This window comes from Oreochromis niloticus, linkage group LG3 (genome assembly GCF_001858045.2).
Source record: "Oreochromis niloticus isolate F11D_XX linkage group LG3, O_niloticus_UMD_NMBU, whole genome shotgun sequence".
NCBI lineage: Eukaryota > Metazoa > Chordata > Actinopteri > Cichliformes > Cichlidae > Oreochromis > Oreochromis niloticus.
The window spans coordinates 9222656-9366834 of NC_031967.2; the positions used below are offsets into that span (position 1 = coordinate 9222656).

Below are 144179 nucleotides of genomic sequence, written 5' to 3' on the forward strand. Positions count from 1 at the left end.
GTTCCAGTAGCCCACTTGTCGTCAGGGTGCCCTGGTTCCTCAACACCTGACACGGACCTTGTTGATCCGGGCGACGTCCGAGCCGGCATGCCTTCATATTTATCTGTCTCACTCATGTCTGCGGTAGGCTGAGTTAGCATAAGGGGTCTAGCCTTAGGACCCTTACTGGATACAGACACCCCAGGCAGGAATCGAACTTGGACAGGATCTTCTGCTCCAAAGGCGTGTAGTTTAACCACTACGCTATCCAGCTGCATCGATGTAGCGTTTCCGAATGACAGTAATATCAGGAAGAAGGAACACGAGAAGCTGGAGAAATACAAAGGGTTCAGAGAAGAGCTCGAGAGGATGTGGAGGGTGAAGGTAACGGTGGTCCCCGTGGTAATCGGAGCACTAGGTGCGGTGACTCCCAAGCTAGGCGAGTGGCTCCAGCAGATCCCGGGAACAACATCGGCCATCTCTGTCCAGAAGAGCGCAGTCCTGGGAACAGCTAAGATACTGCGCAGGACCCTCAAGCTCCCAGGCCTCTGGTAGAGGACCCGAGCTTGAAGGATAAACTGCCCGCAGGGGCGTGCTGGGTGTTTTTATATATATATATATATATATATATATATATATATATATATATACATATATATATATAAATTAAAGTCAGTGTTAGTGTGAACTACATTACCCAGCAGCCTCTGGGCAGCCATGCAGTCATGGGATTCATGGGACTCCTGAGCTAGATCTCCTATAGTTTGCCTTTTGTCCCGTTTCTCACTGCTCTCTTTTTATTTTTACCAGTTGTGGCAGATGACTGTCCCTGCTTAAGCCTGGTTATGGCAAAGGTTTCTTCCTGTTAAAAGGCAGTTTTTCCTTCTCAATATCACCAATTCCATTCTCATAGGAGGTTATGTGATTTTTGTTTTTGTTTTTTTCTAATATTGTAGGGTCTGTTATGGACCTACACCCTCCCTTTATGTTTGTTTTTGTATGTCCAGCTGCTCACTGTAAGTCAGTCTAGCCTTCTGAAGAAGAAGAAGAAAATCCTTACATTATATGGGGAATGTTAAGTCTGTATCACTTGGTTGATATATATCATGCAGAATTTTATCTTATGCCCTTTAACTGCTTTTACCAATCAACATAGACTTACACACTGATGGATGAATGACAGGCATTTTGGGGTTCAGTATCTTGTCCAAGGACACTTTGACATGTGGTCTGCAGGAGTTAGGGCAGAGGTTCCCAAAGTGTGGGGCCCGCCCCCTGGGGGGGGGGCGCAGAGCCATTGCAGGGGGGCGCGGTATGAAAAGAAAAAAAAAAAAGAGCGCTTGGACACTGGACAGGTTTTTGACGGGGCTCCCACACAAACGCAAAGCAGGAGATGAAGCATCGCCAAATATGTTTCCAAACCAACTTCCTTCCAAGCCAAAGACTAGAAAATATGGTGAAGTATATCTTCCCTTTGGCTTCACCTGCACAAGTGCCAAGGTAGGTCTCCCCTGCATAATTGGTTTCCCTGCGTCGGGAGCAGCGCTGGGCTCTCCAAATCACGGACAAACAGTATCCCACATTCTTGATTTTTAGTTCACAAACACTTCTTGTAATGACTAACTACTCCTGACATTTTCAATTCAATTCAATTCAATTTTATTTATATAGCGCCAAATCACAACAAAAGTCGCCTCAAGGCGCTTTATATTGTACAGTAGATAGTAAGTAAGTAAAAGTAATAGCACAATAGCACAATAATAAATACAGAGAAAAATGGAGATGTTAGCTCTTTATACAGTAAAGTTACAGTGGGATACAAATAATATCAGGCTGATCCTGCCGTAATTTGTTCCCCCTGTTCAAATCACGGACAAACAGTATCCCACAGCTGTTTTTGTTTTTGAACCCATTTTGCACAGAGAGACATTTTTTGAAAAATGTATTGATAACAATGTTGAATATATTACACAGGGAAAAAAACAACTACATGTAAAATAATCACACCGTGACGCCTCTGCCTTTCTAAATGGAGGGACAGTAACTGCGTGTGTATATGTAAGCGTGTAAAACCTGAAGATAGTCAGATTAACAGTATTTTGTCTCTATCTGCCATTCTGCAATTCATCTCATGTAAACAATAACGTGGCGCACAGCGTGACGTGAAAAGAGACACATACCTTTGTAGTTGCGTGACGAACTCTGTAATCCTCGTCCACACATAAACGCAAAAAAGGAGTTTTAAATAATCTCTGTTTTCGGTGAATCGCAACGCCGTTTACGTGTTGACGAAAAGCCCAAACGCATAGAAACAGCTGAGTTTTCAAAAATACCCATATAGGTATGGACGTAGCGTAAAAGAGTTAGTAGTATATTTTATTACTACCTGTAATTTATTGCTGTTTACTTGTATTTGCTTAATTGTTTACTAAATGTTTGAGGTGTGAAATAAACCGCAATGGAGTTTGTAAACAAAATATGGGTGTGTGTGTTTGGAGGATGTGTTTGTGCGGGGGGCTTAGGTTGTGGGGGGGGGGGGGGGGGGGGGGGCGCGAACATTTTTCTTGTAAAAAGGGGGGCCTGGCAAAAAAAGTTTGGGAACCACTGGTTTAGAAACACAATGATATACCATAAATGCCTACAGTATTTAATTTACTTGCTTCATCACATTTGTAACACTGATAAACAAAACTTTACACACCTATAACAAACTTCTGAGCAACAAAGATTACCAAAAGGTCAAGGTAACATTTAACTTGTTAATGACCTCTGCTGCTGCTCAGTACACAGAATACACAAAAATATGTATATGGAGATCTTTAAAAATGGTTAATCAAATTTATTTTTCTTCTAGCGTGAGGAAATTAATTGGAAATATGTAAAGTATAAAGCACTTTTCTCATCTGGTGTCATGGTTTAACCTTCAGGATCTTCAGGGATAAAACCTGTGGCTGTAATCCATGTTGTCTGAAGAACTAGAGGCGGAGAAAAAAAACAAGCCATAAAAAACAGAAAAAAGTGAGTACAAGTATGAAAAAAAGAAAATCAAACAGAGGCTAGTCTGACCTCTTCCAATCTCTTCTGAATGTCCGACTCTGACAGCTTAAGAAATGACCGCAGCCTCGCATTGAGTCCAATAATAGAATCTGTATACACAAAAAACACAAATGTTACATGAAATAATAATGAATAATGATCATGAAATCTTTATTTATGAAAGAAATTAAAGGATTATTTTTTCTGTTATACTGTATTTAAATGTATAGTTTTTTGGTTACATTTTTCAAAGAATCCTACGTTTTTTAAATTAGGATTATAGCACTAAGCACATAATGCATTACAAGTTAATTACAGAGCAATTGTAAATTATCAAATGATACAAACACAGGTATACAATTTGTATACATGAAGAAATGATTCAGGAGGATACAGTAAATGAAAGAAATGCAAATACTTACTAGGCCCTTTGGATGTAGAAAGTAGAATCAGTTATGCATTTATATGGAGAGAAAATAAAATAAAATTAACTATAAACAAAATATTTATATGTAAATGTATTCTTCAAAACTAATAAACAAGGAAAAGGACAAAATCACATGCACAGATGAGCAGCAAAAGGGAACAACAACAACAACAACAACATCCTATTCTTCCTCCTTGTACATATCATTAATTTATTTACCAGTGACTGCAGTAATGCTGACTCCACTGCTTCTGACGTTCTCAAACACAGAGTAGAGAGTGAATGTGTATCGAGTTCCAGCAGTGAGAGATGAGACTGTGTGAGTTACTGGTCCATTTCCAGCTGGTGCACTGATGTTTGTCTCTGTACCATTAAACTGGAGAACAAAGCTGACATTGTTGCTGATCTTATTCCACTCGAGCGTGATGCTAGTTTCATTTTGTCCTGATGATTGGAAGCTGTCCGCATTAGGAGGAGCTGAGGGAGAGTAGTAAGGGGACTTTAAAGAGTTTGTGAGTGTTCTATTGGGAGGTAAGCAATACAATTGTGAAAGTGCAACATTTCATTAGCAGATCTTACGAGGTCTGAGGAGAGCCAGACTGTAACTAATGTAGCTTAAATCAATCCTCAACATTACAACATTAAACCACTGATGTATCATTACTGTAACAGCTTTTCATTGTAAAGTTATTATTTCCAACTTGCATCCGAAAGTTATTTATTTAAGCCTCTTTTAATATATTGCTGAGTTTAAGCCTCCAATGGATTTTTCCTTCCCACACAGGTTTCCTCATCAAGATCATCAAATTGTTGGGGTTTTCTCTCTAATATTGTAGTGCTACCTTACGATAAAAAGTGCCTTGAGGCGACTGTTGAATGAAATTAATGTTTCCAACTGCTCTTTACTGATTTTTTAATAAAAAACAATGCATCTTCATATACACACTAACAATGCTGGGTTATTTTTGTAACTCAACTTCTGGGTAAAAGCTGTACGTTGATAAGTTGGGTTAGTTTGACCTTTTTGTTTATCCATTTTTATTAAATGCAACTGTTTCTGCTTGCAACCCAACTTCAAGAATAAAGGCAATTTTGGCCTCATCAATAGTAGATCATTTTCCATGTTTAAAGGACTGCCATGGCACCGGATATGTAAGTATCTACACTTCAATGGATACACACAACAACAATTAAAATACCTGAATGCCGGCCAGTTTTTCAATCAGTATACTGATTATTGTTGTGATTATAAAAATAAAGATTTAGTTTGTATTTACTCAATTTTCACATCTTTATAAAATGTATGCATATTATATGTCTTCATGTATGCTCAATCATCCAGGTAGTTAAATCCCAAAAGGTTGATTCTGTTCATCTGGACGTAGCGTTTTCAGTGGCAGAAATGTTTCATCACTCATCCAAGTGACTTCTTCAGTCATATGCACATTATAGATGCATAAATAATAACATTTGTTGTAAATCTATTGAGAAGTTGGCAAAAAGGTTGGTACAGCCTTGTGACAGTGTAAAGTGTGTGAAACACATTGATACAATGAAGAAGTGATACTGCTTCATTGTTCTTTTGTCCTATCTGAGCAAATGTCAAGCATAATGTTGGAGCTCACCACTCCAGGATTACAGATAGCTTGACATTACTCAAACAACTGCAAACAATCTGTTAAATCTTAATTTATTGACCTTTGCCTTTTCTTTTCTTTTGTTTAAAAATTTCAGGATGCATGGTTCAGCCCCGGCAGAACGCATAGGCCAGCAACTGAATTTCTGGGGGGAGTGTCTATGCAATGTCAGGAAAAGGCTTCGTTCTATCAGGAAGAAGAATTCAGCACCAAAGAAACCCCAAGAAAATGGTAATTTTGCCTGGCACTAGAAGTTAGATTTGTTTCTGCTTTTTGCAGCAGTCTAAGGTCTGTTGATGGCTGCTTCAAAGCATTTTTTGTTTTTGATGCAAGTTACCCAAAGTCATACGCCCAGGTTTGGGAATTCCTTCACAATGTCATCTATCCTGGGAGTAGATGAATCCGAGGACATGAATCAAATATGATCAAATTAATGAGGGCTCATTTAGCTATGATGGAAGCGTAAAATGTTGCTCATTAAGGTGCATGAAATGATCTGAGAGGGAGATTCCCTCTTGCCACTTTTCCAAAGTGTTGATGTACGTAAAGTACTTAAAAAATCATAAAATCATCTGTTGTTTAATGTTAAGAGTTTTTACATGAAATTTCTTCTAAAGAGCTGGCTTTACATAGCATGTCTTTATGTGTATTAAGATTCCTACTTACTGTGTGTACATGTGCTTTAACCAAAGACTGATTTGAAGTAATGGATATAATACAATGAATTCTATACTTTTTAGATACACTTTTTACTTGCATTTTACTTTCATTGATATATTTTGTATGAATTTTACTGTCCATATTCTATGTATCATATGGCAATAAAAGTAGTTTTGAGACAATCTGTTTTGAATCTAGTTTCTATACGCTGAATTTTATAGTAAGCAGCAATCCATTTTTTGGCCTTATTAGACAGAGTAAAGACTGACAGGAAAGTGACAGGGGCAGACATGCGGCAAAGGGCCACAGGTGAGACTTGAACCTGGGCCGACAGGTCTCAACCATGTGGAATATAGTCGCCTGTCTCCCAAGTGAGGTAAAAATAGTTAGTGTTAAAAGCACACAGTAAGTAGGAATCTTAAGCAAAATATTAATGGTAATATAACGCTTGTGATGGGTTATGACTTTTAATATAATTTTTGGTAACTTCAACTTTAAACATTGGTCAATTTAACCCAATTTTTGGATATTAATCCTAACCCAGTGTGCTGGGTCAAACCAAAAACCCAACTATGTTAAGTTGAGACAAACAGGCGTTGGCTCGGTCCAAATTGGACTCAACACTGGGTAACAAATTGGGTTATTTTTAACCCAGCAGTTTTTAGTGTGTAAATCACTAGGTACTGTAGAGTACTTCATTTCGACAAGGAACATCTAACCGTAAACAAACAGTTTACAAATTGTGTATATCAACGTAATGAATTCTTTCTGTGAAATACGACAGTAGGAAATGTTGGATCTTACCAGTGACTGCAGTAATGCTGACTCCACTGCTTCTGACGTTCTCAAACACAGAGTAGAGAGTGAATGTGTATTGAGTTCCAGCAGTGAGAGATGAGACTGTTTGATTCACTGGTCCATTTCCAGCTGGTGCACTGATGTTTGTCTCTGTACCATTAAACTGGAGAACAAAGCTGACATTGTTGTTGACTTTATTCCACTGCAGAGTAATGCTGGTTTCATTTTGTCCTGATGATATGAGGTTTTCTGCATTTGAAGGAGCTAAACAAAAGAATGAGAAAAATGAAGTAAGTTCAAAATTTCTTTAGAATTGATTTCTCGCTACTTAATAACACTTAATAATTTTATTGTTGATTTTAATCATTTATATGTGATAACATTGTGATGCACTTTAAATAAATTCATGAACTGACCAGTGACTGCAGTAATGCTGACTCCACTGCTTCTGACGTTCTCGAACACAGAGTAGAGAGTGAATGTGTATTGAGTTCCAGCAGTGAGAGATGAGACTGTGTGATTTATTGGTCCATTTCCAGCTGGTGCACTGATGTTTGTCTCTGTACCATTAAACTGGAGAACAAAGCTGACATTGTTGTTGACTTTATTCCACTGCAGAGTGATGCTGGTTTGATTTTGTCCTGATGATATGAGGTTTTCTGCATTTGAAGGAGCTAAACAAAAGAATGAGAAAAATGAAGTAAGTTCAAAATTTCTTTAGAATTGATTTCTCGCTACTTAATAACACTTAATAATTTTATTGTTGATTTTAATCATTTATATGTGATAACATTGTGATGCACTTTAAATAAATTCATGAACTGACCAGTGACTGCAGTAATGCTGACTCCACTGCTTCTGACGTTCTCAAATACAGAGTAGAGAGTGAATGTGTATTTAGTTCCAGCAGTGAGAGATGAGACTGTTTGATTCACTGGTCCATTTCCAGCTGGTGCACTGATGTTTGTCTCTGTACCATTAAACTGGAGAACAAAGCTGACATTGTTGTTGACTTTATTCCACTGCAAAGTGATGCTGGTTTCATTTTGTCCTGATGATATGAGGTTTTCTGCATTTGAAGGAGCTAAACGAAAGAATGAGAAAAATAAAGTAAGTTCAAAAATTCTTTAGAATTAATTTCTCGCTATTTAATAAAACTTAATAATGTTATTGTTGATTTGAATCAATAATATGTGATAACATTGTAATGCAGTTTAAATAAATTCATTAACTGACCAGTGACTGCAGTAATGCTGACTCCACTGCTTCTGATGTTCTCGAACACAGAGTAGAGAGTGAATGTGTATTGAGTTCCAGCAGTGAGAGATGAGACTGTGTGATTTACTGGTCCATTTCCAGCTGGTGCACTGATGTTTGTCTCTGTACCATTAAACTGGAGAACAAAGCTGACATTGTTGTTGACTTTATTCCACTGCAGATTGATGCTGGTTTCATTTTGTCCTGATGATATGAGGTTTTCTGCATTTGAAGGAGCTAAACGAAAGAATGGGAAAAATAAAGTAAGTTCAAAATTTCTTTAGAATTGATTTCTCGCTACTTAGTAACACTTAATAATTTTATTGTTGATTTTAATAAATAATATGTGATAACATTGCAAAGCAGTTTAAATAAATCTTCATGAACTCACCAGTGACTGCAGTAATGCTGACTCCACTGCTTCTGACGTTCTCAAACACAGAGTAGAGAGTGAATGTGTATTGAGTTCCAGCAGTGAGAGATGAGACTGTGTGATTTACTGGTCCATTTCCAGCTGGTGCACTGATGTTTGTCTCTGTACCATTAAAGTGGAGAACAAAGCTGACATTGTTGTTGACTTTATTCCACTGCAGAGTGATGCTGGTTTGATTTTGTCCTGATGATATGAGGTTTTCTGCATTTGAAGGAGCTAAACAAAAGAATGAGAAAAATAAAGTAAGTTCAAAATTTCTTTAGAATTGATTTCTTGCTACTTAATAACACTTAATACTTTTATTGTTGATTTGAATCAATAATATGTGATAACATTATAAAGCAGTTTAAATAAATTCATTAACTTACCAGTGACTGCAGTAATGCTGACTCCACTGCTTCTGACGTTCTCAAACACAGAGTAGAGAGTGAATGTGTATTTAGTTCCAGCAGTGAGAGATGAGACTGTGTGATTTACTGGTCCATTTCCAGCTGGTGCACTGATGTTTGTCTCCGTACCATTAAAGTGGAGAACAAAGATTACATTGTTGTTGACTTTATTCCACTGCAGAGTGATGCTGGTTTCATTTTGTCCTGATGATATGAGGTTTTCTGCATTTGAAGGAGCTAAACAAAAGAATGAGAAAAATAAAGTAAGTTCAAAATTTCTTTAGAATTGATTTCTCGCTACTTAATAACACTTAATAATTTCATTGTTGATTTTAATCAATAATATGTGATAACATTGTGATGCAGTTTAAATAAATTCATCAACTTACCAGTGACTGCAGTAATGCTGACTCCACTGCTTCTGACGTTCTCAAACACAGAGTAGAGAGTGAATGTGTATTGAGTTCCAGCAGTGAGAGATGAGACTGTGTGATTTACTGGTCCATTTCCAGCTGGTGCACTGATGTTTGTCTCTGTACCATTAAACTGGAGAACAAAGCTGACATTGTTGTTGACTTTATTCCACTGCAGAGTGATGCTGGTTTCATTTTGTCCTGATGATATGAGGTTTTCTGCATTTGAAGGAGCTAAACGAAAGAATGGGAAAAATAAAGTAAGTTCAAAATTTCTTTAGAATTGATTTCTCGCTACTTAGTAACACTTAATAATTTTATTGTTGATTTTAATAAATAATATGTGATAACATTGCAAAGCAGTTTAAATAAATCTTCATGAACTCACCAGTGACTGCAGTAATGCTGACTCCACTGCTTCTGACGTTCTCAAACACAGAGTAGAGAGTGAATGTGTATTGAGTTCCAGCAGTGAGAGATGAGACTGTGTGATTTACTGGTCCATTTCCAGCTGGTGCACTGATGTTTGTCTCTGTACCATTAAAGTGGAGAACAAAGCTGACATTGTTGTTGACTTTATTCCACTGCAGAGTGATGCTGGTTTGATTTTGTCCTGATGATATGAGGTTTTCTGCATTTGAAGGAGCTAAACAAAAGAATGAGAAAAATGAAGTAAGTTCAAAATTTCTTTAGAATTGATTTCTCGCTACTTAGTAACACTTAATAATTTTATTGTTGATTTTAATAAATAATATGTGATAACATTGCAAAGCAGTTTAAATAAATCTTCATGAACTCACCAGTGACTGCAGTAATGCTGACTCCACTGCTTCTGACGTTCTCAAACACAGAGTAGAGAGTGAATGTGTATTGAGTTCCAGCAGTGAGAGATGAGACTGTGTGATTTACTGGTCCATTTCCAGCTGGTGCACTGATGTTTGTCTCTGTACCATTAAAGTGGAGAACAAAGCTGACATTGTTGTTGACTTTATTCCACTGCAGAGTGATGCTGGTTTGATTTTGTCCTGATGATATGAGGTTTTCTGCATTTGAAGGAGCTAAACAAAAGAATGAGAAAAATGAAGTAAGTTCAAAATTTCTTTAGAATTGATTTCTCGCTACTTAATAACACTTAATAATTTTATTGTTGATTTTAATCATTTATATGTGATAACATTGTGATGCACTTTAAATAAATTCATGAACTGACCAGTGACTGCAGTAATGCTGACTCCACTGCTTCTGACGTTCTCGAACACAGAGTAGAGAGTGAATGTGTATTGAGTTCCAGCAGTGAGAGATGAGACTGTGTGATTTATTGGTCCATTTCCAGCTGGTGCACTGATGTTTGTCTCTGTACCATTAAACTGGAGAACAAAGCTGACATTGTTGTTGACTTTATTCCACTGCAGAGTGATGCTGGTTTGATTTTGTCCTGATGATATGAGGTTTTCTGCATTTGAAGGAGCTAAACAAAAGAATGAGAAAAATGAAGTAAGTTCAAAATTTCTTTAGAATTGATTTCTCGCTACTTAATAACACTTAATAATTTTATTGTTGATTTTGATCATTTATATGTGATAACATTGTGATGCACTTTAAATAAATTCATGAACTGACCAGTGACTGCAGTAATGCTGACTCCACTGCTTCTGACGTTCTCAAATACAGAGTAGAGAGTGAATGTGTATTTAGTTCCAGCAGTGAGAGATGAGACTGTGTGATTTACTGGTCCATTTCCAGCTGGTGCACTGATGTTTGTCTCCGTACCATTAAACTGGAGAACAAAGCTGACATTGTTGTTGACTTTATTCCACTGCAGAGTGATGCTGGTTTCATTTTGTCCTGATGATATGAGGTTTTCTGCATTTGAAGGAGCTAAACAAAAGAATGAGAAAAATAAAGTAAGTTCAAAAATTCTTTAGAATTAATTTCTCGCTACTTAATAACACTTAATAATGTTATTGTTGATTTTAATCAATAATATGTGATAACATTGTAATGCAGTTTAAATAAATTCATGAACTGACCAGTGACTGCAGTAATGCTGACTCCACTGCTTCTGACGTTCTCAAACACAGAGTAGAGAGTGAATGTGTATTTAGTTCCAGCAGTGAGAGATGAGACTGTGTGATTTACTGGTCCATTTCCAGCTGGTGCACTGATGTTTGTCTCTGTACCATTAAACTGGAGAACAAAGCTGACATTGTTGTTGACTTTATTCCACTGCAGAGTGATGCTGGTTTCATTTTGTCCTGATGATATGAGGTTTTCTGCATTTGAAGGAGCTAAACAAAAGAATGAGAAAAATAAAGTAAGTTCAAAATTTCTTTAGAATTGATTTCTCGCTACTTAATAACACTTAATAATTTTATTGTTGATTTTAATCATTTATGTGTGATAACATTGTGATGCACTTTAAATAAATTCATGAACTGACCAGTGACTGCAGTAATGCTGACTCCACTGCTTCTGACGTTCTCAAATACAGAGTAGAGAGTGAATGTGTATTGAGTTCCAGCAGTGAGAGATGAGACTGTGTGATTTATTGGTCCATTTCCAGCTGGTGCACTGATGTTTGTCTCCGTACCATTAAACTGGAGAACAAAGCTGACATTGTTGTTGACTTTATTCCACTGCAGAGTGATGCTGGTTTCATTTTGTCCTGATGATATGAGGTTTTCTGCATTTGAAGGAGCTAAACAAAAGAATGAGAAAAATAAAGTAAGTTCAAAATTTCTTTAGAATTGATTTCTCGCTACTTAATAACACTTAATAATTTTATTGTTGATTTTGATCATTAATATGTGATAACATTGTAATGCAGTTTAAATAAATCCATGAACTGACCAGTGACTGCAGTAATGCTGACTCCACTGCTTCTGACGTTCTCGAACACAGAGTAGAGAGTGAATGTGTATCGAGTTCCAGGAGTGAGAGATGAGACTGTGTGATTTACTGGTCCATTTCCAGCTGGTGCACTGATGTTTGTCTCTGTACCATTAAAGTGGAGAACAAAGCTGACATTGTTGTTGACTTTATTCCACTGCAGAGTGATGCTGGTTTCATTTTGTCCTGATGATATGAGGTTTTGTGCATTTGAAGGAGCTAAACAAAAGAATGAGAAAAATAAAGTAAGTTCAAAATTTCTTTAGAATTGATTTCTCGCTACTTAATCACACTTAATACTTTTATTGTTGATTTTAATCAATAATATGTGATAACATTGTAAAGCAATTTAAATAAATTCATTAACTTACCAGTGACTGCAGTAATGCTGACTCCACTGCTTCTGACGTTCTCGAACACAGAGTAGAGAGTGAATGTGTATTGAGTTCCAGCAGTGAGAGATGAGACTGTGTGATTTATTGGTCCATTTCCAGCTGGTGCACTGATGTTTGTCTCTGTACCATTAAACTGGAGAACAAAGCTGACATTGTTGTTGACTTTATTCCACTGCAGAGTGATGCTGGTTTCATTTTGTCTTGATGATATGAGGTTTTGTGTATTTGAAGGAGCTAAACAAAAGAATGAGAAAAATAAAGTAAGTTCAAAATTTCTTTAGAATTGATTTCTCGCTACTTAATCACACTTAATACTTTTATTGTTGATTTTAATCAATAATATGTGATAACATTGTAAAGCAATTTAAATAAATTCATTAACTTTGACTGCAGTAATGCTGACTCCACTGCTTCTGACGTTCTCAAACACAGAGTAGAGAGTCAATGTGTATTGTGTTCCAGCAGTGAGAGATGAGACTGTGTGATTTACTGGTCCATTTCCAGCTGGTGCACTGATGTTTGTCTCTGTACCATTAAACTGGAGAACAAAGCTGACATTGTTGTTGACTTTATTCCACTGCAGAGTGATGCTGGTTTCATTTTGTCCTGATGATATGAGGTTTTCTGCATTTGAAGGAGCTAAACAAAAGAATGAGAAAAATAAAGTAAGTTCAAAATTTCTTTAGAATTGATTTCTCGCTACTTAATAACACTTAAAAATTTTATTGTTGATTTTAATCATTAATATGTGATAACATTGTAATGCAGTTTAAATAAATTCATGAACTCACCAGTGACTGCAGTAATGCTGACTCCACTGCTTCTGACGTTCTCGAACACAGAGTAGAGAGTGAATGTGTATTGAGTTCCAGCAGTGAGAGATGAGACTGTGTGATTTATTGGTCCATTTCCAGCTGGTGCACTGATGTTTGTCTCCGTACCATTAAACTGGAGAACAAAGCTGACATTGTTGTTGACTTTATTCCACTGCAGAGTGATGCTGGTTTCATTTTGTCCTGATGATATGAGGTTTCCTGCATTTGAAGGAGCTAAACAAAAGAATGAGAAAAATAAAGTAAGTTCAAAATTTCTTTAGAATTGATTTCTCGCTACTTAATCACACTTAATAATTTCATTGTTGATTTTAATCATTTATGTGTGATAACATTGTGATGCACTTTAAATAAATTCATGAACTGACCAGTGACTGCAGTAATGCTGACTCCACTGCTTCTGACGTTCTCAAATACAGAGTAGAGAGTGAATGTGTATTGAGTTCCAGCAGTGAGAGATGAGACTGTGTGATTTATTGGTCCATTTCCAGCTGGTGCACTGATGTTTGTCTCCGTACCATTAAACTGGAGAACAAAGCTGACATTGTTGTTGACTTTATTCCACTGCAGAGTGATGCTGGTTTCATTTTGTCCTGATGATATGAGGTTTTCTGCATTTGAAGGAGCTAAACAAAAGAATGAGAAAAATAAAGTAAGTTCAAAATTTCTTTAGAATTGATTTCTCGCTACTTAATAACACTTAATAATTTTATTGTTGATTTTGATCATTAATATGTGATAACATTGTAATGCAGTTTAAATAAATCCATGAACTGACCAGTGACTGCAGTAATGCTGACTCCACTGCTTCTGACGTTCTCGAACACAGAGTAGAGAGTGAATGTGTATCGAGTTCCAGGAGTGAGAGATGAGACTGTGTGATTTACTGGTCCATTTCCAGCTGGTGCACTGATGTTTGTCTCTGTACCATTAAAGTGGAGAACAAAGCTGACATTGTTGTTGACTTTATTCCACTGCAGAGTGATGCTGGTTTCATTTTGTCCTGATGATATGAGGTTTTGTGCATTTGAAGGAGCTAAACAAAAGAATGAGAAAAATAAAGTAAGTTCAAAATTTCTTTAGAATTGATTTCTCGCTACTTAATCACACTTAATACTTTTATTGTTGATTTTAATCAATAATATGTGATAACATTGTAAAGCAATTTAAATAAATTCATTAACTTACCAGTGACTGCAGTAATGCTGACTCCACTGCTTCTGACGTTCTCGAACACAGAGTAGAGAGTGAATGTGTATTGAGTTCCAGCAGTGAGAGATGAGACTGTGTGATTTATTGGTCCATTTCCAGCTGGTGCACTGATGTTTGTCTCTGTACCATTAAACTGGAGAACAAAGCTGACATTGTTGTTGACTTTATTCCACTGCAGAGTGATGCTGGTTTCATTTTGTCTTGATGATATGAGGTTTTGTGTATTTGAAGGAGCTAAACAAAAGAATGAGAAAAATAAAGTAAGTTCAAAATTTCTTTAGAATTGATTTCTCGCTACTTAATCACACTTAATACTTTTATTGTTGATTTTAATCAATAATATGTGATAACATTGTAAAGCAATTTAAATAAATTCATTAACTGACCAGTGACTGCAGTAATGCTGACTCCACTGCTTCTGACGTTCTCAAACACAGAGTAGAGAGTCAATGTGTATTGTGTTCCAGCAGTGAGAGATGAGACTGTGTGATTTACTGGTCCATTTCCAGCTGGTGCACTGATGTTTGTCTCTGTACCATTAAACTGGAGAACAAAGCTGACATTGTTGTTGACTTTATTCCACTGCAGAGTGATGCTGGTTTCATTTTGTCCTGATGATATGAGGTTTTCTGCATTTGAAGGAGCTAAACAAAAGAATGAGAAAAATAAAGTAAGTTCAAAATTTCTTTAGAATTGATTTCTCGCTACTTAATAACACTTAAAAATTTTATTGTTGATTTTAATCATTAATATGTGATAACATTGTAATGCAGTTTAAATAAATTCATGAACTCACCAGTGACTGCAGTAATGCTGACTCCACTGCTTCTGACGTTCTCGAACACAGAGTAGAGAGTGAATGTGTATTGAGTTCCAGCAGTGAGAGATGAGACTGTGTGATTTATTGTTCCATTTCCAGCTGGTGCACTGATGTTTGTCTCCGTACCATTAAACTGGAGAACAAAGCTGACATTGTTGTTGACTTTATTCCACTGCAGAGTGATGCTGGTTTCATTTTGTCCTGATGATATGAGGTTTCCTGCATTTGAAGGAGCTAAACAAAAGAATGAGAAAAATAAAGTAAGTTCAAAATTTCTTTAGAATTGATTTCTCGCTACTTAATCACACTTAATAATTTTATTGTTGATTTTAATCATTAATATGTGATAACATTGTAATGCAGTTTAAATAAATCCATGAACTGACCAGTGACTGCAGTAATGCTGACTCCACTGCTTCTGACGTTCTCGAACACAGAGTAGAGAGTGAATGTGTATCGAGTTCCAGCAGTGAGAGATGAGACTGTGTGATTTACTGGTCCATTTCCAGCTGGTGCACTGATGTTTGTCTCTGTACCATTAAAGTGGAGAACAAAGCTGACATTGTTGTTGACTTTATTCCACTGCAGAGTGATGCTGGTTTCATTTTGTCCTGATGATATGAGGTTTTCTGCATTTGAAGGAGCTAAACAAAAGAATGAGAAAAATAAAGTAAGTTCAAAATTTCTTTAGAATTGATTTCTCGCTACTTAATCACACTTAATACTTTTATTGTTGATTTTAATCAATAATATGTGATAACATTGTAAAGCAGTTTAAATAAATTCATTAACTTACCAGTGACTGCAGTAATGCTGACTCCACTGCTTCTGACGTTCTCAAACACAGAGTAGAGAGTGAATGTGTATTGTGTTCCAGCAGTGAGAGATGAGACTGTGTGATTTACTGGTCCATTTCCAGCTGGTGCACTGATGTTTGTCTCTGTACCATTAAACTGGAGAACAAAGCTGACATTGTTGTTGACTTTATTCCACTGCAGAGTGATGCTGGTTTCATTTTGTCCTGATGATATGAGGTTTTGTGCATTTGAAGGAGCTAAACAAAAGAATGAGAAAAATAAAGTAAGTTCAAAATTTCTTTAGAATTGATTTCTCGCTACTTAGTAACACTTAATAATTTTATTGTTGATTTTAATAAATAATATGTGATAACATTGCAAAACAGTTTAAATAAATCTTCATGAACTCACCAGTGACTGCAGTAATGCTGACTCCACTGCTTCTGACGTTCTCAAACACAGAGTAGAGAGTGAATGTGTATTGAGTTCCAGCAGTGACAGATGAGACTGTGTGATTTACTGGTCCATTTCCAGCTGGTGCACTGATGTTTGTCTCTGTACCATTAAACTGGAGAACAAAGCTGACATTGTTGTTGACTTTATTCCACTGCAGAGTGATGCTGGTTTCATTTTGTCCTGATGATATGAGGTTTTCTGCATTTGAAGGAGCTAAACGAAAGAATGGGAAAATATAGTAAGTTCAAATTTCTTGAGAATTGATTTCTCGCTACTTAGTAACACTTAATAATTTTATTGTTGATTTTAATAAATAATATGTGATAACATTGCAAAGCAGTTTAAATAAATCTTCATGAACTCACCAGTGACTGCAGTAATGCTGATTCCACTGCTTCTGACGTTCTCGAACACAGAGTAGAGAGTGAATGTGTATCGAGTTCCAGCAGTGAGAGATGAGACTGTGTGATTTACTGGTCCATTTCCAGCTGGTGCACCGATGTTTGTCTCTGTACCATTAAAGTGGAGAACAAAGCTGACATTGTTGTTGACTTTATTCCACTGCAGAGTGATGCTGGTTTCATTTTGTCCTGATGATATGAGGTTTTCTGCATTTGAAGGAGCTAAACAAAAGAATGAGAAAAATAAAGTAAGTTCAAATTTCTTTAGAATTGATTTCTCGCTACTTAATAACACTTAATACTTTTATTGTTGATTTTAATCAATAATATGTGATAACATTGTAAAGCAGTTTAAATAAATTCATTAACTTACCAGTGACTGCAGTAATGCTGACTCCACTGCTTCTGACGTTCTCAAACACAGAGTAGAGAGTGAATGTGTATTTAGTTCTAGCAGTGAGAGATGAGACTGTGTGATTTACTGGTCCATTTCCAGCTGGTGCACTGATGTTTGTCTCTGTACCATTAAACTGGAGAACAAAGCTGACATTGTTGTTGACTTTATTCCACTGCAGAGTGATGCTGGTTTCATTTTGTCCTGATGATATGAGGTTTTCTGCATTTGAAGGAGCTAAACAAAAGAATGAGAAAAATAAAGTAAGTTCAAAATTTCTTTAGAATTGATTTCTCGCTACTTAATAACACTTAATACTTTTATTGTTGATTTTAATCAATAATATGTGATAACATTGTGATGCAGTTTAAATAAATTCATCAACTTACCAGTGACTGCAGCAATGCTGATTCCACTGCTTCTGACGTTCTCGAACACAGAGTAGAGAGTGAATGTGTATTTAGTTCCAGCAGTGAGAGATGAGACTGTGTGATTTACTGGTCCATTTCCAGCTGGTGCACTGATGTTTGTCTCTGTACCATTAAACTGGAGAACAAAGCTGACATTGTTGTTGACTTTATTCCACTGCAGAGTGATGCTGGTTTCATTTTGTCCTGATGATATGAGGTTTTCTGCATTTGAAGGAGCTAAACAAAAGAATGAGAAAAATAAAGTAAGTTCAAAATTTCTTTAGAATTGATTTCTCGCTACTTAATAACACTTAATACTTTTATTGTTGATTTGAATCAATAATATGTGATAACATTATAAAGCAGTTTAAATAAATTCATTAACTTACCAGTGACTGCAGTAATGCTGACTCCACTGCTTCTGACGTTCTCAAACACAGAGTAGAGAGTGAATGTGTATTTAGTTCCAGCAGTGAGAGATGAGACTGTGTGATTTACTGGTCCATTTCCAGCTGGTGCACTGATGTTTGTCTCTGTACCATTAAACTGGAGAACAAAGCTGACATTGTTGTTGACTTTATTCCACTGCAGAGTGATGCTGGTTTCATTTTGTCCTGATGATATGAGGTTTTCTGCATTTGAAGGAGCTAAACGAAAGAATGGGAAAAATATAGTAAGTTCAAAATTTCTTGAGAATTGATTTCTCGCTACTTAGTAACACTTAATAATTTTATTGTTGATTTTAATAAATAATATGTGATAACATTGCAAAGCAGTTTAAATAAATCTTCATGATCTCACCAGTGACTGCAGTAATGCTGACTCCACTGCTTCTGACGTTCTCGAACACAGAGTAGAGAGTGAATGTGTATCGAGTTCCAGCAGTGAGAGATGAGACTGTGTGATTTACTGGTCCATTTCCAGCTGGTGCACCGATGTTTGTCTCTGTACCATTAAAGTGGAGAACAAAGCTGACATTGTTGTTGACTTTATTCCACTGCAGAGTGATGCTGGTTTCATTTTGTCCTGATGATATGAGGTTTTCTGCATTTGAAGGAGCTAAACAAAAGAATGAGAAAAATAAAGTAAGTTCAAAATTTCTTTAGAATTGATTTCTCGCTACTTAATAACACTTAATACTTTTATTGTTGATTTTAATCAATAATATGTGATAACATTGTAAAGCAGTTTAAATAAATTCATTAACTTACCAGTGACTGCAGTAATGCTGACTCCACTGCTTCTGACGTTCTCAAACACAGAGTAGAGAGTGAATGTGTATTTAGTTCTAGCAGTGAGAGATGAGACTGTGTGATTTACTGGTCCATTTCCAGCTGGTGCACTGATGTTTGTCTCTGTACCATTAAACTGGAGAACAAAGCTGACATTGTTGTTGACTTTATTCCACTGCAGAGTGATGCTGGTTTCATTTTGTCCTGATGATATGAGGTTTTCTGCATTTGAAGGAGCTAAACAAAAGAATGAGAAAAATAAAGTAAGTTCAAAATTTCTTTAGAATTGATTTCTCGCTACTTAATAACACTTAATACTTTTATTGTTGATTTTAATCAATAATATGTGATAACATTGTGATGCAGTTTAAATAAATTCATCAACTTACCAGTGACTGCAGCAATGCTGATTCCACTGCTTCTGACGTTCTCGAACACAGAGTAGAGAGTGAATGTGTATTTAGTTCCAGCAGTGAGAGATGAGACTGTGTGATTTACTGGTCCATTTCCAGCTGGTGCACTGATGTTTGTCTCTGTACCATTAAACTGGAGAACAAAGCTGACATTGTTGTTGACTTTATTCCACTGCAGAGTGATGCTGGTTTCATTTTGTCCTGATGATATGAGGTTTTCTGCATTTGAAGGAGCTAAACAAAAGAATGAGAAAAATAAAGTAAGTTCAAAATTTCTTTAGAATTGATTTCTCGCTACTTAATAACACTTAATACTTTTATTGTTGATTTGAATCAATAATATGTGATAACATTATAAAGCAGTTTAAATAAATTCATTAACTTACCAGTGACTGCAGTAATGCTGACTCCACTGCTTCTGACGTTCTCAAACACAGAGTAGAGAGTGAATGTGTATTTAGTTCCAGCAGTGAGAGATGAGACTGTGTGATTTACTGGTCCATTTCCAGCTGGTGCACTGATGTTTGTCTCTGTACCATTAAACTGGAGAACAAAGCTGACATTGTTGTTGACTTTATTCCACTGCAGAGTGATGCTGGTTTCATTTTGTCCTGATGATATGAGGTTTTCTGCATTTGAAGGAGCTAAACAAAGAATGAGAAAAATAAAGTAAGTTCAAAATTTCTTTAGAATTGATTTCTCGCTACTTAATAACACTTAATAATTTTATTGTTGATTTTAATCAATAATATGTGATAACATTGTGATGCAGGTTAAATAAATTCATCAACTTACCAGTGACTGCAGCAATGCTGATTCCACTGCTTCTGACGTTCTCAAACACAGAGTAGAGAGTGAATGTGTATCGAGTTCCAGCAGTGAGAGATGAGACTGTGTGATTTACTGGTCCATTTCCAGCTGGTGCACTGATGTTTGTCTCTGTACCATTAAAGTGGAGAACAAAGCTGACATTGTTGTTGACTTTATTCCACTGCAGAGTGATGCTGGTTTCATTTTGTCCTGATGATATGAGGTTTTGTGCATTTGAAGGAGCTAAACAAAAGAATGAGAAAAATAAAGTAAGTTCAAAATTTCTTTAGAATTGATTTCTCGCTACTTAATAACACTTAATACTTTTATTGTTGATTTGAATCAATAATATGTGATAACATTATAAAGCAGTTTAAATAAATTCATTAACTGACCAGTGACTGCAGTAATGCTGACTCCACTGCTTCTGACGTTCTCAAACACAGAGTAGAGAGTGAATGTGTATTTAGTTCCAGCAGTGAGAGATGAGACTGTGTGATTTACTGGTCCATTTCCAGCTGGTGCACTGATGTTTGTCTCTGTACCATTAAAGTGGAGAACAAAGCTGACATTGTTGTTGACTTTATTCCACTGCAGAGTGATGCTGGTTTCATTTTGTCCTGATGATATGAGGTTTTCTGCATTTGAAGGAGCTAAACAAAAGAATGAGAAAAATAAAGTAAGTTCAAATTTCTTTAGAATTGATTTCTCGCTACTTAATAACACTTAATACTTTTATTGTTGATTTTAATCAATAATATGTGATAACATTGTGATGCAGTTTAAATAAATTCATCAACTTACCAGTGACTGCAGCAATGCTGATTCCACTGCTTCTGACGTTCTCAAACACAGAGTAGAGAGTGAATGTGTATTGTGTTCCAGCAGTGAGAGATGAGACTGTGTGATTTACTGGTCCATTTCCAGCTGGTGCACTGATGTTTGTCTCTGTACCATTAAACTGGAGAACAAAGCTGACATTGTTGTTGACTTTATTCCACTGCAGAGTGATGCTGGTTTCATTTTGTCCTGATGATATGAGGTTTTCTGCATTTGAAGGAGCTAAACAAAAGAATGAGAAAAATAAAGTAAGTTCAAAATTTCTTTAGAATTGATTTCTCGCTACTTAGTAACACTTAATACTTTTATTGTTGATTTTAATCAATAATATGTGATAACATTGTAAAGCAGTTTAAATAAATTCATTAACTTACCAGTGACTGCAGTAATGCTGACTCCACTGCTTCTGACGTTCTCAAACACAGAGTAGAGAGTGAATGTGTATTTAGTTCCAGCAGTGAGAGATGAGACTGTGTGATTTACTGGTCCATTTCCAGCTGGTGCACTGATGTTTGTCTCCGTACCATTAAACTGGAGAACAAAGCTGACATTGTTGTTGACTTTATTCCACTGCAGAGTGATGCTGGTTTCATTTTGTCCTGATGATATGAGGTTTTCTGCATTTGAAGGAGCTAAACAAAGAATGAGAAAATAAAGTAAGTTCAAAATTTCTTTAGAATTGATTTCTCGCTACTTAATAACACTTAATAATTTTATTGTTGATTTTAATCAATAATATGTGATAACATTGTAATGCAGTTTAAATAAATTCATTAACTGACCAGTGACTGCAGTAATGCTGACTCCACTGCTTCTGACGTTCTCGAACACAGAGTAGAGAGTGAATGTGTATTGAGTTCCAGCAGTGAGAGATGAGACTGTTTGATTCACTGGTCCATTTCCAGCTGGTGCACTGATGTTTGTCTCTGTACCATTAAACTGGAGAACAAAGCTGACATTGTTGTTGACTTTATTCCACTGCAGAGTGATGCTGGTTTCATTTTGTCTTGATGATATGAGGTTTTCTGCATTTGAAGGAGCTAAACGAAAAAATAAGTCAAATAAATAAGTTCAAAATTTGATTTCTTGGGCAGGCAAGTGAGTTGATCAGCACATTGCATCTGTTTTTTCAGTGGGTGTCTTGATAAGAACTTTTGCAGATTTTTATCTTTTCACTTGCATCACATGCATCCTGTCATAATTTTAAGTTAGAATGTGATGTTTTTTAAGTCTTACTATTTTTATTAAGAGTCAATCAGGTGAATACCTCTAGTATTTCTGCTATCTGACATATCTTACTGTGTTGACGCGAATGAGTAAGTCGGCGTGGCACTCAGTGGGCACACCATTGAGTGCTTTATAAGCTGAGTGAAAGAATTTAAGGTAATTATCTGTTCATCTGGCAGCCAGTGAAGTAATGGAGCCAGTACTGGGTTCATAAGTACAAACATCTGTATAGGTGTGATGTCTCTGGCTGCTACATACTGAACAAGTTGATAATGATAATTTTTGGTCCTACAAATAGAGTATTATCGTAGTCTAATCTGCTTGATATGAATGCATATCTCTAGCAATCTCTAAGAGTCAGTGTGAGAAAACTAACTTCCTAGCAAAGTGAACTGCAGAGACAAGCTTTCTCTTTTAACGTAGAGTTTATCTTTATAAGTAATGACAGAAATAATTGATTTAGTTATAAAACTGAGCTTTTCATAACACATGCAAAATTTTATTGAACAGTTAATGTAAAAATGAAATGGTCGGAAATTGGTCCAAAAACACTTTTTAAATACAAATAAGATACTAACTTGAGGGTGGACCCACCCAGAGTCTCTTTCTTCCTGGGTAATAACTGGCAGAGGGCCATAATGAAACTGTCCCCTATCTGTTTCTCAAAATTTGCATCTGTCAGGTTACAGCTGAATAATTAATTTTAAATTTGGTTTTTAAATCTATAATTTCACCTTAATCTATTCTAATTAATGTTCACATTTGATAAATGATGACCACAGACAGTATAAAAAATCAAATCCAATCAAATTGATACTGTCTGTGATCATGACAGAGTGGCCCAAGGTAATTAAAATGACTCTTTTCTTCCACATTGTTTTGACACCAGCATCATCATGGTTGCAGAAGTTGTGAGATCCATACCCTGAGTGGTAGCATTCAGAGAGTGTTGACTCACTGCCTGTGCATGCAACATCGGCTAACCAGATGGGTCCTATGCCCTGTCCAAATAGTGCATTTTGCGGTGCTGAGTGGACCCAGCCACAGCCAAGCTGTCTACACATTCCACCTGAGCATCCCAGTAATCATCACACACTGTCCCCCATTGTCCACTGTGGAAGAGCTCCACCATACCAGAGAAGGAGCTGTTTTCTCCATTAACCAGACGGACCTCCCCCTTACCTGCTGTGCTGCTGCTCACTGCTGTTGTAGCATTGATATTAACCTGAGTGGCTGGAGACGTTGTGGTTGAAGGAACTTCAGGGTCTGTTCCATTCACCTCTATTTAAAGTTAAAAATAAATACAAGTACTGCAGTCATGCTGGTGTTGTGAACAGGTGAATTTAAGGAAAACTTGATAAATATGAATTTGATATAGTGTAGTAATACTTAAAGTATAACAATACCTGCACAGTATGCAAGATAGCACGTGACTGGCTTTTCAAGTTTGTAGACATAGTAGTTTCCATAGCAGAGTTTGACTTGGATCGTGTGTGAGTTAAAATAGCAGCAACTGCCAAGCCAAGTATTGCACACAGTGCGATTCACAATTTCACCAACCTGTGTGGGATGACTTTCGTTTATCCACAAAGGTGCATGGGTCCCACACCTGAGTGAGTCTATGCACCTCTCTGGAATACGAGCACTGGATTGCCCCAGATACAGGCGATACCAGCCTTGCCAGTCAATATCACGATCACAGTGTAGGTCCTGAATGTTTGTATTATTTGTTGACCGCCAATCATTATTCAGAGCAGTATAGTTCTGACAGGGGTCAAAGCACTGGGAATTCATGCAGTCAACACCTGCAGGACAAACAAGCACTTTGTATTACAAGCCAAATCATCTTTATTGATACAGCACTGTATTCTATGCTTGAGGTACTTTGCCAACTATCACATAAACAATCACACCCTGGTGGATGCATTGGACACATGGTAAAGGGTTCTTGCCCAAGAACCCTTTAGCTTGCGTCCCTTTAGCAGGACTTGAACAATGAACCTTCGGATTGGTTTGGGTGGACGACCAATTTTCATACATGTGGATGAAACGTACCACTTGGGTTGCTTCATTTAAATACTGCAGTTGGGACTATAGAGGCATTTTGCCACATGCATGAACAAAAACTATTAAGTATTTTAATTAGTAAAGATCAATTTGAAGAACTGAACTTCATTTATTGAGATAGAGAAATCAATGTATTTGCCTATTATGCTCCGATGACCAATCATGGCAGAACGGAATCCCGGTGATGACAGGATTTAGGACAAGACACCCCTCCAGACACTGGTGGTGAAGATGAAGACTGAGATTTGAATAGAGCTCTGGCTGTGGTGTCTGAGGTGAAGATGGGGAGGAGGTGGGTTGCATGAAAGAAAGTCTAAAGGGGTGCATGGTGGTGAGCACAGATTTAAACCACACAAAGCAGAGGCTGATTGGATCAGAGAAGGTGGGCTAGAAGATGATTGGACTTGATGTCAGCATTGAGACTGACAGCATGGGAAAATGGTTATCATGTAAAGAACAGAAAACCAATCGAACACCCAGGAAAGCAGGAAGATGAGTGATTACAAATTGTCTTGATAAATTTCCACATGGGCTTCATAAGTTTTCATCATGACTGAGGTGAGTCTAATTTTCAAGATTTTTTAAGCTTTCCAAGCCCCTCAGCAATTTCCTGATCATGGAAAATGTCCTCACTATCCTGACTCACTGTGAAATGAAGCCTCACAGTTTTCACACGAAAGAATCATTATGGTCTAAAGTTTATTCAGACCACTTTTCACGTGGATTTGGTGAGCCTGTGAGGAAGAGTATGTCAAAGTACAAAACATGACATTTCGTGTTCCCACTATTTGGTGCTCTAAGTATCCCTTACTATTGGCTTAAAGATGTGGTCAAGTTGGGACTGTTTTCAGACAGTTTGTAGCATACAATACCCATACTTTACAGGAATTTCCTTCTTTATGGGGACACATATAACTTCGCCATGTTGACAGAGTCATGACTTTTCATAAAAACTCACAATACAGTTACACCAACTCCTTAAGGCTTTCCTGATCAAATTTTAGATGGCTCTGGTCAACCTGATTGGATCTGTGTAGGAAAGTGTTAAATGTTTAATTTTGTGTTCCCACTAGATGGCACTATGATCCATGTTAAGTTCAGCACCAGCACCCTCTCAGTAATGAGATGTTTGATTCAGATAACAAACTACATTAAAAAAAAAATGCATATTCAGTTCAGGTTCCTGGCATCTTAAATTGAAACACTGCTTAAATTGAAGTAAAAAAAAAAACCCAAAACAAAATTTATTTGCCATTATAGATCAAATTATTAGTCCACGTTATTGCTGCTAAAGCTGCTTCTAAAAGCCTTTTTTGTATTTTATCTTAGTTTTTTGTGAAATAAATAATTAAATTATGTGAATATAATAACTGACCAGTGACTGCAGTAATGCTGACTCCACTGCTTCTGACGTTCTCAAACACAGAGTAGAGAGTGAATGTGTATTGAGTTCCAGCGGTGAGAGATGAGACTGTTTGATTCACTGGTCCATTTCCAGCTGGTGCACTGATGTTTGTCTCTGTACCATTAAACTGGAGAATAAAGCTGACATTGCTGTTGACTTTATTCCACTGCAGAGTGATGCTGCTCTCAGTTTGTGCAAATGACATGAAGCTGTCTGTGTTTAGAGGAGCTGAGAAAGAAAAATATTCATAGCAAGTTCAGTCAGTGAAAGTTCAGTATATTTAAGACCAAAATTGTTGCTGGTCTCATGACTAAGAAAAATGTCCTATTACCAGTCTTTTAAATTAAATCAACTATTTAAAGACAAAGTTCTTACATTACTTTATCTTTTTCAAAAATTTCCCAGCTGCAGCTTAAGACACCAGATGGTACATTTTAAGTTTTGACTTCTTAAAGGTTTTAAAAGATTCAAAAATTGTATTTTCCACACTCTTATCATCATGTCCTTTGAAAAATGAGATGTGAAAACAAACTATTTGTGTAAATATCCCCACCTCAGAAGACAACATACTAAGATAACACAATTCACTAATTCAATTCAATAATTTAAGCTCCCACAAACACCTGTAGAAATTTTTTTATCATCTGTATATAACCTGCTCAGCAGAGAATGCACATTATAAAATAAATACATATAACAATGAGTTGGAAAATAAAATTACAGACGAGGATTAGAAAGCAGTCTGAGCTGTACGTCTTACTCTGAAGAAACACTTCATATCAACACTCTATAACTGGTTGATCTGAACATATATAACTCCTGGCAAGTTATAAAGCTATACCAGATACAATTTCATTGGGTATGGCAATGTATAAAGACAGAACACCTCTAGAAAAACATAGTATATTGTTAGATTTGTTCTTGACAGGAAAAAATGAAAAAAATTCAGAAGTTGTTTGGATATGGACATAAACATTATAATGTAAAATAACTTTTTTCGTCTTAATTTCTATTTTCTGTCTGTTGTTTTTATTGTTTTATTGATAAGACGTTTGGTAGATGCATTTCATCTGCACTGTCAATTAAACCCGAGCCACCAGTATTATAACAAAAACTCTTTTGCCATAAAGTGTGATCATCACTGCTGGTTAAAAAGAGTACACTTCTTGACATTGATCTATGTAATCTCAGGTAAATATTTGCACATACTGTCTACTGTTTCATATATATATATATACACACACATATATATGCAGAAAATAGAATGGGGGGATACAGTGAGCAAGAAATGTAGTATCATACCAGTGACTGCAGTAATGCTGACTCCACTGCTTCTGACGTTCTCAAACACAGAGTAGAGAGTGAATGTGTACTGAGTTCCAGCAGTGAGAGATGAGACTGTGTGAGTTACTGGTCCATTTCCAGCTGGTGCACTGATGTTTGTCTCTGTACCATTAAACTGGAGAACAAAGCTGACATTGTTGCTGATCTTATTCCACTGCAGAGTGATGCTGGTCTCAGTTTGTCCTGTTAGTCTGAACGTCACTGTAAAAGACAGAAACAACAAAAACTGTTTTGCCAGTGTTTGTGAAATCCTTAGCTATTTGTTTGGTGCCATTTTAACAAAGCCCAATAATCACTTTGCAGATACTGTTTTTAAAATTACATCAGTAGATTAGCACTGTATTTAGCTGGCATGCAAACTGTGAAGAACTGTATATTCTAATATAGTATATAATATTAAAATGATTGTGTCTGCTTTTGTTTCATGTACAAAATATAAATATAAACATCTTTTTCACTGGCACTTTTATCTTACAGGACTACTTGTTCCCAAACCAAAAGTACTGGTTTGACTATGAGTATTCAGTAGCAAACAGGTGCATGGTAAACTGCCTTAACTCAAAAATGAATATCTATTCAGTATATGAGCGTAGAAATTGGATCTATTACTTGTAGTAAAACAGATGGATGGAAAGTTGTTAGAGCACAATTCATCCGACCATCGTCCTGAGTCACTGAAATCTGCAGCAACACACTGCTCATTTCCAGAGTCTGGTTGCCCACTGGCCCAGTATTGAAATAGATAGTCACTCCCATCAGACCACACCTTTTCTCGATACAGACCAATCCACACAAAGCTTCCATTTGCTGTGACCGTGATCTTTTGATTTTCTGTCTGATTTCGTATACTGCAAGAAGAAGAGTTGGATTTTTAAAGCAGAAGTAAAACAACTGACACTTCAACATGCAACACATTTTCCAATGTATTATTAGAACTTATTTAAATTATTTTGAAATAAAGTGCATTTAATGGCTCTTTCAAGATTTGGTGTCAACCAGCAACAAAGAGGGGAACAGCAGTCTTACATATGACAAACACCTTTTTGTGTAGTATATTTTCATCATTTTCTATTACCTTAAACAATAAAAAAGACTAAAACAAAAGTAGGTAACCAACTAATCAGCTAATGGCCCTGACATAATAAACAGAAAAGTCTTCTTTAGTGAATACTATACCTGGCTAGATCAACGTAATTATTCCTGCAGAAACTCTGAGCATCAGTCCAATTTACAGCAATGTCAACCTTAACAAAGGATGCTTCACCATTTATTGTACCTGCAAATATACAGAAATAATGAACCAGTAGACTGATAGGTTGGACTTGCCGATGACATAGTTTCAATAAAATGTGTGTGGAGTTCAGCAAATGAAAAGGAAGACCTAATAGTAGATTTATGATCTAGACTGAATAGGTCAAAATGTTTAAGGAGAAATATTTGACACATTGTTAATTTTTACTCCATGTAAACTCACCATTATAGCACACAAAGGAGTAGTTATTGCCACAATAGCGATCATCCCATTCACCATTGTATGAATTCCCACTTAAAAGTGCCACACAGTACTGTTGCTGTCCATTAAGATTGTTGGGCGAACCTGGGTACCAGTTTCTAAATGCTGCCTCTCCTACACCATAGAAGCTGCTGTCATTTAGGGACCATCTCCAACTGTTCTGCAGGTCATCATGGAGACCTATCCATGCCTTCCCTGTTTAAAAAGATGCAGTTTGTTGTTTTGTGTATTCCTTTAAGGTTTCTCAAGAATTTGGTTGTTGTCAGCTTATTGTGAATGTATATATTTTTTACAGTTTGTTATGTAATATTTTTATTTCCAATATTAAACACTCACCTGTGTTTGGTGCAATGCTTGTGACAGCATAAAGATCAGCTGTGTTTTCTATGGTCGCCAGGTCAGTGAAGACATTTCTGCAGTGACTCTGTGCATCTGTCCATGTCTTTGAGGTGCTCACAAAGTAGTACTGACGAGTCTGACTAAAGGCAACACTAACCAGTGCTCCTGAAATAAGGCATTATTAAATTATGTAGCATTATGAATTATGTAGAATGTATATGTTATTTAACAAAATAATATAAAAGGGAATATGAATCAGATATATTATTAGAAATATTACTTCATGGTTTCACAAAGTGTCTTAATTGGTGATATGATTTTTGTATTTCACCATAAATCTACATCAAGAAAATACCTCCTTCAATACCATGTCATTGACTTTAATATACTTTTACATACCTGTGTTATATAACATTAATGAATGCTGCACTAAACCTAGACTAAACAGCACTGAATTTAAAATCTAAAGCTGAGACAATTTGTCCTCTGCAGGCATAGCTAGAGCTACCTTCAGTTTCACGCTCATAAAAACCATTGAACAGGTTTACATAACTGTGGGGAAGTACGCCTCAGACAGTATTCATAACTGATTGAAATCTGTATTATATTTTAATTAATTTAGTTCTTTTTGTCATAGTTTTAAGTAAAATCTAAAATTAATACTACAGCATCAAATCCAGATGTCCTCTAGAGCAGCGGTCTCCAACCTTTTTTGCACCATGGACCGATTTATGTCCGACAATACTTTCACGGACCGACCTTTAAGGTGTCGCGTCTAAATACAACAAAATAAAACCAGTACCAGTGCCAAAAAAGAACATTTATTCATAACATATAGGAAAAGACCCAGGGAAACCAAGTTAACAATAGAAGCAATAAAAAAAAACGATAAAAACCCCTGAAAACCATAAATTTCACACCCGAGCCTCAACCCAAGCCATGGCAGGTGTTCTGGGAATCCATCCTACCTGAAAAAACATCCTACCCAATGTTTCTGCACAGACGCGGCTCACGCGCACAAAACCAACGCCGAATTAACTTCTTTTTCTCTCACCCATCCGGAATACTTCTTAAGGTTATGGTTAGGGTTATGGTTAGGGGTAGGGTTAGGTTTAGTTGCAAGTCACCGTCAAATTTTAGTAGGAGGGTTTCTCAGAATACCGGTACCAAACGACCGGTCCGTGGCCAACTGGTTGGGGACTGCTGCTCAAGAATACATTTACGACTGATACAGCTTTTTATTTTTTTCAAGCTGACCACTCTGTTGCAGTTACATGTTATCTAGAAACACATGTATGTAGGTAGGATTAAAGGAAGACTTTTGACCTGTAACGATTTTTTTAAATAGAAAAAGAGGCACCAACCTGTGAACACCAGGATGATCAGTCTATAATCCATAAGTCCAAACTATGAAAAAAGCCAGAATGTTAAACTGTTTAATGTAAAATGAATATATCTTTGCTACTATAAATATAACATATGTGTGGATGTGCAGATGTGGAAACAGATCCTTAGAAAACATTCCAGTTAAATATGTTAGATATATAGATATATAGTTCTTACCGATTCTTAGAAAAAAATACTCCAAGTGCCCCTTAGGATTCATTGAGCATGACAATGTCAGGGTTTATTAGTGCTCAGCTTCTGCTGTGACTATTTAAAGATCATCCTTGTGGGTGTAGCTAAAACTAAAGGAAGTAAAACGGATTCTTCTGTCACAAATCATTTGACAAAACTATCAGGAAGTAAAATATAAACTTAACTTGAATCTGATAACAGCAACATGTCTCAACAAAGTTGGCATGTGTGCAACAAAACGCAAAAACTTAGGTAATACAAAAAAATGCAGGAGGAACATTTTGCAACTAAGCAGGATAATTGGCAACAGGTCAGAAACATGACTGGGCATAAAAAAGAGCATATTAGAAATGTAGAGAAGCAAAGATGGACAGTCACTAATAGTTCACCATGCCATCCACAAATGCAGGTTAAAGCTTTATCATTCTGAGAAAAAGCCATATGTGAATATGATGCACAAACACTGCTATCTTCTTTGAGCCTTATTTAAACTTGAGGCAAGGTGGAAAACTGTTCTGTGGACAGACAAATAAAAATGTAAAAACATAGACTCCATATCCTCTGGACTAAAGAGGAGAGAGACCATCCAGCTGTTTCAGCTTTTTATCTGTGCTCGGTTCAAAAGCCTGCACGTCTGACTATATGGCAGATTAAGGGCAGATTAGCTGCTTGTTGACATTGCCAGTAAACCTTGTTAACTGAGCTACTGTGGCTGTATATTAAACACTATAATATAAGACAGCTCTATAAGAAAAAATATTCAGGACAAGTACAACAACCTGGTTGCACAGCAGGAACTACAGAATATAGAAGAGTTTAGGAAAAGTCTGATGCCACAGCAGGCTATATTCACAAAAGCAAAATAAAAAAGCTGTAGTGAAAGAAAGTTATTATTATTAAAAAGCTTAGAAACATGGTGTTTAACCAGATGCTTACTCTGAATGGCATTACATTGGCCTCCAGTAACACTGTGAGGAATGTTGGGGTCATTTTTGACCAAGATATATAATTCAGTGTGCATATTAAACAAATACGTAGGACTGCTTTTTTGTATTTGCACAATATCTCAAAAATTTGAAACGTGTTGTTTCATTCTGGTGCTGAAAAATTAATTCATAAGTTATTTATTAGTTCTAGAATGGACTGTTGTTACATACTATTATCCAGTTGTTCTCAAAACTTCCTGAAATGTCTTTGGGTGACCCCAAAATGCTGCAGTGAGAGTACTGTCAAGTCATGTCTCCGTGATTTTTCATGGGCATTCTGGCAATATTTACTGCCACTGAAGATCTGGCAGTATATTCAGTGGAAAGAACTAGAAGGAACTGCTTAAAAAAAGATTACAGCTTATGTGGGAAAAAAGTACTGCATAGCTTTTAATCTCTTATTAAATATTGCATTGACCATTTTTAAACGGAGGGCAGTCTTATAGTCAATCCTGATTACCTAAACTCAAGATCTTGGCTCAGAAAAATATTTAATCTGTAATTAGTAATAATTAAATGTCAACCTGCCAACCTTTCGCCTTGTCACCTGCTCCTTTTAGTGTTTTGAGTGCTCTTCTTTAAGGAAATAAAGCATCTGTTGGGGTTTTCCCTAGCAAATGCTTAATGCTAGTTGCATAACTCCTCACTCCTCATAACTCCTCACTTTCTTTTATTTTGCCAGCTAGACATATTTGTTAATTAAAACAACACAATTTGGCCCAATCACAATATTCATATGGCTTTGACGTATGTATTTTTGTGTTTATAGTTTATAATCTGATGCGACGCGATAAACGTGTCTAACGTTGTGAGTTACTAGAAACAAACCCTCATGTTATATATCTTCTGTTCTGGACACCATATTGATCAAAGTGACTGCATTAAAACTAAAAACTTGACTTTTTGCCTGCAAACAGTGTTAGAGGGCATCTGCTCCTATCAGAATGTAACTAGAAGACTTTCTTAGATTCTTACTCCTTGTTAAGTGGGAAGTCGGAGGTAAATTATTCAACTAAAAGTATACTACGGTATTTATAGTCTTGATCTTGTAAGCCTGGCTACTACTGTAAACCATCTTTTCCTCAAAGAACAAACTAGGTCCGACAGCCAGAACAACCTATTAAATCTTTTGTCATAGTAGCTAGAGATTGATGACATACTTGCAGTGAACACATTCCCAATAAAACAGCAATAATATTTAACTCAGTCCATATTTTTAATTGCTTAAAAAGGCTTCTTTTGATAGTGAAGGCTGCTGACCCCTTGGCTAAAAGAAATTATGTCTTTTATATGGAAAATTACAAAAACATAATATATACTGAAATATCTTAAATAAACCGACTTACCCATTGCTTCTAAAATGTTACTGAAAAATATCGCAGAAATCATAATATAGATAATATGGACAGTGTAGTAATTTTCACGTCTACTTTAAAATTGCTCTTCTGTCCACAGCAACTTTCAAATAGTAGTGAAAAAACTCAAAGAGATCTGATCATACAGCCAATGGATTGTTTTTATCTTGTCTGGCATGCATGTACTTGTTTTGTTAACACAGCTGCGGCTTAAAGTGAACATACCTGGCAACTATCTGGGCAAACAACATTCTTCAGCATATTAAAAGTAGCTGTCCTGACAAATTATGGTTATCTTAGTGTATTCATACCTTGACAGTTTTTTTTTTTTTTTTTTTTATCAGATGCTAACATTATGCTTACTGGTACAGTGCAAGGTTTGAGATGAGTCAGGAGGGTTTCAGGCCCAACAGAGAATTAATTTCCTTAAGATGCATGCAAAATTAACCTGGTAAAGGGGAATATGCTTCATCTATTTAGCAGCAAAGAATGCAATGAAGATGTTCAAACTGCCAAGTAGTAAACAGAATAAGGTAATAGTGATAGCCTGCTGGTTGTCCTCTGTGACACTTCAGCACACATGCATAAATAGATACTTTAGACAGAAACATTTGGCTCTGTTTTACTGATTTAGATTGAAGTACATGTGCAGCTGCCATAAAAATAAGAAATAATAACAACACTGAGAAAAAGTCATTAGCTTTGCATATACAGCTCCATACAACTCCATAGTACTTATCTATTCTTATCCCTAATATGGGTGCAGCACTGGTGTAATTAAATGTAATTCCAGCAAGAGGTGCTCTAACTCAAATTTATATATTAGCCCATTTATTCACAGTAATAAAAGTTATAAGCATCATACAAAACAATTTAGAAACATACTGTAGTACCAGTATCACGATAGTTTTCACAACAATTTCCTGGAAACTAACTTTCCACGGTACACATTTTAAAGCATCTGTAGAGCAGATAAACATCGAATATGCCACACCCACGAGCTTAGTAAGTCAGCAATCCAGGAAGTATTGTGCATGTGAAAAATACCGGCTACGACGAATGTAACTGTGGATGATTATTAGGTTGGTCATTAAGTTACCCACAAACACGCACACACCTCATTCCCCTTTCCTATCAAGGTGCCATTGCGCCTGTGCGCCCGGAGACTGGAAGAGACGACTGGGAGATGCTGCCTTCATTGTTTCGGGAAATCTGTACATCTATCTATCCAGAGGTGGCAGAAGTACAGAAATTCTGCACTCAAGTAGAAGTACAGGTAATTGTGTTAAAAAACTTCTCGGGTAAAATTGGAAGTACTGATTAAACTTCTTTACTCAAGTAAACGTGAAAAAAGTACAGGCTCTGAAATGTACTTAAAGTAAGAAAGTAAAGGTGGCTCCTTGAAGAAATTTTCTGCCATTTTTTTTAATGCAGAGTTAACTGAACCTTGTGCTACATTAATGCAATAATAAAATAATATTAGTAGATTGAAAATACAAACTTTATGTTAGTCTGACCTTTTGATTCCAATGAATGCACTCAGCTTGAACTGGGTAAGTAGAACAGAAAAGGAAGAATAATAAAAGTATATCTCTATTTTACGTTGCCTACATTGTAGACGGTGACCTTTGCCTCCAAACAGGAAAACTAGTAATGAAGAAGTTAAAGTTGGATTCGGCAGGCGGGGGGTGTGGGCAAAAGAATCACATCTGACAATAATTTCTATTGAGTAGAAATTAGTAGATTTTCTTAATCTAAAGGCTGTGAGCAGATGATCTGTGTTACTACTGCTGCTGAAGCTCACTGTTCTTTGTGGATTTACACACCTACATTTAACAGATATTTAATGACTTGTCCTGGCTGATTTTCATCCTCTTCATTCACTTGCATTGTCTGTAAAATATCGTTTTTTGTTGCTGTTGTTTTTTTGTTTACCTATACCCACCTCTTTAACAGGGTCATTTAAACTGTTAGTGGGTTGTAAGTTGTGTTTTGTGCGGTAGCTTGAACCTACTGGAAATGATAACGTTTCTCTGAAATTACTCGGCATTTTGCTGGTAAAAAAGTACGAGGTTGGCTTGAGCACCTGAACGCAGCACGGGAGCATCAGCGCTGTGTAGAAAAGGAAAAGAGGAGGAGGTGGAAGCAGATCGAGGAGAGGCATGAAGACTATCCCCGGGATCTAAGCTGACAGACAGGCAGAGCATCTTGTCTGCCCTCGCTCCTTAGGGGCCGACTGGAAGCGGAGGGAGGCCAGAATGGAGGAGAAGAAGCAGTTCCTTTGTGGGGTGGTGGAAGGTAAGAGCGCCCGACTTCCAGATCGACCTGTCAGATCATGTGATTTTTTTCCCTTGGGGGGCTGCTTTTAAACAGACCACCATTTGACCTATATTTACAACCGAACGTTTTTCTTTACTTACTCGAGACGTGTGTGAGGGGCGTATGTTTAAGAAAACGGGCCTAGGTGGAATGAAAAGGGTTTATGAAAAGATCTAGTGGTAATCAGTTAGGCTTGAAGTGTGGATGAAAAAGCAAGCGATGAAAAACGTTCAATACGGTCTTCATTGTGTTTCCTTAGGCTCCAACCTAAGGAAACACAATGAAGACGATAATGATGAAAATCATGATAACATTGACAGTAGTTGGAATGAGGATACTATGATGATGGTGAAGATAGTGACTGGAGATTGCATACATATATATGTGTGTGTATATACACACACACACACACACACACACACACATATATATATATATATATATATATATATATGTATATGTATGTATATATATATATGTATATGATGATGGTAGTGTTGATGATGACAGCACAATGAAAGAAATCAACAAAGAAGAGAAGAACTGCAGTAACACAAGCTACGAGGATACTGCAAAAGGACAGTGGGAATGGTGACACACCTGTCCCATCATTATATTCCATAAACACCACACTCACACAGAGCCAGCAAATTATGACATGGTATGAAATGAGTAGAACCAGAGGCAGAAAGAAGAACACCTGTGAAAGGTGAAGTCCAGAGTGGTTCCAGTCACATTAAGAATAGAAGTGGAGTCCTCACAAACGGCAAAGTGACTGCTCAGAACAAACTCCTAGTCTGCTGGTAGAGAAGCAGACGTTCAACATTATAGGGTCATTGGTACATCAAATCTTTCAAAAAGCTAGTTAGCAGCTTGCTTTGAAGATACTACTTGACTACATGCATTGTCTGCACGGTAATGCTACTCTAGTGCATGTGCAGACAATGCAGAGACCATTTCTAAATGAGACCAAGTATATTTTTTCTACAGCATTGTGTGAAGAGAAAAGGTTCGTGTTTAACATAGAAGCCAATGGCAAACTATGTGTACTGACAAACATTTATGTGATTATTTTTAATCGTCAGGGTGTAATTACTGAGAAGAAACTGACAACCTATAATAAAAAGTTGTCTCAAGTGTTTCTTTTTAATTATTCCCTGCAAAACGGCATTAACTTATTTTGGTTTTTGGGACTCAGTGTTTTCACAAAATACACCTCTCTGTATCACTTTTCATGAAGTAGCATTGATGTCACACTTCAACAGTTTAATTTGTGTTTTATAGTATTACCACTCACCAGTCACTTTATTAGCTACGTCTTGCTAGTACTGGGTTGAACTGAATTAATTGTTCATGGCATGGATTCAACAACGTGCTGGAAACAATCCCCAGAGATTTTTGTCCATATTGACATGATAGAATCGCACAGTGGCTGTGGATTTGTTGGCAGATTGAGATCTGATGGCCGTGGAGGCCGTTTGAGTACAATGAACTCGTTGTTTCCAAGAAGCCAGTTAGAGATGATTTGAGCTTTGTGACATGGCGTGTTATCCTGCTGGAAGCAGTCATCAGAAGATGGGTACACTGTGGTCATAAAGGGGATGGACATGGTCATCAACAACACTCAGACAATCTGTGATATTTAAATGATGCTCAATTGGTAAGAGGTGGCCCAAATTGTGCCAGAAAAATATCCCCCACTCCATTACACCCCACAAGTAGCTTGAACTGTGGATCCATGTGCCTATGTTTTCTATGCCAAATTCTGACTCTACCAGCTGAATATCACAGCAGAAATCAAGACTCAAATTTGGTGACCCTGTGGAAACTGTAGACTCAGTTTCCTGTTTCAGTTGTCAGGTGTAGCACCTGGTGTGGTCTTCTGCTGCTGTAGCATATCTGCTTGAAGGTTCGCTGTGTGTTCAGAAGACACAAGGTGTGTCTTCTGCACACCTTGGTTGTAATGAGTGATTTGAGTTACTGATGTCTTCTTATCAGCCGTTCATCTTGCCATTCTCCTCTGACCTCTGACATCGAAAAGATATTTACTCCCAGAGAACTGATGAACTACAGTTGGATATTTTCTCTCTTTTTCTCTGTAATCCCTAGAGTTGGTTGTGTGGTGTTTTGTTTTGTCACCCACAAATCCAAACTCCAAAAATATACAGTTCACAGGAATATAAAACAGGGAGCTGAACTGCTTTCATGTTTTTGCTTAGGGAATTTTTTGAAATGGTCCTCGAAAATTAAAATTGTTGCAGATTCATTTTATGTGAGTCGATTCATTGTTTCTGTACTTTTTGGTCTGTCCACCATCTCAGCTTTATAGCTCTGTGAATTTCTACCAAAGTGGTGCTGCACACAGATTACTTATTCTTGTACATGCTCAACCCTGTGGTGGCATCCAGCAGATGTAGCAATTGGGTTTGGCTTGGTGGGCAGCTTTACACAGGACACATACACATATGCAGACATGCCATACCCATGCACACCAATATAAAACCAATTCCCCAAAAGTATTTAGCAGGAAAAAGCAGTCGAAATTGTAAGTGTATCTGATTTAATTTTTACTCTGACCCATTTACTGTACACAGACACTCGCACATACACACACATTGCAGACTTATTCAAAACACAAAGGAGGAAGAGGGACACTGGAGATGCTCCCATTTCTAAGAATAGAAACTGTGATGGAGAGTGTAGCTGGAAATGAATTATGGCTGTGCCAAACGCAGCAGGCATGTGACCACATAAGCTTGGGAAGATCTTGAAACATTTTGTGTAGCTGTACTTGACAGCAATGTAGCTGCTAAAGGGGTCCAGTAATTCTCTGATTTGTGAATAAACGCTGCAGTAATTAGGAGTTAAATGCCACACATATATGTGTATCAAACAATATTGTTAACCAACAAGCACATTATTTTAAATTCCAATTGCAAGCGCTGAAGGGTTATAGTCAAAGACACTTATGGAGGTTCCACAGTATATTTCCTTTTGTGTATAAATGTGAGAATGCAGTGTAAATTTCATGTTTACTGTTGAATAATGTGATAGCAAATGAGGAAGTCATTGAAGATCTCATTTGAGTGTGCATTAACACAATCATCTTTTCATCCAAGTGATTCAGTTATCTGTGTGCACTCAGTTCCGTATTTTTCCTCATCAGGTTTTTATGGGAGGCCTTGGTCTATGGATCAGAGGAAAGTACTCTTCCAGTGGTAAGTCTCCCAACACTTCTTCAAGATATTTGTGCTTTTTCTGCATCCCTGCTTTCACTCTTCTGTATGCACAGTCTGTGAGTACAGGTGAGCATGCATATGTCTTCTAACCCTGGTCAGACGGGATGTTTCTGTGTCGCTGATCTTCTTTTCCCTAAAACAGTGTGGGCTCAGGAGCTGCTGACTTGATGCCTTTAGGCTGAAACCAGATCCAAACCTTTATTTCAGTGCCAAGCACAGCTTCAGAGAGAAATTACTGAGGCAGAACGATTCCATAGTAAAGGACAGCTTCATCCTCAGTGCTAGGGCTCAGCTATGGGTGACAGGAGGGGAAAGGAGAGGCAGACACTACATCTTGTTATAGTGAAAGGATTAAGAAAGAGGTTCAAAAGATCTTCTTTTACCATCTTTGGTGTTAAAACTTATTTTGCGAAGTTTTTACTCGGGTGCAGTGCATTTCCAACGCTGCAGTGGGAAATTTATCAAAGGTCAAGTTATTAAAATGATAATATCATATGATTAAAGTGCCCCATTATTCAAGGGAGACATTTTATGCTCCTCTTTATGTCCTGTCATACACATCAGTGTATGTCTAGTAATCCACAGAAGCACAGAAGCCCCACCTACCTTTTATTCAAACCTTTTCTTTGAAAGGGCCGGCCAATCAGAAGAAAGTTTGCTGAGAGAGGGGGTGGATATTATTACAAGATGAGCTAAAACAGCTTTTTAAAAATGTATTTATTTTCAGAAAATGGATGAGCTGACGGGCTGCACCACGGCCCAGCATAAGTTAAATAAAGGTTAAATTTAGTCTAAGAATTAGAAATTCAAGCTTGAAATGAGCAGATTAGCTCCCCTTTAAGTGTCCATACATAAACTATTATCTGCTGAGCATGAAGCTCTGCAATGAAGAAGCTTTCAAGGACCATCACACTCTTCAGGTGGTTGGAGGCTGGAGTGATACAGTGCAGCCCCATAAGCATGACAACAACTTAAAAACGGAAGACAAATGCTGTTTAAGCCAGATAAAATCAACGTTCTGGGTAATTAAATGTTCTTAAGAGTATGGCTGCTATCAGAGGCAGGAATCTAATTTAAAGGCAATACTGTTGGGGTTCAAATCTTGACTAAACGAAGGCAAAAATAGCTCCTTACTGAGTGGGCCACAGCACTTTTCATTAACAGTTTGATCAGCTCACAAAGAGAGACAAGCTCTTTCAGCATGAATCAGCTCCCAGTGATTTTCATGACAGCAGAGGCAGAATACTAATCGACTATTTTTCAGCACACATTCAAAGCGGCATTTTCTTGTCCATTCAGGAAGTAACCATCAGGAACACAACAATAAAGCAACAACAGTGAGTTAAATACAAACGGCTGCACTAATTAACATTGAGGCAATTCCTTTTTATGTATGTTCACATTTGCCCACCTCATAAGACTGATTAAATCTTGATGTTAAGTACAAGCGGAGCAGCATAAATCCCTGTTGGGAGCTGTGACACAGTTGTGTTGCTCAGCAGCCAATAGTCACAGCCGTCTGCATCCCCAGAGAGGGTAGGTTCCCCTGCTTCTCTTCTTTCCACTGCCATTGAATGATATATGCGCATGATATATTTCCAGTTTTTTTTTAAGGCTCATTGTTTGTGCTTGTTATTGTGATTTAATAGGTTTTGGATTGTGACAAAGAAAAAAAAAAGACATGATCAGCAGTTTTGTAAGTTGCTCAAATCTATCTGTAAACTTGCACTGCATTGGGAGGGTGCAGAAAACTGGGTAACGAGGCAGTGGATGCTTTATAAAGAGAATTAATTTATTTTCCAAAACTTTTGCGTAGCTGCAGCTGAGTGTGTGGGCTCCAGGTTTATTTATAGACAAGCTTTTTTAGACTCCAGTGTGGGGTGCAGGCAAAAATCATACGCTGAATGTTGCGTAAGATTAGCCGTGGATGCGTGTACAGTATGTAATTGTGTGTGTGACTGTGTGTGTGACTGTGTGTTTGAGGGAGGTAGGATGCAGCTTTGTGGAGGCGACTTACCATCTGTGCAGGAAGTGAAGCAGAGAGAGAGAGATCGAGAGCACAGCACATCCACAAAATGACAAGAAAGACAAGAGCCGGTCCATGTACAGAGACAAAGCAGTGTTCATGTTTGTATATTTGTGCGTGTATGAATGATGTTGGTATTGTTTCACTCTTAGTACTATGCTCTATTTATAATTCAGGAGGTCATTTCCTGTAACTGAGACAGCCTTGGAGACTCTCGATCGATATTGTGGATCTATTTTCTTGCAGCTAGATCCACTTTTTTTGTTTGTTTTTTTTCCTCCTTCTGTCTTCACTCTTAGCTTCAATTCTGTCTCTATCACTCTGTCTCGCTCCATGGGTTGGATGTTGAATGATATGTATGCTTACACAGAGCAAGTCCAGCACGATATGTTGAAGTGAAGAAATAATGCAGAAATAAACCAAAGCAGCTGATTTTGCAGAGCTTGATTTCCAAATGACGTCATCCATTCTTTTCTGCTGGCAGACACACCTGCCTATGGTAATATGCACAATTTGTGAAGATAGCTACAAATTCTACATTGGTCTGTTCTTGCCTCATTATTTTGTCATTGTCCTCCAGCTTCCTTTCTTTTGTCTACATGACACCGTCTATTCTTTGTCCTCTAGCATGTCTTTGTTGGGGCCTTGATTCAGATTATTTCACTATTATTACTTTGGGCCATTGATATATTCAGAACCATTTATCCTGTAACTTGTCATAAACTTTACTAGGATGTTTTTGTTTGAGGTCGTCTTTTCTGTGCCCAGTGCAAACATTCAAGTCAAAAGTTAGTAGATTGCTGCTACTTTTCTTGAATTGTTTAAGTCCTGCCTCACCCCTGAAACTTCTGCCTGAGCTCAACCTCTAGCTTCAAAATATGGAAGATGAGTAAAGTGTCTAACAGTTAAATATACAAAATAATTTATGGTGGTTTAATCCATATTCAGTCATCTAGAAGTATGGATTCACGAACTGCACCAGAAAGCAGTGACTCTAATTCATACCTAAGTGTGAGCTACTCCCAAATACAAATGTGGTATATGGGAGAGTAGCTGTAACTTAACTGTAAGGAGTATTATTATTAAAAAACAACCAAAAAAACAAACAACCAAAAATCCAAAAACTGCAGCCCACTGGGCAGCATGATGCTGCACTGGTTAAAACTGGCACCTCACAGCACCTCCTGATATGAGCCCCACCTCTGGCCTTTTTGGACTTTGCTCTAATTGTCACTCGAGCCATCTGTTAATTTGTTAAGCTTTTTTTCACTCCATAGCTTCCTGAAACTGAAAGCTATTCAACCAATTGAATAACTATGCAGGTTTCCTTTGAGTATTCCAGTTTCCTCCTATAGTCCAGACACATGCATGTTGGAGTAACTGGTTATTCTACACTGACCATAAAGTGCTTTGAGTCTATATAAGTGTGTGGTTAAAAAAGTGACTTGAGTGGGAAAACACTAGATAAATGCAAGTACATTACATTACCATCCTGTGGTGAGTCACGGCAGCTGTGATTTTTCAGCAGCTTTTTTGTTTCCTGGCTCTGCAAAACTCTGAGTGTGAGCATTGTGACAACATGTGACCCATCTGGTCATGTCTTTCTCCATCAGGATGCAGCACTGGGGGTTGAACACCTACCTGTACGGTCCGAAAGATGACCTGAAACATAGACTGTTGTGGAGAGAAGTCTATTCTCCTGAAGAGGAGGGTAAGGACCTCTAACCATAGCAAATTTTCACTCATATGGGCATCCATGGTTTCCTGAAATCTGTAAAACCAATTTAATCTATTTAAAGGGGAACCACAAGGGTACAATCAGACTATTAATTCATTGTACACTAGTATAGCAGAACTTCTCTGACACATTCTGAAATTTCCCTTTTGGCATTAAATGTATGTTTCATTATGATCGTAAAGGCGTCTACAGTTTTTATGATGTCCATTATATTTTTGCACCTTTTACTGCTAGAGTCAAGCTGATTTCTACAAGGATACATAAAAAGAGGGGAAGGGAAATGTCAGTACACATTATACCACAGCTCAGGATTTAGTATGTAATCTTGTCATATAAAAAAAGTGAAAACAAAATATTCAGACATCTTTAATCAGTGTTTAAAAAAACATTTTTGTCCTGTTTTAAAATTCATATTTAGTATTTTTCACTTTTCTCGTCCTCTCAGGTCAGCTGCGTACTCTCATTGTAGAGGCCCAGTCGAGAGGCCTCAGGTTTGTTTATGCGCTGTCTCCTGGTCAGGACATAGTCTTCTCCTCTTCCTGCGACTTGACTCTACTTAAACGCAAACTAAGACAGGTAGGCTACACAAGGTCATCTACTACAGAAGTTTCATTGATTTCTGTTTTCTTTAAACACAACCTCATCACTCTGTGCAGGTATCAGACCTGGGTTGCCAGGCGTTTGCCATTCTGTTCGATGACATTGATCATTCCATGTGTCAAGCCGACAGCGAGGCCTTCACTTCATTTGCCCACGCTCAGGTCACAGTAACCAATGAGATTTATCGGTTCTTGGGGGAACCGCCTGTCTTCCTGTTCTGCCCTACAGGTAGGCTTGTCGATTAAGGACTTGTTACAGGACTGAAAATTATACAAAAAAATATGTAACATGAGCACTTTTTATATTTGCCTCTTCATGAAATATCACTGCTTTTCTCCCTCTCTGTGTAGAGTACTGTGGTTCTCTCTGTTCTCCCAGTGTATCCAAGTCTCCCTACCTGCAAACTGTGGGAGAGGACCTGCTGCCTAACATAACAGTAATATGGACTGGTAAGATGTATATTTGTTATATATTTTTTTTATTGTGACCCTGTGAACTACAATTTTATTGCTGATTTCATATTATTTTATATTTATAGTACTTGAAGCACTGTCTGTGTTCAGCCATGACAAGTTTTACTCAATCTGTGCCACTTGCATATTGCAGATATAATTTACAATGCTCAGAACAGTGGCTTTTGTTTCACTAGTGAGACCTGCAGCAGGTCTATAGGCCTTAGGTCATGTTGGCAATGGCCCCTGTCCAGTTTAAAGGAAATGAATTCGCTGGTTAGCTAACTTATATGGTGCTCTGACATTGTTTTATATGGACAACATGTGCATGTAGTGTACCTGTTTTTATCTATCCATTTCCTTAATTGCTTATCTGTTATTGGACTTGATTCTGCTTTCCAGTTGCTGAAAACTGTCACAATTTACTACTACAAAATCCTTCTAAACAGGCGGTGCTGGAAATATGGGGCAGGAAATCCGTACTGTAGTTCAAAAATCAAAATCAAAAGACCAAATAGGGCACAAAGAAACCAAACTCAGATGAAAGACTCAAAACATAAGTGATTAGAAACACAAGGGAGTTGCAGCAAGAGCCTGATAGATTGACACTAGGGAGGTAAGGCCTGTAACATGCAGGTGAAGTCATGCATTTAGGAAGGTGGGAGAAGAAAAATGGGAAAGAAAAAATGCAAAAACTCACATGAGAAACTAACCTTCAAAGTGAAGGAGGCAGTAAATCGAAAGAGAGACAGAATGAAGTCAGACCTCACCAAAAAAGGGGGGCTGAAGCAGAAGGAACAGAAGGAACGCAGGGAAAAACCTTCAAAAACACAAAAGCACCCAAAAGTTTAAGATTTGTAATAGAATCTCTAGCTCATTACAAAGCCCATAACGTTAAATGGAACAGAAACAAGTTTGTATTCCAACAATTTAATGTGATTTGAAGCAGAGCCAACAGCACCTCTAGTTTGAATGAGAAACGACAAGTCCCTCCAGGAGGACCAGCTGAACAGGGACATTACTCTGCATGCCAAATATGCATCAAAGCTTGTAGAAATATTTTAGGTGCGTGTCATTAAAACATATTGTAAGCACCTTGTAACTCCAGTATTTCGCAGTAACATTGTTATCTGACTGTAGGTTTGTTTATTTAGCTGTCCTAAGGTAGACCTCTTAAATGGAAAATGGTTAACAGATTTTTGAGCATTGGGCTTTCTCTTTCCACAGGCAGTAAGGTCATTTCCAGGAAACTGTCACTGGAATCCCTGGCTGAGGTGGAGTCAGTCCTCCAACGCCCCCCACTTATTTGGGACAATCTGCACGCAAATGACTATGACTCCAGACGCCTGTTTTTGGGGCCCTTTAAGGGTCGAGAGCCTCAGCTTAGGAACCATCTCAGGGGCCTGCTGCTTAACCCCAACTGCGAGTTTGAAGCCAACTACATCCCGCTGCACACGCTGGGAAGCTGGCACAGAGCTGGGAAAGAGGATACGAAAGGTGAGGGATCCAGCAGAGGGAAGGCAGATGGAGTGAGGGAGTATGATGAGACAGGAGATGTCCTGAGTTAATAAACTAATATTGTCTCTGCCAGACCACATCCATGTACAGTTAGTCCCATCGCTTCAGGAGAAATGTTTAATAAGCCTGTGTTGCTTGGCAACTAGCACCATTTTGACCACCAGACAGACATTGTGTCTGATATTACCTACCAAATAAGCAAAGTTAAAGCTCCATCTGTTGTTCTAAAGTCACTTGGTAAGCTTTCAGCCTACACAGTTTCACCAGCCTCAATCTGCCTTTATTGTAAAAGCTGTTAAAACATTGTGACTTTAAGTCATTTCATTAGTCTTTTTCACAGAGTGTATAATAAGTTGTGCTCGAAGTGTAATGTAAGAATTCCTGTCACACCTCTGCAAAAGTGGGCTGCAGCATATATGTTGTTCATATTTATTGCATCTCATTTACCGTGACAGTAAAATGCATTAGAGCACAGGCACACAGAGTTTTTTGGGGTTTTTTTGTCACGGGGGGAAGGGCAGGGAATGGGATGGAAACAGAGAAGCAGTGTAGCGTGTGATGTTCTGAAGACTGGGTGGGGGAGAGGTGATGACTGAGGAATAATTGCACGGTGTGATGAAGGAGGAAATGAGGAGAGAGCCCGGTCCCTCTCTGGAGGAAGAACTGGGCGGTAGGCTGGAGGACAAAGAGGCTTTCAGAAGAGGAGATGAGAAAAATTTTAATTGTTACAGGAGGTTGTGTTGTGCAGACATGTAATAGTTTCCTTAATGTGTCATGTAAGCCAATAACCATTACAGAACGAGTATGCAAGGTGTGGCTGTTTTTGGTTTTGAATGCATTGTTGTGTTTGGCCCAGATGAGGAGTGTGAGTACTGTCCGGACAGAGCTCTGTCTGCTGCACTGAAAGACTGGATGGAAGAACTCAACCAACCTTTACAAGCTGGTAATATATATATATATATGTATACAGATAAACACTGATGAATTATTGCAGTTTATGTTCAGTGTAGTGTTGTTACTCAAACACTCAACCTGTGCGTTTTTAAAAAAATTTATTTTCATGATGATTGTAGGCCGGCAGAACACAAGGACAGACCAGCGTGCCTCTGTCCCAACATCTCACTGTAAAACTCCTGACAGATCTGACTGTCCTTCCACCTTCAGAGGAACCTCTACTGTGGCCAAACTCCCAGTCTTCCCCCTGAATTCCAGCTCCCCTCCGTCCTCACCCACTAAAGTGAGTGGGGAGAGGGAAGGACGAGAGGGGGAGAAAAGGAAGTCATACCAGTCTTGCCAACCGATCCAGCAACCTCCAGGAACTAAGCCTGGAGCACCTGCGGCTGGAGGTCGGGGACAGAAAGCCCAGGGTCGTGGGCTCTGCGGTGGGAAAGGCCTGCTAAGTGAGTCGCAGGTGCGGCTGCTGGTTGGTCTTCATTATCTCCCTCACGAGCACGGCCCATCAGCCCAGAAGCTACTGCAGGATCTGACCTGGCTGAAAACAAACTGCCAGTTGGTCAGCACTAACAGCAAGAAGGCAGCACCTCAAAAGGTCAGTGAGGATTATGAGAGGAGTTTTTGTTGAGGTACTTGTACTGCTTGTGTATATTACACATGAGAAATAACAACATAATGTAGTCTTTTTTTTTATTATGTCCTCAGGTTGATGAATGGCGTGGGCGGGCCTCCAGGTTTCTTTCTCTGTGTGAAGACATAGCGCAGCTCCACTGCAGTGTGGTGGGTGGGAACAACAGGGCTGTGCTCTATGACCTTTACCCTTATGTGTGGGACTTGAGGAACACAGCTCTGGTGGCAAAGGCATTTATATGCTGGCTTGGTAAGGACAGAAGCAATATACTGCTATACTATCAGTGTGATGCATTGGACTCTGCACTGGTTTGATCTTCTCTGCTGTACGAGAATGTGCCATGAGAATGAGGCCATTTAAGTATGGTGAACTCATTATCATGTTCAAGAAACTAATTGTGACATGGTGTGTTATCCTGGTGGAAGCAGCTGTCAGAAGATGTCCATATGACATGGATGTCCATGTCCATCCATGTCATAAATGGATGGACATGGTTAGTAACAATACTCAGGCAGGCTGTGTCATTTAAACAGGAAATATTTCCCCACACTCTTACACTAAGGCTACCAGATAATGTTAATACAAGGCAGGATGGATCCATCCTTTAATTTTGTTTACACCAAATTCTGACCGTAACATCTGAATGTGCAGAAATCAATTCATCAGACCAGGCAATAGTTTCCCAGTCTTCTGTTTGTCCAAGTTTGAACTCTAGCTCCACTTTCCTGTTCTTAGCACACAGTTGTGTCACCTAGTGAGGTCACGTGCTTCAAGGTTTGGCATGTAAATCACTTAAAATCACTTAAACTTAAATTTGTGAGCTGATCAGATATTTGTGTTAATGAACTGAGACAAGCTTACCTGAAGGAAGTGGGCAGGGAGTTATCTATATATAGACAGATAAATATATAGCTATAGATAGATATAGATGTAGAATGACAGAATGGTCACTCCTGTTTCTTGCTTTAAGGTATTAAAGGAGAAAGTTATTTGTTCCTCACATTCAAACAAGTTTCCACTGAAATTCTGTGCTGTTACAGCTGTCCCACAGCAATTATGCCACGTGTGAGGTACAGTTGTTGCACAACGTATTTCACTTGAACTTGAGAAAGTACAGACGTGTCCACTTAACTGCTTGCAAAGTGCTTTGTCTGGATGTGATAATTGGGTTAATTTAATTCAAGAATACTAGATAAATAAACATTACAGTGCTACCATACAGTAGCAGAACAGAGCATAATAACATATTAGAAGTATACCACTTGGTCCTAGTATACTAGAAGCACGCTGCAGTATATAGTTTACCATGCTATTGAACTGATGTTATATTGAGAAACTGTGTAGTATTATAGTGCTATAGTGTAAGAGCCCAACACAATACTCTGCTGTAGAATACAATAATAGTATACTATAGTATTGTATAACATTGCATGTAACAGATTTCTATTGTTTTGTGTAGACATACTATTCAATAATAATTAATCTACTGTCTAGTTGTATGATTACTATTTTAGTAGTATGCCCTATGGTCTCTGCTCTATTATTTATAGCAGTATATAATGTAGCACATACTATAAACTGTACATATTCAGTACTTATGTTAAGAGAGGACACTGGTGGAATCAGTGAAGGGGTTTTGTAGATTATTGCCAGTCATTGTCTGTGGCTCATTTTTCTCTTACACTCTAACATGCCCACTTACTCACTCACTCAGATGGACGAGTGTTGAGTGACAGCTCTGCCCTCGGCTCCTGGAGGAACTGCTTCCAATGTGAGTAAGCCTGATCTCTGATGGTCTTTAAACTTTTTGTATCTGCGCCTGAAATAACTTACTACAAAATTCAGTCATTACTTCTCAGCTCGTGCTCAGTGGAGCCCAGCTGATAACGGTGCAGGGAGGACTGAATTTTTTATGACATGGGGGAAAAAAAAGTTTATTTCAGCGAGCGTCTCTTGTGGTGCTGTAATGCTGTAAGGCTCTACAGTTTTATGCTCGACATAAAATTTTCAAGCTGCGCGATCATTCTCCGTGTGCACTGGTCTAGTATTTCACTGTCCCTGAACATGTCATGTAACCAGTCACATATGATTGTTTTTTCTGTGTTAGGGTGTGGGAAGACCACGGGAGCGGACCTATTGGGAGTAGAGTCTGAGCCATGGGCGTTCAAGGGGGGTGTGTCAGGGGAGGTGCAGGTAGTGTGTTTTATTTCAGATGCCATTCACTTCTTAAATTCTTGATAATATTTTACTCTGCTCTATCAAGTCGAGCCCCTAAAACTGCCTAATGTGTGTGCATGTTTTTTTCCCCATGTGGTGTGCAGATGCTTCTGCCAGTAGGGAGCAGCAGTGAACTTTTTACTCATCCTCCCCCTCTCTTCCCCACCTCTCGCCTCTACAATATCAGGCCATACCACAGCAAAGACAAGGTAGCCTCACCCACATGCAGAAACTCTTGACATAGCACAACTGGCAAAGAGGTTAAACAAAAGGGGAATTGGAAAGTCATGTGTTAGCTTTTACAGTTGCATTAAACAACCAGGGAGCAAACCAGTAGATCATGTAGGTGCAACATTTATGGAACTTTTTAAATTGTTAAAAGAGGTCCAACTATTCAGTAGATTTTTAGTTCAACATTTAAACACTGGTATGGGAAGACACATGGTTTAATGGTTGTGTACTTAGGTGGAGCTGTATCGAATGGTCCGCCAACTTCACCTGAGGACACAGGGTGGGCCAGAGTCTAGTGCTGCTCATCCAGATGTCATAGGAGACAGGTGTGTCTGCGTGTGAGAGAAAAAAGAAACTCAATTGGGAAGTGTGCAACGATTTGTCAAATCAATAACACTTGATTTCACTCTCTTAGATGTCTTGGACCATGCCTAGCTTTGTGCCCCGAGTACAGCTTCATCTTGGAGGATGAGCTGGGCGTTTGCGGCTGTGTGTTAGGCATCTTGGATGTTCGCTCCTTTGCCAAGCGGTGCCAGGCCAGCTGGATACCCGCCATGAGGGACAAATACCCACCAAAAATGAACGGCACACATCCAAACACCCAGGTGGGTTTTACCCTCTCACAAGAAGTCAGTTAAACCTCTCTTTTTGATTGACACCCTATGCTGAAACATAAATGCTCACAGAGTACACAACTCGACAGACCAATTTCACATTACGCACACTTAACTTAAGACTTATAAGTACCTGCTGTCACACCATCTGGATTCCTCTGTGAAGGATAATAACTCGCTGGGAGTTAGATGGAACACATAGGTAGACATAGACAATAACACACAGACACACACACACAGACCGGATTTAATGATTTAAATCCGGTCTGAGCCACCTGCAGTATTCTTTCTATCTTTAGTGGGCCTGTTTTCTGTATCAGCAGGTTAGTGTGTAAACTTGTGAACGGTGCATTCAGATTTACCAGCTGCTGCCATGTGAATGTGACTAATTGTTAATAAAAAGAGAAATGCAGAAATATGGCAAATATGGGGAAGGGAAGGATTTAAGTGCTCTAAAATACAGAATGATTTTTGAGAATTGAAGTCTATACAGTAGCACACAGTGCTGATGTTGTTTTTGCCCATCATCACAAACTCTTCAGTGATCTCTGGCAAAGAGCCAAGCATAACTGGTGGTGACCAGCAGACAGAGTCAAACTCTGACATGTGTGGCGGATTCATTTAGCCACTCTGTGCGTCACGGAGCAAACTGACAGCTATGCTGTGGATCATTCACACTTCAGCAGGCAGCCACAGGTGCCGAAAAATTTAAAGTTTACCAGCTGAAAGCTTTTGTCACATTCAAATTGGCTAGGGAACAAGAGTTTTCGATCAAAGAATCCATCGGTTAGTTTGCTCAATTGGGAGGGCTGGCACCTTAAGAGGCTTCCGGTGTAACCAGTAGATATCCACGCCAGTGCCTCCGGTTCCATCTACTGGTCAGTGTTTACAAATGCAGCAAAATGAAAACAAAGAAAAAAAGATTGTCAACATCTTGGTTTTAAGCTTGCATTTCTGCAAATGCAATCCATCTTTTTCTCTCCACAGGGACTGTTTACTAACATGCAGCCATAGTATGCTCAAATTTGATTGGTCAGGACTACAAGTGGATTACAAATGGGTTTAAAAAAGCTACCAAGAATGGTCTCCCTCATCGACTGATGCTACATATTCATATGCATTTATCTGTTCTAGAGAATATTTAATTATTTTTCCCCTGTTTTGTGTCACATAGTTACATATTACTGGTATGTTATACAAATAGCTGCTTATTACATTACCTCACTTGAAATCTAGTTGCTGTTAGCTAACTCAATTTCAAGAAAAATGCTTATCAGCTTCTGAGACAGGAAGTACATTAGACTCATCCCAGAAGTCTTTGCATATAAATATAAAAGCTGCTGATCAAGGAGTGTCTGCTGGGGTCACCAGGCAGTACTTGTACACTTAAAATGTAGCGTCAGCAAATTTTAATTTGTAATGATGATTAGTGTTTTACTGTGTGTTTGTATTCATTTTAAGGTTTTAAGGTTGCTGGGTAACTGGAAACGAGTCTGGTACCAAACGTGCCTAATTGGTAACATCTAGTGGCAGCCGGGGGAAGAACAATCTTCTGCAACATGTGAAAGTGCATCTGTGTCTCTGCTCTCCTTTGTGCAGGACCTGATTCAGCTGATGGAGGAGGATCAGGGCGAGTACCCAGACTCGCTGCTCTACCACTTTCCCTCGCAGTTGCGACTGGACGCCCTACCCGAGCTGGTGGACATCAGCATCAGCCGCACCCTGCTCACCGCCCTCCTCACTGCGCTAAAGGCCAATGGTAGGCTCCACGTGTGTGTTTGTGAGTGTGTGTTTTGTTAAATAAAATTCTGTTGCATATATTTGCATGAATCTGTATGCGCCCTCAAGGCTAAGTAAAAGGATTAGAGGATGAGAGAAGAGCAGAAAAACATGCGGAGGGTGGAAGAATACTCCAATAATAAAGGAAGGGTTTAAGGGAAAAGCTGCCTGTAGTTGTTTTCACACCGTTAAATATAAGTTACTAGTTGTAATTGCTGATTATGTTGCTGCTTTAGAGTATATTTGTATGATTTATTCTTGGAGAAAAACTGATCTGGTCAATGACTGCCTCTTTGCTTTGTGATTTTTGTGCCGTGTGTGTGTGTCTAGGTTCTCAGGGTGTGTTCTGTGAGGTGCAGCCTACAGACCGTCAGAGGCTGGAGTTCTTGACTAAACTGGGCTTCCTGGAGATCCTCAGGGGAGAAGCCAGGAGCAGAGAGGGGGTGGTGCTGGGAAGGCTGCTGTGACACAAAACACTCACATAAGCATTCACATGATCTCACACACACAGGCACACAAACACACACACACCACGACAAACAACAAAGACATTTGCACTGATGTGGTAGATACACAAAGGCACTTATGCACAGAGAGGTGTTAGAAATGCAGTGTGCACGGCACAGACATAAACAACTGTGCTTTGCAAAGAAGTGAGGTCCATATTTTTCTCCATCAAGAGAGGAAACCTTCTTTTGAGTGACAGTTCTGGATTCCTTTGAGTCTGTGTGGCAGTAATGGGGATCAACCCAGAGCTTTTGGAGGGATTTACAAAATATAAAATAAGCTTAAAGTTTAAACCTTTAGCAGGGCTGTGCTAATCTTTCTCAGATTCCACCCACGACTGAGGATTACAAGATTTCTCAAAGACAGTGAGCAACAGAATAGTTTGAGATTGTAGCAGAGTGCTCGATCCAAGCAGCTCTGTGGGCCATAGGTCTTTTCATCATACATGTATGCATCTTTTTTTTAAAGCTGGAATAATCAGTGTTATGGAGTTTTTTAGTACTTTTTCTTATTCGCTTATTTTTGCAGAGTTTTAAGCTGACAACACTACTAGTTTGATTTATTTGCACCGCTTTTATCAGGTTAATTTTCCGAAATTGCAGCCAGGCATTGTTGACAAAAAGAGAAACATCTTTGTACACTACCTGCTCTCTGTCCAAAGACTAATGCGTCCAGTTATTTCTTAAATATAGCCATAGTGATGTTTTTGGAGTCTTGGGCTTACTAGTGCACGGATTACACAAAAACGAGTGTAGCTTTAGTTGAAGCAGGCCAAGTCAAGCTGATTTCATTGCCAGACCCTTCTACACATCTAGTTAGCTACAGAGGATCCTATTTAAGCTTCTATAGCTTGCCCAGAGTTGCTGTGCATACAAAACACTTTGCACACTACCTCCACCCTAGCTCCTCCTTTCACCTTGTGTCTGGCATAATTAGTACCATATCTGTGGTGTTGGTGATGCTTTTCCTGCCTTAAATTTTCCATGTGTGCACCCGAAGAAGGCAAGAAGGTCCCAGAAATAAGCCATGCTGCCCAACGTAAGTTACTGCAGATGGAAATAACTGTATTCTTTTGTATAAAATATCCCAACTGAGGTGATATTTAATGTAATGACCAAGCTTGGTGCTGGTAGTCAGATGTTGTCAGTTTTGGACTGAGCTAAATGTGCCTGTCTCCCTGCTTCCAGTGTGCTAAACTAGCCGTAGCTTCATATTAACCACTCACAGAGCGTGTTGTCAATCTTCAAACTACTTCTAAGTCAAGATGAAATAATCCTTGCCAAAACCTGCCCAGGGAAAAGCTTCTGTGGCTAACCTAGCGTTCTCCTCTCTTCGCTTTGTTTATAAATGGTCATCTTTTTTTCCTATTTAAATTTAGGATGTTTTCCAGTGCCTGTCCTGCTGGTTTAAAAAGTATGCTAACATCAAATCAGAACTAGGCTGGCATCACTGTTTACACTCGCTTAGTTTAGATGAATGTTTACGTGCATGAAGAACAAAAAACTGTGTGGCTGTTCAGAGAATAGGGACACAAACAAATACCATTTTACTGGCATGCTTGAACATACATGATTTTTTTGTGGACAGCCATTGTAGCTGTTATGACGTAGGAACAAAACAAGAAAATGCAAACGCATGCGTGCTAAAATTCATTAGAAACACAGTAACACACACTCACACACATACACAATCTAAAGTTTACACGTATTTGAGTTAGATATAACTGATACCTCTCCCTCATTTGACAAAATTTATACAGTTGTCAGATCTTACAGACATTGTCAGTGTGTAAAAACTGCTACACACTGGCCTAGGTGGTGGTGTGTATTTTGTATGAGATGTGTGCAGTGAGTGACTCAGATGTGTGAGTGAGTGCCAAAAAAAAAAAAATACAAACCAAGACAGCTTTGTGATTCTGCCTTTATTCTAAACAGCAGTGAACACAGGTCTGTCTGTCATCATTACATAGATGTTGTTTCTACAACTTTCTATGACTATTAATAAAATACAATTATTGCTCCTCCAGGACTGTTACTGCAACTGGCCAATCATGTTGTTGTGATGTCATAGCTTAAAGACTTATGAAAAGGCAGTTAGGAAGTCAGACAAAAGCGCATGAAGAGCCAGAAAAAGGAGAAAGATAAAGGGCACGTTATGGTGCTTCACTGTGTTAACCACAGGACTTTCACCCAGGACTCTGGGGTTTATGTTGCACGTGAAACCAAAAGCCATTGATAAATCATCATCGTTTGAGCTGCCCACCCTCTTCAGTTTTTAAAGTTAAGTTAGAATTATGCAATAAAATGGTTTGAGAAAATTTTGGAGTAATCAAAACATTAACCAGATGTTGGAAAGCCTTTCAAAAAGCCCTGAAGGTGTCACTTTATGACACCACAAGATTGTGATTGGTCAGCAGTGGTGGGCCTGAAGCATCGTCATGTACAATGTTCCAAGTACAGTTGGTGATTTCCAGCTGTGCGATTAACACACACACACTTGCGCCCGTGTGCACATACAAACACAAACACACACACTCATTCTAAAAAAAGCACAACGACACTCACAATCAAATCTTCAACTTAAAGTATGTAGAACTATGAATGTTCTTTTTTTGTAATGCAGCTTAAGAAGACGCAACTACTGTTTGTGCAGGTATTTATATTTCTACTTTTTTTTTTTAACTATTATGCTCGATCAATCACAGACTGAAAGGCACTTTTGTAAGTTTCTTCTTCTTACCAGCTTCATCAGCATTGTCTGTTAAGTACTTCATGTAGTCCCAGGTAATTGTGTAGAAGAGAAAAAAAGGCAGCAAAATATGCATGATGTAGAGGAAATCTTTAGAAAAGATGTCACATTGTTTGTTGCAGAAAGTTGTCGTTTCACCTTTATGGAAATTCAGTGTTATTATTATTTTTTTCTAATTTAAAAGTGTGTATGTGAATGTAGGCGTGCGTGTTTGGGGTGATGATGGGAAATATATGTACGTGAACAATCTACACAGGCAACATGGAGCACTGTGAAAAAAGAAAGTGTAGTAAACCACAATGTTTTTGATTTGAGAATTTTTAACAAGTGTCATAACAATAATAGTAATAATAATAATGATAAAAGTAATAATAAAAGCAGTTGCCTTTAAATTCCAGGCCTAAGCAGCTGACCACAGTTAAATTCAGCATCTCATTATCCAGTTTCCTGCCTGCATTGAGCAACATGTATGGTCTGTGTTTACAGTGAGTTCCAGTGGAGTGCTGTTGTATGTCTATGCAGGGTAATGAACGAGTCTGAAAAAAAAAAAACAACCAAAAAAACAAACTAGAATTCAGTCTGTGTTTTTATTGACAATAACAGTAAAACTGTCATTTTAAAAAAACAATGATTTTATTGACTTGTTGATTTTCATGCTTATTAAAAGAGGTTTTCTTTCCCTTTAAATTGCCTGTTTCTGTCGGCTTTGTATTTCATTTGAGGAAAATAATACAAGGGGGCTAATCAGAGTGGAATATTTGACGTATTTAATAGAAATGGTCAGGTTTGAATACATAAATTTATGTAAAGACTACTGAACATTTCACTGCTGTGCCTTAATTGCAACACTGTCGGCAAAATATAGAATGAAGTCCTCCTTAAAGTGTTCAGTAAAGTGTTCACGGTCTTTAACAAGCCTATGCTGACATGAGAATGTTTACCTAAAAATGTTATGGTCTAGTCCATCCAACTAACAGCATGACAGTTCAGATGCAGTACTGCGTACACAGGTGCATGTCTATCCTCACGCTACACATCTGTGCTCTCCCTTTCTTCGGTGTTTCCAGCTTCCCATTGGCTGCGCGAGCGCAGGTTGCGTTCAGGAGCTCTCACTTGACCAATCGGGATGCGGTACGCTGCTAAACTGCCGGTCAACAGCAACATCAGTGTGGCCACCAGAGTAGCTGCCCAGCTGCTTGCTGGGAGACCAACCTTGGCAGAAAAAAGAGAGAGGATCTTTAATAATGAATAAGACTGAAGTGAGACAAAATTTCATGTCCGCTACTTTTAGAAATTCTCCTTCTATATATGTGCAAGCTTTTAGGACACTGAATCCATAATTTTTTTAGATTCAAAGTACACGGATCGTGTGTCTATTGTGACTACTTATTTGAAAGTTATAGTTATTTTAGTTACATTTGGTGGCTCCTGTAAACACATCTAAGGCTAAAGAAAGTGATTTAAATTTCACAGTTCCAGATCTAGTTCCAATCAATTTGAAAGCTATATCCTATTTTGGAATAATAGGAAGTTCTACAGACTATAAAACATAAGCGGCCAAGCTTGCAGGGAATCACCCTTGGGATCAGAAATGTGAAAAGGGTTGTGAAAGGCCTGTGTGTGTACTCACAGTTCCCATCAAATTGCTCAAAGCAATGTCAGCATATGCAGAGAAGAAGGCTGCGGACGGGAGAAAAAAAAAGATTAGGCCAAATATATCCTCCACATATTCACTCCCTATCACTCTCCAGGTTTCTGTCTCACAATCTGCTCTGTGGTATTTAGTTGCACTTTCTCCTGTCCTGACAGTAGACACATTACCAGCTCCACGTAAGGCCAATTTACCTAATGTGAGCAGATTAGGTCCCTTTTCAGAGGGGTCAGTACCACTGTTCATGTTGCCTGAGCTGCAATTTGATTCTGTATTCACGTGTTAAAGGTTTGAAAAGGAAACACATTCTGAATAGAGATAATCTGTCTATTCAGAATGCCTTTCCAACTTATAACTGACACAATTAGAAACAATTGTTCAGTGTAATTACAGCTATTCAGCATGAAGGAAAGAGGTAAATAGAGGAAAAAAGGAGAGGAGCAGTAATAAGTAGAGGGATAACATAGAAAAGGGGAAATAAACTGAATTAATGACAGGAAAGTGGAAATAGTGTATGCACAGAAATGGTGTGACTGCAGGTTAAATAAGCTGTTTATTTCATATGTATGTGGTCATTAATGGAGACATGCCATATTCTTCTTAAGGAGGGATGATTCAACATCAGAATGATCAACAAAAGAATTCATTTAGTGATGATTCACTGAGAAGAGCTGTGATGGAGTAAGTGACATTTTGGTGAGTCAAAGAACACCAGCAAATTGAGCAAATTACATAAATGCACAAAAAAGAAGCCTTTCGTTCAAACGGGTGAATATCACAGAGACCCACGTAAATGGTTTTATTGTGTTGGGCATGAAAAAAAATCTGTCTTGTTTGTTTGACCGCAATTTCCTCTCAAAGTAAGTTGGTTGCTGTGAGTATTACATATTACTATCGGGTTATTGACACATGAAAACTTCTTACCCACATTATCAAGATGAAGAAAAAAAAAAAAATAAATAAATTTGACTGCTTTAACCCAGGGGTGGGCAACTCCAGGCCTCAAGGGCCAGTGTCCTGCAGGTTTTAGATATCACACCTGAATCAAATGATTATTTCATTACCAGGCCTCTGGAGAACTTCAAGACATGTTGAGGAGGTCATTTAGCCATTTAAATCAGCTATGTTGGGTCAAGGATACATCTAAAACCTACAGGACACCGGCCCTTGAGGCCTGGAGTTGCCCACCCCTGGTTTAAAGGGTTAAAGCTAAGTGATAGCCAGCTTTAATGCTTCAGCACCATGGACAGAGGCAATGGGAAGCTTACATTTGGACTAGTAATAATAGTTTTGTTGCCCTCCAGTGGCATATTTAAGTACTGAGACCCACAATTACACAAGCAAAAAGATTGTTTTGCAGTTTTATTATTACTGTAAGATAAATACAAGGAAGATCACTTCATTTTAAGCACATATTATTTTAAAAATGGGAAACAATATGGTTGTATTGTTGTTGAAAGCTATTTTAAGCTGCTCTCTTAATTAAAAGGTGTCACCACAGCAGGTAACTCCACATATTCCATTTTTAAAATTTCTTGCACCACATTGCCCTTCCTGACACCCAAGGTACTTGTTTGGTAGGGCGCTTTTTCTAAGGCAAAAGCTATTGTGCGTATTAGAGTATAGAGTATACACAGTGGTTAGAGAAGAGCATCCCCCAGAATAAATTTGTAATTAAATGCCATCTTACATCATTTGTTATGTAACTGCCGCGTCATTTAACTGCCATTAGATACTTGGGACAACAGATAATAACTGTGCCTGTGTGTGTCTGTGTGTTTGTGTTACCACTGGCGATAGCAAAGAGGTGCGTCCACAAGCTGAAGGTAAAGAAGAGTCCTCCAACAGTCATGCAGCCCAGAGCTCCATTAAACCCTGACAGACCTGAGTACAGAGATTCATGACGCACTGCCATGGACAAACCTGCCACACATACACACAATAAGAGCCAATGAATGAGTCACACTTGTTCGCAGATATGGTAATAACACAAGTGGAAATACGCAAATAACAATTAATTACTGCATCCATCACTGACATACTGAAGTACTAAGTAAGTGTCCATGTGGTGGTGCTATATGCACACTATTGTGTCGCTGCTCTCAGTGCAATGTGTAATTTGCGTGTAACCTAATAAGGACATTTTAATGTTTCCTGGCTGCTACTTCAAATCAACACACAGGAAGAGACAAAAACTGGTCCAGAGTAGAATAGAATAAAATTGGCCTTTATTGTCATTGTACATGTCCAATGAAATTGTGGGTGCTCCACAGGAATAAAAAATATATAGTGGACAGCAAGAATAAATAGCAAACAGGATAATATATATACAATCAAGATACAAAAATAAGAGAAAAGCACAGATTATAGAACAAATGTCACTGAATATCAACATTTCACTGAAGCTCAAATAAGAGCAATTAGTATTTTAAAGTCTTGTGTAACTGGGTTTACAGAATATGATGCATCTCTAAGGTAACTGCTGCCAATTTGCCTGCTTTGTCTATTGTATTCCAGAATATTGCAGGTTGAATTGGGCCATCTGTATGTCGAATGGGGCCACACCAAAGCGAATCTGCCTATTACATTTTCTTAACCCTTATCCTATCAGTGATATGCAGTTTTAGATTTGAAACAGAGAAAAACATTCAAATCTTTATCACAAGTGATTAATTCATTCTGGGTTTGATGTCAAAGAGGCAGGTGGATTAAGACAAGGTCAGTGCCTTGCCTCTGTCTCCCATGCACACGAGATATCCACAACAGTGTGACGCTGAAACTAAAAGCAAACTGCACAGGGGGCATGCTGACCCAGATAAATCTCTGCAGGGCCAAAAGCACTGCCATTTTTTCTCCCTGGCCTCCGGCACCAGCTGCACAATGTCTCTCAACCTTCACAAGGGAGAATAACAATTTTAATACAATGAAGTAAGAACACGTAGAGCCACTGAGTTCATCTGCAAAGGCCAACAAGTTTTTTTTTCCAGAATCAGTGAGCATGACAGTTAACATTTCTCTGAAATATTTAACCTTTGTTGAAATGTAAAAAAAAAAAAGAAAGTATTGCAACACAGTGTTGTGGTGGTTCGCACAATCCACTGACTGGTTGAGGCTTTTCTTTCTGGAGTTTCATTATTCCCTCTGTCTATGTGGGTTCTCTTCATGTACCCCGGAATATGAGTGTGAATAGTTGTCTGTTTGCGTTAGTTCTGCAATAGCTTGGTCACCTGTACACGGTGTACCCCACCTCTCGCCCTGGGATACATCTTCAACCTTGCATTTGGAGCAAATCTGACCTTTTGAAAAAGTTTTTGTGTCAGATTGTTTCCTGATTGATTATTTAAACTTTGCTCCATTGTCATACACCTAATTTGCAATGGCTGCATGTTCACTTCCCTCATGTAGGTAAACACCTTTTAATGTAATGCATCCCAATCCATCAGCAGAATGCCAACAATTGCTAATTAGTATGTCAGGAGATATTCTAATTACAGTACTGGATATATTCAAATGTTGGCCTGGTGTAGGTTGCAGATTAATAGTTAGGACACAATCGAAATAATTAATATTCATTTCAAGGACATGCCAATATCAGCTTTCATGGCAATCTGTCATGTATTTGTTAACAACAAGCTTTAACCTGTAAGTCATTAGGACACATTATGCCCACATTATGTTCATCAATGTGAAAAACTGTGTGATAATCCATCCAGCTTTTTAAATATTTCCATTCCAAGAGCCGCACCAATATTGTTCCCAATCCCCCATGCCTTCCCTCAGATCTAATGCAAGTGACTATATAAGCTGGATAAAAAGAGTGCATATTGCAAAGTTGTTAGTAAATGTGCACCATGTAGCTCGTAAGATTCAGCACGAGCCCTGTAGTAGGAGTGATGGACTTTTAACTGTCTGTATTTGTCTAATATTATAAAATAAATGACTGAACACGGTCTGGCTGTGAGGAGTGACCCTTTAATCCTCCATTTGCTCTTCTTATAAATCATTAACACACGTGCGCTAAGCTGGATGAGCTCCACTTTGCTAAGTACATTTTTTTTTAATCTTTCAGACCCAGTAGAAACTCTTTAATGCCTGAAAATTAAAGATAATACACAGGGTAAATGCATGGTGACTGTGCATGGTCGCTCTGATGCTGGTTTCACAGACTGTATTTTCCAAGGAACTATCAATTTCGGTGGTTCCTCTGTAGATTAATGACCCTCAGGCAGTGCTGTGATTGATTTCCTTATTACCAGGCATTGGCAGCAGCAGTTTGGCAGTCTGGACCTGAAGCAGACTGACCACACCCCTGTGGTGCTTCCTTACTCTGTGTCTGCTGGACTACTGGCTTCCACTCCCGTTTGCTTTTTCTCTTTTTACGGCCACCTCCTTCAGCAGCTGCTCGTTAAACGCTTCACTTCCCTCTGCGCTCATCTCGTCTCTGCTTCCTTTCACACTCTCCATTTTTTATTCCCACCATTTTCTTTTGTTTCTCACACGCAGTACTTTTCCTGTTCCCTTCATTGTTTTCTTCATCACTCCTCCTTTTCCCACTTGGTCTCTTTCTACACCATTAAAGACTAATAGCTTTGATGGAGAAAGTCCCTGAGGATACTAAAATTTTTTACTGTTTTTACTTCTTTATTCTTGTGTGTTCCTGCTGTGAAACTCTCTTTCTGATGTCATCTGTGCTATCAGAATGAGTCAGAATGAGTATTCATATCATAGCTTGTTGTGTTGTTACCTACTGTTTGTTGTCCTGTTTTATTGTTTGTTTTAATTGCCTCATGCTTTTACTGACTGTGAAGCACTATGGTCAACACTGTTGTTTTATTATGTGCTATATAAATAAATTTTGATTGATTGATTGATTGATTGATATTAAATCCAGTATGTCCTCTCTCCTTTTTTTCCTCTCCTCCCTTTTCCACATTCCTCCATTAACAGTGACTTGCAAAAAGAGTAAATGGTGGAGAAATTAATCGCAATGAACTCATATGAACTTTGGATAATATCTAACTTGGTAGTTTGGCATTTGCCTCCTAAATTTCCTTTCCCACCCAGTGGACCCTCCTGGCAAGACCGTCCTATGTTGGTAATAATTCTAATAAACTTGAGCACAAGATAGAGGAAGACACCCTACAATAAGCTGAAACATTAACTTGTTAACTTTAATAGCAGGAAATTAACAAGGCAATTCTTTTCTCTCTCTCTTTTTTTGCCATATCTTTCAAGCAACCTATATTTGACAACAGCATAATATCCATCCATTCTTCCATCCACCCATGCTCTTCCTTGTCGGGGTGGGGTGGGTGGGGGGTGCTATCCTAGCTACTATAGGGTGAGAGGCAGCAACAGCATAATAAAGCTGGAAATTCTGTTTCAGGTGTGCCACCCCAATATATTTTTAGTGGCCATATCCATGAAAGTAATTCTGGAGGCGCTGATCCTCTGGGCTTCATGCAACTAGTGATGCAGCCTTTGATGTTTTTAAGGGGAAAACTGTTTGGGGATGAACATAAATTGACTGAATGTGGACTCAAATGTTAACACTCTCCAGGGTTCAACAGTCTAAGCTTCAGATGGAATTATTTATCCTAGCTTTAGTAGTACTTTATATTACAGCTTGGTAATAACATGGTAATAATGGAATAATAATGTGGAGACAATATTACTATGAAATATAGTAGAAATGGGCAGTTTTTCTTTTTGCTGGCCTGATTCATGGTTATTGCTACAGTTATTTGCTGGAAATCATTATACCTCTGGAAATTTCTATTATTCTATTATTACTATGAACTTTAATAGAAACATGCTCTGACTTTATAAACAGAAATTTCAGACTGTTCAGCTCAGTCATTCACAGAAAATACTTCATTTATGTCCTTAAGGTTCTTATGTAATACCCGAAGGTCTGACTCAAGACCACTGGTGTACAGTTTGACCATAATTCTGCCAAGAGCTTAAATAAAATTACAAAAATAGGTGTTAGCGTTTACTTTACACTCTAGTTTGATATATTTTAAACATCCCTATGCATTACAACATTATACTACATGTCGCAAATAAACATCCTTCTCCTTCTTCTTCCACCTTTCTTTTGTTCTTCTGATGCTATGCTATGCAAAATTACAAATGCAGATGTGAGACTTACTCTAAAATAGGCTCCCATTGTATAGCTTCACATTTGACGAAAGAACCCAGAGTTAAGAGTGAACCCTAGCTGACTTCTCTGATGCCTCACTTTTCCTTTCCTCCTGTACCTGATACACAATATGAATGCAGCAGAAGGTAGACAGGCTATGGCCTACATACAGCCCCTGATCTCCTCCTCCTGAAATCCCTCATGGGACTAGTTTACAGCACAATCCTTTGAATGACAGCTCTAAAAATGGCCTCATACTCTCTCCTCTCCAAGTCTGACCCCTGCTTCTGTATCTTTCTGCCTCCTTCTGAAGACATTAAAAGGCGATGAAGCTGTTAAGCTGAGACAGCCTCAATGATTTCATCAGCCTGTCAATAAAATACACATTTCTGAACATCTGCCACCTGCCTGCCTTTTGATCTCTACACATTTAGCACTACAGTCATTTTGTTTTTGTTTTTATTTATGTTTTTGTCACTGATTTCATACTTTGTAAGTAAAAAACAAAACCCAAACAAACAAACAAAGAAATAAACTGGTGACATTTAGTCCATAGATGAATTATACAGGTTTTTTTTTTTTTTTTTACTTTTACTTGCATTAATACAGTACAAAAAAGTGAGTACACCTCTCACATTTTTGTAAATATTTTATTCTCTCTTTTTTTTAATTAGGTTCACCTCAAAATTACTCAACATACAGCCATTAATGTCTAAATGCTGGCAACAAAACATATTTACAAAAATGTGAGGGGTGTACTCACATTTGTGAGACACTGTATATTTAAAAAAACGAACATAATTTCAGGGCATAAGTAGTAAGCCTTAGTATTTTAACAAAAATAATAAAAACATTTAAAATGTTTTCTTTTCAAAACACTTTGGTTTTTTTGTTTGTTTGTTTTTGTTTGTTTGTTTTTGTTTTATTATTTACTTTTTTAGTTGTAACCAGAAATGTAAATGTACAATCCACCTTTACATTCCAATTTTATATTTGATTTTCTTTGTTTGTTTTGTTTCTTTGTTTTGTTTTGTCTGGGTTTTTGTATAGCAAATCTAAAAAAAAATGTTTACACCTAGTTAATAAACTTAATTAAAACAGTGCTTACTGATCATTGTGTATCTTACCAACTAGTCGGTGAAATATCACAAAAGATTATCGGTTCATTTATCTTGTCCAAATAACGATACAAATTCAGTCCAAGATTCACAATAATTTACAGGCTTGTTCTCTTCTTAAAGTAAATACCAGCTTTTTTATCACATATGTCATGAATTATAATAATTCAGTCCTCAAATGAAGGAAATCTGTTGTCAATTATTACTTTACTTTACTTACTCGCTACCAGTAAAATATTATAGAGAGAGATATGCACATTGCTCTTCTGTGCTGCATTTTCAAGCATGTTTATCTTTTTGTTGTTTCTCTCCCTGTCACTTTTTTATTTCATTTACTCAGGTCATGCCTTATCCTTACTTTCCCTTCAAAACTTATTATACCCTTTCTCAATTCTCCATCTCCATTTGTTTTGTCTCCTGACACTGATCCTTCTTTTCTTGTTCTAATTCTCTGCTGACCAGGATTCAGTTGTAATTTTAACCTTGTAGCACTTATTCACACTCTCAACTGTCTCAATTGTTGCAGCTGTGGCTTCTTTTCTTTCGGTGTGTGGGTGTCCATTTTACATTTATTCAGAGCTTCTGGTTCACCAAACAATACCAAAAGGTTAAATGCTGCTTATAATTACACAGTAAATGTTATGAACGTTTCACATGACTGTATATACAGTATAGTGCAACATGCCATTTATTTAATAGTTAAGAACAACTGTGCAGATCTGTGACGCAGAGGAATCTGATACATCAGACTTTTGTAGACAAAAAGTACAAAAACAATAAATGAAGTTTAGTTTTATTCTTTTTGAGAGATTTGTTGCCTGGCAGATGTATAGTAAGCCAATTGCAGTAACAACAGCATTTAAAATTAGGAACAGGATTGTTTGTTGGATAAGAGCATATTTTAGGCTAGCGGCTAAATTTTGGATTTTGCAGCAGCTAAAATGTTTCTGATGGAGCCCTAAACTACAGGTGTCTAAATGACAGAGACAAAAGAGTGAGTGACTTTCATGTTAATAAAACACTTCAAATAGCTTAATATGGCTAAAATATGACTAAAATTCTAAAATCATCAAGAGCAAAAGCCGCATTACAAAGAAATGAAGGAAAGAAGAATGGATCACAGAAAAAAGAGAGCATGCACAAATAGCAGTGAGAGAGACTTTGGCATTTTGTCTGTCTGCATTTAGCTGCTACGCTACCTCAGGCTGGTTCCTCTTGGCTCTGTCTCCTACACAATCTCATTATAGTCACATCCCTTTGATTACTTTCCCATCACACCGTTGTTTTTATTGCAGCAGTCTGTGTGGTTGTTTGTGTTTGTGTCTGTGTGTTTCTGCATGCCTGTGTGTATGTCCCTGCCACTGTTAGCATGTGTCCACAAGTTTGTGTGAGTGTGTAGCTGTACCAGCTTACTCCCACTCTTCTTTTTTTATTCTGTATGACTCATAGCTGCAAACACACATGATGTACACACACACACACACACACACACACACACACACACACACACACACACACACACAAAGTATTTTGGGACACTGTACTAAAGTTACATAGATGTGGCTGGAATCAGTGCTGAACGTCCAGCATTTCTCATTCTTTTGTGTAAACAGAGTCAGAGTGAAGCAGATATAAGAAGAACACATTTCCACAGCCCCGTGGGTTTGTATATAAGCCAACAGTATTAGTGCCCTGCATGGCTAATTGCTTTGTGTTTTATTTATCTTAGTGCGCACAAGCTGCTGCTGCAAACAGTTTCTTATTTATACATCTGCTGCTGACATGTCTTATTTTCAGAGAGATGCATGAACCTAACCTGACACTGACCTCATTAAAACACACTTTCCTGTGACATTTCGCATGCAGACATTTATGTCTTCAGGTCCTGGCAGAGGTATTGCATTTTGGTTTTGGGCACAGGTGTGATTACATGCGTAACACCAACTTTGACACATTGTTTCACAAACCAGTAAAGCATGATAAAGCATAGCTTTTAGGCCAAATCTGTTAATATTGTTAATATAAACAGAGTTTTCCAGTATATTATGTGTAAATGTTAATGACTCATTTGGGGTTATCATCATGCTTCCACCTGGGTATCAATCACAAGGCATGTAAGTTACTGTAGGATAATTGTGTGAATAAAAATATGAATAATCTGTGTCTTCCAACCTTGTAATTGATTTGCAAATGTGTGCATATTTCCTAAAGTAAATAAGGCAGGCTCAGATGGATAAACAATGGATTCACAATTTGTAAAATCACAGAAAGCAGAGCATGAAACAGACCTAGAGCACTGTAGGGAACCATGAGCTATTCCAGATTTCAGTCTGACTGTGGCTGTATTTCTCTTTGTGTTTTGTGTCTTATATCTACAGTGTCTTCAAGAAAGGTCTAATAGGCTCAGAAAAGGCAGACTTTAAGTCCTTTGTGAAGGTAAACTGGATCCTTCTACCACACCATAACACAAACAAAACAACCTTGTGAAAGGGTCCACTTCTCCCCTCAGTAAACATAAATGTCTTTCTTACAGTTTGTACTGCTGGCTTTCTGTCATAAATATTGTCTCATGCTTGGAAATGGTACCCCAGAGCCACCGAGGACATTGTTACACAACTATTTTCACACAGTAATACTCGCGTCCTCACATTTTCCTGTGAAGTTTAGGAGTTCCCTGTAAGTGGTGAGCTGTAAGGTGATGTATCATACAATGAAATGCTGACAAGTTGATCCCAGTATCACTGAAGACTGTGTTAAATTGGGATTTATTGTGAGTGGTGCATTTGTATGATGCACAAACAAATGCAATAACACTTTTCTCTCCCACTCCTCCCATGCAGCCACATGAACACACAGACTGAAACCAACCGGTCAGTGTTCCTACTGCGGATCCCAGCAGAGCATGAACGGCGAGCAAGGGGGAGTAGAGGAAAACAGCTCCCAAGATGAGAAGGGACGGTCCCAGGTCCCCACAGGCAAAGATCTGACCCACTCCAAGAGGGATGCCACGTATTACCTGGACAAAGAGGGATTATTTGCTTTGCTTTTATTACCTAGCATACTGAAGAGCATTACACAGAATTCATACAAGTTGCAAGAGCAGAAACACTCTCACAAAAACATAATAGCACAATGGTTGAAATAACCTCAGTGACTTTCTTGCAGCTTAAATCAGCATTCTTTTTTTACCAACACTCACACACACCCGTGCTGCATCCAAACCAGTTAAATGAAGAGTTTCCATGGTGATGTGCTGGTGCACCTGCCTGTCGTGGATATTTACAAGTCATAAACGGTCTTTCATTATATTGCTGTAACTCTTGCATGCGTGCCTCTGTATGCGTGTGCATTTGTGAAGGATTAAATACACTGTCAGTGAAGTGCAGCCAGAGCACCATCCTCAGCAGAATGACTGAAGCCGAAGACATCAAATATAAATAGGATCGACGTCATCACCATCTCTGGAGAGAACCAGAGGAAACATGAGTGAAAGAAAGAATGGAGGAGAAATTGGAGACTGATGGAAAAAAGTAAAACAGAGAGCAACAGAAAAGAAATACTGGATAAAAAAGGGGGAAAATTAGGAAGAGGAAAGAAGAAGTAGCAAGGAATAAGAGGATGGGACTGGATCACAGTGACCTTGTTCATTGTAAACTAAAGGGAAGGAGAGAGATAAAGAAGGAAGGAAGGAGATTTGCACAGCAGAGCAGGGAAACAGACTGGAAGGAAGAGAGGCACAGAGATGAAAAGAAGGATTTAGAGGTTTTAAATCTCATAAGTAACAAACAAAAAGGGAATCTATTAAATTCAAAGAACAGCTTTTTATGCGATGAAAGACAGACAGATGGAGTGAATGAGAAAGGAAATAATGAAATATGTCTGAGGGAGGGAAAGATGGAGAAACTTTGATATGTGGGTAAAAAAACAGAAAAAAAAAGAATCTGAGTTGATGGAGCTGAAAGTTGTGGAAAGTAATTATTTAGTGTGAGGGACAAACTGTGCCACGGGGTGTGATGCTTGTTAATGGAATCGTGTGTAAATCTTGACTCCATATTCAGGACACCTTACAGCGCTTAAGGCTTTAAGGCAGCATGGCTAATCTAGTTTAGATAACTTCACAGTTACTTTGCATATCGTCGTGTACAGAAATGCACTCTAGGCAATGTGCTACAAAAAAAAAAAGAAGAAGAAGAAGAAGAAGAAACAATTTCAGTCTGTAGTCTTTGTCAGATACCTTCATACTAGCAAGCCTGCTTACAGGTCTTCTAAGGTCATGTCCCTGCCTTCAGTGTTTTGTTAGCAGGGAACTGTTATTTTCTTAAAGAAATAATGAAGCAAAGTCATGCACAAAAACAGAGAGAATGTCTCCCGGCTCCAGTGGATGAAAGCTGAAGTCAAAGCACAAGAGCCAAAGACTGAAGTTCCCTAAATGGACACTTAAGGCTGATTCTAAAGGCAGTTCAATTCCAGCTGACTCCCATGTTAAAATGCTCAAATTTGCATACCCATTAACCTGGAGCTCATGCTTTCCAGCATACTTTTTTCACGGTTGCTGTTTTAACAATACTCGGGTGCAGCTTTCCAGATCGCAGCCAAACACATCACCAACCACAACACACACTCAGGACCCAGTGCTATTTACACTGGGCAGCGTGATGAGCCGATGCAGCTCCGATGCGTCGGCTTCTCCTGCAGCTGCGCCTCACCTGACTACTGCCTAATGCATTTGGTATCTATATGTCATTTTCTCTTTTGTGGCAACAACACATGGGATAAAATCTATCCCTTTTCTTCTGATTATCTGGGTCATGGGTGGTCTATCCCATTTGCCATAAGGTGAGAGACAGACAACCATTTGCATTCACATACTGACCTATGGATAATTTAGAGTCATCAATTAACCTAACTGCTTGTCTCAGGCCTGTGGGGAGAAGCCAGAGTACCCAAAGAGAACTCAAGCAGACATGCGGAGAAGATGCAAACTCCACACAGAAAGACCCTCAGCCTGACAGTGGATTCAATTCCCGAACTTTCTTGCTGCGAGGCAAGAGTGCCATCACGGCAGCATGTTGCCTCACAGGGGATAAAATATTTATATAAACTGAATTAAGGCTTGAGGTCATGCATGGGTTATTGGGCTTGTTAATGCATAACTCCTCTTTGTCCTCTTTGTTTGACAGGTGGGTTCAAACTATGCTCTTGGTTATCTTCTAGACATAACCTCGGCTAATTGGAGTCACTAACCTGCACCTTTTGACCATGTTTGTGGTGCTGGTTATCTGACAAATACCATGAATTGCTGTGAGGTTAATTGTACTAACGGCCCAGGAAAGAATCTGGAGCTCCAGTTTCGTTGAGAAAGCAGTCTGTGCTGACTACGAGTGTGCTTTGGTAAAATGAAAAATAAAGCAAGTTAGCTGATAATTTGGCCCTCAACCTTGATGATTGTAAATTACTTCCTTTGATATAAAACCCCCCTTCCACCAGTCAGGGACACTCTCGAGAAAGCATGAGATGCCTTCATGAATGGCTGCAAGTGGAAATGATGTGTTTACTGATGATGACAGAAATAACTGGATGAGTTCTGAAGTGTGCAGGGCTTTACGTTCTGCTCAGTTTCAGTCAAATGCTGCAAAACTGGTCTGACAGTTTTGCAGCGCAATGATAACGACACAAAGCATACTGCAATGACAACACAGGAGTTTCTCAACACAAAGAAATTGGATATTCTTCCATGACCAAGTCAGTGACCTGATGTCATGCCAGTGTATTTGGTATTTCTCTGTGTGAGTCTATACAAAAACATGTTTTAGGAATTTGTATATTTTTAAACTACCAAATTGTAATTAGAGCATAAACCTAGTTGTTAAGACATTATAATATCCACATAATCACCAAGCTTTTCTGATTTGGGTCACTTAATTGGGTCTGCCAAAGATCGAATGGAAATTTAAATTCAGTTGCTGTTTAAGTGCTGAGATGCCAGCTGGCTCACTGAGATCAAAAGCCGAACACAGCAGCTGGTGAGAGTCTGGATTCTTGTCTTGTGAGAAGCAGCTCAAGGTAAGTGCCTTTCATTTGAATTCACTGGCTGAAAGGAAATAAATTCCTTACAAAGGTACACTGTTCAGCAACTTGTAGACAGTCTACTATACTTTCAGCATCAAATTCAGGAGTAAGTTCTCACTCCGATGTTTTGTCTTTTTGTCCCTGACTGCTGAACCCCAAGTTCCCAAATCCCCCTGAACCCCCATCTCAGCCCACCCACCTACTCCCAAACTTACTGGGAACCTGATTAGCACTGCTGATATTTAAACCATTCATCACAAGTCCAAGCCCTTTCTCTCCGCAGAAACTGAAAAGAATACAATTAAAACCTTAACCTTTATAAAGAGCCTAACCTGTGCAATCACATTCTCCCAGCAAAAATCATTAGTTGAAACAGTTTTGACTCATTATAATTTCCAAACAGGACCGCCACCACTGACTGTTGCTAAGTAACTGGTGAGTCATTGCTGGCTGCTCTTATGCATATAGTGCTCCCAGTTACTTGTTCACTCTGGAGACCAGGCTGCAACATGATGCGCACTCTTAGGATAACCCTGGCCTTAGTTAAGCTTGTTTTATGTCTCTTTTTTTTCTTCATTATATATCCTGCCAACTTCTAATATTTCCTTTTGTGACTGCAAATGAGCAGCACCTCTTCTTTTTAAATGACTTGATGAGCTGCCTTTTTAAGATATTTTACTGGATATCCTCATGATGTCAGCTCATCAGTAACAGAAATCCAGTTAACCATCATGTAGTTTACTACTTCTCAGGTAGAATTTTATAAAACCAATCAAGTGGCTAATGTGGCTAATGGGACTAAAAGTGGAGTGATTAGGCACTCCCTGGCTACTTTGTTAGGTACACCTGTTCTGGTGCTTAGTAAAAGAAATATCTAATTAGCCAATCTCATTAAAAGCTCTCAGTATATTTAGGCATGAGAGAGAAGAAAGAAGAAATATCAGAGAGAAGAAAGCTGATTTAAGTGACTTTGAATGTTTCATCATTGTTCGCACCAGACAGACTGGTCTTAGGATTTCAGAAAATGCTGATCTGCTGGGATATTCCTGGAAAACCACCTTTAGGGTTTACAGAGAATGGTCCAAGAAAGTGACTTTACCTATTAGATCACTGAAGGGAAAATGCTTTGTTAACGCCAGAGGTCAGAGTAGAATGGCCACATAGCTGCAAACTGATAGGAAGGAAACAGTAACAGTGTCCACTCTTTACAGTCAAGGTAACTCTGAAAACCTGAACCAGGTAGAGAAACAAGAGAAAAGTGGAAAAACATTGCCTGTTTTGATGAGCCTTGATTAATGCTGCAACATTTGGATGGTAAGATCAATATTTGGTGGGAAAAAATGAAGGCATGGCTCCATTCTGCATTCATGTTGTTTCCAAGTGTTGGTTAAAATTGTATAAACTGTACAACCTTGTCCTGTAATTGCACTTATAATTTTTTCATATATGTGCGTTTGTCTAGCTAGAAGAAAATGGGATCATACTAAAATTAATTAAAACTTTTCCCATGGTGCACTTCGAATGCATTCACTGCTGGACTCCAAATCTTAAAAAAAATGTCTTTGCCAGCATATTTTCACTATTTAATATTTACACCTCTGGCACATCCTGGATAAGAATATTGGTTTCCTCTCTACTAGTCTCACAGCACCATTAACTCTCAGCAGAGAGACACATTTTAAGAAACTGTGACTTGCCTTTATATGTGTGGGATCCTAATAAACTCCTAATGGCATCAATGAGATGTAGTGCTGTAATAAAGTTCTCCCAATGCATTGAGCACAGCCCACCTGTGTTCTGGATCATTAAATGATCCTCATCTCAAAGTAATGTTACTGTAAATCTGACTCGCCCATGTGACAATTATCACTGAAGTTAACAGTATCACTAGTGCCCGTGAAATATGGCTGGCATGAAAGACAGTTATTTGGTTATGCAAGATGTTAGAGATTTTGATTTTTTTGTTTATGTACTGTTATATAGTTTATATGACACTTAATACATTTATTTCATAATCTTTCAATAGTTCTAATTATATCAGTGAGGAGAGCCAGAAATACATAAATATCTCTTTTTGTAATGAAATACCAATAAACAGTACCACATACTCTAGGAAATGGCACCTGAGTGAATAGACAGGATATAATGAGTGATTGTGCCAGTGGGACTAAGCCAACACAGTCAGACTGAAAACCAAGATGTCAACTCTTACATAAACTTGAACGTGCAGAAATCAATCTCAATAATTTTCACAGAAAACATATGGACAACTTCAGGGATCTAAGGCCTGAGGCAAATAATGCACCTGGACATGGCTAGATGATATGAGACAAATGAATAATTCATTTTCGTTGTGTCAGACTTTCTGTCCCAGTATGAAAGTCAATGAAAAATCAAAAGGGTGACAGGTATAAAAATCTGTTAAAATGTAGCCTTCAGTATTTTGGTAATTCTTTTCCATATCTCAAGGTTTTAGTCATCGATTCCAGATTATAGTTGCATCTCTGTGCCTTCACATAATTACTTCTACAGTTTTTATCAGACAGAATCCCAGTTCAGAGGTTTTACATATTCTTTACCTGTAATGCTATGAGCTCTGTAGCGTTGGGCTCCAGGGCCCCTGGTGGTTTTACTGAGTGGTGTGGAAAATAGGGGTGTTCTGGGCCAGTACACAGGAGGTAGAGGATGATAATAATGTTGAAGGGAAACACGGCAGCAGGCAAGTCCCAGCGGTCTAAAAACGATGAGAGTCCACTAAAAAGAAAGACACTGAAAAAAGGAAAACAGTAAGGAAGAAATAATGAGAAATAGAAACCCTTTCTTATTGAAATAGACAAAATTACACTGGTAACTTATTGATGCATGCTCTATCATCCAGGTAAGGAAAACCCAGAAAGTTTATTATGTTCATCTGGACTTTTCAGTGGGAGACACGTTTTGTCACTGATGCAGTCACTTCTTTTTCTTGAATATCCTGTTGACTGACTACTGTAAGTCTCAGCAGAGACAACTCATGATGGGGAAGCTATAATCCAATGTTCATTTTTATGCATTCAACTGGCACCTCACATTTACAGCATGCTATTTAGGCAATATGGTTTAGCTTACCTACAGTTGCTTTGCATGTGCAAGCTGCTTTGCAACCCGTTTCCACGTCAGCTCCTCCTTTCATGCTATATTTGGATTAATCAGTGTCATATTTACTGACTGCGATTTTCACATGTACAGTACATATAGAAAGATGGGGAAGTTCGCAAACAGAGTCAGATATAAAAGATATGAACGACTGCAGACAGAAGGAAACATCTTCTTTTGAATTTAGAGAATCTGACTGAAAGGACAACATGAATGACAGCCATTCCTTACCTGAACCATTAACATTAACCTTGAGAAACCTTGAGAGTTGAGAAAGCACTCTGAGGAAATACTACTACTATACTATACTATACTATACTATAATGGACACACAAGAAGGCAATATAAAACAATGAGTCCGTGTATGTGTTTCTTACCATGTTGCTGACCCCAGGAAGACAGGCAGCAGGAGCCACCAGTACCAGTCTCCAGCTGAGCTAAACTCTCCCATCAGCAGAGACACCAACATGCCGTTAAAACCATGAAGACCTCCCGCCACCTCAGCACTATACACGCAGACACAGAACAGGAATATTCACATATGACGATTACATTTTGCATGTGGAAAATTAAAAGAATTTAAAAAACCTGAAAGGCAATAAATCTGTACTGTTTTTCTGTAAAGCAATACAAATCAACAAAGCTTTAAATAGATTTTAATGGGTTCTCAAGAAAAATAAAATGTTCAGTTGAGTTAATGAGCTGAGTCCCATGGGTGACATTAAACTTTCTCTGCATGTCAAAGTTAAAAATATGAGGATCTCCTGTTCAGCTGGAATTGTTTTATAAACCTTAAAAACATATTTCACTTTGTATGGTATAAATACTGGGAGAAGGCTTCAAAAATAAATGCAGGGTGGTGTGTATGCAGGGCTTTTAGTTGTGGAGCTGAACTATTCTCATGAATTTTAAGTAGAAGCCCCGATCAATTTTAGCGAGCCTGAGTAGATTACAAGGTCAAAGGTTAAAGAGGATATGTTTTATTTATGTGCTTTTAGAATGACCAAAGCATTAAATATGGACACATAAATGTGCACTGCTTTCAGCTTCTGTAGTGTTGCCTGTGTTTGTGCATTTCTATATCATCCCACCTGTCTTGTCCTGTGATGACAGCTGTTAGCGTGGAGGCCAATACTCCCAGAGTTCCCAGCAGGCCCTGCCAGGGGGAAGCCCAGTACAGGGCAGCCAGGATGAGACCACCACTCAGCGGGTTGTTGGCCAGAATTACCCTGGTCACCGCTCTCAGGCCACAGACTACCAGCTGTAGCACAAATGACTTGTCTGAGGGCACATGAGGAAAAAAAAAAGGTCCCTATAAATAAACAGAAATTCACAGCAAGGTGCTTGCAGATGTGTGTGGACTCACACATCTGCAAGTGGACTCAAAGAGGCAAGTGCAGCTTTCACAAAATTTCAGCCGCAGTTGGATTTCTTGTTGCTAAGTCAGGGTTTTATAGCAGAATCAAAATTGGATTTTAATGATAATTTTGTTCCAAGTTGGAGAAAAAGTGCGGCAGCATTCTCTGTGGGAGTCGCATGATGATTACGTCTGCGTGTTTTAATGGTGATGTAAGCATTTCTGAATCATTTATTCATAATTATGGTAATTTAGCACTTCCTCTAGTGGCAAAGTTTTGCGATTCATTACATTAAGATTAGTATTAAAAGAAAAGGCTTCCGGATGGCATGTAATTTGTGTGTTTTCCTACCCTTCATGTACTTATCCAAGTGCTCCATGTCTCCACTGCACAATAGCAGGCCATTCAACACACGCCGACTGAAGCTGGCCCGGGTCCTGCTGGCCTTCTCCACCTCGGTTTTGGTTTCTATCCACATCCCTGCAGCTGCTGGGCCACACCGATACAAAACGTGGCAAAGGGATAATAATTATGCTGCAATACTTCAAGGTTCTTCTTATTTGCGACTCTTTTTGTTCTGTTCTCGCCTGTGTTTGTTCCTCTGTTGCTTTTTTCCTTCCGCTCCCTTTGGTTCATCTCCACTCTCCTTCACCTCCCTTGCTCTCCCCCTTCCCTTTCCAGTGAGGTTTAAGGGGGTAACTTATAAACCGGCGGGTAACGTATTCACACAGCTTTCGAGCACAGTGCCAGAGACGAACAAACTCCAACAACATCACAGGAAGAAGACTGGTCCGTCTCTTGCTCCATTGTCCTCTCTTTCTCCTCTCCTCAGCCAGCCCCACTCTGACATCTCATCACCTATTGTTTGTTCATTTAAGCTACTCATCCACTTTTTATTGCAGCATGTGTGTGAATGTTTGCCTTTCCTTATTCGTAAAGCCATTTGTGGGCCTCATGTTATCTGATGTTTTTCCAAAAGGTGTAACATATAATCCAGATCTCTGTGCTGCTGTGTCCTCTCTGAGAAAGATATGGGAGAGGAAATGTTGTAGACACCAAGTTCTGGAAGTTCTGAGCAGCACTTGCTTTGCTTTTGACTTCCTGTTGACATCATTTTAAAGAAGATCCATACCAGAGCCATAACAAGACACTACTGCTGCCTTGAAAAGTCTTTTCCCTCCACTCCAATTTTAGAGCACTCTGAGTTGAGCGAAAAGTGTGTATTGCTGTTTTAAGTGTGTGTATACCTGTAAATCTTCCACGTTTGTAGTGGCTTACAACTCACTGAATGACCTAAATATCAGAAAAATGCTTTGATTTGACAACTAAGCTTGAGAAACAAAGGAACGCGACTCTGTGGTGACTGCATAACAAGTTGTGCGCTTGTGTGTGTGCATGCACGGCAGTTGTTGCACATCCATTAGCAGACCCAAAGTGGAGCAAGTGAAAGCAATAGCAGAATGGCAGACATCATCTCCAAAAGTGAATCTTTTCACTTCATCTGAAGCAGAAAAGCAAGGATTCAAAAGCCGTGTGTTTGCAGGTGGGAATTGCTGTGCCATTTAAGAACCCCTGACAGCTCATCTCTCTCTCTTTCTTGCTTCCTCTATCTCCCACACTCTATCCATCTTTTATTTGCTTCAATAAATACATCCACTTCCCTCTGCTTGTCGCTGCTCCTTGGCTCATTCCATCAATCACAGATGATGGAAGAGAGCTACAGATGGATACACACACCCGAGTGGACTGTAATAAGAGGAAGGAAAACGCTGGACCTGCAAATGTGGTGGTTTTATAAAGACACACGCAGCCACAGGTCTACAGCACATGAGGACAAGCCACTGGTGCACTGATATGCATATTCTTATTTTTCTTGTTAGGTTTTTGTGTTTACTTTACTACAGACTCAATTTAACAGAGGCTGAAGGTCACTGAGAGCATAAACGCATCACACTCAGAGGGTGGAGCCTTACAGTGAATTATAAAGTATGGACTTATCTGCATTAATGTGTAACTTGTGTGTTGTCTAGTAACAGAAAACTGATCACATGTGGGAGGAATCAACCAAAAGACCTTTGCTCTGAAGAAACATACAGTTCCACCAGACGGGCTTTGTTAAGTAACTTGTACAGTGACACAGGGAAGTGTGTGAAGTCTGTAGAAATACACTGTACAATATGCGTGACAGATAGAAAATCTGCACATAACATCATTGTGTCGGTTTTGTTGTACTCCTTTGTGTTTCTGTGGTTTTACTTTCCCTGCTGCCGTGCATGTTTTCTTGTGTTAGTTAGTTTTATAGTTTGGTTATTTCAGGTTTGACTTTGACGTTTAGTTTTCTCATGTGCCTTACTGTTATATTTACTTCCTGCCTTTGTTTTTATTCCCTGTTTTCTTTAATTGTTTCCACCTAGGTCTCCAACTAACTTTTTTTTTACCAGTTAGCTATTCTCATGTCCTTCTTTCTTCTTTAAGCTCATCTGTTCACCCACCTGTTACTTTGTGTTTTATCCTTCTCCTATGTTCCTGAGGTTCTTTGTGCCCTATTTACTTCTTTGTATTATTTTGTGTCTTGGGTTTGTATTGCCAGTTTTGTGTAGCTATTCAACTAGTCAGTAAGTATGTATGCTGCCGGACTCTATTTGAGGATAATGAAATGTAACAGTTTAAAATACAAAATTATAAAAATCTAACCATAATCCCTGATATCTATCCCAGAGTCTGTGCCCTACATTCTACATGAATACAGCTGGATTTGTGCTACCAATTTTTATGATTGAAAAAGGAGGGAAAAAAGTGTCAAAAACTATAGTTCCTTGACTACAAGAATATTCAGTCCCTATACACTTCTCTGTTAAAATGCATCCCTTTTTACAGCTTTGGACAAAAAAAACAAAAACAGTTTTGGTCCAGAGCTAATTTCACCTTTCATGTTAGTTATACCTACCATGACTTTAATAACTTCCTTATTGTTGTAATGTAGCATGGTGTGTAGATAATTGTACTAACAGTAATTGATACACTAGTTATGATCATTTCTAGATAAGAACAAACAAACAACATCAACATTTTACTAAATCAAAAAGCTAAAACTGAGGCTACAAACCAGTGCCCATCTTTTATATACAGTTAATGAGAGCTATCTGCAGCAGTGTCCTCACTCAGTTAGATTCATAACATATGGGCTTACCCAATACATCTCTGCAGTTTAATGTCTCCTCAGACTAAAAGTGATAAACTGGATGGTCTCAGTACATTACTACAAACCATTAATGTCACGTCAACATCCACCAAGAACAGAGCAAAACAGAAGTACCAGCAACTGCTATACACATCGAATGGACACATTATGTTTCGCAAGTATTAGGGCATTAATCTGAGGTTTCAGATAAAGAAAGAACAAGCTACCAATCAGAACTAATGCAAGTGTTCGAATCAGTTTTCAGAAATGCCCTACAGCCACTAAAGTATCTAATTACTGAAGTGGCTGAAAGAATCCAATCTTCAAAGCAAATGGAGCACGAGGCCCTGATAACATCACAAATGAGGTGCAGAAATAACAGCCCATCTGGACTTCAAGATGCAGTTTTCATACTGTTCATCATGGTGCTTAGCCCCAAAGTTTTTCCCAGACGCTTTCACTGAAGAGCTAATTGTCTTAGAATATTCTAACATTTCCTTACTGTGTCAACACGGAATTACTAAATGTCCACATAAGGCAGTTGGGGTGTGAGGGCAGGACACACATGAAATACACTGATAAAAGGAAGGACATGGGGCGATTGTGTTATCTGGAAGATTAGAGAGGAGAGCAGAGGAAAATGGGCATTTTCTTCTCCTTGTTACCATAGTGATTGTCTTTTTCCGTCATCGTTCTTTATCATCTTCTCTTTCGATGTTCTTGGATGCATGTGAAAAACTCACGCTGACATACACAGACTTTGTTTTGCCACTTTAGCTTAAACTGATGCTAGATAATTTAATCGGCTTCCCAGAATGCATCAGAGTCAAGGTGAGCCGCTGAAAAACATCCTGACTTGACTGTAAAACACTGAAATGGCAAAGACTGGACTTTAAAACCACCGTGTGAGCCACTGTGAGGATCTACAAACAATTTCACAATTCATTTTAAAAGAAAGGCAGAACATTTAAATTATGGTTGTATAGAAGGAACGTGAACATGCTGACTATTCACTCACCCAGCCTCATTCTCTAAAGACTAAAAAAAGGCAAAGATTCAAGTACAAAGTGAAGATGGCTCCAATACAAGCCCTGCAGAGAGAAGCATGCCATGAATCACAAAGTGAACATTTATGGCTTACATGTGTCCTCTCACTCAATATCAGAGAAACACAGTTCCTGTTTATTAATTCAGCACTCAAAGTCTCACACTACTAAAAATATTATTGCAATAGTGCACTCTGGAAACTATACTATACTAAAACTATATTATAATATGATGTTTCAAACTTTAAATCCAATGTATTTGAAGGTTGTAAATGTGGTTTTTAAAGATTTGACTTCATCTTTAAAACCACAACAAAGGAAACATCTCAGCTTGTTGGTGCAAATTAAAATTTAACTGATCAGATTTTATTGATCTGGGATCCAATTGTCACCTTATACTTATTTTGAAAATAAATACATATTTTATATTTTAACAGCATGAAAATCAGGTCAGCTCTTCAAGTGCTTGCAGTGTCACACACTGCCATAAGCTCCAGGCCTATAATCTTGACTTTACAGTAAAAATAAGCAGACCTGAGAATGTACTAATGTTTTTTTTTCTTTGCTTATCACCCTAAAGTAGCTAATCAGTCAGGTGAAGATTGTACACATGCACATCAGCATTTTAATTACAGTGACTTCTTTGGCTTGCGTATCATTGCAATAGACTTGTCTTCCTTGCATTCTATTAAGAAAAGCACTGAAGAGTAAAACATTAGAGAAGGTTGGTGAATGAATGATGGACCGATCCAGTGGAGAGCCCTCTGGATGATGAGTGGAGCTCCTTTTTCCTTTCCCTTTTCTTTCTAAGTGGATCTTAATATTACTTGTGATGAAGCTGATTGGCTAAAGCGTATGCTCTCCACTATGTTCTCATATTTTAATCTTGGTGCTGAGGAGCTGCAGCATAGTTGGATTCAGAGATTGGATTCACAGAATAATTGTCTGTAATGTCATAACTCTGATGCCTTTTTTGTTACTTGTATTTTTATCATAGCTGGTTTAACAGAAGTTATTTGTGCAATGTATGTGAACAAAATGTGCTGCATTTTGGAAAGAAGAAATCATTTGCAGCCTGTTTGGACAAATATAATAACATTAGGAAAATGTTCATATGTAACAACTAAAAGCTGGAAGCCGGTAAACTAAGACTGTCTTTGTTTATATACTTAAAATGCACATACATTTCATCCTCAAAATAAATGCTTTGTTACTGATTGTCAGTAGTTTCTGCAAACATGGGCAGGGTGCAGTTGATGTGTGTAAGCCCAGAAACAGGCTGGTAAATGGTCACTGATTGTGCAGCTGCTCTAAATATACTCCAGTTTGGAAGCTATGAGTAGGATTTTAAATATAGCCTTCTCTTTGTGTTGCTATCGTCATGCCTGCTACTTTGCTCGGCTCCCACAGGAATGAGGACAGCTAAAATAAATCCAATCAAATAAATACACAACCAAAAGAGATCATGCAGGCGAAGAGTGACTGCTGAGTTTTTCTGACTCACTGCCTTAAAGCTACGAGCTCCTCAGCAGAATGAAGTACACCAGCTGTGTGTTGTCCAAATGACTGCATGGACTGGCTGGGCGATTTATGTCCACATGAACATTTTTTTTTTTTCTCCTTTCCAGTAGTTTTAGCAAGTAGAATCATGATGTGACTGCCCTGTGGTGCCAAAACGTTTTCTTTCAAGGTTCTTCTTGCTAGTCAATTACTTTTATTTATTTTCTTTTATTTTTCACATTAATATGTATATTGTGTAACAATGCCAGAGGTAAATGGACTGTTTCTTTTGTAGCGCTTTTCTATTCTCCCAGGGCACCCAAAGCACTTTATACAACATGTCTCATTCGCCTATTTACACTTTTTCTATGCTTAAGTGGTTGCTATCTAACATTCACATACATTCATGCTTGGCAATTTGGGGTTGCTAAGTATTAATGTTTGATTAATAAATAACTTGCTCTACCTCCTGAGCTACAGGAGAATGACAAAAAACCAAATGAACTAGGCAGAGAACGCTCCAAGAGACTTAAGCTATCCTCCAAGAGCCCCTCAAGAGTACTGAAGACCCAAATGTTCCAATGACAATCCCACTCCAACAGAAGAAAGAAAAGAGCCCCAGACAGAGCATCCACAGCCAAAGGGCAAGAGCTCAAGAGGCCTGCCTTCCCAGCATGAGCCACCAGTGGCCCAGGTCTGTAGGCGTCCGGAGAACTGCCCAACATCCAGCAAAAAGGTTAACCCAGCGACTTCATGGATGATGGAATTAAATCACATGTTTAGGATTTGTCATTTATGTAGTGATTTCACAGGAAATAAATAAACAACATTAGAAGACAATGTAAAACACAAATCTTTAATTTACTGCTTGGAGGGTAGTTAGATTAGATGAGTAGTTAGATAAGCAGCCCAGATGAGGGGCAGATGAAGGCCAAATTCCAGGGAACTTTCCAGAGGGTCATACAACATAAAACTAGACTAGAAACAGAAAAAGATTAACAAAACAGATGATGAAAACTAGAAAGAAAGAACAGAAAAAAGCAGGTTTGTACAGGTAATGTTGTGGAAATTTTAACAATAACTTGCAACAAACCCAGTGAGTATGATTTGAAGTGGGTTTAATAAACAAATTGCAATGTGGAGAGAAACATCCCAGCCAAACACTAGGATGATATCTGAAATTTGAGTGGGGTTGCTCATCTTTATACACACACAGACACTCTCAAACAAAGAACATTCCACAGCACATCACGTATACCTTCAGTCCAGCTCATCCTTGACCCCCTCCCACTCTAAGGAAAGTTACGACCTCCCATCACCTTCGTTGAGCAGGATGTCTGGAGATCTTCAAGTCTACAATAAGTCCACTGTTAAGGTGCAATAAAACTTGGAGCCCATTTATGATAACATTCTACATCTATGCATACAGCTGGTGCCAGGAGTGATCTTGCTATACTAAAGTGAGAAACTGATATTACTATTACTAATGTGATTTGATTAAAATATGTGATTAATACATCAGAAAAGAAATGTGCCACCACAGTAAACATGAAATACAAACCAACAGCGATAAGGCCTGAAATTGGAGTCTTTATTGAACCTTCTGATGAAAAAATATGTTTTGTGCAATATATTTTGGTTTTTCACACTGATAATGCAAAAGTCTCAAAAACTCCCCAAACTATATGCATCAAATGTGATACACTTGATGTTTACAAGGTTAACCCTGCAAGGTTTAAGTGCTTTAGTTTCATTAGAGAATCGTGCCAAACAAAAATACTGTTGTCCTTAAAAGAAATCGAACCTTTTGGGGTTTTACCCAGCAGTAAAATTCAGCGTATACAGAAAAATTATGATCCAGTACACATCATAAGATTAAAATAAAGCAACTAAAATAAACCAGACTTGCCTCAAAAGCTTCAACAATAATTTCAATGAGATAGCCTGAAGTTTGCACTCCAAACTGGCTAACAGTGACATACTGGCATTTAAAGGACAGTAAGTAGCATTTCCTGGTGGTTCTTACTGTGGTCTTTTATTTTGGAATCCCAATGGTGGATTCAGTTTCCATCTCACATAACATGCCCTTGAACACAAAACCAATGAAAGGAACTCTGACCTCCCCTTTGAAAGTCATGAATGTTCAATGCTCTGTAGAACTGACTAGATCATTTAATTTGTTGGTGCAGCACTAAGAGACCTCAGCTTTTAAAACCTCTGTCTTAGATTACTTATTCAATTCTGCTTCTGCAGGCAGGTCAACTTGGGGATAATTCGATAGTCATACTGATATTTTGACTGGTGGTAATGCAGATATTTTCTTTCACTTTTACGTCTCATAAAAGTACTAGTTTATGAGATGAATGCAACTTTAATGTAAGTGTTTATTTAAAATGTGTTCTCTGAGCTGTTAGATTTTTTGCTCAGTGTAAACTGGTCATGCTCTGTTAAAATATTAAGCAATTTTAGTTACCCTATTAAAACTCAGCCTTCATATAAAGTCCTTGATCTTAAAATAGTTTGTATTGAGTTCATGTCAGCTGTTTGATCTCTGGCTGTGAAAACAGCAGCTTTGAGCTAAAGCTTGACAGGGGGCTTTTGGGATGCCTTTTCCCAAAGGCCACGTGTTAGATCAGCATTTTATCTTCTTTTCTCAGAGCTACTGCTGCAAATAAAGATGAATGGAAATACATAAATATTTTGAATCCTGGATGGAGAGTAAACTATCAAGTCTAATTCTGATTTTGACTTCACATATTCCCTGTTTTTAAACCTCTTTGTTCATCTTGCAAGTATATCAAATCCTGAGAGGTGAACTGAGTTGAATGCTCCTGACTTGAAAACAGCTTCTTTTTATTTCTTGCAAAATCTCTCTGGGAAATAAACAAAAGCTGGAGATATTTTCATGACTGAAATGTTCTGCCAGTGGAAGACGGGATGTCAGACCACAATCACTTTTCAACCCAGAGCCAAAGCGATGCTGAAAGGCACAAAAACTCTTGCAGCATTAAGATCCAACCCACACCAACATGTTTCACACAAAACCAAAGTCTGTTCTATGGCGAAACTGTGAAATATCGTCTGAAAACACTACTGAATAGCTCCAATCTCACTATTTGTGTTGCATCTACAAATATGTTTGCCTCATTGTGTTGCACAGACTCAAACTGAGTTCATTATAGCTCCCTGATGTTAAAGAGCAGGAAAAACCCAACTGGTGCTTGATGATTGGTGAAAGCCACAACTCTACCAGGTTGTGATCCCATTTAGCACTTCTCTGAGCATTTAATTGACACATTGGGTTGTTTAATAAGTTGCATTATACAAAAATAGCCATGTCTGTTTCTTAATCTTAAAGGCTAGGCACAATTTAGTCAAAATATTTAATTCATGAGCATCAATAGAATACGCAGAATGGGGGATTTAAATCGGAGATTTAATCATTAATATTAAGAATAATATAACTGAGTCATATAATAATTAGAAACTGTTTCTCTGCTGGATCAGCTTGCCCCAAATATTAAACCTATTTTCTGTCTATTTGCAAGGGATTTGGTTGATGGCACACATTCTGAAATATTTCATATTCTTTTAGGCAGCTAAAGAAAAATATTTCTAATCTCACCCCACTCTGTCTATTCAAGTCTTTAATGTCAAACAGAAATTTTAAAAAAAAGTTATTGTTATATCTATCAACCCATATTTATTTAACCAGTTGTTATTGTAGGGTCTTTACCCTACTATATAAAGTGGCAACTGTTGTTGTGATTTGGTGCTACATAAGTAAAATTATATAAATACATTTGAATTTGAATTTAAAAACAGGAAAATTGCAGCCTGTAGCTGCTGAAATTGGGGAAGAGGTGTGTGTGTTTCACCTGGACAAGTCACCAGTTCATCACAAGACCAACACAGGGAGAGAGACGTTCATGCTTGCATCCATACTTATGGTCAATTTAAAAATCACCAGTTAGATGTATGGATGTATGGACTGTGGGTGGGAACCAGAGCACCCAAAGGAAACCCATGTAGACATAGAGAGAACTTCAAACTATGCACAGAAGTCTTTTTTTCTGTAAGGCAACATCAGCAAAAAATATTTCTTTTGAGGCAAAGGTGATACAATGAATATTACATTAAAAAACTAACCAAAAATCAATTTGTGCAAACTTGGATTTTGCAAATATGATCATGTCAAAATTAACTTGATATCTGATTTCATAGGAATAGATCTTAGCAGATGTGTAAATACATGAACACGTGTACAAAAAAAGGGTTACTGTAGACATGATCATTTCTTCAGGAGGCCTTGACGAGATGTTTTAATCTCAATGTTTCCACCTTTTGTTTCCTTATATATTTGTAAGACTGAGATGAGTTCCACTATTGTGTCGAACGGGTCGATAGCCTCCGTGCTCTCCAGGGGAGAGCAATTAAGAAGCAGCTGTAGGTGAAGAAACTAGATCATTAGAGCACATTACAGCTCTTCTCTGTGTGTGTATGCATGCATGGGTGTGTGCATGTGTGTGTGTCTGAGTCAATAAACACAGATACAGGAAAACAAAACATAAAATCTTTAGACTTGGCCATTCCTTGGGTCTTATACTTTTCACTCTGCACTCTACAGATACAATAAATCTGATCCAAAGTTCATCCAAAAATGAAATTAAACTTTAGCATTTAAAGTGTTTAACTTTAAATTTCCATACTAGATGGCTGAATGTGCCTTGTAGTAAAAAGCACTGAGTTCCCAGTTAGAGGTGAACCTGCTACATAGGTACCAGTCAATATACAGGTTATACAGTGTCCTTTATAGAGGTCTTTTTAGGTTGAGACTAGCCCACTAAACATTGGATGTCGGATAGATGTGCTGATCGTGTCTATATCTGGTCCATCAGTCCTTGACAGATTCTGGACATCTATATGACGTCCAAACCAGGTCCACAATTTGGACGTCCAACATGACCAAACCTGGACGTCAACATGATGTTCAACATTTGAACTTTGGACTGGATTTTTTTGGGGTTATGTGGTTACCTATTGATTTATTCAGTACAAGTGGAGTTTTTTTGTTTTTGTTTTGATTGTTATTTTTAATTTTCCATTTTTTCTTTAACTGGTTTATTTATTTAAATTAATCGACTTATTTGTTTGTAACCAGGTTAAAACTTTCATTTATTCAAATTTTTGGAACTTTTAAAAACACTGAAATCCTGCTACTTTACATGTTACAATGTAAAATAATAATGGTTAAAGTATTTAGAAAAATTTTGGAATTAATTTTTAAAGAAGTACAATGTTTTTAACAAGTTTAAAAGAGCATTTGCATTATATATGATTCCTTTTTATTTTAGTGAAGTTGGTATCCTGTCTTATTGTGAAGAGCTTTGTAAGAGGAAGTGAGTGTGTTTGTGATTGGCAGCAAGACTAAGATAAGTTGTGATGGAAAATACGAGAAGTTTGTGCAAGTGTGTATGTAGGAACTGGACTATCTGCTCATCAGTTCTTGTCTTTACTTGTAAGAAGCTGGGGACATTTCTGCTCAAAATCCACCAGCTGCTTGCTTTTGTTTTAGTTCAAGACCCCAGCGCCATTTTGGAGATGTCCGCTGATCATTATGCATTCCTTCACAATGTTTCTGTACAGAAAACATTCCCTCCATTCTCTGGAAACATGTGACTACAGAGCCTATACATGTAGAAGCATTATAAAAACAACATCTAAAATGAGTCTAAGTTTGACATTGAAAAGACGTCCGCAACAACCACTAAATAGCCCGTACACGGAGGTCAAAAAAGTACAAAAAAGTAACCCCTTCAGTGGGCCAAAATTGTATGTTTAAAAATGATTTATGAAATACGTCAGTCTGACATCACTTTGCACAGTCCTACGCTTCCAAGGGTGTAGAGTTCAACACATTTGCATGGCAAGTGAAAGGTTGTTTGTTCAATCCCAGATGGAGACACAAGTCCCCTTTGGCATTGCAGAAAAACTCAGCTGCTCCCTTACCATGAGAGGTGGCAAGGGAGCAGCTGAATGTAGCTAGGCAACAACAGGACTTTCTTAGGACTATAAAAATATGGTTTGGGTCAAAAACAAAGTTAGCCTTTTGCATATTTCTTTACACATCTGCTAGATGACCACTAAATCTGTGTTGTGTTCTATTACTGATTACAATGGATGATGACAGCATCAGCCCTCTGCCTTCTAGCATTCTGCCTTCTGAGAATGCTAGAAGGCAGAGGGGGATATGAAGGGGCTAATAACTCAGTTCTCTATCAGACCCTTCAAAATAGACGATAGTGCTTTATCATTTCTGATGCAGCATCAGCACATTAACACATCCTCAGTCTGCTGAACTGTCAGTGTTTTTGTATGACCAGCCGGTCACACTGTCTTTCCTGTCAATGTCATCTGTGTTTCAGACAAACCAGCACTGACCCTCTGCTATGCCCACAGCAGCTGCCTGTCTCTGCTGTCGCTGCAGTTCTTAGCCCACACTTACCCCCTCAAATCCAGGTCGACACTTCTAAATAGAGAGAACAAGAAGCAGAGGAGGACGGATTAGTAGTGTCAGAGTGAGAGTTAATAGAATCTCAAATGAAGTAAATTGGCTTCAGTTTGCAGGCTTGACGTCTACCCATAGAGGATTTTGTTTTGGAGTAATAGCTAACTGTAAATAGGCTGAACCATCCAGCCACACAAACAATTTGTTAGAAGTGTAATATTTGTCTTACTCTGGCCTCAGCTGTTAGAGATAAAAGTCTGAAAGTGAACAGTTGCGTTCACTTTGAATCTTTGATATGCAAATAAAGCTGTGACACAAGCAGCTATGTGCATGCAAACAGCCTCTTCAGTACCAACTGCAATGACTGCATGCTTCAGCTGCTAATACACTGAGCCTGGCAGCCGAGAACTCCAAAGAGCCTTTCATCTCAACACAGGAAAGAAAACTCAACTCTATGACACTGAGGCAAATAATCTCATTAAGTTAAGTTATCGTAATGTGTAAAAATTGAACTTTTAAATCAAGGTAAATTGTATTTAGCAGCTAATACTGTGGAGCAATAGAGCTGCTAAATATGATTTTTCTGTATTCCGAGTTGAAAGGCAGTTCATTTTTTTATGGAACGTCCCCTTAATTCAGATTTACCACTTGGAATATTGTAGCAGACCAACATACCCCGAGTTAGCTATCCAAGATGGTGGAACTGAGCTCTATCCATGAAAGTGTTTTTCTGTTTGATTGCTAGTGATAACTGAATGGCTCTACCTTGCTGAGAACAAAATAAATCCTGTTTTTCCTGGATTTTTCTGGAACATGCTAATATGTGAGTTCCAGGATATCTAGCACAACTGAGGTTCAAAGACCATCTAAAAAGATATTACACCTATTATCAGTGGTGTAGCACACTGATATAATATTTTCTCAATTTCGTCAAATTAATATCATTGCATTTAATAATATGTATATATCTTCAGATGTATTTTATGGATATGGATGCTAAAAACCCTGATCAAATTGTAATTTAACAATAGGGTTTATTATGGTGTGGGTTTTTGTCAAGGACTTACTGCATCATTGACTTTTGTATTCTGTTTTATTTTTAAAACAAAAGCGTTCCTCATATCTGTTGTTTACATCCACTGATGCAGATGCAGTTAATCTGAACGTGACATACGTAAATACGTGGTTTAAAAGGTTTTGTGATTAACTCTCTGATGTAAGAGGGCAGAAGCTTACATCCATTTGATTTGATTAAAAAAAGGAACACCAAAACATGCAGCCAAGAAGTAATGTGGTTGAATCGTTTGCATAGTATGTCTTTGTAGTTTCTCAGGCAGCCAAGTCACGGTCCTTTCTCCTTTAAATGCAGTGATACAGGCTAAACAACACAGTGTGTGTGGCACAGTAGAGTACAGTGAGTGTGCCCTGAGCTCTATATAGGATGAACCAAGCAGCAACTTTACAAATGCATGGCACAACATTAGAGAAGAGGAGAAACTTCAAAAATCTAAAAAAGCCCAGTTGCCTTCTTTTCAAGCTCTCAAGACCATTTATATGGTGCAACCTTTATTCTGATTGGCTTATGAAATGTTTCATTCTACCCCTCTGAAACCCTACATTTTTATCCTCTGTGTTCTCACTGAGGTGTTTTTGTTGACTATTTTTATTCTACTTGGTGTTTCAAAACCAAATAGACTGTGAATATTGGGATTCATGTAAATATCTCCAGTGTTTGCTTCACTCCTAATCCATTCGTTTTTTTTTTGGGGGGGGGGGGGGGGGGGGGGGTTGCATTTGTGTTTGTCTCATCTCAGCCTTAATTCCTTTCACCTGCATGTTCTTATCCAATGAGCCCAGTGTTCTATTTCAGTGTCTGTTTTCTTTGTCTTGCTTTCTCCGGCTCGTTTCTTTATATATGTGCATGAATGTGGTGTACAGTCTAATCTCCTTTCCTTTTCATTTTTGTTTATGTCTTGTTTAGTTTTTTATATCTTCCTGCTGTGCTTTGTGTCTGTTCCCTCTGCAGTTCTTCCCCTGCTGTGTGATTTGTATCGGTTATTAAAGCTAGTTTTGTGCCCTTGAAACAAATCCTTTATGTAATGCACTTGGGTTCTCTTTTGAACTCTAAGTATCATAGGGCTCACATTTAGGCAAAGCAATAAAACATCCAAACGTCTAACTTCCACCCAAAATGTCTGTATGATCAACAAAACACTGACACTTGCTGAACTAGAAAGAATATTTAATCGTTTCATCCAGTCAGTTTAATTTGTTCTCTAAAGGCAGTTCATTATAGACAATGTGAAAATCACATGAAAATACGCTTCATCTAGTTAACTGAAAGAAGGCAGATTATCCATCTTCTTCGGGGAGCACAGCTCTTTAAGCACTTTAATTGTAAAGTCAGTGAGAAGTTGAAGGTTATTATGCTTTTCATCATTTTCTGTGGTGACTACTCAAATTAAACACGGCAAAAGTTTTAATCTATGAGGTCAATGCATGTGCAAGTAATCCAAGCTCAGATTACTCTCTTTGTTTCAAACAGGGTTTTTGTCTAATCTTGAAACTGTTTGATGTCAGTGAGGGTGGATGTCCCGAATATGATCATCATAACTCCAGCTGTGCTCTTATAAAGCTCCCCTGGCTGTTTGGATCGGAGCATCCCATCTGAAGAACGCTGGCTCATGAAAAAGGGGCAAGGGAGGTCAAATATACATAAATTCCCCTTTATGCATTCATGTTGTGGCATCTAACGGTGTAATCGGTTATGGCATATTAAAAGTCCTCATTATTAATTTAGAAAAAATATATATGTTGTACTTTTTTCTTCATCTATATTGAGATGATGTGTGCAGCTGTGAGTGTGTGGATCAGACCAAGTCAGATGGAAAAATATGATGAAAAAAACGGCAAAGGGTGGAAGTGGGAGTGAGTGAGGATATTTGAGCTCTGCAGTTTAACAACATGTTCATGAGAAACTGGGATCAGGGATCAAGGGTGTGTGTGTGTGTCTGAGTGAGTGATAACTCTTCATGGCAAGCCACTGCTGGCCACAGGGAATGTACAAAAAGAGAGTAACAAGAGCAGCATCTGAAAGAAAAAGCAACGAGCAAGTGGAGAGTTTTTATCTGTTTTTAAAAAAGAATTTCACAGAAAGTGGCTGAATGAGAGAGATACAAGAAGAGGAAGGAGATGTAGGAAGTGGGATGGGGAACTCAAAAGGATGTTTTCCTCTGGGTTCAATTAGGTTCTTACAAAAACTGAGTACCAAAGAAACACATTTTCTTTCTCCACAAGCACGATTCCACACAATTAAAAAGACATTTAGATTAATGGAGGCCAGCTGTCACTAGACTTTCACTCAGCAGGCTTCTGTTTGAGTCAGTGGATTTGTATTTTATTTTTTGTATTGTGTGACTTGTTTTTGCTAGATTTAGGCACCAAATCTACTTGGTTTGATTTAGCAAATGATCATTTTACAACATTTGAAAATTCTCCTCCGCATCCTGGCTTATGAACATGCTTCTTCAAATACATGAGTCACTGTCTCAAAGTAAATGATAGTAAGAACACCAGAAAATAGATTCCACGAATGCCGTTCGCAATTTACATATATTTGCGATATGACACATACATAATGCATCTGCATCAATATGTATCTGAGAATACAGTTTACCTGTTGATCCCTGTTAGGAGACATATTGGTGAAGTCCAGGTTAGCACCACATGAAATTCCCATCACTCCAGCACTCTCACTGTCTGGTTGCTCTTGTAATCTTCCTCTGCCCGCTTCTCTGCAGACCATTAGCCGCACCTTTCCTCTGTCTCTGTCAGCGACAGTGGAAATACAAGGTGATAAAAATGATGGAGTGGCAGACTGGAGATTTAATCCACAAAACAAATTTGGCTTTTCATTTTTGCTCAGAGATGAATGTCTACAGTAGCTTATTCTGAATAATTCAACAGCTACTACTGAGTGCATTCACACATTTCTTCACACATCATCAGCCATTGTATGGATTTTCTACAATCCATTCTAACTGAGCAGTGCTATGATCCTACATAGCAGGATTTACTGTTATAATGTTGAATGTATCATATGCAGTAGGTTAGAGTAGACAAATGATTAGCCAAATTATATTTCATCTTTATTACTTGTGTCAAACTCCTTGATAGTACAATAAAATCAGACCAGACTCGAGGAGTGTTGTGTGAGATCTAAGCATGAAGATAACTTTCCTAACTCCCAAAATGAAACAAGAATGTAGCCTGAGGCAAGAGGTCTAGAAAAAAACATCAGCTGTGCAGTGTAGAAAGTACAGTATTTGTTTTAAAGAAGCATTCATACTTAATGCACAGACTTGATCATTATTTCTGAAACAAATTTAGAGTTTGCTCATCCACAAGCTAAAATTCAGTGTTTTGCACCTTTTTAGACTACTTGTAGAATACTGTGGAGCTGCATAACTATATAAACTCATACATGTTAAACTGCCATGTGTTGCAACTATTGCATCTTGTACTTTTAGCATTCAGTCCATCAGAATTCCCTCGCCATAAAGACCTTCTTGCTACCCGAGCTTTTGTTTTGTGAACAGTAGAACATGCGGTTGTGACTACTCACCTTCTCTTGCTTTCTCTCTAACGCTGTCTCCGTCTCCTGGGTCTCTGCAGTCATAGATCAGCAGTGGCATAAATTGAACCCAGGGGAATGCTGGAATGTTGTTGTTTAATCCTTTCATTTGTATTTCTCATTATATTTTCCTTCAATAAACCTCCCACATACTCTGCCTGCAGTTCCATTGTATATACATATTTGACTTTCTTTCACACCTCAACATATATTCTCTGTTCCTCTGTGAAAACAAGGGATAGACTTTATAAACTGTGAACCGTCACTGAAAGCAAAAGCTTATCAGTGCAGTCATGCCAGCCTTTTCTTTTCATGCCCATTATCTCACTCTGGCTCCTTTCCATTCCCTCTCCTTTCTCACCAGGATGACTGAGCAAAGCTGTAATGTCTCAACCTTTCCTTCCCACCTCTGTTAACCCTTAGTACTGTTCATATATCACACCTTCACAGTGTAAGCTGCATCAATTTTGGCCGATACTTCCGTCTTAGGTATCTGTTCCTTATTTTGAACTATTTAGAAGCTATTTAGGTGCCTAAATAGGTTCTCTGGCATTAATAAACAGAGGATTAATACTTGATAAATGTTTCTGAGAGCAGGGACAGTGTTTTATTTTGTAGGTTTTACAGTCATTTTCAGAGAAAAATGTCTACTATCATACAATATCATGTCCTGTTTTACCTAAGACATCAAAACATAACAGCCATAATGATTTTAATTGCATTTGATTGAAACTTAAAATGGAAAGAACATTTTAGGATTTGGGACTTTATATATCCATGTATAACCACTACAACCATCAAACATTATCTTTTATATCTTAAAAAGTCATCATAGCAAAGAAATTATCACAATAATTTTATTGTACATTTACTAATTATATAACACCTGAAACATAAACATGAAAATTCAAATGAAACTTTTAGTAATTCAATGAGCAGCTGGTGCCTGTCTTTGCATGAATACAGGAAAAGGTGGTCATGACACTGTCAATCTCCCTCTCGAACTCTATCACCACTGTCCTACAAAAATAAACACATGACATGTGCAGTTTCAAGGTTTCAAGATTATTTAAATCCCCCATTTTCCTTGATGTGGCCCACACTAATTGATTTAAAATCAGTAGTAAGAGATAAGGTTTAAAAGTGATCAGGAACAGTCTCACTGTACAAAAATCCATTGCACCTCAACAACAATTATTTATAATATTTTAATAGTTGTGTATTTTGGGTTATTTGAAAAGAAAGTCTTCCAACTTTAGCAAAAAGGATGACATTTAGGACTCTTTTTGTTTGTTTGTTTTTTCCACTGTTGCCAAATGTCAAAATGGGTCAAATTTGAACTGCAAGTAACCGTTAACAGTTTCACTAATCTCCTGCCTCCTGCTAAAAATTCCTCCTCCTTCTCTTCCAACATATCATCCCCCATTTGTTATCCTCTCCATGGTCTCCGCCTTGGAAGCACTACAGCGCTCTGTTGCCATGACAGCAAAGGTAATGTCAAGGCAAGAGATCAGCGAACCTGTTTTTAACCTCTTGTTTGTGTCTGTGAATCATACAGAGACACAGTGACACATTCTCCAGCCCCCAGGTGGTCTTAGCTTTACAGGCTGGGTCTCTCAGACCTAACAGGAGCTGGTTGTTTTTCTCAAAGACAGAACCTGTGGCCTTCATTCTGTTGCCATGGTAACCCGCATGGATCCTTTATTTGATAATTCTTTGGTTGTAATGCCCCTGGCGTAGTTTTGATTGGTTCGAATGGTGAAGGCTACAGTTAATAAACTCTAACCTTCACCACTCTGTGTTTTGTCTGGATTTTTTTTTTATTGAGGGAGAGCTATAGGTCAAGCACATAACTGCAGTATATTCCCTGCCAGTTCTGTTTAAAAATAAAGCTATAAAAACACACAACACTTTGGTAAAGCTTGATTTGGCCTTTTGGTCTTTTGAAAATACACGTGGTCATTATTGGGAGAAAGGACAGACATGATGAGCTAATGCTAACCTGAATTTATCATATACTGAGACACTAACTAAATGTTGATTTAGGGAACTTTAAGACATTAAAACATAAAGATCATTCCTTCTGCCTTAAATGATGACTTTTCCTATAGTGACCTACGATACTTAAAAAATTAAATACTTAATTTTTTAAGTATTTGGAGAAGTTTTACACAGTGCTACAAATGTATGTGAATTGAGGCTGTTGACTATTTTGTATTGAAATTTATTTTAGGCCCACATTGTAGGCCTGATTTTAGGTAGTCTTGAAACTGTACGTGCCATGTCTGTGTGTATATTTATGGGAAAGTGATGACAGAGTTCATGGTAGGCTTTGGCACTGTTCATGTTCCCATAGAGAAAGGTAACTGCTGGCTTCTCTTTGCATCATTTATATGAAGTCTTACCAGGCTATATCCCTCAAATTGTTCAACATTTTGTATTGATTTACATGGACTTACATAATTAGTGCATGCTAACAAATAAATGTCTAAAAGACTGACAGCAGCCATATGTTTGATCCATTGATCACAGTAGTTATGGCTGAGGTGGCGCTTGTCAACTGGGTTGTCAGTTTGTTCCCCAGCACCTTCTCATGTAAAAATGTCCTTGGGTAAGACAATGGACCTGAAGTTACCAGCATGCATTCTAACCAAACACAAAATCAGCTGATTAATTCCTCCTTCCATAGTTGTTAATCAGTGAGACTGCCTGCTGCTTGAAATTAAAGCCTGCAGCCTTTCAGCCTTCCAAAGAATAGTGCTGCCCATCACAGATTAATTGGTATATTCAAATGAAGCACTTTCATTCATGGGTCATCAAACTAACTAATTAAATGTTACTAGCAACAACAAAAATGTCTAAAGAGTCTAAAACTGACCTTTAATTAGGAAGGCACTGAGTTTGCCACATGTTCTACTCCCAGAAAGTTATTGTTTATTCCCATTAACCAATGTCAAGCCTTTTCTCTCTAATGGCATCAACGCCTAAGTAATCTTTTTTTCCTTTTAGCTCTCACAGCCTGACTTATAGCCAATCTCTATTCCCCATTTAAATGAGGTAATTAGTATCTGTTTGTTTATATGTGTTGTGACACAAATATCAGGACTGATGTGGATGATCAACTTTCTTTTTTATCAGTCTATAGTTGATGATTCGGTTGTCTGGAATATGCACTAAAATTGTCTGGAATAAATTCTGGTATGCAAGCAGCACCTGCAGGACAAACCTAAGAGTCTCAGTGAAACATGTTTAATTGTCGATGTCTGCATGACTGAAAGTCGTTTGCACAATGACTCATCCCCTCCATCCCACAGTGCACCAGGGACAGATTTCTCCACACAGACAGGTAATTTGAAAGAGGAACATGCTGAAAGATTAGAAAGGCTCTGGAGTATAGTATAAACACGGTCATGACTCAGACTGCATGAACCTTAACACAAGCTAAGCACAGAGATAAACAGTAAAAGTTAATCCTTATTACTAAAGTAAACACAGCTGAACTTTTATCCTATAGTACCACAACTAAATAGTATGTAGTTTATATAGACTGGGATCAATCAGAAGCTAATAGGATTAGCATAGAATAAAGCTATACCTAAGCCCAAACCAAACCACGCATTAAGCAAAGGCCCATAAGGAGAAAGACCTAATGTAAACTCTCATATAAATCTGTAGGTAACTGTGGTGAAGGGGATGTGGTGCACCTGACCTTTGTTAGCCTTTATGCTACAGTCACACTAGAAAACAGTCTTTGGAGAAGGCAACCAAAACTCATGCAATGGTAGGAAGTGAGCTTGCGTTTGCTTTGCTATCAGTTGCTATCTTTGAAGTACTTTGGTGTAACAAGATTGTAATAGAAATAAGATGTAGTCTGTTTGCTTTCAGACTGACACCAGTTTGCAGTTGAAATACAATTGACAATTAGATGCAATCTATTTGAAAAAATACAGCAACTAACTATGATAAATCAGTGAAAGTTGTGAATCTGCTGCCTTGGATATAAACAAAAATTCACATTCACTATGATATTGAGTTGCTGCAAGATGGCGATTCAACTGCAAAATGACATAGGCACTTGGCAACCTTGCTTTTGTATAGGAATGTAACCAGAACACAAACACCTGGTAATCATTTGACTCCAGTCTACAACTGCAAAGAGGCACATCACAGGCAAGTTGTGTTCAGGCTCCGATTAAATGGAACTGCCTGCATTTGAATTAGATCACAGTTATTTGCAGATATTTACCAATCTGCCTTAAAGGATTGCAGTCGGTCTGATTTGGACCGTGACTGCTTGGAGACAGGATTTCCTCCCCCAGGAGTAACTGGGGAAGGATGTCTGGAATATCCTATTTAGCCTACTGCCACCAAGAACCTGGCTTTGGATGAACAGAAGATCATGGATGAGTGGATGGAGACTGCCTCTCTCCAGGCAACCTGTCCAGTCACCTTTTGAAAAGGTCATTGATCAGACACAATGATATCACAATTAGGAACACAACAACAAGTGTGATATTTGGAAATGTGAAGTTATAAACATACTCCTTCTAATATATCTAATACTGAATATCATTACCACTGCCTAGTCTAGCATCAATGTTAGCATCACAAAAGATAATGTGCTATTATTAAACACGTGAAAAGATGACAACAAAGTTAGTTTTGCGCTGAACTGTTCCTGTACAGAATCCCTGCTCTTAATCTAATGGATGGGTTTCATCTCAGCTCTGCGGGGAACACATGAAGCAATGCATTTTGAGGATTAGACAGGTTATTGACTGTAGTTAGGTCAATTTTAATGCACCTTTGAAACTTTTCTGCATCAATTTATGCTGAAAATCTCATACATCAGTTGATATCACAATATGTAATACAGTACGCGTTGCGCTTATGCTGACTCCCTACGCATTAAGACGTGATTTATTATTCTGTCCTCTTTTATGAATCCCTGGCTGTAAGCTTGAGACAGAGTGTAGGGAGATGATAACTCATCCATCTTTTGGATATCATCTACATCTTAACTACATTACGTAGTAGTGACTGATGAAATGGAAGGATGAACAAAGTTTCCTTTTGATCACTTAACAAAAAGGCAACAAACTTTCTGAAGCTGAAAAACAAATGAGTCAGGATGAAATAATAATTCATAATCATATTTTTCAGGGAAAAAGCCGTGGCTGATGAAAAAAGATTCACCTCTGTCAGAGGTACCTGAGTGTTGGGTTTTTGTTCCTCTACTTGTTTTTATTGGGGTGGTGGTACAGATGACACAGTGGCTCCGGGGTTATTTATTTCTGCCACACAGAAATATTGTATCTCATAACAGAATGATGGATAGAGACCAATAAAAACAATGGGGTGTAAACCACAGTGGTCTCTACAGCAACCTAGCTGGAATATTTAAAAAGTATCAAATCAAACCTTTTTTACGTGTTCTTTGAGTTTTGGAGTCCTGCAGGAGTGATAATTCTGCTAGCTTGTATCTACATTTTTTCTCTTGCAGTTTATCTTTGATAACAGCTCCTTCCTCTCTGGGTGTGAGAATGAATGTCTCAACAGCGATTATACATTAGTTCAAGAAATACTTTGACTAGGATGTTATGTAAGACTGTAGTCTCTGCTTTGAAGTTTCACCATCATATACTTTGTACTCCACTCTCTCCCTACCTGTCTGCCTCTCTCTCGTCTCTCTCTCTACCTCAGGTAAAGCTACCTCACTGATAACAGGTTATATAAATAAGCCCCCTCTCTACAGTGTCAGCCGCGTCTGCCATCTCTCCTCTGCTGTCATCACAATAGAGCAACCTTGAAGTGAAATGTTGCATGAGATTAAATGTCTGATCTGATGCAGACTATCTGGATAGTTTGGGACATAAACAAACAAATCATAACAGTTAAAATGTCTTATATGAGCTGCTTTGTTGACATAATGAAAGAGTATTTTGAAGATGGCACTTTTTTATTGGAGGAGCAAAACAAGGGTGGGAAAGGTATATTTGTTACAATGCTTAATATGGATTACTGCATATAGAATAATAAATTGTTGGTAATGTTTTTACAAATTATAAAGTAATTGCTTGTCTGTAATTATGATAAAAGAAAAAAGAAAGATTGACTTCTGAAATACAATGGGAATGAAACAAAAATGAAGAACATGAAATGAGATGTGTTATTGGTGTTTTTGTTTAAGCTGAAAATTCAGTTATTTACAAGAATAATTTTTTCTTGTAGGTTAGTTTTTTATTTATCACTTCACAGTATTTTATAAAAATGCTGCAATTTCAACTTTGTAATCTATAGTCGACTAATCTGGTTGGAATTTCTTCCTTTCTTCAGTGGATCATAAAAAGCCTTTTTTCTCTGAGAAACGCTCTTTCTGTCCTTCACAAGTTCAAGTCATTGTTCAAGTTCTCTTGTCTATTCTCCTGCAGCCATCACGTCTTTCAATGTTTCCGCCTCTTCACTGCACTACTTTCCCTTCTTGACACTGAAATATATACACCCAGGCAGCTGTCTGCAAACCCACACACGTCAGCTATTCATAAACTCATCTCACACACTCCTAAACTAACTTTAGTCGTATACTCATCTCCTTCCCTGATCACTTCTTTCAGCCATATGTCAGAATGGCCTTATGTGATCACTTTCCACACCTCACTCTGCAGCAGTCAGGTGGCCTGACTCCTGTCTCAACCTCCTGTGGCCATCTATCTGCTTCTTCCTTCACTTCTGCGGTCCCACTTTGAAAACTTTCCTCACCTAACTCAAATCATTTCCCTCTGCAGATTAACCTTTTCCCTGAGTGCTTTAGAGAAAATGTGTCATACATACACACTCAAACTGCTGTGATTGAAGTTAAACTAAGATATGATTACTGACCTGTCCTAATTTGAATATTGAGTGGAAAGAATTTAAGGTACATGCAACAAACACATTTTATACACCAAATACAAAATAACATGAACTGTGTTAGTATATGTGTATATGTCCTACTTGGTCCAAAATGCAGGAACTCTACAAAGGTACTAGCAAAGATTTGGCAGTTAACTTTTATATATGCATTGCTGGAGCCCTGTTATGTTTGACAGATATGCAACAATTCAGACACCAAAAGACTTTGTAGACCAAGGAACAGAGATTTAATCTGACTACCAATGACTAAGAAGTGTTACAAATATTTCCTTGGAGCATATTGGGTCATTAGTCTTTAGTATAGAAAACATTTGTACAATCTTTCCCCTGGGGTCTTTCTGTAAGGCATTTATACATTTCTCCCTGCGCTTCTGCAGAGTTCCTCTGGGTATTCGGGCATCCACCCACAGGCCACAGTCATGTTAAGTGCATTATCTGGTGTTAATGTGTGAAAGAAGCGCATCTGTTTCTGTGTCAACCCTGTGATGGACAGCTAACCTGTGAATTCTACCTATACTACACGTCTAGCAGGGTAACATTATTTTAGATGCTTTTTATTTGGCAATCTAATACAGAAAATAAATCTTTTTAAGTTAACTTCATGTCAAGAAAGAATGTTGGAAAGACTCAGTGCAGCTGTAAATATTCCCTCTCTGTTTTTTTTCTCTTTAAATTTCTCTAAACAGAACTTGTATTGCTTCTAGGACAGCTTTTCTTGTTTAACTTCTGTTATATATATATTTGTCTCTAAATCACGAGAATGTGCAGGAATTAAGAAAAGAAGGTTTATTCGTAAGTTATAAGGAATAAGCTGCTTTAATAAGAACAAACATATTATTTTTTCCAGAATTTCCCTAATTAGGACAAATTTCTATCTACTCTCTAATACTTACAATGATGCAGTATTCTGATCAGATTACACACCTTGTAGCTATCTCTCTGAGCCAGACTGACCTGACTTACCAGTTCTGATGACAAGATCCTACATACTGATGACAGTCATGAAGGTGTAATTGTCAGAGCTTGTCTGCATGTGTAGCTAAAGTATTACTGGAAACTTTATTGAGAAGAGCCAGGGTCTGGTTCTGCATAACAGAAGGTTGCTACTAACTGCTCTGCTGAGGGATATGAAAAGATGTCCTTGAAGCAGCTGAGAGATTCAGAGATGCTAAAGCAATTTCCCTTCAACTGTCTGCCTGGCTCTTAAAACAATGAGAAAACAAAAACTTAAAAACCTGGAGTTCTTTGCTGGATTTTATTCATTTTTCTACAGTTCTATTTTATTGTCTTCATGAAGCTTTTATCATGTCATGTTGCTTATTTTTCTCAGGACTAGAGGAAAATTACACAGCTGTTTGGACAAATGGATTGGAGAAATTGTTTTCAAGGCAGTCTATCAAACTGATTCAGCTCTTAGATTTGCACAACTGATAAAAGCCTGGCTGTCTAAGAAAAAGTAAACACAAACATTTCAAAACTGCAGTAAACAGTATTCATTTTTAAAATGTGCCAATAGACAACATAAATCATTTATAAACGAATAAACAGTTCCGTTTTACCTGATGCATGTCCTTTTTGTTTCGAGTTTGTTTGTTATAATTCTTTTTCTTTTCTTTTTTAAAACGTACATTTCTTCTTTTTTTTGTTTTGTTATGGTGTCGTTGTCCTCTTAGAGCAGTCTTCCATTTAGTTTTTACCAAGAAAACAAAACTGACAATACAAAGCAAAATTTTAAAATCTAAAATTTGAGAATTCAAAGTGATCGCCATAGTGATTTTGCAGGTAGAAATAAGGTACTGCAAGCCCTTCTGCTCATCAGTGCTTTTGTTACCTGTTGAAATTCAAGCTCTGGCTGCTGAATTGATGCCAGTACGCACTCAATCTGGGTTCTTGGCTAGCTTTGTGTTAGCATGCTCTCTGTGCAGATGCTTGCAAAGAGCCAAAGTTGTGTTAACAGTATAATGCGGTTATAATAACTAACTTTTATAGGATTACTAAATTTTGTACAGTAACACATTACTGTACATTATTCTGTTACAGAAAAATGTGATGTGCACTTCAGATTTATAAGAAAACATGTATGTGGCTTGTAAAGTCATTGCAGAGATCAGCTGTGAATGAAGCCCATGGTTTCTCATTATTATCCCTGTAATGAAAGTTCCTTACATAACAAGGCTGTGTGTATTTATATCATTGTTATGTATTTATTTGCCATATTAGAAAAAAGGATTAACAGAACTTTCAATGTGTTGTATATTTGCGGGCGGGGCAGTTTCAAATAACATGATGAATTACGAAAGAATTCAATGATGATTCAATCAATCAGTTAACTGAAATCTTAATGATGATTGATTACAATAATGTAATTAATAATTGGTTGAAGTCATAGTTATGAAGCCACAGTTGCTACTGGATTATGCATTTTGAATCTTTAGTGCCCATGTGTTGGCTACCACCATGTTTGTTTGTTTTTGGACCAAAAAGTTACCTTATTTATATGAAGTTACTGAAGTTAGCAACTAATGTGGGTAATCTTGGCTAACTACCTGCACTGACAAACTATACAATATATAGATAAACATACTAGCTGAGATACTAAAATACTAGATCGTAGCTGATTAGTCCTAAGTAAAACTAAAAAACTGAAAAGTGAGGCAAGACTTCTTGGATGAGTTGTACCATGTAGCAAGCTATAATATTAATCAGATTATTAATACACACACACACACACACACACACACACACATCATCAGCCAATCGCCTTCTTAATTGTAACTGTATAGCTAGAAAAGCTGAGAATAGGAGGATAACATGGATTCACTATCGTGCACAAAATAACCTTGAGTTCTTAAATAATGAGAGAGAGGTGTTTACAATAGAAACCAGCTACAGTGTTAGAAGCACTAAAGAAAAAGTGCAATGGGACAGCCCAACAGGAGGAGAAATGGGTGGGAGGAGAAATGGAGGAATAGTAGTTTTAAAGACTTAGATTTGTAGTTGAAGTTATAATTTTATGAAAGGAAGGTAAAAAAAAGAGGGGACTAGCATGCTGAGGCAGCTGTCCTCTTGTTGAACCACTTAGCTGATATTAAATTCAGACATGATGACTTCATCCCCAAGCACTTAGCCACTCAGCAGTTATTACATCATCAGATTTGGAATTGAGCCGAATGATGTCATCCCTAGAGGTGGGGCAGGTGATGCGCACATCTGTGCACAGACTGTGTAATGTAGTAGTGTAATTTTAAAGACGCTTTTAGCTTAGATAGATTTTCTGTGGAGATGGTGACTGTTGCCATAGGAAAATAATAATAATAATATTTAACCTTAGTTACCTTAGTTTCTTGCATCAGACTCCACCCTTGAAATCCTTTATAGAAGTAGTGTTAATGTATTTTTAATAACACACTGACAGTGAAATAAAAAAAGAAAAAAATCAAACTCATTTTCTTTCTCAGAACTTGCCATATTTTATAAGTACATACATTTACATTTCAGCCGTCTTTGTGCTCACAGTAAAGGGGACAAAACACAACGTAAATATTATGCGGCTTCCATCTCTTTAACGCTAACACACAAACACACACACACACAAACTCACACAGTGGTGTCGGGACACTTTATTCGAAAGACGCGCACCCTCTCACAGGTGTGTAAATGCATCCACAATTACTGTCCCCGATGCAGTCAGTCAGCTCCAATCTATTCTCCAACCACCTAATTTAGGCTTTCTTGCACTTAAGAAAATGATATATGAAATACCACTTATACTTACAAAACATGTTCAACAAACCAAGAGTACAAATAAAAAAAAGATAAATAAAAACAGTCTACATCTTTATGATGAAAACATTGTCATTATAAAATAAACTTTAATAATAATCCACTTTTTTACAGCTGTGTCAGATGTGGTTCATTCTGGTTTTCATATGATGGAATATAGGTTACTATTTATAGGAGGAAGAGCTGAAGAAAGAGAAGAAGAAGAAGAAGAGGAAAAGAAGAAGAGTAATAGCAACATTAAAGACATTCTGCACTGCACACGGCTACAGTGACAATTGGTTGCTGCCATGTAGATGATGCTGCATGTTTCCAGGTGATTTTCAGTGACAGTCTTTGGAATCGTTTAAAGCTTTGGGGTTCCTGTTGTCATGCCCCTGCCCTCCCACTGAACCCCAAATACTTCAAAGATAGGTGATTGAATGAATGAACGATTGAATGATGACATCACTTGAAATGAACCCCTCCCACACACATCAAAGTCCACTCCCCCCTTATTCAACCCGCCCTCATTTTAAGTCCATTGGTTACTGGCAAGCAGGATGTTGGATCCCGCCCATCCTCATTCCATCCCTCTCGTGGTTGAACCAGATCAGATAAGGATGACAGGAGCCACCAACACCCCAACTTTCTAATCCTCTGACATGACATGCCACTTGGCGATCTGGCGACGCGGGTGGTCGCAGATCTCCCTCCAGTGCTCCCCAGGAGTACCTGCCGCCGATGTGCCCAGCACAAGGCGCCCAATGATGGTGTTGGGGCAGCGTGAGTTGCCCATGTCTGAGTCCATCAGCAGTAGCTCCACGCTGGTGTCCCTCAGGCCCTCTTCGGAGGGTAGATCGAAGACAAAGAGCTCATTAAACACCGGGTTAGGCGAGCTTTTCTTCACATGGGTTTTCTTCTTGCATACGCGCTTCTTTCCATGATACATGTTCACCTTGACATATGGATCTGGAGGAGAAGAACGACAAGAGTTGAGCAAGAAAAGCCACAGTGACTATCCATGCCTGCGGCAGCTGCAGAGTGGCACATTATTTCTAAACCAGATCAATACAGCAATCAATAGAGCGGAAATGATGGATGTTAGTGATGAGGACAAAAGAGGCTGGCTGTGTAAACACTGTGTGTGTACGTGTGTGTGTGCTTGTCACTAAAGTGCTCTCTATCACATCCTGATCAGATTACTTTGGTGCGGTGGCGGTGCCATTAGCGCAACTATCACAGCATCTAAAGCAGTCCGGGATGCACAGCAGGAAGAGCAAAATGATTTTGGTTTCATCCCTTTACCGTTATGAAGAAGAAATACATTCAAGCCTACAGTTATACTGAGATGGACATGGATTGCATATTAAAATGGTTCAGTTAAAAGCCTGTGTACCTGTAGGTCCATTGTTTTCAGTCTTGGGGAGGTGGCGAGCTTTGAGAACAACTACAGTCAGAGTGTTGGTGGTGGACTGGTAACACAGGGACAGCAATAACTCACCACGACCTGAAGATTTCTGTGGAGAGGAGAAGAATGGATAAAGGTTAAAAAAACAGAAGAAGCAAAAATCGGCAGAGCAAACAAAGCAAACATTTGTAAGTGAGACTTACACTGAAGAAACCCTAAATCCAGTGTGTCCTTTCATGTTTTTCAATTCTACTTAACAAGCAGTCATTTGTAAAGTTGTTATTCTGTTGTCAAGTTAATACATTTCAGTAGGTTAAATTAATCAGAAGAACGCATCCACTTAGTATATATTAAATGAATTAGCACAATAGGGCGTGGTAGTTATGAAATCTATCCAATAATGAATAACCTACAAAATAACGAGCTACAAAACTGTTTGTGGTGGTGGTGGTGGTGTTGCTGCTGCCCGTGCAGCAAATGGTGTCAGTCCTGACAGCTTGAGACACTGCCGGCTAAATAATCATCACCTGCTTATGTGGTACATATTCATATTTAACACACACAAAATGTGTCACTGAGAAGCTCCCAATCTTCTCTACACTTTGTTGCTGCTGCCACAGTTTGCTCATGCACATACACATCCATGCCCGCACCCCGTGAGAGTCGGCACCTCAGATGGTTGCGATCGCACCTCAGAGGCTAGCAGGCTCATGGTTGCCACGGCAATGAGAAGTAGCACACAGACAACTTCTAGCAATGACCTGATGTTCAGGTCTAAATCCAAAAGGATTGCCTGTTATTTTTAGTCTTATTTGTTTGTTTATTTGTATATTTATTTATTTATTGTTTCTGTACTTCCAGAGCGAAAGCATGGTTGTGATGGCTGTGTCTCTTATTTTCTGGTGTATTGATTCTTTAAACTACTGGGTGGTCACACATACACAAAACTACACAAAGCAATGAGACAAAATGTATGCCACACAGACAAAGAGAGCCACCACCCTGTAAGGCAAGGGCTGCAACTTTTAAGACACAACTGCATGCGCCTCTCACGCTGATGTGGAGAAAATGGTTCTGTTTAATCATTGTCCCTTTGTACACTGTAAATCCATGTTACAAGGCCAACAAGCTGCGTTCTCCGCCCTTTTATTTGCATATGAAATGTTTCTCATTCTGACAAGTTCAGCTGCGGCATAGCAAATAAAAGAAAGAAATTAAGGATTTTCTTCAGCAAAAGAATCCAGAAATAACCCGCTGCAAAGCAATTTCATGAATTCTAAAACTAATTTTTAGCTGATTTCACAGGTTCTTATTCATCCTTACTATAAAGCTTTGCGAGATTTCTCTCCTCTGGGACCCAGATGAGAAATGGAATTGATGAAATACAGTTTGTCTCAGCATGGGGTGAAGAGAAGAGAGATAAGAAATCTTATCCTCTTGAAGAGAGACGAGTGGAGATGGGATAAACCCTTTATACTTCACAGACTTCCATTTCCTAGCACTTCCCTAGAGTACGATATGGTACCAGAGACCATTAAAGACGTTGCACGTAGCTCATATTCCTTCTGAGAAACTACAAATATGCATGAACATATCCACATCTACCACACAGGCAAAGAGCTTCCAATATCACCTCACACGTCTATAATTACACAATGAGAGATGCTCATGCATGGCCATACCATTTAATACCAGTCGATAGAGTGGTGCTCTATACTATACCACAGGCCAATGATAAGCACAAGGATATCCTTTTACTTATATTTAATTTAGCCAAACCAGGAGTCATTTAGGCTAATGCATTTAGAGGAAATGAAGACATATTATACTCATGGGTGTCAAAGTACTCAATACATTAAATGACACTGCTGCATGTTTGTGGTCCTCACAGATGCCAGGAACACCAAGCCTGGAGTGGAAACCTACTGATCACTTGCCCACAGATCTATAATGATGTAGTGTTGTTATCATCTGACCTTCTGAGAATGTCGCCATGATAGCATGGTTCACAGGGTGGCATTATCGTTTTAACTGTGTGATGCACTAAAGGAAAGGTATGTAGGGAGGATGTCATGTAAAGCAGTTCCAGCTCTTAAATGCAATGAGCAGATGAAATGACTTTTTCATTTTTGGTTAATGCAGTGAAAGAAAATAACGGACCCTAAAAAAGCTGATGAAAAACGTAAAAAATAAATACCAAAAGCATCCATGTATCCAAAGCAGTTAATTTAGGCCGAAGCCAGGAGCTCAGTGTCAACGTGCAAATCCATATTCCTGTAACAGATCTCATTTCTCTCTCCACAGAGTGATATATAACCTCTCTGCTTTCTCCTCTGGTTTCATATAATACTAAAATCATTTCTAAACCAACTAGAGGCTGTTATGATAGTTATTCCACTGGTATATACCAATTAAATTTTAATTTAAAACTTCCATCTAAGATAGAGATCACACAATTAGAATGAGATTAATCATTTTTATTAAGAGGCTTTGGAATTGATAAAATGGTGGGCTTGCATTTGGATGATTTACATATTATTATATTTTAGAATTTAAATGACTTTTAAGATTATTTATTGATTATGATGGTAACAGTGGAAGTAATTAGTTTACTCTGCTGAATTGGACTAAGCTGTTCTGCTGTAATGCTTTTAGGGAGTGGTGGTGTAGACAGAGATAGTGTGATGAAAAAAAGCTGAGTCACTATCAGAGCAGTTGTAGAATTAAAATTGATTTCACTGAATGACTTTATATATGAAATACAACACTAAGGGTTCAAACATTTGTTCCAAATCTTACCTTGACATTTCTCTTGATTATCTCTCGGCTCATGAGGACACGCCCCTCAGACAAGTCGATCCCAGACAGGGGAACAAGGGTCTCGCCAATGACTTCATCACGAGAGAACCGGTCAAAGCTCAGCACCATGAAGTGAAGGGCCAACTCTGACACACGAGCAAGTGAGATGCCGTAGAAGCTGAAGGTCTCATCAAAAGTAGGGTCTAGAGTTTTTCGCAAGACTCTGGTCTTCACCCTGTGCTTTTTCTCCGGCAGTAGGGTCAGCTTGATGTAAGGGTCAGAGGTCAGCGACTGCTCGTCAGTTGGAGTCAGACCATGGGCTTCCTAGAAAAGTGAAAACAATCAAGTATTTATGACTGTATGTATTACAAAGAAGTATTATACTGGTTTTAAAGAACCATCTTAAACATATACAGTACCTTGATATGAACAATGAACGCCTTCCTCTCTGGCTGGTATTCAAGGGAAAAGTGGAGGGTCCCTAGTCCAGCCTCCTTGTCTTCCCCCTGGGGCCTGTCCACAGCTGGGGTGGGTGCTTGGCTGGAGAGAGTACTGGATGGTGAAGGCAGGTCACGGCGGTCCATCACACCAGGCTGGGTGAACCCTGCATGGGGAGAAGGCAGCTCCAGATCTGGGGAGCTCCGCAGCTTCTGGTGGTGATGAAATGGTTTGGTGGTAAAGTTGCCATTCAGATCCCGTTTCTCCAGGTCCAGATGGAGATTTGGCCTTGAGCCATTTGGGCTTGATGCCAGTTTGTCTGTGCCAGCTGCATTCACTGCTGGGGCGGTGTGGCAGTTTCCATTGACATCTGTTTTACTGGTGTCGTTAGCTGATGTGGTGGGAGGCGCAGCAAACTTTTTCTTGCCACTGAGGCTCTCTGGGTAAATGTCGACTCCTTTGAGCATGTGCACAAACTTGTACGGAGGTGTCTTCTGGGACTTGGTGTTTTTACGCTGGCAACAGATCCACGCAAAGGCTGACACAGTGAATACGAGGCCGAAGACACTCACCACAGCAACACCTACTGGCACTGCCACTGTGGAGGAGGAGAGAATGAAGGGAAGGACAGCGGGGGTGTGGGTGGAAAGATGGGGAAAAACAATTCAGCTAAGTAAAAATAAATAATAACTTAACAAAATAAGCAGCAACTGTAAAACAATTTCCATCTCCCAGATTTTATTGTTACACCGAGGCAAGTGAGTCCATTTTGTGATTCTGACTAATGCAGCTGCAGCCTTGACTCAGAGGGAGAACAACGCAATCTGTTCAACTCTGATCAAATCTCGGCATCACTGTTTTCAGATTCCAAACATGGTTACTCTTTATGAACAGGAAACAGGTGGAAAAATAATGAACTTATGGGAAAACTACTCAACGTCTTTTGTGACAAGGTGATCTCTTCATAGCAGCTTTATAAAAACGGCTAAACTCAGATCCAATCATTGTCATGAAAGCATTATAAAGATCAGTGTACACTATTACAAGGAAACAGGCAGATATTGAAAATTTAAATATTTCCAGCGAGAATTTAATACATGTGGTTTGGGCAAATCATTATTTCAACCGTGGTTGTTTCGGCTGGGTGGTCCTGATCTTAGAAACAGTACTTAATAACGCAGATATCTTTAGTCATACTCATCAAGGATGATGGTCACTACTATTGGGATGACTAAGGCGTATTTAGAGACCTAGTTCCTGTCAGTATTCCTTTCATGGTATTGCTGGAGACAGATATTTACAAGTGAATGCTTCAGTTCTTTGTTTTGCAGTGCTGAGCTGTGACTCACCATCAATCAAGCTGCCCTGTCATGTTACCAGATTTAATAGGGTTGCCTCGCAGAGGAAAATGCATACCATTTCCTGCAATTAAGCAGGCGACATAGTGGAAAAGCACTCAGATCAGCCCATATAAAGAAGGAAGAGGTGGAAGTGGCAAGGTGGTGGTTGTGGTAATCAATCACTCTGATACCTATCTTTAAAATCTGCCTTTTTCATATTGTCAACACAATCACGGCTCTGCTTTTGATAATTTGAGAATTAGTACAGTATCACTTATTCACACTTTCCCAAGACAGCCTTTGTGCTGGGGTTATTGTATAGCAAATGTGTTCTGTTAACACACAGCAAGCAATAAGAATATATAGTTCCCTTCTCATTTAAACCTAAATAATTAATCTGTGATCTTCAGAGTTTCTATGGGATTGGGGTGATCTAATAATATTGTAGAGATCTCCGTTCATATAGTTTTTTAATATTGTAGGCTGATTTTGGCTGTGTAATAATCTGAAAATACAACGAAATTCACTTTATCCATGAGTAAGCAGCATGTTCATTTCACTTTTAGATCACAGCACTTACACATATGGTATACTCTGCTTTTTTCATGAATATTTCAGCCCAGTAGCTGTCCTGGGTGGGATGGCTTTCAAGGCAGCAACAACAGACAGATGGATGAGGCAACGGGAGGGCGGTGAGGTAGCAGCTGAACCGAGAGGAAAATAAAGAAAACAAACAGGTGCTTTCCTGGCTTTACCTGCGCTGTAGTAACACCTAGAATACAAAAATAGTGACTTCATTGTTGCACCCATTAATATCGCACTGAATAATGAGCTCCACCCTTTCCTGATAATTAGCTGTCGCCCTTTGGCCAGCTGCAAAATGGAGGAATGAAGTCCACCCAAACACGTTGTTTTTACGACACACTGCGCGAGCCATTCGCGGAATACTAGTTACACGCCCTACAAAACTAGGAAACAACGAAGAAGAAAAAGAAAAGATGAAGAAGAAGCCAACATTTAGAAAGTCAGCTAAATTCGAAATCCATAAATTAGCTTCTGGCCACTTCCAGCCAGTGCTAGCTAACACTTTTAGGATGAGTCACGCGGCACCTTTAGAAGAAACCAGCAGCCAGCTCAGACATCCACGCCTGGGCTTTTCTCGATGAAAACGATATCCGTGAAGTTTTGAGCAAGATTTGGACTCACCGAGCTGAGCTCCATCGTCCACCATTGGAGCCATGGTCGCTATCCAAGGTGCTGAACAAGGTCCGTCTGCTTCAACGCTTCAGCTTCGGCGCTGCTGTCTGTAGCGGAGCCGCTCCTCTGATGCTAAGCTCGTGCGGTTTTTCTCAGATTTTATTAATAATACAAAAGTCTCTGTAATGCTTCAATAATTAAAAACCAAACAGGATTTCCCAGAGAGAAGTATGGGCTGATGCTCTGTTCTCAGCCTGCTGCTGTTACTCCGTGATGCGTGAGTGTGTCTCTGAGGCGGCAACACCCCGTTTCTTCTCTCTCTCTCTCTCACTCACTCACTCACTCACTCTCTCTCACTCTCTGTTCCCCAGCCCCCCGCCTCCTCCCCCACGGTAAGGCTGAGCTCATCAGTGCTGACGCAGTAGTGACGGAGGCTGGCTGTGAAATCAGGACCCCCGGTGAAGCAGCACAACAGGGTTGCCAATTTTCTTGATTGATTGCTAGGAATTGAACACTCTCCTTGTGCGTCTTCTTCATCCGTGTTTATGTGATGTGGTTGTGTGTGTGTGTGTGTGTGTGTGTGTACATCCTTAGTCCATACGACTGCTGTATTGTTATTGTGGTCATATCATTCATTAACATAACTGAGATGTATTTATGCAGTTATGCTTTACTCTGATGAAATCATAATTTTTAAGTAAAAGGTGATTATATTACAGTCCTGTAGGGGCTAGAGCAACCGCTATAGGAAACAACAGGAAACACAATAATACAGACTACGAAAAACAATTGTAATGTTAAATGGCTTTTTAATAACAACATAAAAATACTTTTATGAAGTCTTGACCACAACAAAACTTATCCACTACTTGGATAACCTAAGTGAAAGGTACCAGACAGGTTATAGGAGCATGATGTACACTGTAAAAAAAATCCTAATATAAAAGTATTTTTACTGTGTATTTTACAGTTTTGTTCTGTTCTTCTAGAATATCATTAAATTTACATAAATAGACTGTGATTTCACATTTCAAATGTAAATTAACGTAAAATCACTGTAATGTAATAAAACATAATTTTCTTGTGTTTTAAATGTATTTGTCTGTACATATGCATATTTAGATTGCTAAAATACATTCACAAATGTATCATGATTTCACAAATATGTGTCCGTTATTTGAAAGATTGAACTGTTAAATTCAAATGTAATGCTATGGAAAAATATATAAAATGATTCTCATAAACTTTTTTTACATCAAATAATAATTATTATTAGTGCTGTTTAGGGCGATCGTGGCTCAAGAGTTGGCAGTTTGCCCTGTAATCAGAAGGTTGCCGGTTCGAGCCCCGGCTCGGACACTCTCGGTCGTTGTGTCCTTGGTCAAGACACTTCACCTACTGGTAATGACTAGAGGGGCCGATGGTGCGATATAGCAACCTCGCCTCTGTCAGAATGTCCCAGGGCATGCAATCCATTATTATTTAAACCAACTGTTAACTGTATATTTCTGTACATTTAAGTATTATTATTCATATTGCCACATTCACTGACCTTGTTTATAGGTAATTTCATTGTTTAATCACATTAACATGTTCCTAATTTAATGTTTAAAAGCACTTTAAAAAGGCAAAATCCCATGTAAAATTAGGTCAACAAACTGTATTGTCATTACTGAAAATAACCGTATTTTTATGAGAAAGTTATTTTCTGTTATTTTATGGTATTATTTTGGCGCCCCAGCTGCCGGAATATTACTGTTTTTCTAGGATTTTTTTTTTAACAGTGTAGGCCCTACACTGACGGTCACCTATGGTTTCTGAACCAATTCAGTTGCATGAGAGAAGACAGCTGACAGGAGATGACTTCTTACAGATACAAGCAATTACTGAGCAATGGAAGAAACACTTTCAGAACATCTTAAGCCAAGAAGAACAAAAGTACACAACTGCAGTACATGCACTCAGCAAGTCTGCAAACTAGATGTGGTGCTTGAGCAAGCAGGCATATTTAGTAGAGAGGCCTATATCACAGCAGTTCATCTCAGGTGGGCTGGAATATAATTGCAGAAGAGAGGCTGCCTATAGCCATATATTATGGAGAATTGTCTTATGTTAAAGGACCAAAGGGAAGACCAAAAGATAGGATAAGATAGATAGAAAGATATTTTAACATTCTGAAACACACAGGGACCCTGAAACCTGGGAGGCACAAGAAATACAGAGATCAAATTGGTGCAATAGTTGATTGTCAAATCAACTATTAATGCTGTTGAGGACAGATGTCAACAATGTTATGTTGCTGCAAACATCAGTTGGAACATATCTTCCAACTACATGGCCAAACAATACAACAGATGTGGAAAACTTGACTGAGTACAAGTGAGCATGCTCCAGTCACTGTCTACATAAAAAAAATGATGGGCTGTCACTGATGATAATGATGATGACGATGATGATGCTGAATAGTGTTACCTTTACTATTTGCCATCTTCCAAACTATCCACATCACAGTAATACTCAATAAAGGGTATATAGAAATTGTAACATATATCCACATATATATGTTAAAGTAGGCTTACTGGCATAATGTGTATCCCTGTATCCACAAACAGGACTTGATGTGCATACACAAGATCATTTCTTTGGAAAAAGAAATATATATAAACACATTTAACATTTTATATAGTCAAATTCTGACCTCTGGTGTCGATTGTAAAGAATGCATTTCTCCTAAAAATGAAAGAAAAATCAATGGCAGTGTGACTTCAACTAACAGATGTGCACTTAAAAGGAACGCGTGCTTAGAAAAACGAGATCAATCAACCTTCTGAAAAACTACAAAAATATTTTAAAGCAATAAAAATATTATTTTGCATATATGCATTTTAAATTGTATTATATTAATTTATTGCATAAAAATGTATGCAAATTTTGCCATTGCCATTAAATTGTTATGTTATGCCATGGAGGTGGGCTTCCCTGCTGTCCCCGCAACCTGACCTCAGATAATCAGAAGAAACTGCTTTGATGATTTATTGTTTGCCTTTATTTTAGATTTCAACTTTTATTGAAATGGTTGTCATACATTTTCAAACAATGTGCATCATTCATAATGCACGGCACAATGTGCCACACCGTTCTGTTGCATTGTATTAGGTTTTTTTTTTTTTTATTAGGTTATCATATTATATTTAACATTGAATTTTCCTTCTTCACTGTCTGTTTGGAGTATAACCTGAATAGTTCATAATGCATGATGTGAGGTGCCACACAGTTAAGTGGAATAATTTATTATTGAAGAATGTGATGCCTTTTGTCAGAGTTTTTGACATTGTCCATTAAATCTCCAATTTAACTTGATACCTGAGTGTTTTGTTTTTTTTTTACTTTTAGACTAGTTGATTGGCTAGTCAGTGCTTCTTCAGGTCAGAGAATGAGGGCGTTTTCGCCTTTGTTCACAGAGATTTCTATACAATCTATCTCTCTGAAAGCACACAACCGCCCCCTGCTGGCCATTACAAGAATCCTGGTTCAAGGATCTTTAACTTGGTAAAACATTATATGTGTTAAATGGCTGCCAAGTAAAGTCTAAAAAGAAGTTTGCAGATTAATACTGACCCTTTCCCTGTTTTAAAACTTTTTTCATTTTTTACACCCTCAAAAGGATTAGTCAACACTAATACACCTATTTCCTAATAAAATGAAGTCAAATGATTAGCGTGAAACTTCAATAAAGCTTTTGTGGTGGGGCGTGGTCTGTGGTGCCGTGCAGACGCACTTGCACGGCATCTGCAGATCACGCTCGCGGTGTTAAATCACGGGGAAGCAGGGTTGAGAGTGTTGTTGTGGTGGTGTGACAAATGTAAAAATAAAGATGGCTCAAAACACGGATCGGTGGTCCCGCCATGCCTTATTCACACCACAGCTTTATTTTCCAATTAATCTTGAACTGGTTCCTGTTATCAAACTCAACCCTGTCGACTGATCATACCGGAGTCATGTGAAATAAAAATCAGTTTAAGTTATTGAGCTTTTCTTAATTACTGCTAGATGGTCATTTCCAGCAGTGATGTTTTAAAACAATACATCTGTTGGTGTATTGTCTCCTGCTGTTGTTTCTCTTTCAAATTTGTTTCTTTAGAGCACCTTATCTAACATTGTGTGCAAGCCTTTCCTCTCCATGTCTTGGAGCTAGCACTGCATCAGATGGTGTGTTGCCTCTTGCTGTTCCTTCTCTTTAAGTACTTCTGCATTCCTTCATCCAACATGACTCGTATGCCTTCACTATTTTTCTCTGTGACTTTGCCCTGCATTGTATTTCTTGGCGCATAACTTCCATTTTATAAAGTTTGCACTGCAGCAGTTGGTGAGTTGCCTCCTGCTGTTCTTTTTCTTTTAAGCATTTGTGTATTTCTTTGTATTTCTTTATTGAACATTGTGTGCAAGCCTTGATTTTTCCTCTCCATATCTTGGATCTTGAACTGCATTTCTTGGTGTACAGCTTCCAGCTGAGCTTCCATATATTGAAGTTTGTACTGCATATGTTACTGTATTACCTCCTGCTCCTTTTTCTCTTTTAGCTTCTCTGTATTCATTCCCAGTGCTTTATCAGACATTATTTTCCTTTGTATTTAATTTTGTTCTCCATGTCGTGGAACTTGCATATCAGTGTACTTCTCCTCTGCATGAGTTTTCTCCAGGTGTAGTTTTCCTCGCTACATTAATCAAACTCCCTTCTGAGGATTATAAAATCACTCCTCTGAGGAGCAATGGGGTGAGCATTTTTTTCTTGGCTGTTTTTTTTTTCAGAGACATTTTAGTAGCTCAATAAAATTTTTCAAATTTTTCTTAGTTGATTGATAGCTGTGAGCATGAAAGCTTAAAATGGTTAACCTTAAAGTTTCTCTTGCCTACTTATGAGTTATAACAAAAGGGATGTTTGATGTAAGATTCTAATGATGTCACTAAGCTGCTGGTAAGGTCAACAATTCACATGCAAATTAGGTAGTCACAGGCAATGTTCCCTCTAATTTTTCATGTGTCTGAGCGAACACACAAACTCCCTGAGCGATCCCTTGGACCACTGTGAGCGACATCAGACGTGTGCACTGTGGTCACGCCAGCATCTAATCCATCCAAGTTACATGGTTTATTACAATAATCAAATTACAGCATTTACATTTATGTTAGACTACTTTTAATTAACTGCTTTAGCCCACTTACAATGAAAATTTAAAAAATCTTGTTCATGACCTGTGTAGTATGTTAACACTATTGGAAGTAAAAATAACTTTAACTCCAATTTTGAAAACACAACTTTTTCTTTTTCTTTCTTCATAAAGCTCTGACTTGTATTATGAGTCTGAGTCTGTGGTCTGGGAGAGAGTCCTGTAACTCTCTGTCTGCAAAATACAGTATATAATGACCAATGCTGGGCAATTAATTATATAGTTACTACTTCAAAGAAGTAACTCAGTTTGGCAAACAACAAAGTTTTTTGCAGCTATTTATTTTTTTTAATGCAGCCAAGGCGTTTTTAAATAAACATTTCAAACTATTAACAGAACAATCAGCTGTTCTGCATCAAATCTGATGCCACACAAATTATTTGTGCCACTCCAAAAAATAATTTCTGTCCACTATGAGATAAAGGAGAACAACAGCCTGATCATTCATCCCAACAGCAGTTAGACTCTATAACTCCTCAATCACAATGTCATAAGTCACTGGACACTGTGAACATCCACGGTCACCACTTCATGCATAATGGACCTTCCATGTGTATGGACATGTGCAGGTATATATGTATGTATATGTATACATATGTATATTTAGTGTCTACATGTGTGTGTGTACATGTCTATAAATAGGAATAGTAGTAGTGGTACAATAGCTATATCAAGCGAAATAGTTTATGTCTTGCATATTTCCAACCATATCCATAATCACATACTGTGTATGCTACCATTGTATATAGTGTATTATCTTACTTTTTTCATTGATTGTACTTATTTGTATTTTTTTTGTATTTCCTTCTGATATCTGTACCTGAGCTGAGGTGACGCAAAAATTTCCCCGTCGTGGGATCAATAAAGTCTTATCTTATCTTATCTCTCTCTGATACCTGCAGGCCTGACAACAGGAGATGTATCACTCCTGTAACACCTGTAACATTCAGCAGCCGCCTCATTGTTCTGACACACCAACAAAACTATTGACTACACTACACACTAACTACACAAGATTTGCGCTAAACGTCTCAAATCTCTCACATCTCAGAACACCGCCGTCACTCCTAAAACTTCCCCCCGTTTCTTAACAACTAGATGCCACGTTGCCATATCATTTTTTGATTGGTCGACACGGTAATTTTTTCGACCAATAGGAAAGGGTGGGGGGTTTTTGGTGTTGTGTTTGCTCACAGGCAGAGAGTGCTTTCGAGCGGTTTCCTTATAAAACGCCGTTTTTACCGTTTCTTCCCGCAGTAAATATAAACAACGATAGTATTCAGGAAGAAAACCAAACATTGCAAAAAAATTTTTTATCATAACTCTGATTTTACGTGGCCTCTCAACACAATTTAAAAACTGGTATAAAGTCCACACTTTTTCCGTCAATTGTTCTGTCTGTCCTGCTCACATCTCCAATGGTTGTACACGTTGTCATTAATGTGGCTTCACTGCACATCAGCCACGCCGCTTTGCTAGCTAAAACACCGGTGTCGGCACATAAGGACGCTGTCATAGCCTGTCAACGACGTTGATTGGCTGCGTGTATACGAATGTGAATCACATTATTGGCTGGACTATAGGATAAGGTGGCATCGTTCTAATCCCATACAGGAGCAGCCAGTCACTTACTGACTAACACTGCAAAACAGAATTCTTAAAGTTTTAATTTTAATTTCAATTCAGGTTAGATTTTTTTTGTGCGCAACGCAGATTTTCTGTGCGCAGAGACCGTGCCAGCAGTGCGCAATTGCGCACGTGCGCAGCTTAGAGGGAACATTGAAAGACTCTTAAAGCACGGACAAGGGTTAAAACCTGTTGTTTTACCATTTGTGAGGTAAAACTGTGGAACAGTTTTCCTGTGGACCTACAGCAATGTTCAAGCATTAGTCAGTTCACAAAGATGTTTCAAAAACTGCTTTTGGAAGAAAATGAAAGTAATAAAGTTGTAGACTTTTAGTCAAGACCGCCTAAACCAAGACCAAGACAATACCAAGATTAGAGGGTATCGAGACTAAGACAAGACAAGACCAAGACCAAGACAGAGACAAAAAGGTCTTTAAACTGTAGCCAGATGCTGCTTTGTTTATAGGTGTCAGGCATATTTATGTGTTTTTGCGATGCACTCGCACAGCCCTCCTCACCGCTGTCTACTGTCTCACTCACTTACTGAGAGGACAGACGCACGCTTCACTTGACTGCAAAGCAGATAATGCTATTAGAAATTGAAATAAAGTAGAAAAACTTATTTTTTGGCATACAAATTACTTTTTTTCGTGTTACATTGTCTGTGTTTGACGATATGTGCTGATTTTTCACATGTGATAGCAGAACTGAATTGAGCATGCACAGGATGAGTCACATCATTTGAAACTTAGCCCTGATTGGAGAAATTGGAAGTGTTACAACTGACCCACGTTACAACTATCCCCGGTCTCCCCTATTATGTCTGTGTTAAATATACAAGTTGTGGCCATTTTCACAAGATTTGATTGTTTAAAATTCACATGGACAAAGTAAGGATTCTGGGGGACATGAGGTGTGCTCCAGCAAATATTTCCTCTGTGGTCCCATTAAAGATGGATTTAAACATGAAGAGTGTGAGATGGCAAAAGCAAAGACATTCTGTACTTAATCAGAAGTACAGATATTAGTGGCAAAACCACTCCAGTAAAAGTAGCTCTTTGGAGGATTTTTCTACCAGCTATTTTTGTGCAAAGCTAATTGAACCTTGTGCTATATTAATGTATCATTAAAGTAACATTAATACATAAGAAAATGACCTTTACTTCTTTAAATTTTAATTTTCATAAATATACTCAGCTTGAATCAGTTTGGTAGAACATGAGCAGAGAAAAAGACGAAAGATTTTAAAATATCTCTACATTGTAGAGAGCGACTCTAAACAGAAAATGAGTAAGGAACGGGTTAAAGTGGGATTCAGCAGGTGGGGGAACTCTAAAATTGGTTGTAGTGGCTCAACAAGAGGTTAAGAATCGCAATTTCTATTCAAAGCTTCAGTAAATTTTCTTTGTGTCCAGGCTGTGATCAGCTGATCTGGGCTGCTGGTGCTTTCAGGTCCTGATCTGAATTAGACAGGTTTCAAGAATTTCGAGTGCTCAGGCAAAATAGAAAAGTGCTGTACAAGAACCAGTCCATTTACCATTTGGTTTACTAGCTGGCAAAATGTTGAAATTGATCAAAAAATATACTTTTCTTTTTCTTCTTGTTCATCCACAGATTCATTGAGAGTAACAAACTAGAGACTACATCCAAATATGCCTTCAGAGGACTCAGGGACCTGACTCACTTGTATGTTCCAGTGACTGAAAATACAACTGTTATCTGTTATACATGATTTAATGATGTCTCTTTTTCATAATCAACTGCATTTGTTTCCAGGTCTTTGGCAAACAATAACATTAAAGCCTTGTCCCAGGGACCTCCTCATTGACCTTGACTCCCTTATAGAGCTGTAAGTTTGTACATAGTAATAGGAAAATAGTGTGCTGTGTAATTCTTGCAGTCTGTCTTTCTCCCAGTTTAGCCGTGAAATACAATATGTTTTCTACAGTCATTGGTTACAACAGAAAGCAGAAGTTTAAATTTGGGTGTTACTTTGCCCAGGCTGCTACCATAGAAGAAGAATGTAGACCAATAGTACCTTAACGATTTCCACTGATCGTTTCTGTGTAAATCTCAGCTGAGATCAGGATGAGAGAACTCAGCACAGTCTTTCTAAGTTGTGTAGAGGTTATTCATTTAACGTGGCTTTGTTGGTTTGTGAAAAATACATTTCCCGATGTTCCTTTCCACAGATTTCATCCTTCATCAGTCTGTGGCCTCAGAATCGTTGTCTGTTGACACATTCAGCTATAAGAATGATGTCTACATGGCCATTTCTGCTCCCAGCACAGAGAGCTGTATGATTTTCCAGTGGGACCACATAGAAATGAACTTCAGGACTTATGATAACATCACAGGTAAAGTTTGATTTCGACTTCTGCAGGAAATGTGTCCTAACTTACTACATAACTGGAAACCCCTCTTGATCCTGCAGCGCAACCTTCTAACCATTTAAGTCCTCGCAGGCTGTGTCGACCCAACGTGTAGTTACATCTCTCAGGAGGTGCATGTCAGGTTACGTGGAAGGTTGGGTGAAGGGTTAAAGGGAGTTTCCAGTGACACTGTAAGTTAGGAAGTCTAAATCACACATTAGGCTAACAAACACTCCCAGAATGCTCCCAGTTTCATTCTCACGCGATTCATGTGTTTCTCTGCCCTTTAGGTCAGTCTATTGTGGTCTGTTATCATCGAAAATGAGGTGTTTGTCATTGTGGCTCAGCTGTTTGGTGGTTCCCACATTTACAAGTTTGATGACGAGCAAAGCAGGTTCAAAGAGAAAGGACCTTATAAACTGTTAAATATCCACACCTTCATAGTTTTCACTCACAAATTAGAGCTGGGTCAAGATGTATCGTGACTATTTCTGAATGGCCTCGCAATCATGGATCCTCAGACTTTCTGAAGTACTACCCTTTCATAACTACTTCTATTTTCTTAAAAATACCACTGAAGTTCATGATGGGTTAAAAAAGAGACATTTAATTGAATTTATCTGGATTTATCTTTTATTGTTTAATATCTTTCTCTCAGTAGTTTTATGCAGCTATAAAAATACATCAGGACCTGAATGAATGTAACAAATTTATTCTGATTTGCGGTGACTGATGATGGATTGAATGATTTTGCCACCTACCTGTATCCTCATACCCTGTGGTAACGTACAGTACCTTGCCTTGTCAACACTGGGGTCTTTTGTTTGATGGTTACACAGTGCCTCCTTCTGGCCGTGATGAAGTACCACACCCCTCTGCTCTTTCCATTACAGGGAATGTCTAGAAAGCACAAACCTTTAATTATCATAGCTGAGATCATAGAGTGTAGCCGTTTGTTGGAAGGTGTCTTTGTAGATGTTGTAGATTATAATGCATAGAGTAGGAAGCAGTGGTTTGTTGTTACAGTTAGTAAAATATCCAGGACTTGACCTTATACAAATTCATTAATGGAGAATCGCCATTTAGATACAACTTCTACATCTGCTGTAATATAATCAGAATCAGAATCAGAAGAATCAGAATCAGAATCAGAAGAATCAGAATCAGAAAGGGTTTTATTGCCAAATTTTGAGCAGGTTTACAACATTAGGAAATTGCTGCGGTACTTAGTGCAAACATACTGTCATATAACGCTTAAATAGACATAAAAATAAGAATTAAAGAATTAAAAGTGCTAAGTAGATAGATATATACATGGGTGCAGGTGGTGATCAGTGCCAAACATGGAATGATGCAGTGAACACAGTGTAGGGTCATGTGTTAGTGGTGGGAACAGTCATATGGTTATTGTTCATGAGTCCAACAGCAGAGGGGAAGAAACTGTTCTTGTGGCGAGAGGTTCTGGTGCGAATGGACCGGAGCCTCCTGCCTGAGGGGAGCAGGTCAAACAGACTGTGTCCAGGGTGAGAAGGGTCAGCTGTGATCCGAGCTGCACGCCCCAGTGTCCTTGAGGTGTACAGGTCCTGCAGAGATGGGAGTCTGCAGCCAATCACCTTCTCAGCAGAGCGCACAACACGCTGCAGTCTCTGCTTGTCCTTGATAGTGGCTCCAGCGTACCACACGGTGATGGAGGAGGTGAGGATGGACTCGATGATTGCAGTGTAGAATTGCATCATCGTCCGTGTTGGCAGGTTGAATTTCTTCAGCTGCCTCAGGAAGTACATCCTCTGCTGGGCTTTCTTTATGACGGAGGTGATGGTGGGCTCCCACTTCAGGTCCTGGGTGATGGTGGTACCCAGGAAGCGGAATGAGTCCACAGAGGTGATGAGGGTGTCAGTCAGGATGATGGGGGGGAGTGGGGCTGTGTGCTTCCTGAAGTCCACAATAATCTCCACTGTCTTCTGGGCATTCAGCACCAGGTTGTTGTGGCTGCACCAGGACACCAGACGTTCAACCTCCCACCTGTAGGCAGACTCGTCCCCATCCGAGATGAGTCCAATAACGGTGGTGTCATCTGCAAACTTGATTAGCTTGACAGACTGGTGGGTGGAGGTGCAGCAGTTGGTGTACAGGGAGAAGAGGAGAGGAGAAAGAACACAGCCCTGAGGGGAGCCGGTGCTGATGGTCCGGGAGTCCGAGACATTCTTTCCCAGCCTCACATGCTGCTTCCTGTCCATCAGGAAGTCAGTGATCCACCGGCAGATGGGATCAGGCACATTCATCTGGGAAAGCTTGCCTTGGAGATGGTCTGGAAGGATGGTGTTAAAGGCAGAGCTGAAGTCCACAAACAGGATCCTGGCGTAGGTTCCTGGGGAGTCCAGATGCTGCAGGATGAAGTGTAGAGCCATGTTGATAGCATTGTCTACAGACCTGTTGGCTCTGTATGCAAACTGCAGGGGGTCCAGGAGGGGGGCCGTGAGTGTCTTGAGGTAGGAGAGAACCAGGCGCTCAAATGACTTCATGACCACAGATGTCAGAGCCACAGGTCTGTAGTCATTTAGTCCAGTGATCCTTGGTTTCTTGGGGACAGGGATTATGGTAGAGGACTTGAAGCAGGCAGGCACATGACATGACTGCAGTGAGGAGTTGAAAATGCCAGAAAACACTGGGGCCAGCTCGTTTGCACAGTGTCTGAGGGTGGCAGGAGACACACCGTCTGGGCCAGGAGCTTTTCGAGCATTCAGACTCTTAAACAGCTTCCTCACATCTGCCTCATGAATATGAAGAGTTGTGGTGGGAGAAGGTGGTGTGAAATCCTCCTTGGTGACGGGTGTCGAGGGAGGTGTTGTAGGTGAAGTGTTTGATGGTGGTGATGGCTCTATGGAGGGGGGAGAGGTGGGGGAATGAGTGTCCAAAGTGTCTCTATTGTTGGGGCCGTTGGAGGTGTGAAGGCTGCTTGATGGCTCGTCAAAACGGCAGTAAAAGTCATTAAGGCTGTTGGCCAAGAGCAAGTCATCAGTGGAGTGGGGGGTTTTAGGCTTGTAGTTGGTAATATTCCTAAAACTTTTCCACACAGAGGCCGAATCATTCTCTGAGATCTGCTGCTGCATCTTCTCAGAGTGCTGATGTTTAGCAATGTCCACTTCTTTAGTGAACCTGTACTTGGCCTCTCTGTAGCAGTCCCTGTCGCCGCTTCTGAACGCCTTTCTCTTTTCCAGCCACAGCTTTTTGAGTTTAGGAGTAAACCAGGGTTTGTCATTGTTATAATGTGGCAAAGTACAGAGAAACTTTATCAGTATTGCAAAGGAGCTGTGTTTAGATGATGTCAGGGAAAATAAACCTCCTGATATGTTTAAAAGAAACAGTTTTGCCCAATTAACAATATTTTTTTTACTAACATCTGAAGTCAGAAGCATCAGAGGCAGAATTTGTATGACCAAAAGGAAGGAAAATAAATGTACATGTAAATATATCTTCAAGCTTTCAAATTTTTATTCTGCTTTTGGAAATGCTGAATGTTGACAAGCTCCAAAATGTACATAAACCAAGGATTGTAATGTCACCACCTGTTTGAATGGACCTTTGCACTTACAAAACTCAAATGTTACTGCAGCCTGCAAGAGCATGACATTCAAAAAAGGGTGTTTGCCAAATTGTTTTTCGATAAACCTAACAAAGACTAAAAGTGCTTCTAGGTTAACAATATGCAAGCGTTACAGTTCTTTTGTATGATTTTGTTTAAACCTAATGAATGTTCCTCTTACAAATATGATGTAACATCAAAATAAATCTGTGAAAACATGACAAGTTTATTTATGCCACTGTAGTGATTAATCACTGATACTGATCATTAAAAATAAAACTTCTCTTCTTTCCCTAAAAAATCCAAAACCCCAAAATGGACATTATGATTGTAAAAAAAAAAGTTGCACAAAGAAAGAAGAAACATTCAGTACTGTCTGGTGTTTGAATGGTCACAGATGCAAAATTGTAAAACCTTATAATGTGCAGTGTGTATGCAATCTAACCAGCACTAAAATCTCACCATTATATTCTGGCGTTCACATGTCAGTATTTCAGACACTCAAACACTTAAACACCTCAAACCCACTGTCAAATATGCTGGTTCAAGTGTGGTGATTTGAGCTTCTTCTGCAGACACAAGCAATAAAGCACCTTGCAGTCAACGAACTCCTCTGTATGCCAAAGTGTTTTAGAGTCAAATGTGAGGCTGTCTGTCCGACAGATAAAGCTTCTTCTAAATTAGGCCATGCAACAGGATAATGACCCCAAGCACAGCAGCAAATCTACATCATGGAAGTCCAGACCTCAACCTGACTGAAATGCTGTGTATAAAGGAATGCTTGCAAATGTCATTGATTTGAAGTTATTGCTGCTAACTGCTGGTTCTGTTAACGACTCAATCATAGAATGATTACGATATCAAACTAAAACAAATGCCTGAATCCTAACTTGTGGATATCCTATTGTGGTGATCTAAAATGTAACACTAAATGTGATTAAAACACTAATAATCTGGACTCCAGGGCTGAACGACCGCAAGGATCACCAGCCCGAGGAAAAGACAAAATACACATGACTCTGTGACAAAGACAATTCATTCTTGAATGAAGACACTGATCAGACACATTTAAAATGCAGTCAATTTTGTTTATTATGAAATTATTGGGGAGAGAGGGGAGGGAGAGGAGAAGGGAAAATTAAGCTGGAACAGAGGTGGAGGAAGATGAGGCAGGAGTGGCCCTGCGGAGGAAGAAGCGGAAGCACTTTTTCTTCTTCTTGAGTTGCTTTTCCACAAGCACTTTCTTCTCTAGTATGAGGGATCTCAACTCGTCCACTGTTTCTGTATTTTGCTTCTTAAGTTTGTTGCATATTTTTTCCACTTCTTCTGATTTGGCTTGTTCTTCTTTGAGCCTTTCTTTGAGTTCTTTAGCTGTTGCCTCCTGTTTTTGCACTTTCTCCTTTTCTCCTTCCAGTTCAGCTGTTGTGTGCTTAATTTTGTTGCCAAGTTCTTGCAGTTTTTGCTTTGTCTTCTCAAAGTCTTGGACAAGAAGAAGTTTTTCTTTGTTCTGCTTTATGTCCTGTTGTTCTTTTTCTTGACACAGCTCTTCATATTTGTTCCGTGTTTCATGATGTATTGCCTGCAGTGCTCTGTATTTTCCTTCCATGCCTTGGAGCTGGCATTGCATTTCTCCCTGGTTTATGACCAGTTCTTCTTTCACTTCAAGGATTTCTGTATTTTTTTGGAAAGCTTCATCGAGCTTTACTTGCAAGCATTCATTGTTTTTCTCCATGTTCTGAATCTTGCAATCTAGTTCTTTTTGTTTCATCTCCTGTTGCTTTTTCTCTTGCAGCAACTCGTCATATTTGTGCACTGTTTCTTTAAGCCTTGCCTGCAGCATCCTGTCTTTTCCCTCCATGTGTTGGAGTTGCCTCTCCATGTCTCGCTTCTTTATGTCCTCTTGGTTCTTCTCTTCGAGGATCGCTTCATTTATTTGCAGAGCTTCATCAAGCTTTATTTGCAGCTCGTCATTTTCTTTCTTGATGTCTTTAAGCTCGCGGCCCATTCGCCTTTGTTTGATCTGCTGCTGCCTTTTCTCTTGAAGAACCTCTTTATTTGTTTCCTGATTTTTATCATCCCTTGCTTTTACCACTCTGTATTTCATCTCCATCTTTTCAAGTTCATCATGCATCTGTCTTTCTCTCATGTCCTGTTGTTTCTTCTCCTGGAGGATTTCTTTAATTTTTTCTAGAGCTTCATCCAGGTTTCCTTGGAGCTCTTGGTTCCTTTCCTCCATGTCTTTGATATCCCACTGTTTTTCATCAATAATACTCTCCTTTTCCTGGAGCAGGTAGGACATTTTTTTTAATTGAGCGCTCTGTCTCTCATTTTCCTCCATCAATAAGGCAATCTTCTCTCTGTTAAGAAGATTTTCATTGTCCATTTCTGCCAAGTGCTTCTCCTCTAATTCAACTTGCTCAGCCCAGGGAAGAGAGGAGAGGTAAGGGTCTTCTGGTTCATCCCAGTGAAGAGCGCCGGGGTCAACTTCTTGACTTTTTGGTTCTTCTCCTTGAGACATGTTGGAGTCTGGAGTCAGGATCCAAATGTGTCCAAATGCTTCTCTGGCGAACAGTTGAGGGCTGCAAACAGAAATGCTGCCAGTAATGGACTAAATGTCGTTGTTTTTCACCGTTATTTGTCGGTTTTAGGATCAAATGATCACGTTGGTGGTAAGACTCTAAATCTGTGTCACGAACAGTCGAAGGCTGCGAACATAGATGCTGCAAATAACAGACTAAAAGTTGTTGCTTCTCACCCCTATTTATGGGTTTAAGGATCAAAGGCTCAAAGTGGTGGTAAGATTCTAAATGGGTGCGATGTCACGATTCTGGACAACATGGTTACCATAGTTAGAATAATAAACTTTATGATGTGTTGCTAACATTTTGGTTGTTGTGATGATTCAAATTTGTTCAGTAAACTTCATCAAAATGAACATGTGTTGACATAAGCATATATTTGGATCTCATATCTTCTTATTAAATGTAGCTAATGTCCAATAAGATAAGATAAGATAACCTTTATTAGTCCCACACGTGGGAAATTTGTTTTGTCACAGCAGGAAGTGGACAGTGCAAAAGTTATGAAGCAAAAATTAGAATGAAATAAAATAAGAATAAGAATAAATACAGTACACTGTATTTATAAAAAACTGAACTCTGGGACTTACTTAACACTAATATTTCATATATTACTTCAACTCACTAATTTAATTAAAGGGTTTTGTATTAAATTATAACGTAACAAAAAACCACAATGCACATGTGCAAGTAACAGTAGCCAGCTGCTGCCACAAGAGGGTGACGAATTAAAGGTTCACAGAGAGATCTCTTTACTTTGGGACATTTAAACAATGTGTATTATTACATTTGATTAAACAAGCACTGCTTTTCCTCCAGGCTTCTAAAACTCTTTCAAAGTTTCTCTTTTCAGTCTTTTTCAGTCCAGTCCTTGTACCAAACATTTATCTCATGAAACTGGATGAATGGAGGACAAAAGACGATGTTTTAGACCTAAACCCCCACTATCTACACCAGCTGAATAGCATCTGAAAATCACATCTTTAACAGACAGACAAAGTCCAGCAAAGTCTCCACACAGGACCTGAGAGATGCATCTGAACCTTCAGTTCACTCCAAGATCACACATGTGCAGGAGAACTGAGTGCTGCTGTCAGATTGAAAAGTGCTTTAAACATGATGATACTGTCTTTGTTAAACAGCAGAATAGGTTTATAAAGTATCATTAACTAAAAGTGGTGAAATAAATATCTCTAAATCTTCTAAATGTAGACTTTTAAATTTTGGACAGTTTAGTATTACAGCTGCTGATTAAACACCTCAAACCCACTGTCAAATATGCTGGTTCAAGTGTGGTGATTTGAGCTTCTTCTGCAGACACAAGCAATAAAGCACCTTGCAGTCAACGAACTCCTCTGTATGCCAAAGTGTTTTAGAGTCAAATGTGAGGCTGTCTGTCCGACAGATAAAGCTTCTTCTAAATTAGGCCATGCAACAGGATAATGACCCCAAGCACAGCAGCAAATCTACATCATGGAAGTCCAGACCTCAACCTGACTGAAATGCTGTGTATAAAGGAATGCTTGCAAATGTCATTGATTTGAAGTTATTGCTGCTAACTGCTGGTTCTGTTAACGACTCAATCATAGAATGATTACGATATCAAACTAAAACAAATGCCTGAATCCTAACTTGTGGATATCCTATTGTGGTGATCTAAAATGTAACACTAAATGTGATTAAAACACTAATAATCTGGACTCCAGGGCTGAACGACCGCAAGGATCACCAGCCCGAGGAAAAGACAAAATACACATGACTCTGTGACAAAGACAATTCATTCTTGAATGAAGACACTGATCAGACACATTTAAAATGCAGTCAATTTTATTTATTATGAAATTATTGGGGAGAGAGGGGAGGGAGAGGAGAAGGGAAAATTAAGCTGGAACAGAGGTGGAGGAAGATGAGGCAGGAGTGGCCCTGCGGAGGAAGAAGCGGAAGCACTTTTTCTTCTTCTTGAGTTGCTTTTCCACAAGCACTTTCTTCTCTAGTATGAGGGATCTCAACTCGTCCACTGTTTCTGTATTTTGCTTCTTAAGTTTGTTGCATATTTTTTCCACTTCTTCTACTTTGGCTTGTTCTTCTTTGAGCCTTTCTTTGAGTTCTTTAGCTGTTGCCTCCTGTTTTTGCACTTTCTCCTTTTCTCCTTCCAGTTCAGCTGTTGTGTGCTTAATTTTGTTGCCAAGTTCTTGCAGTTTTTGCTTTGTCTTCTCAAAGTCTTGGACAAGAAGAAGTTTTTCTTTGTTCTGCTTTATGTCCTGTTGTTCTTTTTCTTGACACAGCTCTTCATATTTGTTCCGTGTTTCATGATGTATTGCCTGCAGTGCTCTGTATTTTCCTTCCATGCCTTGGAGCTGGCATTGCATTTCTCCCTGGTTTATGACCAGTTCTTCTTTCACTTCAAGGATTTCTGTATTTTTTTGGAAAGCTTCATCGAGCTTTACTTGCAAGGATTCATTGTTTTTCTCCATGTTCTGAATCTTGCAATCTAATTCTTTTTGTTTCATCTCCTGTTGCTTTTTCTCTTGCAGCAACTCGTCATATTTGTGCACTGTTTCTTTAAGCCTTGCCTGCAGCATCCTGTCTTTTCCCTCCATGTGTTGGAGTTGCCTCTCCATGTCTCGCTTCTTTATGTCCTCTTGGTTCTTCTCTTCGAGGATCGCTTCATTTATTTGCAGAGCTTCATCAAGCTTTATTTGCAGCTCGTCATTTTCTTTCTTGATGTCTTTAAGCTCGCGGCCCATTCGCCTTTGTTTGATCTGCTGCTGCCTTTTCTCTTGAAGAACCTCTTTATTTGTTTCCTGATTTTTATCATCCCTTGCTTTTACCACTCTGTATTTCATCTCCATCTTTTCAAGTTCATCATGCATCTGTCTTTCTCTCATGTCCTGTTGTTTCTTCTCCTGGAGGATTTCTTTAATTTTTTCTAGAGCTTCATCCAGGTTTCCTTGGAGCTCTTGGTTCCTTTCCTCCATGTCTTTGATATCCCACTGTTTTTCATCAATAATACTCTCCTTTTCTTGGAGCAGGTAGGACATTTTCTTTAATTGAGCGCTCTGTCTCTCATTTTCCTCCATCAATAAGGCAATCTTCTCTCTGTTAAGAAGATTTTCATTGTCCATTTCTGCCAAGTGCTTCTCCTCTAATTCAACTTGCTCAGCCCAGGGAAGAGAGGAGAGGTAAGGGTCTTCTGGTTCATCCCAGTGAAGAGCGCCGGGGTCAACTTCTTGACTTTTTGGTTCTTCTCCTTGAGACATGTTGGAGTCTGGAGTCAGGATCCAAATGTGTCCAAATGCTTCTCTGGCGAACAGTTGAGGGCTGCAAACAGAAATGCTGCCAGTAATGGACTAAATGTCGTTGTTTTTCACCGTTATTTGTCGGTTTTAGGATCAAATGATCACGTTGGTGGTAAGACTCTAAATCTGTGTCACGAACAGTCGAAGGCTGCGAACATAGATGCTGCAAATAACAGACTAAAAGTTGTTGCTTCTCACCCCTATTTATGGGTTTAAGGATCAAAGGCTCAAAGTGGTGGTAAGATTCTAAATGGGTGCGATGTCACGATTCTGGACAACATGGTTACCATAGTTAGAATAATAAACTTTATGATGTGTTGCTAACATTTTGGTTGTTGTGATGATTCAAATTTGTTCAGTAAACTTCATCAAAATGAACATGTGTTGACATAAGCATATATTTGGATCTCATATCTTCTTATTAAATGTAGCTAATGTCCAATAAGATAAGATAAGATAACCTTTATTAGTCCCACACGTGGGAAATTTGTTTTGTCACAGCAGGAAGTGGACAGTGCAAAAGTTATGAAGCAAAAATTAGAATGAAATAAAATAAGAATAAGAATAAATACAGTACACTGTATTTATAAAAAACTGAACTCTGGGACTTACTTAACACTAATATTTCATATATTACTTCAACTCACTAATTTAATTAAAGGGTTTTGTATTAAATTATAACGTAATAAAAAACCACAATGCACATGTGCAAGTAACAGTAGCCAGCTGCTGCCACAAGAGGGTGACGAATTAAAGGTTCACAGAGAGATCTCTTTACTTTGGGACATTTAAACAATGTGTATTATTACATTTGATTAAACAAGCACTGCTTTTCCTCCAGGCTTCTAAAACTCTTTCAAAGTTCCTCTTTTCAGTCTTTTTCAGTCCAATCCTTGTACCAAACTTTATCTCATGAAACTGGATGAATGGAGGACAAAAGACAATGTTTTAGACCTAAACCCCGACTATCTACACCAGCTGAATAGCATCTGAAAATCACATCTTTAACAGACAGACAAAGTCCAGCAAAGTCTCCACACAGGACCTGAGAGATGCATCTGAACCTTCAGTTCACTCCAAGATCACACATGTGCAGGAGAACTGAGTGCTGCTGTCAGATTGAAAAGTGCTTTAAACATGATGATACTGTCTTTGTTAAACAGCAGAATAGGTTTATAAAGTATCATTAACTAAAAGTGGTGAAATAAATATCTCTAAATCTACTAAATGTAGACTTTTAAATTTTGGACAGTTTAGTATTACAGCTGCTGATTAAACAATAGAGACAGATGTGTAGTAAAACTTTTGTTTAGTGTTTCAAGTCAAAAACAAACAGAGCAGAGATACAGAGAAAGTCTTTTGATGAAAAAATGAAGATACTGAACGTTGAGTTTCCCCTAATCATGTGTGTGCAGTTGGGTGAATGAGGCTGTGTCGAGTGTTCAGACTGAGTAGAAATGCACTGTGCTTGTCCATTTACATCCTTTAGATCCAATCTTGACTCTTTTGCCCACTAAAATAATAAACCAGTACTTCTTTCTGTATGTAATATAATCTAAAGCATCCACAGTAACATTTTCCACCATACAACTGCACTCTAAGGTCAGCACGGTGGTGCAGTGGTTGGTACTGTTGCCTCACAGCAAGAAGGTCGTGCATGTGAATCTGCTGGCTGCTGTTTGCATGTTGTGTTGTCTGAGGGTGCTCCGGCTCCCTCTCACACTCCAACAACTCGCTCTTTAGGTTAAGGCGATCGTGGCTCAAGACTTGGGAGTTCACCTTGTAATGGGAAGGTTGCCGGTTCGAGCCGCAGCTCGCACAGTTGTTGTGTCCTTGGGCAAGACACTTCACCCGTTGCCTACTGGTGGTAGCCAGTGTCCGGCAGCCTCGCCTCTTTCAGTGCGCCCCAGGGTGGCTGTGGCTACAATGTAGCTTGCTATCATCAGTGGGTGGATGACTGGGTGTGTAAAGCGCTTTGGGGTCCTTAGGGACTAGTAAAGCGCTATACAAATACAGGCCATTTAATTGGTAAGTCTTTTGGGAATTACAATCATCTATTGTCAATGTGATCATGAGTGGTGAACTGTCAAGTGTGTACCCTGAGTTTTACCTTGTGAAAGCTGGGATAGTCTTCAAGCCATCTCCTTCAACCCTTAAGTGCTTAAGAGGAAGGAAGAAGGAAAGGAAGGAAGGATAACTACAGTTTATGATCTCAGCTGTGATTATTAAAGGTTTGTGCTTTCTAGACATTCCCTGTAATAGAAAGAGCAGAGGGGTGTAGTACTTCATCACGGCCAGAGGGAGGCACTGTGGAACCATCAAACAAAAGACCCCAGTACTGATAAGACAACATGCTGTCCATTACCACCAGGTATGAGGACACAAGGTAGGTGGCAAACTCATCTGATCCATCCTCAGTCGCCCCAAATGAGAATAAATGTGTTACTTTCCTTCAACTCCTGTCGTATTATTTTGTATCCACAAAACTATTAGAACAGAAATATTTAACTTAAAAAGATAAATCCAAATAGATGAATGGATCTTTTTTTTACCTTCATGAATGTCATGAATATTTTCTGGAGAATAGAAGTGGTACTTATATAATGGTAGTGCCCATTGCCTGAGATCCCATGATTGTAAGGTGACTGAGAAATATTTTTAATTACACGGTTGTTGATGTGATTCAGTCTTCAGCACTGCGGTCACCCCGGTGTGTCGGCCACAACACCAATTAAAGCCAAACTGTCTCAGAGTGTAGAAGAAGAAGCTTGAGGTTTGTTCTGAAACTTATAAACACCTGTATAAGAACAGAATAGACTTGTCCTATAAACTTTGGGGCCTTTCTACACTCATTATCCTTTCTATCTCTGCTCCTGGTCACGTTGCTGTCAACTCCTCGTGTGTGCGCCTGTTTAATTTAGCCATTTGTGTTCAGGTCTCTTAGCCCCTAATATAAAACTGTTCATATTCCAAGCCAGCCTGCGAGTCCTCGCATTTGGTCAGTCCCAGCACCCATACCTGCTGCGAGGGAGAGAATGGCCAGCCGTCAACATGAGCGCCAGTACCAGCATCCAGAGCAGACTGCTAGTCCTGCTCCACCTGAGCCAGAAGTCTGCGCTAAGCAGGCACCTGCCAAGCCGCCCAAGGTGTCCCATCACCTCCGTCGTTCCCCAGTGGAGCATTGCTGGCCATGCGGTCGGCCTCCTGAACTGCTGGATATTATTTTTTTAAATAAAAGGGCCAGGTTATTTTTTCTGGTTTTACCTCAATGCCAGGTGATGAGGATAATGAGCTATCTAGTTAAGTTCCCTTCAGTGCTGCTGGACTAAAAGCAGAGGGTTATTCTTGTCTGAATCTGTGATTTTTATGTAAACTTAAAGCACATGTCTGTGTTGTTTGTTAAGTAGCATTAGCAAAAGACATTCAAATTATTATAATTGCCCAGTTTTACAAATTGTGAAACTCACAAAGAAAGAGGACAGCTGTGGCTCATTACTGAATTGGCTATGTGCAAACATGAATGATGATAAGTATTAATAAACAAATGAGACACTGTTGGAACACAATGTTCTACATTTTTGTACTAATAGCAAAGTAAATTGTAAACTATTACAAACAGTTAGGTTCTCGAAACTGTAGAGTTACAGTATATACATTAAATTAAAAAAAACTTTGCATTTTAAGGATTGTAGAGTACGTCACAAACATACAATCATTATTTAATGATCACATGTTTAAGACACAGAAAAAAAATTGATGCAAAAAAAAAAGACTGTAAATTAAGGTCTCAGAGGGTCTGACCAGGGCCTCTTATACTTTTAGTTTTCAGTGTTTGCATCAAATTATAAACACTTGTATCTCCATAGTTAGCTACCATTAGTACATTAGTTATATGCGTATATTGCTCAGTCCTCTGTAATGTCCATTTTTATGTTAAGATATGCTACTGATTATCTGAGAAAGATGAATTGATTATTAAATGAAAAATCTAAAATTTGAATTATTACAAAACTGCACTATGGACTGGTGTCATGTTTAACAAACTTGCTGCTGGCTCTAACATTGGATTGGCTTCTGCTTCATTTCTATATTCTATTCCAGTGTCCTAAAAAAAGAGTTCTTTGTCTTTAAACGTCGTTAATGTTGCAGTCCTTAAAGGCATTCACCTGCTTTTTCTGCCACCTGCTGCGATGGCTCTTGATAAAACTTAAATATGTGGGATGATCTTGGACAGTTTAAAGTGGGCCTCTGTTCCTGTAAAGTAGATTGTGGTAAGGACCCGACACGCACACTGGATTTCATTCACTATAGGTTAGTTTTATTTTCGTTCTGATGTTCCAGCATCAGTCACACAGGAACAGCTGCTTCTTCCTCCCAGTTTCCGTCCCCGTCATCACTATTTAAAAATAGAGAGAAGAAGATGATCACCTTGAGCAGTCACACCCGCCCTCTCAGCCACACCTCGGCACCGCCCTGAGAGCTCACTGTAACACCCGTCTGCTGCAGCAGGCCGGAGACCACACCCCCGCCACATAGATCATATCACTACTGTGAGATAAAAGTGAAAGAGCAGCTCACAGATCAGTGGGAAGTCACATCAGGAGAACATTAAGTATTTGTAGCATGTGATTCCCTTGTGTTTTCAGTCTGTGAAACAGCTGTTTGTCCCTTCAGCAGGCAGGTAAGATCAGCAAAACTGCACCATAGGATGGTTTATACCTAAGATGTTTTTTAAAAATATATTATTAACATAACAAGAGGAAACATAGATTTGATTCTTTGTTTATTCATTTCTTTTATTTTCTTTCATTTTCTCTTAAGCTCAAAGGCTGTTTTTATTTCCACAGTGATGGCAGCAGCAGCGTTCAGGAGCAGAGGACTGGCTGGTGTCAGAAACACCAACGTTTTAATCCTCATCTTTCTGCTGTCCCTGGTTTATGTCACAAATTCACTGATGAAAGTAAGAACAAAGTCACTGCTGAATTAACTGTTGCTGAAGGTACTTCTATGAAACATTTATTTGCAAATGTAAAACTACAGTCACTATGTAACTCATTATAAGCATATCAGAGTTTAAATGGACGCATCCTGTTTTTGTAAATTTAAAAAATTCTGACAAGTTTCTTAGAACAACTTAGGAAATCAGAAAAAGCAAAAGCAGCCAGAAGGAAGGCGGGTCAGTCAGTTTCATCTCTATTGCATGTTATCAGTCAAATTTGGTCATGTAGGAAACAACAAATGCGTATGAGTCATATCAGTGCACACTAAGAGAACTGCAACTCAGTCTGACTGTAGAAGTAAGTTTGACTTATATCCCCATTAAGTTATTCATATGTAACTTTATTAAATTAATTTGGTACATGTTGTGGTAAACAGAGAATGTCTTTTGCTTTTCTGATATTGCCCAATAATTCATTAATGTTTGATTATATTTTTAAACATTATACATGTGTATGTAATTTGTATGTAACTGTATCATGTGAAGATTTTCTCTTGCGCTTCTTCGTCAAGCCCTAAAGTTAAAATAAATCAGAGCTGATGCTTCTTGTACAAACTGTAGCATCCTCCCCGCCCACTTACAATGGAGACGATGACTGTCTTTCTTTGCTTCCTAACTTTTCTTGAATTGTTCTTGAAATTAACAATTCTGAAGTTTATGGATTTTATAAAATATAAAACTGCAAAAATTATGTACAAAGCCAGACACAGTACCAGGAAATGTACAGAGGATGAATTGAGGGGAAAATTAAATATGAAGACCAATGTTCCCTCTAATTTTTCATGTGTCTGAGCGAACACACAAACTCCCTGAGCGATCCCTTGGACCACTGTGAGCGACATCAGACGTGTGCACTGTGGTCACGCCAGCATCTAATCCATCCAAGTTACATGGTTTATTACAATAATCAAATTACAACATTTACATTTATGTTAGACTACTTTTAATTAACTGCTTTAGCCCACTTACAATGAAAATTTAAAAATCTTGTTCATGACCTGTGTAGTATGTTAACACTATTGGAAGTAAAAATAACTTGAACTCCAATTTTGAAAACACAACTTTTTCTTTTTTTTTCTTCATAAAGCTCTGACTTGTATTATGAGTCTGAGTCTGTGGTCTGGGAGAGTCCTATAACTCTCTGTCTGCAAAATACAGTATATAATGACCAATGCTGGGCAATTAATTATATAGTTACTACTTCAAAGAAGTAACTCAGTTTGGCAAACAACAAAGTTTTTTGCAGCTATTTATTTTTTTTAATGCAGCCAAGGCGTTTTTAAATAAACATTTCAAACTATTTACAGAACAATCAGCTGTTCTGCATCAAATCTGATGCCACACAAATTATTTGTGCCACTCCAAAAATAATTTCTGTCCACTATGAGATAAAGGAGAACAACAGCCTGATACCTGCAGGCCTGACAACAGGAGATGTATCACTCCTGTAACACCTGTAACATTCAGCAGCCGCCTCATTGTTCTGACACACACAACAAAACTATTGACTACACTACACACTAACTACACAAGATTTGCGCTAAACGTCTCAAATCTCTCACATCTCAGAACACCGCCGTCACTCCTAAAACTTCCCCCCGTTTCTTAACAACTAGATGCCACGTTGCCATATCATTTTTTGATTGGTCGACACGGTAATTTTTTCGACCAATAGGAAAGGGTGGGGGGTTTTTGGTGTTGTGTTTGCTCACAGGCAGAGAGTGCTTTCGAGCGGTTTCCTTATAAAACGCCGTTTTTACCGTTTCTTCCCGCAGTAAATATAAACAACGATAGTATTCAGGAAGAAAACCAAACATTGCAAATATTTTTATCATAACTCTGGTTTTACGTGGCCTCTCAACACAATTTAAAAACTGGTATAAAGTCCACACTTTTTCCGTCAATTGTTCCGTCTGTCCTGCTCACATCTCCAATGGTTGTACACGTTGTCATTAATGTGGCTTCACTGCACGTCAGCCACGCCGCTTTGCTAGCTAAAACACCGGTGTCGGCACATAGGACGCTGTCATAGCCTGTCAACGACGTTGATTGGCTGCGTGTATACGAATGTGAATCGCATTATTGGCTGGACTATAGGATAAGGTGGCATCGTTCTAATCCCATACAGGAGCAGCCAGTCACTTACTGACTAACACTGCAAAACAGAATTCTTAAAGTTTTAATTTTAATTTCAATTCAGGTTAGATTTTTTTTGTGCGCAACGCAGATTTTCTGTGCGCAGAGACCGTGCCAGCAGTGCGCAATTGCGCACGTGCGCAGCTTAGAGGGAACATTGATGAAGACTCTTAAAGCATGGACAAGGGTTAAAACCTTTTGTTTTACCATTTGTGAGGTAAAACTGTGGAACAGTTTTCCTGTGGACCTACAGCAATGTTCAAGCATTAGTCAGTTCACAAAGATGTTTCAAAAACTGCTTTTGGAAGAAAATGAAAGTAATAAAGTTGTAGACTTTTAGTCAAGACTGCCTAAACCAAGACCAAGACAATACCAAGATTAGAGGGTATCGAGACCAAGACAAGACAAGACCAATACCAAGACAAAGACAAAAGGTCTTTAAACTGCAGCCAGATGCTGCTTTGTTTATAGGTGTCAGGCATATTTATGTGTTTTTGCGATGCACTCGCACAGCCCTCCTCACCGCTGTCTACTGTCTCACTCACTTACTGAGAGGACAGACGCACGCTCCACTTGACTGCAAAGCAGATAATGCTATTAGAAATTGAAATAAAGTAGAAAAACTTACTTTTTGGCATACAAATTACTTTTTTTCGTGTTATATTGTCTGTGTTTGACAAAATGTGCTGATTTTTCACATGTGATAGCAGAACTGAATTGGGCATGCACAGGATGAGTCGCATCATTTGAAACTTAGCCCTGATCCGAGAAATTGGAAGTGTTACAACTGACCCACGTTACAACTATCCCCGGTCTCCCCTATTATGTCTGTGTTAAATATACAAGTTGTGGCCATTTTCACAAGATTTGATTGTTTAAAATTCACATGGACAAAGTAAGGATTCTGGGGGACATGAGGTGTGCTCCAGCAAATATTTCCTCTGTGGTCCCATTAAAGATGGATTTAAACATGAAAGAGTGTGAGATGGCAAAAGCAAAGACATTCTGTACTTAATCAGAAGTACAGATATTAGTGGCAAAACCACTCCAGTAAAAGTAACTCTTTGGAGGATTTTTCTACCAGCTATTTTTGTGCAAAGCTAATTGAACCTTGTGCTATATTAATGTATCATTAAAGTAACATTAATACAGGGAGTGCAGAATTATTAGGGAAGTTGTATTTTTGAGGAATAATGTTATTATTGAACAACAACCATGTTCTCAATGAACCCAAAAAACTCATTAATATCAAAGCTGAATGTTTTTGGAAGTAGTTTTTAGTTTGTTTATAGTTTGAGCTATTTTAGGGGGATATCTGTGTGTGCAGGTGACTATTACTGTGCATAATTATTAGGCAACTTAACAAAAAACAAATATATACCCATTTCAATTATTTATTTTTACCAGTGAAACCAATATAACATCTCCACATTCACAAATATACATTTCTGACATTCAAAAACAAAACAAAAACAAATCAGCGACCAATATAGCCACCTTTCTTTGCAAGGACACTCAAAAGCCTGCCATCCATGGATTCTCTGAGTGTTTTGATCGGTTCACCATCAACATTGCGTGCAGCAGCAACCACAGCCTCCCAGACACTGTTCAGAGAGGTGTACTGTTTTCCCTCCTTGTAAATCTCACATTTGATGATGGACCACAGGTTCTCAATGGGGTTCAGATCAGGTGAACAAGGAGGCCATGTCATTAGTTTTTCTTCTTTTATACCCTTTCTTGCCAGCCACGCTGTGGAGTATTTGGACGCGTGTGATGGAGCATTGTCCTGCATGAAAATCATGTTTTTCTTGAAGGATGCAGACTTCTTCCTGTACCACTGCTTGAAGAAGGTGTCTTCCAGAAACTGGCAGTAGGACTGGGAGTTGAGCTTGACTCCATCCTCAACCCGAAAAGGCCCCACAAGCTCATCTTTGACGATACCAGCCCAAACCAGTACTCCACCTCCACCTTGCTGGCGTCTGAGTCGGACTGGAGCTCTCTGCCCTTTACCAATCCAGCCACGGGCCCATCCATCTGGCCCATCAAGACTCACTCTCATTTCATCAGTCCATAAAACCTTAGAAAAATCAGTCTTGAGATATTTCTTGGCCCAGTCTTGACGTTTCAGCTTGTGTGTTTTCTTGGCCCAGTCTTGACGTTTCAGTTTGTGTGTCTTGTTCAGTGGTGGTCGTCTTTCAGCCTTTCTTACCTTGGCCATGTCTCTGAGTATCGCACACCTTGTGCTTTTGGGCACTCCAGTGATGTTGCAGCTCTGAAATATGGCCAAACTGGTGGCAAGTGGCATCTTGGCAGCTGCACGCTTGACTTTTCTCAGTTCATGGGCAGTTATTTTGCGCCTTGGTTTTTCCACACGCTTCTTGCGACCCTGTTGACTATTTTGAATGAAACGCTTGATTGTTCGATGATCACGCTTCAGAAGCTTTGCAATTTTAAGACTGCTGCATCCCTCTGCAAGATATCTCACTATTTTTGACTTTTCTGAGCCTGTCAAGTCCTTCTTTTGACCCATTTTGCCAAAGGAAAGGAAGTTGCCTAATAATTATGCACACCTGATATAGGGTGTTGATGTCATTAGACCACACCCCTTCTCATTACAGAGATGCACATCACCTAATATGCTTAATTGGTAGTAGGCTTTCAAGCCTATACAGCTTGGAGTAAGACAACATGCATGAAGAGGATGATGTGGACAAAATACTCATTTGCCTAATAATTCTGCACTCCCTGTACATAAGAAAATGACCTTTACTTCTTTAAATTTTAATTTTCATAAATATACTCAGCTTGAATCAGTTTGGTAGAACATGAGCAGAGAAAAAGACGAAAGATTTTAAAATATCTCTACATTGTAGAGAGCAGAGGTGTGGACTCGAGTCACATGACTTGGACTCGAGTCAGACTCGAGTCATTAATTTTATGACTTTAGACTTGACTTGAAAAAAGGTTGTAAGACTTGTGACTTGACTTGGACTTTTACACCAGTGACTTGGGACTTGAATTGGACTTGAACCTGTTTACTTGAAAAGACTTGATATTTTACCCAAATCTAAAATTTAACATACATATTATATAAAAAGTGCGGACCATTAATTCACTTTATTCATTCATTCATTCTTACCACACACCGTATGTATGTGAGCGTGGGCTGTAGCACAGCCAATCAAATTAACCAGATTTGAAAAAAACAAGAACAAAAACGCTCGAGCCAAAAACGCTTCCAAGAGTAATTTCTTTCGGGTACATAAACTACGAAGTAGTCAACAAAAAACGAAATGCAATATGCAAAACATGCAAGAAGAGAATCACAGACGGAGATGGAACAACTTCCAACTTTATCCGACATTTGAAGTTGCATAAAGAACGGTAGGTGGCAGTGTTGCCAACTCCTCAGTAAGGAAAATCGCTATTGGCTGTCCTAAAAGTCGCTAGAAGTCGCTAAATGACGTCATCACCTAATTTGCATAATTGGTCACGCTAATATAATTGTAACCTATGTTGTTGGAGAGAGAAATAACACCGTGGAAGAGACATAAAGTGAGTAAAAAACGTCCTAAATGCATTTAGAGTTATTTAGAACTACAAATTAAATTTCTTTTAGCAATTATTGTTTTTTTAATGTCACAATTCCAACCCTGCTCCTTTACCCGGGCTTGGACCGGCAAAAGTGACCCGAAATAGGCACTCTGGTGGAGTTACTTTGTGTTTGTGTGTGTTTATAAGTAGTTTTAAACCTTGTGATCCACAAAACAGCATAAGAGTAAAAGATTAAAAGAAGAACTGACTGCGTTACAGCACCCGCTGCTTGTTGAGAGTAAAAGCGATACGCGCTTTCACGTCTTTTTTTAGCGACTTTTTATAGAAAAAAAGTCGCTAGGGGGTCAGAAAACTCGCTAAATATAGCGACAAAGTCGCTAAGTTGGCAACACTGGTAGGTGGTGCTTTTTTTTTTTTTTTTTTTTTTGCTACGATGAGACAGCTGACTTAGCTAACTTCATCTTATTAGCAAATGTTCTTCGGGCTACGTTGATGATACTGTTTGGCCTTAACAGGTATGATATGTTTGTCATGCTATTTTAAATCCCGTCCTGCAAGCGCATCCAAGAATAACATGCAACTTGTTAGTTCAGAATTGTCGGTGAATGGTGAGCAGGGTCCGTTTCAGAAAGTGGGTTCTGTAGCTGTACTCCGTCTCTCTCCGTCTCCTCCCCATCATTCACCCCGTAGATTTAACCCAGTTTAGACTGACATATTTATTTTACCATCACATCACAATTCAAAATCACTGTGTTTAATTTGCAATTAGTGTATGGTCGTGTTTAACTTTTGCATGTCTGAGCCAGGGAAAATTTTTTTTTTTGGTTAGAAAATCTGGCCCACCTTAGTGTGTAATTGAGTAGTCCTGCTATACATGGCCTTTTTCTTCTGTCATTTATGTCAATACATCAAATAAAATACTTTGATCTTATATTATTAGCTGTTGTTTATTTGCAAAGGTTATTCTCAACAGGGATGCTAGACAAAAACGGCGTTTTCTACAGACAGCCTAGCATACGCTCTCCACTTGCCAGTGAAAAAAGAAAAAGAAAAAACACCCCTTCCCTATTGGTGTTAGAGTTTACCATGTCAGCCAATCAAAAAAATGATAAGGCAACATGTGACATTTGGTTGTTTAGGGAGAAGGGGAAGTTTTTAGGAGTGACACCCGCAACGGAAAAGTCAAAGTCAACTTTATTTGTCAATTCTACCACATGTACAGGACATACGGAGAATAGAAATTTCGTTACTCTCAAACCCTCAATGAATAGCAAATGAACACTTAGATATAAGAGAGTGGTTAAAAAGAATGCAAGTAAAATAATTTAAAAAAAGTTAAAATTTAAATAGATACAATACAGTTTTCCGTATAACAAGAAAGCTATACAATATACAATATACAATATTCAAGTAAGGGTAAATGACATTAAGTGTAAACCAGGCAGAGCAGTGCAAATAGGCAACTAGTGCAAATTTTTAGTAATGTACGGTAAGAGATAATGTAACAACAAAGACTTATGAGATAATGGCAGTCCAATGCTCCACAAGGTGACTGGTAACTAGTGCAGGCCAGTGAGTGAGTCAGAGAGTGTGTGTGTGTGTGTGTGTGTGTGTGTGTGTGTGTGTGTGTGTGTGTGTGTACAGAATTCAGTGAAACCGTGGAGGAGAAGAGGGGAGAGGGGGCAGAGTCGGGAGGGAGTTAAGCTTCCTGACAGCCTGATGGATGAAGCTGTCCTTCAGTCTGCTGGTCCTGGCCTGGAGACTCCGCAGTCTCCTCCCTGACGGCAGCAGCTTGAAGAAGCTTTGCATTGGATGCGTGGGATCAGCCGCTATGCAAAGGGCTTTTTTAGTAAGACGGGTGCTGTAAATGTCCTGGAGGGAAGGGAGAGAGATACCAATGATCCTCTCTGCAGCTCTCACTATGCGTTGGAGGGTTCTATGACAGGACGCATTGCAGGCTCCGAACCACACAGTGATGCAGCTCGACAGGATGCTCTCGATGGTGCCTCTGTAAAAAGTGTACATGATGGGGGCTGGTGCTCCTGCTCTTCTTAGTTTGCGGAGAAAGAAGAGACGCTGCTGTGATTTCTTGGCCAGTGCTGTGGTGTTGTACGTCCAGGAGAGATCCTCTGTAATGTGCACACCCAAGAACTTAGTGCTGCTCACTCTCTCCACAGACACTCCGTCAATGGTCAGAGGAGCATGTTTGGTGTGCATTCTCCTGAAGTCCACAACAATCTCCTTCGTCTTCTCCACATTCAAAGAGAGATTGTTGTCAACACACCACGTGGCCAGGCGTCTCACCTCCCTTCTGTAGTCGGTCTCATCCCTGTTGCTAATGAGACCCACCACCGTTGTGTCATCCGTAAACTTGATGAAGAGGTTGGAGCTGTATAATGGAGTGCAGTCATGGGTCAGCAGAGTGAAGAGGAGGGGGCTCAACACACATCCCTGCGGGGCCCCCGTGTTTAAAATGATGGTACTGGATGTATTACTGCCGACCCGTACTGCCTGAGGTCTTCCGGTGAGGAAATCTAACAGCCAGTTGCACAGTGAGGTGTTGAACCCCAACTGGACCAGCTTTTGAGTGAGCTGTTGGGGGATTATAGTGTTGAATGCTGAACTAAAATCTAAGAACAGCATTCGAACATATGAATCTTTTTTGTCCAGGTGTGTGAGTGCTGAGTGGAGTGCAGTGGAAATGGCATCATCGGTTGAGCGGTTGGGCCGATACGCAAACTGGAAGGGATCCAGGGAGGGGGGCAGGACAGTCTTGATATGTTGCATGACTAGTCGTTCGAAGCACTTCATCAGGATGGGAGTGAGTGCAACAGGACGATAGTCATTAAAGCCGGAGGGAGATGACTTTTTTGGAACCGGAATGATTATGGTAGCTTTAAAACATGTGGGGACGACAGCCTGGATGAGTGATATGTTGAAGATGTCTGTGAAGACATCAGTGAGTTCCACTGCACAGTCTCTCAGTACACGACCAGGAATGTTGTCAGGACCCGGGGCTTTACGTGCATTGATCCTGCTGAGGGATCTCCTCACGCTGTCCGGGGACAGAGTCATCACCTGGTCACCAGGAGGGGGTGGAATCTTCTGTGCGGTGGTACTGTTTTGGACTTCAAAGCGAGCAAAGAAAGTGTTCAGCTCGTTCAGCATAGGGATAGTGCTATCACAGGTCCGTGGTGGGGGCTTATAATCTGTGATGGTCTGAATGCCCCGCCATAGGCTCCGTGAGTCTCTGCTGTCTTTGAAGTGATGAGATATTTTCCTGGAGTACTGTCTCTTAGCTTCTCTGATGCCACGGGAAAGGTTGGCCCTAGCTGTCCTCAGGCTCGCCTCGTCTCCATCTCTGAAGGCAGCATTCCGAGCTTTCAGCAGCCTGTAGACCTCTCCTGTCATCCATGGTTTTTGATTAGCCCGGAACGTTATGGTTTTCGTGACTGTTACATCCTCAATACACTTATGCAGTAACAGTCTCTGCGTACTCCTGAAGGTCAATGGTGTTGTTATAGGTGGCAGCCTGCTTAAACATGTTCCAGTCTGTGGTGTTAAAGCAGTCCTGTAAGGCCTCTGAAGACCCTTCTGGCCACACCTGTATCCGCTTACGAACTGGTTTGGAGACTTTAACAAGCGGTTTGTAAGCAGGCACTAGCATGACAGTAATATGGTCTGAGGCGGCAAGGTGGGGGAGGGGAAAAGCTTTGTAAGCTCCTCTCTGGGTGGTTTAAACAAAGTCCAGTGTGTTATTTCCCCTTGTTGGAAAGTCTATGTGTTGTTGTATTTTTGGAAACACGCACTTTAAGTCTGCATGATTGAAATCCCCAGCTAAGATGAGAAAAGCATCAGGATGGGCTGTCTGCTGCTCACTGATGTGCTGGTACAGTTCATTCAGTGCCTCACTCCTGTTGTTGACATTGGAGGAGGGAGGGATGTACACAGCGCACAGTAATATGGCTGTATATTCCCTCGGTAGATAGAATGGCCGGCACTTAATAACCATAATCTCCAGCACTGGTGAGCAGTGTTTGCAGACCGCAACAGCATCGCGACACCAGGCATCATTGATGTAAACACAAAGTCCTCCCCCGCGGGTCTTACCTCCCGCGACGATGACTCTGTCAGCACGGTAGCATGTTAGCTGGTCGAGCTGAATGGCGCGGTCCGGGACACTGTCGCTGAGCCATGTTTCCGTGAACACAAAAGCACAGCAGCCCTTTACATTCCTTTGAGATGAACGTAGCAGTCGGATGTCGTCCAATTTATTTTCTAGCGAGCGTACGTTGGCCAGAACGATAGAGGGGATGGCGGGTTTGTGTGGGCTAGCCGCTAGCCTAGCTCGGATGCCACCACGCTTACCCCTCTTCTGCTTCCTCTCACACCGCTTGAGGCGCCTCCATTGTGGACGAAGTATAGGAGTGGGGGTCGGTGATTGGGTAGGCCTATGGAGCAGACCCAGTTCTTTCAACTCCTCGGTGACCACAGAGTTTAACTTAAAAAGTTTGTTTCTGCCGATGTCGAGAAGAAGTGTTCGGGCATATCCTCGCTTACAAAAACACTGCATTTTAGACGGGAGAGAGAGAAGCCGCTGCGTGTGTACGCGCCGCTGGATTGCCAGCGGGCGAGCGAAAGAAAGAGAGAGAGAGAGTTTTCATATGTGAGACATTAGTGACGTTTAGCGTGTTTGGAGGCTGTAGTTAGTTTGTTGTGTAGTTATTGTTTTGTATTGTGTGTCGGTTAGACTGCTGAATTTCATATTTGATCTAAAAAAGCTGTCAAAGGCAGATTCCAGTGTAAACGCTGTCTCCACATAGAAAACTGGACTGTTGCACCTCCAGTTGTCAGACCTGCAGGGTTTAGGCCTGTGGTGTTCTCCTCTGTCTTATACTGAAAACAAACTACATTTTTTGGACTGGCACAAATAATTTGTGTGCCTTCTTATTTGATGCAGCACACCTGATTGTTCTGTAAATAGATTTAAATGGTTATATAAAAAACGCCTGAGGCCTTGGCTGCATTTTTAGGTAAATAGTACCAGATAACTTTGTTGTTTGCAAAACTTGTGCATAATTTTAGAAATGTACAATTTCTATTTGCATTTCAAGTTATGAAAATGATTCGTTAAACATGTAAAAAAATATAACTTTTTTCTACTCGGATTCTGAATTTTTTGTCTGAATTTAGATCAACTGTGCTAATATAGTATACCAAAATGAAAAAATAACTCAAATTTCAGATATTTGAGGTTGTGCTGTAAATAATGATACCAAACAAGGCAAGAAAAACATATTTTAAAAGTGAAATATAGAAGTAAAATCAAAAGTAGTCAAGAACGGCCAATTATACCCGGGACCCCAGAGGGTTAAAAAAAGACTTGAAAGGACTTGAAATTCAAAGTTTCGGACTTGGGACTTGACTTGAAAGTTGTCTGTCTTGACTTACGACTTGACTCTGACTTGCTTGACTTTACTTGAGACTTGACTTGTGACTTGAGGATAAAGACTTGGGACTTACTTGAGACTTGCAAAACAATGACTTGGTCCCACCTCTGGTAGAGAGCGACTCTAAACAGAAAATGAGTAAGGAACGGGTTAAAGTGGGATTCAGCAGGTGGGGGAACTCTAAAATTGGTTGTAGTGGCTCAACAAGAGGTTAAGAATCGCAATTTCTATTCAAAGCTTCAGTAAATTTTCTTTGTGTACAGGCTGTGATCAGCTGATCTGGGCTGCTGGTGCTTTCAGGTCCTGATCTGAATTAGACAGGTTTCAAGGATTTCGAGTGCTCAGGCAAAATAGAAAAGTGCTGTACAAGAACCAGTCCATTTACCATTTGGTTTACTAGCTGGCAAAATGTTGAAATTGATCAAAAAATATACTTTTCTTTTTCTTCTTGTTGATCCACAGATTCATTGAGAGTAACAAACTAGAGACTACATCCAAATATGCCTTCAGAGGACTCAGGGACCTGACTCACTTGTATGTTCCAGTGACTGAAAATACAACTGTTATCTGTTATACATGATTTAATGATGTCTCTTTTTCATAATCAACTGCATTTGTTTCCAGGTCTGTGGCCTCAGAATCGTTGTCTGTTGACACATTCAGCTATAAGAATGATGTCTACGTGGCCATTTCTGCTCCCAGCACAGAGAGCTGTATGATTTTCCAGTGGGACCACATAGAAATGAACTTCAGGACTTATGATAACATCACAGGTAAATTTTGATTTCGACTTTTGCAGGAAATGTGTCCTAACCTACGAGATAACTGGAAACC

The 144179-nt window shown here is 38.9% G+C and overlaps 7 protein-coding genes and 3 long non-coding RNA genes across 11 annotated transcripts in view; 6 read left to right on the plus strand and 4 right to left on the minus strand.

Moving 5' to 3' along the window:
* LOC109195242 (protein O-GlcNAcase-like) overlaps nucleotides 1–3140 on the plus strand; it is a 5861-nt gene extending 2721 nt beyond the window's left edge. Inside the window, exon 5 of the mRNA XM_025900431.1 lies at nucleotides 2907–3140. Within this exon, the coding sequence (XP_025756216.1) occupies nucleotides 2907–2950 (44 nt within the window). The 3' untranslated portion in view covers nucleotides 2951–3140. The remainder of the gene's footprint in view (nucleotides 1–2906) is intronic.
* Nucleotides 3141–6754: 3614 nt separating this feature from the next.
* On the plus strand, nucleotides 6755–8907 carry LOC112842880 (uncharacterized). Its single transcript, XR_003214919.1, has 3 exons — nucleotides 6755–6827; nucleotides 7156–7237; nucleotides 8798–8907. It is a non-coding gene; the product is annotated as an uncharacterized LOC112842880 (long non-coding RNA).
* Nucleotides 8908–10037: 1130 nt separating this feature from the next.
* LOC112842879 (uncharacterized) lies at nucleotides 10038–10897 on the plus strand. Its single transcript, XR_003214914.1, has 3 exons — nucleotides 10038–10113; nucleotides 10442–10523; nucleotides 10852–10897. It is a non-coding gene; the product is annotated as an uncharacterized LOC112842879 (long non-coding RNA).
* A 12145-nt stretch (nucleotides 10898–23042) lies between these two features.
* Nucleotides 23043–24254, minus strand: LOC109195854 (pancreatic secretory granule membrane major glycoprotein GP2). Its single transcript, XM_019348616.2, has 2 exons — nucleotides 23565–24254; nucleotides 23043–23439 (listed from the first exon to the last, which is right to left on the minus strand). The coding sequence occupies exons 1-2, from the start codon at nucleotides 23950–23952 to the stop codon at nucleotides 23153–23155; spliced, it is 675 nt and encodes a 224-aa protein (XP_019204161.1). The 5' UTR covers nucleotides 23953–24254; the 3' UTR covers nucleotides 23043–23152.
* A 358-nt stretch (nucleotides 24255–24612) lies between these two features.
* On the minus strand, nucleotides 24613–30478 carry LOC109195243 (macrophage mannose receptor 1-like). The gene is made up of 8 exons (XM_025900437.1): nucleotides 30390–30478; nucleotides 30191–30233; nucleotides 28824–28991; nucleotides 28449–28682; nucleotides 28151–28250; nucleotides 27584–27822; nucleotides 27083–27175; nucleotides 24613–24647 (listed from the first exon to the last, which is right to left on the minus strand). The coding sequence occupies exons 2-8, from the start codon at nucleotides 30222–30224 to the stop codon at nucleotides 24613–24615; spliced, it is 903 nt and encodes a 300-aa protein (XP_025756222.1). The 5' UTR covers nucleotides 30225–30233; nucleotides 30390–30478.
* A 4356-nt stretch (nucleotides 30479–34834) lies between these two features.
* On the plus strand, nucleotides 34835–55000 carry LOC100699721 (protein O-GlcNAcase). Its single transcript, XM_005465802.4, has 17 exons — nucleotides 34835–35043; nucleotides 38231–38282; nucleotides 41943–42040; nucleotides 42513–42643; nucleotides 42724–42895; nucleotides 43018–43116; nucleotides 44347–44616; nucleotides 45494–45580; nucleotides 45711–46186; nucleotides 46297–46471; nucleotides 47937–47993; nucleotides 48330–48415; nucleotides 48544–48648; nucleotides 48905–48996; nucleotides 49086–49275; nucleotides 50884–51043; nucleotides 51394–55000. The coding sequence occupies exons 1-17, from the start codon at nucleotides 35004–35006 to the stop codon at nucleotides 51528–51530; spliced, it is 2427 nt and encodes an 808-aa protein (XP_005465859.1). The 5' UTR covers nucleotides 34835–35003; the 3' UTR covers nucleotides 51531–55000.
* Nucleotides 55001–55068: 68 nt separating this feature from the next.
* On the minus strand, nucleotides 55069–90984 carry si:dkey-183c6.7 (urea transporter 2). Of its 2 annotated transcripts, XM_025900254.1 has the most exons (10): nucleotides 90654–90984; nucleotides 89706–89856; nucleotides 74146–74280; nucleotides 73528–73717; nucleotides 72814–72942; nucleotides 71881–72070; nucleotides 66101–66248; nucleotides 57758–57892; nucleotides 55949–55998; nucleotides 55069–55530 (listed from the first exon to the last, which is right to left on the minus strand). In XM_025900254.1, exons 3-10 carry the CDS (start codon nucleotides 74270–74272, stop codon nucleotides 55348–55350), a joined length of 1152 nt encoding a protein of 383 aa, XP_025756039.1. In that variant the 5' UTR covers nucleotides 74273–74280; nucleotides 89706–89856; nucleotides 90654–90984; the 3' UTR covers nucleotides 55069–55347. The 2 variants fall into 2 exon arrangements, with proteins under 2 accessions (XP_025756039.1, XP_025756036.1); XM_025900251.1 differs by lacking the exons at nucleotides 89706–89856; nucleotides 90654–90984 and adding an exon at nucleotides 74382–76390.
* Nucleotides 90985–101019: 10035 nt separating this feature from the next.
* syt4 (synaptotagmin IV) lies at nucleotides 101020–108846 on the minus strand. Its single transcript, XM_005465804.4, has 5 exons — nucleotides 108528–108846; nucleotides 105963–106579; nucleotides 105544–105867; nucleotides 102733–102853; nucleotides 101020–102305 (listed from the first exon to the last, which is right to left on the minus strand). Exons 1-5 carry the CDS (start codon nucleotides 108559–108561, stop codon nucleotides 101986–101988), a joined length of 1416 nt encoding a protein of 471 aa, XP_005465861.1. The 5' UTR covers nucleotides 108562–108846; the 3' UTR covers nucleotides 101020–101985.
* Nucleotides 108847–114163: 5317 nt separating this feature from the next.
* On the plus strand, nucleotides 114164–117179 carry LOC112846228 (uncharacterized). Its single transcript, XR_003219096.1, has 3 exons — nucleotides 114164–114315; nucleotides 116987–117058; nucleotides 117149–117179. It is a non-coding gene; the product is annotated as an uncharacterized LOC112846228 (long non-coding RNA).
* A 20513-nt stretch (nucleotides 117180–137692) lies between these two features.
* LOC109195838 (leucine-rich repeat LGI family member 2-like) overlaps nucleotides 137693–144179 on the plus strand; it is an 8431-nt gene continuing 1944 nt past the window's right edge. The window contains exons 1-2 of the mRNA XM_019348597.2: nucleotides 137693–137724; nucleotides 143970–144118. Coding sequence (XP_019204142.1) covers nucleotides 144061–144118 — 58 coding nt within the window. The 5' untranslated portion in view covers nucleotides 137693–137724; nucleotides 143970–144060. The remainder of the gene's footprint in view (nucleotides 137725–143969; nucleotides 144119–144179) is intronic.

Excerpts from the sequence above, each read along its gene's own strand:
- si:dkey-183c6.7 (XM_025900251.1), bottom strand. The coding sequence starts at position 74,430 with ATGAACCAAAGGGAGCGGAAGGAAAAAAGCAACAGAGGAACAAACACA. Across the intron at positions 73,718-74,145 it reads CTTGGATAAGTACATGAAGG|ACAAGTCATTTGTGCTACAG; the intron begins GTAGGAAAACAC and ends ATGTGCCCTCAG. Across the intron at positions 66,249-71,880 it reads CAGAGCTCATAGCATTACAG|GTAATACGTGGCATCCCTCT; the intron begins GTAAAGAATATG and ends CTCTTTGTCCAG.
- LOC100699721 (XM_005465802.4), top strand. The coding sequence starts at position 35,004 with ATGGAGGAGAAGAAGCAGTTCCTTTGTGGGGTGGTGGAAG. Across the intron at positions 43,117-44,346 it reads CATAACAGTAATATGGACTG|GCAGTAAGGTCATTTCCAGG; the intron begins GTAAGATGTATA and ends CTCTTTCCACAG. Across the intron at positions 49,276-50,883 it reads GCACACATCCAAACACCCAG|GACCTGATTCAGCTGATGGA; the intron begins GTGGGTTTTACC and ends TCCTTTGTGCAG.
- LOC109195854 (XM_019348616.2), bottom strand. The coding sequence starts at position 23,952 with ATGAATTCCCAGTGCTTTGACCCCTGTCAGAACTATACTGCTCTGAAT. Across the intron at positions 23,440-23,564 it reads CTATCTTGCATACTGTGCAG|AGGTGAATGGAACAGACCCT; the intron begins GTATTGTTATAC and ends AACTTTAAATAG.
- syt4 (XM_005465804.4), bottom strand. The coding sequence starts at position 108,561 with ATGGCTCCAATGGTGGACGATGGAGCTCAGCTCG. Across the intron at positions 105,868-105,962 it reads CGTTCATTGTTCATATCAAG|GAAGCCCATGGTCTGACTCC; the intron begins GTACTGTATATG and ends TCACTTTTCTAG. Across the intron at positions 102,854-105,543 it reads TAATCAAGAGAAATGTCAAG|AAATCTTCAGGTCGTGGTGA; the intron begins GTAAGATTTGGA and ends TCCTCTCCACAG.
- LOC109195243 (XM_025900437.1), bottom strand. The coding sequence starts at position 30,224 with ATGGATTATAGACTGATCATCCTGGTGTTCACAG. Across the intron at positions 27,823-28,150 it reads AATTACGTTGATCTAGCCAG|TATACGAAATCAGACAGAAA; the intron begins GTATAGTATTCA and ends TTCTTCTTGCAG. Across the intron at positions 27,176-27,583 it reads ATCCATCTGTTTTACTACAA|TGACGTTCAGACTAACAGGA; the intron begins GTAATAGATCCA and ends TGTCTTTTACAG.